This window comes from Glycine soja, chromosome 6 (genome assembly GCF_004193775.1).
Source record: "Glycine soja cultivar W05 chromosome 6, ASM419377v2, whole genome shotgun sequence".
NCBI lineage: Eukaryota > Viridiplantae > Streptophyta > Magnoliopsida > Fabales > Fabaceae > Glycine > Glycine soja.
Window position 1 is genome coordinate 13,147,568 of NC_041007.1, and position 111,057 is coordinate 13,258,624.

The following is a 111,057-nucleotide window of genomic DNA, read 5'->3' on the forward strand; positions in this document are numbered from 1 at the left end:
ATATATATATATATATATATATATATATATATATATATATATATATATATATATATATATATATATATCTTTTCTCTTATAAACATATGAAATTAAATCAATGGAACCTATGAACATGTTGTTGAATGATATTGAACTCAACTTTTAAGCAAATTAGGTTTTAGATTTGACTTTTGTGGTAAAAATCGAGAAAAGATCTTGATAGAAATCACTAACAAGAAAAATAGTTATCAATAAAGTTATTATTCATAAATATTTGATACCAATGTTACGATAATAAAAACACAAATGAAACTTCATACAAGAATCATATATAGAATAATTGGCAGCATGTATATAAAGACTCATGAGTTAACATGTTAATTAGCATTTTAGAATATGATAGCATGATATTTTTTTTAATCAATAAATGTTAATTTTTTAGTTTTATTAAATATAGGTTTAATTACCCATTTAGTCTCTATAGTTTCCAAACTTATTCATTTTAGTCCCTATAGTTAATAAGTGGTTTTTTTAGTCCTTGTAATTTACCATTTAATTTCCGATAGGTTTCTACCGTTAAAATTATTTGACACCGTTTAATTATTGTTGCAGGCCGTCCTTCCTCGAAGCTCCCTTTCTTTCGGGAGGCCCCCACCTTGCAATCGATACTGCACTTCCACATTGCAAAATCGGCGTCACCATCGACCTCTCCTACACATGCAAAGGCGAGAAATGGAGAGAAAAGTTTTGACGGCATGGTGTATAGCGGGCGGGATTTTTCGTTTGAGACATAACACTCAACGATGATGAATCTCAACCCGTGGTTGTTGCCGTCAACTATGAATCTGAACCCGTGGTTGTTGTTGCTATTTGGAATCAAATAAGGACTCGAGGTTTGTACGTGGTTGCAACCATTGTTGGCGGCGTTGGAAGAATAGATCTATGGTGAAAATGAGATGGAGGGGAGCGGCGACGGGAATGAAAAGAAACAAAACATTTGTCAACATCGTTGAATGTTATGTCTCAAACGAAAAATCCCGCCGTACACCGTGCCGTCAAAACCTTCCTCTCAATTTCTCGTCTTTGCATGTGTTAGAGAGGTCGACGACGACACCGATTTTGCAGCAAGTGCCGACGGTGAGGGTGGAGGTGGAAGTGCAGTATCCGTTGCAAGACGGAGGTCTCTCGGAAGAGAGGGAGTTCCGGGGAAGGACGACCGACAACAATAATTTAACGGTGTTAAACAATTTTAACGGTAAGGACATATTGAAAATTAAATTGTAAATTAAAAAGATTAAAAAAATCACTTATTAACTATAGAGATTAAAATGGATAAATTTAAAAATTATAGGAATTAAATGAGTAATTAAATCTTAAAAATATTAGTGAAAGACATTCGAACAATTTCTTTTTTCTCTTTTCTCTTTTTACTCTTAAGTCCTCACTTTCCAACCATCAAATTAATTTTATATTTGAGATGACAACCCTCTCATTGTTACTCAGATAAGAGGATCTCTTCCCACTCATAGTCATAGTATAGTTTGGGTGCAGACAAACTGATTTGGGCACTAACGAATGATGGACCAGCAAGCATATATACATTTTTACCTAAATGTTCGAGTTCCTCCTACTCGTACTCTTCCATCCTTTGGTTCATGTGAAAGAAATATGGAAATGGCGCGGTCCTAATCACATATACGGACCCTTTATGTGGCTTCTCTGACAAAGGAAAAGTGTGAATGTGAGATGACCAACTAGGTTGGATACTTGCATCACCTTGCTTCTTCGTACGTTTGCCTATCTAATTATGGTTCCGATATTCCTCATGAACCACGACGTGACACGGCAGCATCTATTTCGATTTTGATAGAATCAACTTTCGGTTTCTGCCACTTTACCAAAATATATTTATTCAATATTTATATTCTCCAATTTTAGCATGTGAACTGCGAGTGATTGGAATGAGGACTTCCAATTTTAAAACATGCATTGCTATAGTTTTAACCGAAGATGGTTTAGTTTGATTGCTGACAATTGTCCACCCAATCACTCGCTTGATTGCTGATTAATTATTTAGGACAATTGAACTATGTTTATAGGAGCATTTCATCTTAATTTTTAGATACAGCAAAAATTTCTGACAAATTAAATAATATTGTTTGAGTTAAAAATATCTACGTTATGTTACAATTGATTTTCGTAACAAAGTTTTTTTTAATAATAATGTTCAAAAAGTCAAAATCAAAGCATTAAGAGATTTTTTTTACTTCCAAATAATTTGAATAACTTTATCAAAGTTGTTGAGCCTTTTCTAAAATATTTTATAAACAACTTGTTGTTAACCCATAAGTATTTGAGTCGTATATCTTAAAGAATAATTTTGGTCAGTTTGAATTCATCTTATACATATCATTTTAAATTAATTAAGGCTACTATCATGTTTAATAAGATTGGAAATGAGTCGGACTAGAATTAAATCTCATGAAATAATTTTTTTAACTTATTAAATTGTCTAAATTTTAAACCATGTCAAGTAAACCCCTTGTTTGTTATAACGCATTCACATGTAAGATGATAATGACCATGAGACGTATGATTATTAATTATCCCCTGTTAATTACCCTAACCTTTTATCAGTAGTTAATTAATCACCCTATTTTTAATACATAATAAAATACATAGTACTCAAAATTTTGAATGTCATGACCCCTGTCACTAAACATATACATAGCTTTAATTTGCCCCTGCTATGGAATAAAGAGAGCCCAAACAATATACTAGTAAAGAAGGACATGCGTTCGGTATTTTCGGTATATAGTACAGTTCTAGCACTTGCTAATTCATTTTTGAGAATATGGACACCTAAATAATTTCATTGACCTGATACCTTTATCCACCTTATGCTTGATCTTTCCTTCAGAAACTATAAAACCTTAGCCTTGAACTTGAAGGAAGAGAATTTGATAAACTTATATCTTCAAGCTTCGTCAGTGACCTCTATGCATGATTTCGTCTCAGTCATCATTACTTATCTCTTCTTCCACGCTGCATGTGCTACTGTATTTATTTTATTTTAGATTACTCATTGCTCATGATATGAAATTGTTGATCCCATAAATGCTTTCTGTATATTGCCTCCTACTTTCAAGTGTTTATGAATTTATTCAATTTGATGTAAATTAAAAAAAAAAAGATTATCCTAAAACACTCAATTTTATTCAAATATATATTATCTTAGCAAGAGATCCATGAGCAATGAAGGTTGCGAAATATATGGTGTAGGATCACGATATGAATGATTCATTACCCTAACGAATCACTGTAAAAGCAGGTAAAACGAAAAGGTCAATAATCTAATTTCAATTCTCATATGTTTGCATTCAAAAACACATTCCTTAACTTGAATGTCGAAGTATATTTCTAAGTATTCACTCATCACCATCGAGAAAGGAGACAACATAAGAGGGATCGAGGAAGATACATACATATTGACCGTTAATAATCTAACCGTTAAAATATTTTTAATTACTATATTTTTTTAAAAAAACAACTATTAAAATTAATTTTGGAAATAAAAATAAAAGGAAATGTATAATTTGAAATGATTGAGATTTTTTTTTTCTAACTACAAGTATAGTATGTGAAGTGAACCACACAAAGTGAGAAAATAGAGAGCGCTAAAAGTATCCAATAGAAAGAATGAGGAGAATAATAAGAGTCTCAATTATGATTCTAATTTATAATATTATCATAAAATTTGTTAAACAAATACTCCTATCTAATTTAGATACTCTTGTAAGTTGTAACAACAGAGCCTAAAAAGTTGTCTATGCTTGAGGCCTAACTAGATTACACGTGCTGTGTTATATATGCTTGAAAAGAACTGAATGAAAGGAACAAATCTTTTGTACATGGTGACATAGATAGTCTATGCGGAAACAACTGAATTAGAGCAAGATTCAAGTTCGATTTGAATTTCCTTTCTGGTCGAGCACTCTTTTTATGTTTCTCTCCAACTCCACAATCCACATCTTTCACTTCCACGTAGAAAGAAAAAATAATAATAATAAAGGCAAAAGTCGATAGCAACGGAAAGTGATTAGTCGCATCACAAAGGTCGAATTTGAGGAGAATGAATGTTGAGAGGTCAACCCTTCCGCCATAAGCTCCAAACCATAGCATGTGGCATGACTTTTATAGGAGCTAATTATTCAGTTAGTGACAATGTCTTTCACTTACGCCCATGTCAAAAAGCTGCCATGGATATGATATATGCTCAAAATTATGGCCCAAAAACCAAACACAACACTTCATATTTTTAATTTTTTTTAAACATAATTAATATATTATCAGTTAGGAGCTAATTTTTTTACTGTAGATGCATTTAATTAAATTCTCAAAGTTATTATCTTTTTTTCATACATAATTAATATATTATCAAATGTATGAACCAATTAGCGAAATATTTTAAATTAAATAATGGTCTTAAGTTTAAATTTTAAATATGTAACTAAGTTAAGAAAAAACTTTACTGTTGTACCAACTTAACAAAATTACTTTCCATATAAAAAATAAAAAACTAATGTAAATATAAATTCAACAAAAAAGAAAACAAACTGTTCAAAAGAATATACAGAATACATTGTTTGGTATATATAATTTAGAATGGAACATAGCATCTAACGATGGGGTGTTGTCGTGATTCTCGTGAATGGGTTGGTACCGACGCGCTAGCATCAAGTATCAATCCAAATAACATGAAAAAATTCACAGGTGTTTATGTTCACTTATTTTTCAATTTGTATAATGAAACTTAACATGTGTTTGGTATTTTTTTTTTTTACCAATACTTTGATATTATAAATTATAAATTAGGATGTATAATGTTCATGAAACTTCTAAATGTTTCTCTTCTCTCCTCCATGCACGTGTAGGAGACATAAAGTTATGAAGCTTGTGAGTTTAAATAAACTCTTGAGAGGTTTATATATTCGATTCGTGAACTTAACTTGTAGATTTTTGAAAGTTTACTTCATATCAAAATAATAATAAACTATTTATAAATAATATACTAATTAAACATTTCAATAATATAATAAAGAAAATAGTAAATAATAAATTTTACAATACTTAAATAACTAAATCTATTATTACTAAATAATAATTTGCAAATGTTATAACAGTGACAGAGCATTCCCATCAAGGGTTTGATGTTATTAAATGTGAATTTTTTTTATTCAAAACAAGACAATAAATGGAAGTATGTTGAACACTAAACAAACAAAAAATAACTTAAAATGACTTACGTTTTGATATAATTTTTTTAATTTACTAACTCGTTGATTCGATAATAAATTCAAGAGTCTACCTAAAATCTACTAAAAAAAAATTTACACATGAATCAACTCAAAAAAATAAATAAATTTATAAAAATTAACAAATTAACGCGAGAGTTGATAACTATGATTATACATGCTTTCTTCTATCATCTAGGTGACATCAATGCCAAACCTAACTATTGCCTTGAGAATTTGCAAGTGAGTATGAATATATGAGAATTTTTTAGGTTTCTGGTCACATTTTTCTTGTGACAAGGCATATCTCACTTTGAATTTAGAATCTGCATCTGCAAACAAGAACACCGACCCCATTTTCGTACTGCAAATTATTTTGAACTGTGCACCGGCTGTGGCGTGTTTTTATCGTTGGAGGAAAAATAGTTTAAGTTTTTTAAATTTTATGAGGTGTGTGGACCCACAAAAAGTGTGCTTGAGAACTCAAAAATAAGGTTTACCTGCTAGATGGCCTTAAGGTTTCTATATAGAAAATTAAAAAATAATATTTTTTCTTGATTTTAATAAAATAATTTTGTGTTTTACATCTTTGTTAATCTTTTTATTTATTTATATTTCACAATAAATACATAAGTATAAATAATTAATTAAAGATTAAGTGAAAAATAAAAGTATAACCAAAAAAGAATAATTAATAAGATCTTAAAATTTATAAATAACAGATAAATAAATAAAAAATCTTAAAAAATTCAACAATTGAAAAGAAACTGAGATATTTTATAAATAAAAAACTTTTTTAAAACTTGGATTTAACCTTTTCATTAAATAAGTTAAGACCTTAAATATATCAAACCTTGATTTTTGGATAGGTGGGTTGACCAATTTCCACCACTAACAATGATTGCACATATACGGATACAATAATGAAGTTTTGATTAAGAAATTAAAATTAAAAATAAAAATATATTTATTGAAACTTATAAAATTGTGTTGTTTATTATCTATTTTGTGTTTTTATTTATTTTTATAGTAAATATTTTTTCTTTTAATTTTTTTACCAATATCCTAATAACACTAATTATTAATACCTAATAATAAATTGTTCATGAGTATTTTACTTGGTTTGGGTTTGATAAGGTACTTTAATAGTTTATCGATTACTTTGACTAACGTATATAAGTCAGTCACTAATAATGATAGCACATATACAAATATAATAATAAATTTTTGATTAAAAATTAAAAGTGAAAATATCTTTATTGGGACTTATAAAATTGTGTTATTTATTATTTTTTTGTATTTTTTTATGATTTATATAAGTCAATTTAGAAAATCAAGGATTTATAATAATTCATGAATCATATTTAATCAATTTAGTTAATTTTTTTTATTTTATAAGTCAATTTTAAATAAGTTATTCAAAAATTTATTATAAGTGTAGAAATTCAATTAGTTTTTCCATAAGCTAATAATGTCATTTTGATGATTAAGCCTTTTAAAGAGATTTTGACATTGAAAGCCACCAATAAGTTATTGGAATATTGAGTTTGATTTAATTAGATGAAACCTAGAAAAAATTATATTCGTATACAAAAGTCACACTTTTTTGTTTCTCACTTCAATATCTGAACATTAAACTAGCTAGACATTTAAAAATTCTTTGACTTCAGTAAGGTCAATTAATAAAGCATTCTATACTACTTTAGTAATTTTTAATGTATTACTCCTTAAACAGATTTTTTATGCCCATTAATGTGCGTGTTTGTGATAGAGTGACACTTCCTTAAACACATTTAAGGAATAATACGTATAACTTAATTACAAGGTAAAATTTATTACCCCTATTATCTATTTGGATGTAAAAGGAAATAGATTTTTTTAAAAAAAATTTGTTTACTGTCATTTGAGATCCCATCTATTCAACGATAAATAATAGCAGCCGAATGTTTACAATAGATTGTGGTGGATCTTGAATCCATTGATTGCATATGATGTGCTAGATAAATTTCTCAAAACAAAATGACACTGAATTGAAGATGAAAAAATCTACAAATAAAATATAAAACCTTTCTTTCAACCAAAAAAAAGAAAGAAAAAAAAACCTCCCTTTCCACCAGTTTTTCTTCATTTCATTTTTTCATATTATCTCATTTTCTGTCCCTTAATCCAGATACTTTTTATTCGTTTTAATAGTTGTGTACAACAGCACGTCTACGAAACTAGGTCAAAAGCAGCATGAGCTTCACGAATAGAATGACAGGATTCTCTTTCTCTCTGGCATGTCGATTGGAATATATAATAGTAAATAGTAATGATAATTAAACATAATATGAGTCTCATGGTCAAAGTGTTGATTGATAATAATCATTCCATATGGTTGGTTAGGACTTTTTAGATACGAAGTTTGGATAGAACCTAATTGTGGTGCTAATATTATTGGCCTCGTGCCAACTTCAAAGTCAACCGGGTATAAGAGTACTATTTTAGCATGCACAACACAAGCAAAGATGGAAGATGGTACGATTGGGCATAAGAAGGTACAGTGAATGAAATTGAAGGGAATCGTCCCTATTATATACTTTTTACCATTGGAACCACTGGATGTGACCACCCACTCCACCACCTTGTACAACTTAATTAGCTAGTATGCTTTCTAACGTATTTTCTGATCATTTGACTTTTGTTTTCTTGATAGATATTTATTAGACTTTTATTTTGTTCTTGTGCTCCATTTTAATTTTTTAATTGTAATATTAATTAAGTACTGTTGCTAAATGAAAGAGTCAAAATACAAAATTAAGTAAGGTTACTGTAACATTTTCCTAAAAAAATAGTGGAGCAAATGTGTGCACATAAAAACAGCAATTCTTACAATGTATAGCATAATAGAAAAAGATTAATATATATGCTGTGAAGTATCTTATCATTGACATTCAGTAGAATTCTACCTTGACACATGTCACCACATCCATTAAACTTGTAAATTGACTTTTAAAAAGTGTAAATATTTGTAGTTTCCCAAATTTGACACTCACATTTTGTCCCTCAATTTTAAAATAAAATAGGAACTAAAAATAACTTTTCTTAAATTTGAGATATTTTAAGAATTAAAACTAAAAGTGTTCAAATTTCAATGTTTTATATCAATCTAGTTCATTAACTTAATTTTGTGGTTGCTAATACTAATGCACTATTAAACATGTGGATCTATTAGTGTGGAAATGTTTTAAGTTAATCAGCGGTGTCAAGTTTAAGTGTTGAGTAGTTAATATTGAAAGAAATTTTTTTATTAACTATGAATTATCTTATATATCTCACTTGAATAAAATTGTTTACACAGTAAACGATACATGTGATATTGGTAAAAAAATTCAATGTATAAGGGGCTTATAATCACCACTACTTAGGTATTCATGTTTTTTTTTTTTTTTTTCCATGTGAACCTTGAAACAATACTCGTGACGATTTGTTTACATAAAAATACAAATGTTAGGCAGAATAAGTGTGCAACCTTGATAGAAAGATATCACATTTAATTTGTTGTGGCAAAAATATATAAACATAAAAAGGAGAGTAACAATATGACATATATGTGCGTGATTACTTTCAATTTTTTTTAATGTGATTAACATGTCAAAACAGAAGCGACAAATACTTACTTTTACATAATAAAAATATTCACTATTAGAAAATATACTTTTAACATCAACTATTTATGACATTCTACATCAGTTTTAAAAGTTAAAAGTACCGTTTTTTATAATAATTTAAAATTGACTCATGAAAAAACCGAAAAAAAATTGCCCCCAAAAAAGTCAAAATTTTCACCTCATCCAGCCAGAACATGGCAAATGAAGTTAGTTATATAATGGGCTAACAGATTATTTTCATGGCTTGATCCATGGGCTTATCTGTGTTATTTCCACACGGGCCTAAATATATCTGTTATACGACATCGAATATCAATAGTCTATGGTCTTACTCTTTGAGGTTTAGCTTAGCCTATTTTTTCCCTTTAAGAAAAAAAGCTTAGCCTGATATTTTAGTTAAGTACCTACGGTTGCAAACTTTTGAGGGGATGTATTCAATTGAAATTTTAAAATATTATTTTAGGATTAAAAAATCATGTAAGTTTTAAAAATTTTGTAAGAATGTAATGATTTTTAAGATTTTTTAATAATATTATTTTTAGAAAAGCTTATTAAGCCCATCGATTCAACTTATTTATATATACCGTTATTTTTTTATGATAATTAATATATAAGCATATAATATTATATTATATTTTAATGAAATATGTATGTAATATTATATATATATATATATATATGTATATATATATATATATGTATGTATATATATAATATTTTAGTGTTACAGACGTATTAATCAAGAAACCTTTTGATCTATTTAAGGATAAATTTGTCAGCCTATTTAAAGACTTTAATATAAAATAGGTTTTTAAGTTAAGTTACAAGTTAATTAGGCCATTTTTTTCTTTAAAAAATATGCCTATAACATGCATGCAGAAGGTCAGGTTTGGACTGTGAAATTTTGAAGCAAACTAGGTGAAGGTTAGGCAATATATATTGTACATATTGCATAGTTATATATATATTGTGAGTTTAATTTGTATATATTATCAATATAAAGATTTTTTACATTGTTATTTAAATTTGAAATAATTATTACAAAAATCATGTTATATATGACAATTTGAAATTAAATAATAGTGTAGAAATTTTTTATACTACGAGTGTATTCTAATAAAGTTCATTAATTATAAATATTAATTATGAGTATTATGTGTATTGCAGGAATTTTTATTTGATAAATATAAATAAATAAAAATATGAAAAGAGGCACAATTAATTTGAATGAAACTTAAAAAATTGATTAAAATAAAAATATTTAAAATCGTAAAGAGGGTAAATATGATTAATATAAAAACCAAAACCAAAGTAATTACAAATGCCGTGTGTTATTCTTAAGAAACTCTATGATATATGGATTTCTGTATGTTAGGGAGTTGTGTTTTGTTGTAGGCTGCTTTTTGAGCAGCATGTCATGGACATAATAACACACTATTATTGTGCGTAATGGTTAAGTAATGGAGAGGTGTAAAATTCAAATAATAGGTAAAACAGTGCTTTCATGAACTTTCATCTGTTTAAGGAAAAAAAAAACATTTTTAATTTTAAGGTGGGTGAGGAGTTGAACTACCGTAACTATTCTTACACAATGTTAATTCACCGTAATAATATATCCACACATGCTCCATGCAATGTAAAATTATTAACATTTTTAAGTTGTATTAATGTGCTGATTTAAATCATTGGTTCGAATAGTATTGAATTCAATCACCTTAAATAAGATTTTATGTTTAAAATTTATGAATAAAAAAAATATGACTGAAAATAAAAATTTTACTAAAAAATTAATTAATTAAATTTTCGAACAGAAATTTATGATCTATATTGATTTACTCACCAAATATCACGTTAAGAAAAATGTGTTGATCCATTTGAATTGAACAGAGAATAAAAATGTTCATATTATTGCAACAACTAAGAGATTCAATCATAACAACACAAGTCCGGCAACAGAAAATTATCAAACAAACAAAGCAATAAAAACATACACTAATCAGTAAATATATCACACACTCTCACAACTGATCACACGACGTAGGAACAAAAGAAATGGTCTCCTTTTCAAGATCATGGTTCACCAAAATGTTCTGCTGTTGAACATTTCCAAATATAGACATTCCACTAGAAGCACCCATGGCCAAACAAGCCACTCCCAAATTGGAGTCACCAATCATGTAGTTCTCAGCAGGAAGCTCCAAATCCCCACCCTTGAAATGGAAAACAAGCTTTGGAATCTCCACTTGTGTTGACCCTGATGGCAAGGAGAAACAAAGATCCAACCCTGTTGAGCTAGTTTTGTCCAAAGCAAGTTTGGTTTGAGAAATGAACTCTTTTTTGAGTGCCTCATAGGCCTTTTGTTGAACGTAGGTGATTGTGGTGCCAGAGTCTATGATCACACCACCATTCCCATCATCCCCCACTTCAAAAGTGGACTTCTCAATGGACAATCGAGTGTCCCCAACAGAGATAGCTTCAAGAGAAAGATAGTAAAAAGAAGGTTGCAAAGGGTTTTTGAGAAGAGGTGTTGTCACCACTTCTTTTGCATCTTTCACTTTACCCAAAGACCCCAACAACAAAACACTTTCTTTTGTGTCATCAATTGGGGTCAAACAATAAGAAAATCTTTGTTCCTTGAGTTGAGAAACCAAAGACAAAGGACCACGTCCAAGACCAACCAGCCCTGAAGCTTGTTCAAATCCATCACCTTCATTGTCCTCCCCACAACCAAAACCAATGTTGTGAACGGAAACCTTGTTCTTAGACTTCCCAAAAGTGAAAGTCTCGGTAGCCAAAACGCCTTGTGTCATTGAATAATCACCGTATGAATAAACATACTCACACCCATCACTGCATGTTGAAGAAGGCAAAGCACTGCACAAGCTACTACCGCATGAAACCTTGGAAAAAGAAGAGGACTTCTTGGGATCAAAAATGGGTGTTGGTTGTTTGTAACACCGTGTGCAAGGCTTGCACTGTGTCCATATAAGGTCACTGCCAGTGTCCAAAACCGCAGGGTAAGACACTGGTGGTGTTCCAATGGCTAACTCTATTAAGTACTCTCCATTTCCTGCGTGAATAGGGGCTTCTAACTGATCTTCAGAATCAGGTGTTGATGATGCTGCCAACACCATTGCATTAAGCTTCTGAAGCCTGCTCTTTCCACGCTTGATCCCGTGTTGGACACGCTCTAGTTTGGTTAAGTTTTTTCCCGAATCGACGTGGCGAAGCATGACTCGGAACCCATTTGTTGTTGGGCAAGGGTGCTGCTGCTTGAAACTTGTTTTTCTGGATGTTGAGGATGTTGGAGCAATAAAAAGACACGCTAGTACTAGAAGAAGTGCCACCAATGAAGGGTGCTTTAGTTTTGCCATCACCATGAACGGTGCACAATGTGGAGGAAATTATATGAAGTGGATATATAGAGTGAATGAGTGAAGGACAAGAGTGATGTGAATTGTGGGAATATATATATATATACACAATAAAGGTTTGTTGATAGAGAGGAATGATCTTATCTTAACTTGATTAACAATGAGAAAAAATGGTGATTTTTTTGTAACGTTCCCTTCGAATGTGGTGGAGAGGATTAAGAGAAGAAGACCAAGAAGGGGAGTTTTGGCTTGTCAAATTTTTCTTTTAAGGATACAAACAAAATACAAAAGGGGAGAGTGAGAGAGAGAGGGGGGAAGAGAACTTTGTTGTGGTGTAAACATAGGAACGTCGTGTCAATTAAGTACCGAGTCTTGCGTTGAGGTTGGTAAAAGATTTTATATATTTGTTGCAAAACGCATCTAAGGCAATATTGTCGTGACAAAAGCCAAGAGTCTCTCACACGTACGGTTAAGAGTCTTGGATTATATCACCAAAACGTGTAGTAATAAAAGTTATTAGTAAGATTAAATTTGTTATGGACAAGCACACCTGTTATGTCCCATTTATTGTTGTATCATAGATTTAATATAATTTACATTTTTCTCAAATAATAATAATAATAATAATAATAGTTCTTAGATTAGACGAGCGTCATATCTATCCGGTTTAAACAAGATTTTCCCCGATAAAAAGATTCATATAATTTATACCAAAGACGAGCACCGTGTTTTACTTTGTCTTGGAGTTAAGGGAGAGAGTGGCTTAGCTTTGGGAAGTTTATTTGTATTTTTTTGGACTTCTCTTTTTCTTGTTGAGCGAATATTACGTTAAGAGGCATCACCACATTGCTGACTAATCTAGGAGCAATCATGAATAGTGATTACTATAGATGTTGATCATGAATTGGGTGAACCACATAATTTATATAAATCATTATACCCGTATAAAAGTTTTATAGTAGTTTATAAAATGAGTTAGTACCAATATTTTTTTGTGTGTATATACACCTAAACGTTTTATTTTTCCTTTGTTCCTCTTTCATTTTTTTTCCGCTGGGTTTCGTCCACAAATGGATTTTTATCTAGAAGTTGTGAAGTGATTGGATTGGATAGAGGTTGGGTCATGGGTGGACGAACTGGTTTACTAATTGCTCCAAAGAGTGGAAACTGAGCTTTGTTTCAATTCCACGCATCCGAAGGGAGAAAAAGGTAGGTTGATGATCCTTTTTAGTTAGGTGAGAAGGCCTTATAGATAAAGATATTATGCCAATTTATTATTTATTTATTAATCCCTTCTAATTTACAACTTTATATGACATTGGTCAAAGCGTTTGTATTCTTCATAGCATAATACACAAGTTTATTTGAGATACACAACTACATATACGAGTATATATAATTATAACCAATTGATGTTTTGTACGATTCTCATTCATGTAGAGTATTTTAAACAATAAAGTTTAGAAATAAAAAAAAATATTGTAATTAGAACTGGAAACCAAATTATCATCGGACCCAATAATTTGCATGAAAGCGTGACATGTTTTGTCCGCCCAGCAGAATTAATGCAGCAGTATGATAACCATTGTTAACGACAGCGTAGTAGTTAAACTCCCCAAACAACTCAAAATAAGTAATTGATGTGATTATGAATTTTCAAACACCACTTGATTGCAATACAAAAAAGAAAAATCTAAGAAAAAACTCTATTTGCTTATATACACTAACAATTTAAACACTCTTTCTACCTTATCATTTAATCACAAATTATAATATATATATATATAAAATAAATTTATTAGCTTCTCTAAAAAAATTGTGGACTTTTATAATACTAACCACTTAAAAGATATACCATATAATTTTTAATTGATTAATAATGTAAAAAACTATATTTCTATTATTTGTTTTATTAGAGAATGAGTTGATTAGGTACATAAGTAATAACAACATATTTTTCTCCTAAAAAAAGTAATAACATATTTTTATTCATTTATAACAGATTAAAATTGTACATAGTTACATAATATTTTTCTTTAGAAATTTACCCCCTATTTATTTTGACATTAAAAACCAGCTTTTCGTACTTTTAAATAAAAAAACATATATTTCAATTATATTAAACATTTCATATTAACTCGATCAGAATAATAAATTTACTTAACTTCCTTTTTAAAAAAATCTACCTAATTTTAAAGCAAATAGATCCTTAAAATATCAATATACTTCTTTATAATAAAATACAAATGTTCTTCTCCTAAAATAACAGCAACACTTTTGCCAAAATAATAATAATAATAGTAATAACAGCAACACCGTTACATATTTTTTGCCATTTCTAGTTGGCAGGTGTGTATTAGATTTAAAATGACATAATCCAGTGATAGGTTTAGGAAGATAACCAACATTAACCGTGTAACCCAAAACTATTAAAGAAAAAAAAGGGAGAGCAGTCCAGAGTCATATTTGACCTGTTCCCATTGAGTAAAGCTACGTCTTACTCAATTCTAGCATCATATGATTATTGGTGTTGAGTGCCATCTCTCATTCACCATTCAACCAGGATCCTAAAACATAACATAACAAAATAAAACAAGGAGCCTCTACAACATGCTTCGGTTTGTTTTAAGACTACGATGGCTCAACTCTTTGTCGCACTCACTTGTGACAATTATTAGTTCATTTCGTTTTGCTATGAGTATGTAAATTGGACTTCCATGATTTGTAGATACATGAGTCTCTCAAAGAACGAGGAAAACATAGATGGGATGTTTTCAATGTTATACAACTTACCGTTGTCACGGTAATACTAATAGGTAATAATTCATTGCTTCTAAAACACTTTTCCTTTACTGCTTCAGTCGTGTCCTTGTATATATAAGAGAGATATTCTTGTGTAAATTGATCCGGAGGATTGTGTTATTAAGCTATGACTTCTCATCTAATTAACTAGTTTTTGGGGTTGTGCACTTGTGCTGAAGTTGTAATAGGTTAATTTATTAATTATTTAATATGGTTTTCTTTTAGGTAATTATGTTATTCATATAAAGTATTTATCAGTTTTGTTAATAATCAATTTTAGTTAAAAAATTTGATAAATTTAAGTCTTTTTTTTAATCACGTTTTTTCATGTATAATGCTCTGATTCGTAACCTTATTCAAAAGAACTGAATCTAGTTTCAGTGAATCCAATAACTTGTTATAACATGATTTTCTTCTAATACAAGAAAAAAATAATTTAATAAGGGAAAATATGATTTGATTGGTCTGAGCTCTTGAATAATAAATGAGATCTAAACATACATATCCCACCAGAAGAATGCGGACAACATTGCGAGCAGCATTTCGTAATCGTTGGGAAAAGAATTGGGGAAACAAATAAAGTTCTCACGATAATACTCTTCAATATTTTTAAAATCTAGTTAGTCACTGAATTGGCAATGCAATGATTAAGTTTATTGATTTCGCTCGTAAATGAATTGTAGTCCAGTCGGTGATAATTAAACATATTTTAGTATACTAAATAATAAATTAATGTGAAGTTATAAGAAATTAAATTAAATGAAAGTTTAAATAGTATTAGAAATAATATTATGTCTGATAAAATAAAATTAAAAAACAAAAAAATTTAAAGCACATAAATATTAACTTCAATACTTATTGTTTAGAATTTAGAATGTAATATAAAAAAATTACAAGATTTCACATTATTGGTGGTTATGCTTAATGGAGGGGGGATTGTATTCTCTAGGAGATTTTCACTTTTTTTAATCTTTTCTTCTTTGTCATATGTATCACCATCAACAAAAAAAAGGCCTAAAGCTCAATAGAAGCCCTCATTATTTTGAGAGGGGTGAAGCTTGAATTACACTTTAATCAGAACCTTCAGGATGGCAGATTATTGAAATACAATGACAATGTAATAAAATAATGATATTCCTTAGAATAGGCATGTCAATCATGCTGTGCAAGTAGCGCTTTCCTTTCCCCGTATGCCTCCTCATTTTTACGAGCGAGAATCCATACATACATATACCAAGTCTATGGACATGTAAATAATCAAATATTGAAGAAACTAGTTACGATATCAGATTTTCTTAATGAATAGGTAAATACATGATAGGATTATAACATCAAATAAGTTTTACCCTCAAATCCAATTCTTTAAATTATTGAAAAACTGCTTTTTCGGCAGTATTTGTTCAGAGAGCGCAGTAGTAGGCCTCTGAGGATGACTCCCTTACTGGGAAAGATAAAAAAAACAAAACAAAAAAGACCATTTCTATACCAGTTCTCTATACTACAAGCAAACCAAAGTTGGCTTCAACTGCATAATGCAGGATTACTGGTGTGTTTGAATTTGCATCCACACAACTCAAACGTGGATCACAAAAGCAACTTTTGGTGCATTTTGACGTGAAAATTTGATCAAACATGAATCACAGATGCTAATCCAAACACGCACTACGACTTATACAAGCTCAAGTCCTACAATATAACAATATGACCCATATTTATCTTATTGATCATTGACTGCTGCCTTCTGACTGTTGTTCTAAACCAGCGACACAGGGCCTAAACAGGTAGCCATTTCGTAATGTAAAGCAAATTAATTTCAACATCATAGTAACTTGAAGAGAAAATAACATTTTCAATTTTCTTAGGCCTTTTAATAAACCAGGTTGCAAGCTCAAACATAGGAATATCAAATCTTTCATTGAAGATAATGGTTCCACATAAGGGTACAAAATAATTTGGGGTACAAAATGATATCACATAACACATAGTAATTAGAATAATTAGAAACCATAAGACTTGGGCCTAGATTTGTTCTTACCCAAAGAATTAATTCGATTCGCATGTTCTTCTTCATCCTCCAGCTTCTTTCTCAGAGCAGCCTCTTCTTTCTGTCTCTGAATCATCTCTAATTCCCTTTGTCGTTCCTCTTCCTTTCTTTGCTGCTCTAGAGCTTCTTTTCTCTGAGATTCTTCCACTCTCCTCCTATTCTCTTCAAGCATCAGGTCCAGTTCTTCTCTTTCTTTACGAGCTTGTTCCTGTGAGATGACAACAAACAAAATCACAATTTTCAAATGAGGACTTTAATAACATTAATGATAGAGACAAGACCAGGAAACTGTAAAAGGAACCCAATTAAGATTTCACCCCACTATCCTAGATGTCACAAATTAAGAGTAGTATGCTTAGTTTTATATACAAAAATCACAATTAGCTTATTTATCAGGCTTCACAGGGAGAGACACATTCAACATTGTTACCTGATGATTTATAGTGCCAATGAGTGACAATACCAAAAGATATGGTAATTTAAGCAGAGTATAAATATTGGAATTGCATAAACATCCAAGAACCTTGTTATAATCTGATTAATATTTGACACTGACATTGACGGGGCTAACTCATTTCAGGTTTATGGGTTCTGGCATGGTGACACCTTGTTTACTAGACACAACATATGATTAAAAGGTACCCAGACAACCGCATATGTTATCCGTATCCACACTAATTTTATTAATGACTTGAAATCCTTTCCAATATTATAATGTAATTTATTCAGAGAATGATAAATAGCTCAGAGAAAGAGGGGGAAAAGTCCTACTTAGAATACTTACTTCTTTCCTTCTAGCTTCAGTAAGAGCATCTTCCTTTCCTTTTTCAAGTTGAGCTTCAACATCATCAAACAGTTTCTTCACTCCCTCTGCTACGCGCCTTTCTATTTCTAACTTGACTTCCTCTGTGTTAAGCTTTTCCTCAACATTTTTTCGAATTGCTTCTTCCAGTCTTCTTGCAGTCTCTTCTTCCAATAGTTTCAACTCTTCCTCGTGGTGACGCTTGCTATCCAATGTAAGCCGGAGAACATAAATTAATGGTCATTAATGAAAAAAGAAAGACGCACAAACAACTAAGCAAATCATATTAATTTCTATACCAAGAAAAATAGATAAATTCATAAAACAAAATGCTTCATTTTCAATTTCGTTTATTACTATGTTTCTAGCCACATGGAAAATGTGAGCTTATTATGCTGACAAGGCATACCTCTCTAACAAGTTTCTAGAGCAAGAGGAGATAATGGAGGCAGCCATTGTTCATCATATTTAACAAGTTGAACTTCCTTCAGCAAAGCCAATAGAGAAGAATGAAATTAACCTGTTGCATTTTAAAAATAAATCACTTATCTTGTGTAAAGACGGGAATTTGATTCAGAAGCATCTAGCTAAAAGACCTAATGTTCAAACTACCAAGAGGTCTATGAGCCTAATAGGATAAGCTTCTCTAGAAGCACTTCAAGTAGGAGAAAAAAAATGAAATCTTCTTCATAAGTTAAAATTAGCTCTCCAATTAGCTAAAATTACCAACTAATTTGTAGATGTCATCTCATCTTTCAGAGAAGATATATGAGATAATTTCTAGAAATTAGCTAATGGAAAACTTATTTTAGCTTATAAAAATTTCATCTCAATTTTTTCTTCTTATTTTCTTCTCTTAGAAGTACTTTTAAAGAAGCTTACTCAAACAAGGCCTATAACTTCATATCAAGTTAATTGTAGTACCAAAATCCTTGTATTCCTAAAAATTTCAAAGCAACTATTTTGTAACTTTCATATGAAAGTCCATTGACATTGGATTCAACTACTTCCCAAACACACACTAAAACTTAAAATGGAGACAAGTGCAGAGACCAAGTGAATAGTTTAACTCATTATTCTTAACTCTCACATGGATGAGTTGTGTTCATGACTTTGAATTATCTAACAAAACCCGTCTTCCTTTTTTTTTTCCCCATTGAAACATCAAAAGTAAGCAATGGCCTAAAGGGTACACATCTCGTAGCACAAGTTTGAAATTGGCATTTAGTAATAATTCCAACTTGGAGGTGTGCCGTACTGATGAAATATGAAATCCAAATATCCAATGAATGAAAACTGTTATAGTTAAGATAAAATCGAAGGAAAAAAAGTTAAAAAGAAAAAGAAAACCTTTTCTTTTGATCTTTCTTGGGCTTGGGAGTGGGGCTGCGTGAAAGAGAGGGGGAGGAAGAGGTTCTGTGCCTTCGGCGGCGCCTGTGGGAAGTTCTGGAGTGGCGATGATGAGAAACGGTGGATGGAGAGTATCTTCTTCTGCGGGAAGGAGAGCGTGAGCGTGACACACTGCGATCCATCAATTTCAATTCTCAATCAATCAAAAACCCTATTCACTACTCACCTCCTTTGCCTATCCCCACCAATTCTCCTCTTTATGCCTTGCACCACCAATCAATTTCCTCTCTCTATTTTTTAATTTTTTCCGAAAATAAAATTACTCAACCGACATAACTAGTTCTTGGAAAAGGGTAGGTACCAGCCATCTTCCAATTTGAATTAATCCAACGATCTGGGTTGGGTATTTTTCTATGTGTGTTTGAGTTAATCAATTCATTTAAATTTGTTGACTTTTGGATTGAATTATGTTCATGTATAAATTTGTTACCTTTTAACTATAATAATAATAATAATTATTATTATTATTATTTATATATAGTATATATATTTTTAAATAGTTTAAAATAAGGATATTTATGATTCTTGTTATTTATTTTCGCAAGATCTTGCTAATAATAGGAATAACACATTACACTTATACAAATTCAATGATTGAATATCTTTATTAAATTTAAGTTATTTAATATTTCTTGTGTAATGGGAAGTTTTAAAAATATGAGGATAGAATGAGTTGATATAAGATTGGTAGTTTAAAATGAATGTTACAACCAAAATTAATGTAATTGAGGGTCAAATACACATTTTTTAAGTAAACACTAGGACACTGATGGGTCATTAAATTTTAAGTATTTTCTTTTATTTTTTATATTAACTTATAAATTTGAGTATAAGATGTATATTTACGTGTGGTATGATACTAGTTTTTTTTATGAACCCAAATGTATTTTAATAAAATTTTAGTTTATAAAAATTAATAACCAAATTTAAATGCACCAATCCATTAACCCAATCAAGATCAATTTTGGTTTGGGTATAAAAAAAATTAACTCAAGTAAATGTGATCCAACCCAACTTGTGAATCTCTCTAGTTTTTGAAGTGATTATATTGTGAATTTAATTAATTAATTTTTTTATGGTATCTTAAGTAAATATATTAGATTTAGGATTCAATGGAACCAAAAACAAAAAAAAGAAAGAAAACACATGTAAATTAATGATTGAACCAAAATTGCATATTTTTTAATATAAGAAAACTAAAATAAGGGATTAAGAATTATTAGAGAACTAAAATTGCAATTTAATTTTAAAAAAATAATTTAATTATATATATATATATATATATATATATATATATATATTGAGAAAATTCTGTGTATTTTAAAGTAAATCAAAATAATTAATGATGATTTTTAAGTCTGAAACACGATTTTAATTTATTTTTTTACTAATCTCATAAGCAACATTTCTTTTATTAGATTCACCTACATAAAAACTATCAAATTCAACAAATGTTCAAACCAAAAAAATTATAAATATCACAAAAGTTATATGAAAAATTAATTAAAAAATAGTCAAAAATTTAAAAACTAATATTAAATTACTTTCGGTTGTTCCTAAAACTCATTTTTTAAATAACATTCACCATGTTTGTAATAATCAGTAAAATTGAACAAGTTTCACATTTTGAATTAATAAAAAATATTGGTTTAAAATTACGTTTCAAAATAAAAAAAACAATCGTTATTTTGAATTATTTTAAAAAAATATAAAAGAAAAATTGCTTAAAAACTAGTAGTTAAACAATAGAAGAGAGCAAACAAAATATAATCGAAAATAAAAAGGTTAATCGCAATTTTTACCTTTAACTTTTTAATTTTTAGTGAAACTTATTTTTAACTTTTTAATTTGAGGTATTTTATTTCTAATTTTTAAGGGTCTTGCGAATTTTATCTTCCATTATTTTATTACTAACATAATTACATGTTTACTCCTGTGTTTTTTTGGCAAATTTTACTCAACCTTTTTATTTTTTTGGAAATTTTTATCCTTAATTTTTTTTATAAATTTTACTCTCAACTTATATGCTTATTAATGAATAAATAATAAATAATAAAAAATAAAATTCACAAATTTTTTAAAAGTTAAGAGTAAAATACACTAAATTAAAAAGTTGAGATAAAATTTATCAAAAAATAAAAGGTGAAAATCAAAGTGCAATTAAGTCAAATATAAATACTAAAATTTCAATTATAAAATAATGAAAAACACTAGATAGACAATAGAAAATTCATCTCTCTAAAAAACATAAGAAAATTTAAAATAACTAGGCATTCACTTTTTTTACTTGAAATAGTATCCTGTCTGTCTCGTGTCGTTTACGCAAGACATAAAGCTCAAAGTAGAAAACACTTTGACTCTTTCAATCATTTTCTTACTTGTCACTTGTCATTCTTCAGCAGAAGCTGAGCTGAGGAGTTTGCTGCAATCTAACCTCCGTTCCACACACGGGTTAGCCATTCATGCATGCTTCCTCATCAACACTTCTTTTTATGTGTCGTGTCACGTGCAAATGAAAACCATTTTTCCATCCCCCTATGCTTCTCTTTTCTTTGTTCTTTTTCATGATCACATTCACATTAGATTAAACACATCAACTTTCTCAAATATTTGATGTTCCTGTCGAATAGTGGTCGAATTCTATGGTTTCCATAGCCCTGCTCCTATTACTTTTTTTGTTCTTGTATGAAATTTGTTACTTATAAAGCTACTTGGCCGTTTAAGTAAGATTTCAATTTTGTGCAATAAGTAGATAATAAATATGTAAATTGAATAATAATTTTCACTAAGGTCTTATGTTATTTATACAAACCTTTTTGAATCTTGGACCGCGAACCTTAATAGGGGAATTACTAGATTAAGTGGCTTAAGCCTTCGATTTCCATTAATCACTTGTGATCTCATCTTCTAGAAAGGAGAGGGAGGTAGCCGATATTTGGTATATTTATAATCCAGGAGAAAAAAATGTTCTCTAGCATTGTGGCCAGATAACTTTATTGCCTTGCTAGTTACATTGCTAGTAACCTTTTTCTGCATTCACATTCTTTCAAGATTATCATCCTTGTGTATTTGTGTTTCTCTTTCAGAAAGAATGTACTATGGATTATTAACAAATTAAAAATTATCATCATATGTTAACCCCAAATAAAATATGTTTTTTTTTCTCTTTATGTGGTATAGATTATGAGAGAGTGAGTTACCACATTTCATTGAGGCATGTAATTCTTCACTTCAGAACCATTTGAGGAACGGAATGGTACCTTCTCCAACAACGAAGCAAAATGCATTGGCACCAAAGAAGAAGCTACACAGAAACAGAAGATGGGACTGTGAATATGATATATACATCCACTTGCAAGAGAAGAATAGAGTCCTTAAAAGTGAAACTGAAAAGTCAAATTACTTCCATAACCTTTTGCAGGACTTCGATGTTAAGGATCGAAAGGGTGATTCGGAGTTGGTGCAATTCATGAATGGTTTTTACGGCAATATTGTACAGTCTCGATTGTTTCATCTTGATCAAAACCCTAACAACATAGAGAACACTGCTGAAGAAAATGGCACAAATGATGATGATGATGATGATGATGTGATGGTGGATCCCCAGCATATGTATTTCATGGATCATGTGAGGTCTCATGGAAAATCTTATGTACTTGCTATCCCTGAGGATGGTGTCTTTGTAGTGTATGAGCCTGATCAATCATCAATTCCTGAGAATACAGCTACCATCACAACGGATTATTCAAATCATGTTTCAAATGAAGAGGTTAATGTGTGCTTAGACACAGAGATGCATGTAAATGTTGATGATAGCAATCGTGTTGTGAAGCATAGGGGTAGGAAGCCAAAAGGTGCAAAACTCTCTGCTGCTACGAATGGTAATGTTAAAGGAAGTGATGTGGCTTCAAAATCAAAGCCAAAGAAACATGTATATAACTTGAAGGGTAGGCGCAGGAGTAAGAGGCTGAAACTGAAAGCCCCACCTGAGTCACCTGGCTCAAGAACATTGGTGATTGAAGACAGTGATGACGAAGCAGAAGATCTAACAAGGTCCATGCGAGGCCAGATTGTATGTATCTAAAAAAAATTATTGAGTTTTTTTGCTTTTTGCTTATTTATGTCCAATACTGTTCATTTTTGTGTTGCTTCCCTTCCCTGATGAAGGTGGAACATTGTTGGCAAGAATATAAATATAATGAAGCCAATGCAAGTACACTTTTCAGAGAAAAACTCATGGAAGAACTTAAGGCACCTTACTGTGAGGAAGAGTACAAGAGGCTTTTACATGACATTACTATTCAAAAGCCGATCCAACACCATAGAGACCTGCGTGGAGGTATCAAAATCTATGAGAAACCTGATCTTGGAAAGTCTTTTCTTGGTTATCATGTTGGTAAGTAGGATGTGACCCTTATCTTTCATTATTCCACTTGTGTGTTTGCATGGTGCTATTAGAAATCATCTTTTTCAGGTTAATTGTTAGTTTTTTGATGGCAAGAGGAATTGAAGCCACACCCTTTCCCTCGGATTTTAGAAATCATCCTAAATGTAAAAGTCAAACAACTTTATCATACATAACCTACAAATTAGATAACATTATTAAAATCATTTACATTCTCAGTGCATTATAATTAGTTTCTAAATGTTTTGTAGGAAGACTAATTATGATTATGAGATGTGTACTCGTCTTGCAGATCTTGCTATGAAGATAAAAACAGTTCGTGATGATCATTTCAGAGTTCTGAATCTCATGCGTGGATTTTTCTATTGGTTGAAAGTAAGTATCTTATGGTATTTCAGCATCTCAATACACATGTTACTTAGTTTCTACAGCCTTTCATGCACTGTTCAGTTGATAATGTCAATCTCTATATATATTGACATGAAAATATTTAACCTTTAAGGCATTTCCAGATTTTTGTGTTGAGAAATATAGTTAGAGCTAGAGAGAATTGAGTGAAAGTAGAGAGGGTAACTAATTACATGTGTATCTAACTAATCTCCAACTAACCACGCATGTTAATTGTTGAGTATGTGATTTGCAGTTGCATTTTGATTTTCTTCTGCTCCATAGGCCTCTGTTGCCTCATTAATTGTTACACTATGCCCTGCAGTTTACTTTGAAGGTCCACATTAAATAGAAAGTTTTCTAGGAAGTCTCTTACTCTGTGACTGAATATTTTCATTATGTAAAATAGTCATCATATATTTGAAGATATTTGTAATTGGTCCACATTACCCCATTTTGCAACACTGAGGGTCCATATCCTTCTGTATGTTACAACTCACCTAGATCTTGATCTTATCTTTTTTTAGTCAAAAAAAGTGGCACCTCCATCTAAAATTATCGACTTTTTTTGTGATTGTATCATAGAATCAAAGTTAGCTTTACAAAATTTACATCCCTGTATTAATTTAGAATGAAGACATAGGAAATTAGAGGCTCAAGTGTAGTACCCTCTTTCTGATTTATACATCTTGCGCTGGCAGAATTTATCACATGAAGGGGCATTCCCGCCATGGAGAGATCCATCGTGTTTGAATGTACTGCCACAACAATTGGAAGGATAGTTGTTTGCTTTTAATTTTCTGTCATGATGCAACTTTTTATTTTTGTTTTGAGTGATGCAATTGATTTAAACTTTACTGAACATTGCTTAGGAGGAGTGCTGCCACATGTGATACCTCGTGGGATATAAACAAGTTTGTCTCTTTGATGTGTTTCTTTTCCTTCATTTTATTTCTTTTATATTTTTGGTTTACCTCGCCTTAAATCGAACATGATAAATATGATTCCCACGGATTAGTTGGTTGAGTAAGGTGTGTAAGTTGTTATAAACACCTGGTACCTGTCTTCGATTTTCACGGATAAAAAAACAAACATGATTACTAACATGTTTATGGGTGTATCACAAGTTGTTCTCGTGGCATATTGTTGTTGCAACATTTACATTCTCTTTTTCATATATTTCTGCCAACCGATCTATGTTTCTGTGTTGCTGCATTATGAGTAATATCAGTTGTGAATGAACCTGACTTCTTTACTTGATGAAGATAAGGGTATATTTGTAAGAAGATTCAAAGACTCACCTTTCTCTAGATCCATAAGCTATTATGAGTAGCTTCAAATCAGACTTGTGTCAGTTCACCTAAATCACATTTTTGAGGAAAGTGCCAAACATATTTGGTTAATGGAAAAATTAAATTTTGCCATATATTCAATGTAGAGTGGAAGAATAAAAACTCAATGTAGAATTCATCAATGATCCTATAAGTGTCATTTACATACACAACTAGACTGACAACTAACTAACCCTTGCTATAACTTATAACTAACTGATCTCAACAGAATAAACAAAAAACTGTTAGTTGTGAGACACTCTCAACATCACATTACAGGAATTTAGTCGTGAAACCAAATACATTCTAGATTTTTTTTTTTTTTTACCTGTATTTGCATTTGATGAAGATTATTAATTTATTATGATAGTCGCAAGGGTATAAACAAGTAATTTGCTTTCTATTTTTGTGTCATATATGCATAATGATGTCGTGTATTTTTAGAAAATTTATCTTTTTTATAAGATTATTTTCTATATGTAGCGTGATTTTTTTCACTCTAAAATACCTATTATCAAAATATTTAGTAGCTAAAAAATACTTATAAATGCTGGAAATTAATGAGATAAATTCTTCCTTCGTAGGAATTGAAAAAGATGAGTAGTCAAAAATCACATATCGTTGTTCTCTTCAAACATTAATTAATTAGGGGAGAAACAATTAACTGAAAAAAAGAGACAATTAGTTTAAAAATTATTAAGGTAATTTTAAAAGAACAGTATAACTTGTTGACAAATTTAATATCACTAATTAAATTAATCATTTTTCTTAAAAAAATGTAAATTAGTTTTAAAGGTCTTATACATGGACGAAGGAAGGAGTAACATATTTTCTTTCTAGCGAATCTTTTAGGTTTGTATGTTTGTCTCACCGAAATTTGTAGTATTATTTTTATTATTTTTTTGTTTAGCATGATAATATATGGTTTATGTTATTCACTTTAATTTCTAGCATGCAAATAGCGAAGTTTTTTTGTTTTTGTTTTGGAAGAGGCAAATACCGAAGTTACAATTAGTGGTGTTGTTGAGAATACCGAGGCATGATTGGGCAAAAGTGCAGCACTTGCTGAGCAATGACCAAAAACTATACGGTGTGTAGCAAGTTCTGATCATGAAAGCAACTGAACCTTGGTTCTTTGAAATTAATGGTGTTTCAACAAGTTCAAGTGAATTGAATATTTCATCAGAGCTTTATGACCTTAACGTGCACTCGCATGAAGAAAAATTTGACAAAATTATCCGATTTGTGGAAAATATATGACAATGTTAGGGATCCAGTCCAATACATTGTATTAATGAAATGAATGTCCATAGAATAATGTTCCTCTACTTGTGCTTATTTATTTGTTCTTGTTCTATCATGGAATTTATTAACTTTATGGAGGTTCATGAAGATAGATTGTCATTCACGTGAAAATCACACTATATTTCAAGTTAAGCTTCTTCTGTTTTGTCCAGAAATAAAAATTTTAATAAAAAATATAAGCTTTTGTGGCTGCTGGGATTCGAGCCCAGGTCTCCACGGCCACAACGTGGAATTCTTACCACTAAACTACAGCCACATGTTTGATAGCTAACTTTCTATTTATTTTATATAATATTTCTAATCGTGATTTACCAAATCTATGCCTGTTTCTGGAAATGTCCCATGAAAGTTTCCCACCTTAGCATGCGATAAAACGAAGATGCCTGTTATATTTCACATAAGATTTCAAATGAACTCGATTGATCAGGCATAAATCAATAACATGTAACTGAATACGAGTAAAAAAAATTATATTTAATTTTCTTTTATTATTACAACTCAATTAAGTATAAAATTTAATTTTCATATATTGTCAATATAAATTTACTTTGTTAATCAATCAAAAATAATTTCAAAAATGACCTTTAGAATGATTATTATAAAACTAAGCAATTTACCATACATAGTATTATAGCAATCTGTGATCGGATAACAAGGAAAAGAATCTTTACACTATTAGTATTTTTAATTTCAATTAAATCTATACACAGTAACTTAAAACTGCAGTTAAACTATCCAACTAAAAAGCTTTTATTATAGCTAGTTGGAAACAGGAACTACATGCCTCAACTACATTTTTTTTTTTTACTTTTTTTTAGTTTTAAATTAAAAATGATTAAAAAATGTAAATAACTTCACAGTGGAGAAGTTATTTTTTCTAATAACTGTATTCGAGGAATTATTTTTTCTATTATTTGTTTGACTAAAAAATGGTGTTTAGAATTAGTTAGAGGCTAAAATGATTAAAAAAATATATACATCAAATAAGAGTAATTATTTTTATTAATAATTATTGATATAATGTAGCGCCAATCAATTTAAGCCAGAGTAGTTTTGTTGTGCTTCAGAACCTTAATGGTCTCCAAGCAAAGATGAATCCAGTTGTAGAAGTAGAATATTATAGATATCCATACATATACATATCCACATCCTTCTATTAAACTAAAGTTACATCGATCAATATACATAGATTAGATTTCTCAATGTTCAGAGATAAATCAAAGGAAGGGGGAAGGGGGGATAGACCACAAAAAATACAATTGGGGAAAGGAATACAAGAGGGGGAAAATAATGCAAAACTAGATGATGATGATGCAAACTCGAAGATACATCACCCCTGGCATTTTAGATGATAGCAATCAAGCTTTCATTTCAAATGATACCAATGAACAAAACCCCCCAAAAAATAAAGCAATATCTCGTCTCTGTCTGCACAATGTGATGATATAGTCTTTTAAATCTAGCTAAATCAAATAGATGGGGTCAGAGCCAAACCGTATAACTGCCACATTTTGTTGCTTAATGTACATAACCCTGCTACATCAAGCAACGGACAGATCTAACTTCTTTCTCCACCAGTAGAATTCTGTATCACTTGAAATGGTCTTGCCGGATAACTGTAATTAAATTAAAGGGTGGCCCATCTTCTTCTTTCTGTTTCCAAGGTTCGCCATTGCCTTGGATATACCACGATACTTTTGGAGACAAGGGACTATACAAATCTGCACGTGTAGAATAATTAGGCAGTATTTCCCAATCTGTTCTGAAGGGAGGGGGAAAATAATAAAATATGCAGTGCTGAAAAGAGCATTAGCTTCTCAACTTAACATAGCTAGAAAATAGCAAATAAATTCCAATCTCACTGTCAAAACATATCCAAATTATGTTACGAAAGCTTAGTCTGTCAATGTTTTCTATCTGCCCTCAACCCAAACATTTTCTACTTTAACTTTCCTTGAATCTCCAGGTGTTTTTTGCAGGCATTTTTTTTTTATAAAAAAAGTCTGTATTTAAGTTTAATTGTTTTCGTTACACACACAATTTTGTATTTTAGGTAAGATCTTACAATCCTTGTTACAGTCTCACAATGTATGTGTTTCACCTCTCTTGCCAATCCAAAATAAGACCTCAATTTTGACAACCGTGCTTGTTACTCTAATAGCTTATATGAAAAAAGAAATCTATTCTGTGGCCATGGCTACTCATGCATGTTAGATTGAACAAGAAGTCGACAAGAAAATATGAGGACCTTTGGTGTAAACAAACTAATTACAGGTAAAGCTACCCAATACTGATAAAGTCTTTGATTGGAGCTCAATACAAAGGCACATATAATGAGGACCTTACATCAACAAAGGGCTCCTCAACAAAGAGGATGATTCAATACCTGTATTGACTGGAGGATCTGGCTCTCTTGTACTGTGTAATACAGTTGTACCAGATAAAACAGTAATGAAACCACATAACTCTGATGCAATACTGCTTATACTTTGACCAGAATAGTCCTAAATAATAAAAGCAGAGGAGGCAGGATTACAACAGATAGTTGAGCACTTGATCGTTAAGATGTCTCTTTAGATGCATTTTTCATTTTGTTTCAGTAAAATACCAACCTTAAACATGATTGCACTAGCTAATATTGTAAAAGATGTGAACAAGGCATAGTAGATCGGAGAAACAACTGCTGTGTTAAAAGTATCCAATGCCTGCAGTCATGCAAGAGTTGGTCAGCACAGAAGCCCAGTTTGAAGATCAACTAACAAGCAAATGATGACAACTGAAAGGCAAGGAAGCAACAATCATGTAAATAGGAGTCAGGACTTTAAGATTATCAGTTCTGGTGGCCCAGATCATGCATTACATGAATGTTATTTGAAGTAGATGCTCATCTTGAACTTCTAGATCAGCTCATAGCCTACAAAATGTTTTATTGATTGATATAATGATATGCAATTACTTTAGGTGAAAACATCAAAACAGACATGTTGATAACAAGCAGGGCCCAAAGCCTTCAAAAGTATGATCCCCTTCTTCTGCAAACTAAAATGCTTCCTCACACGAAAAACAAGCAGGATGACATACAGAGTAGAAAGCCAACACAGAATATGTATATCATTTCTTCTAAAGAAAAGATAAGCCCAGGCTCTAATTTCTTTTTTTTCAAATACAAAACATTATGCTCACATAAAAGTTAAGAGTGATACAGACCATATTAAGATAATTTAACTGCGTAATGATGCAGGAAATAGCAACCATCGTAAAAATCCATGTCTGAAACTGAACAAACTGATCGGCACCCTCAATTGTAAGTCTTATAGCAATGCCAATGGCTTTTATGCTCATGACCTGGGAAACAAGATATTCTATCAGAAGTGCAAAACAAAAGATGACCTCTGGTATTGAGTTTAGTCAACTATAAGTACTCCAAAGATGAATTGGGTAGAAAGAGGAGCCACTTACAGTCAAGGATCCAATTATGGAGCATATTCCAATATAAACTAAAATATTAGTCTGGCCAAAGCGAGGAGCACAATACAATATCAAAAAGAAAGCTACAGCGATGGTCGAGGCAGTGTACAACAAGAATGCTGGATGCCAAAACAGGAAGCAGAAACATCAGGCGTGCATAACAAAACAAAATTCGCATTTTGATTGCAGATACAAACAATAAAACCTCAAGCAACAGCATACCCGGTTGAAGTGCTAACTGCCAAATTTCTTCTACAGAACTAAGAGGCTTCTCTTGAGGTGCATGGAGCACAATCACAGTGGACCCCACAATGCACAGAAGACACCCCAGCATGCCCATTTTCTGCAGCTTCTCGTTCAACATGAAATGCGCCAACACAGCACTAGCCATTTCCAGATTCACAAAACAGTTAATTTAGTAGAAAAATAATATTAAAAAAAAAGAATAAAAAATTGGCAATTACCTAACAATAATACTCAAAGCACCAAGCGGCGTGACAAGCACCGCGGGGGCATAAACGTACGCCACGAAATTCGCTATCTCTCCGACAATCACTGTAACAAAAAAAGAGGCTCCAACTCAGAAGCAATAAGAAAGTGAAATAAATAAGAAAATACTTAATTATATTTTTAGTTCATCATGATTTTGGTCCCGGTATTCTAATAGCGTAAATCAAGTGTGAGGGAGTCTAACTCGTGAGTTATTGTAAACACCTGAAACTACTGTCTTCGAGTCACTCGAGTTTTCTCTTGTTTACAATCGGTCTCTTAAGTTAGCTAATTTCGTTAGATATTGAATGAAGCAACACGATGAATGGACTGTAAATGGTAAAAAAAAAATAAAAAAATTGAGGAACTCAATTGCATAATTGAACCCGAGAAAGTAAAATCGCACAATTACGAGAATTAAGGACTAAAAAGGCAATTAAGTGTGAATAAAAGTAGTTAGGTACTGTACTAACTGGTAACCATTCCGAGCCACCAAAGAGGTTGCAGCAAGTAACCGTAGCCTCCGCCACCTGAAACGAAGAATTGTTAGGAAGAGGAGGAAAACGGCACGTGAGAGTGAGGGAGAAGAGAGAGGTAACTGGCACGTGAGCCGTTGAGACTGGCACGTTGGAGGCCTTTTTTCTTGATGATGAAGCTGGAGCCGATGAAGGCGCTGGAGACGACGGCCAGAATGAAACCGATCAAATTGGTGGAGTACATGGTCGCAACGGAGAGTGATTTGGAACCCTAGATTAGAATTTGGATTGCATGAATGAATGAACTCCAAAGTCAAGTTTTGTTTTTCTGGCGGGGCGCTTTGTGTTGTTACTTATTAGTTATTTTACTGTTTGGTTTGGTCAATGAGTTGGAATTGACGGGTGGTTTTGGTTTTGGTCGCATTTGGAGTTGGAGGGAGAGTGACATAGAGAGAAAGATAGTGTGAACATGTGAATCCTCGTTTAGAATTTTTGCTTTCCTTTTTCTTTTTACGCTGACATGAAAAAAAAAACTTCTAAATCATCATTTTGGTCTGTTATTATGCTCTCTTTTAACATATATAAGATTAACTTTAAAATAAAATACTTTTCGTTTATTTTTATAACACTCAATTTATAATATATCTTTTATATTCATTATTTTTAGATTAAAAATATTTTTTATTAAAAAAATATATTGACAAATCATTAGAAGAGAAAAACTATTAATAATAAAAATAATTTTTAAAAAATTATAAATTTAAGAAAAAGTTATTATTATCAATTAAATTAATCATTTTTCTTAATCTTGATAATGAATTAGATAATTGTATTTTATATATAGAAATGAGAAGTTTAATTTAATTATTTATTTATTTTTTAAAATTTTCATTTTAATTATTTATTTTATTTATTTTGTTCAAAATATTATTTTTTAATTTTACTTTGATTATTTTATTATTTAAATATTTATTTATCTTAGTATTGTTGAAGGACAACGTTAAATATATTTAAATATTTAAAGAACTATTTTAAACCTTTTAAATGAAATAATATACTAAAGTAAACTTTTTAAATGATAAAAATTATTTTAAACTTTTTAAATAAACTAAATGACCATAGTAATTTTTTAAAAAGACAAATAATCATTTTAAAAAAAATAAATAAGATAAAGAACAAAAATAATGATTTAGCTTTTTTTTAAAACATGACAAAGTTATAATGATTTAGTAATAAGAATATATAGATATTATATGGATGGTGAGATTTATTACGTCAATTCACCCGACTTAAGAATAAATAATTAAATATACATATTTTATGTGTCAAATTCACTTCACTTACATGAATTAGGTTTTGAATGCAAGAATTTAAATGTGAGTTAATTAGGCAATCAGTGTAAATTTCACACGTTCAACTAATCAATAAAAAATTACTTAATTATGTTTTTAAAGATAATTATAATGAAGATAATGTTCATACAGTGTCACATCACAAAATAATGCTTTAATTAAATAAAATAAAATTAAAAAAGTCAAATTAATATTATTTATATTTCTATTTATAAGATTTAAATTTAAAATAGTATTTTTTTATAAAACTCAATTTATTATATTTGTTGTTTTAATTATTTATAGATTATAAATTATCCTGGTTAAAAGAATAAAAAGTAATGTATTATAAACTATTACAAGAAAAATAAATATTAATGAAAATAATAATTTTGAAAAAAAATTAAAAATTTAAGACAAATTCATCGGTATAAACTAAATTAACCATATGATTGGTTGTGTGAGCATTATTCTCTCAAATTAATCTCTTTCCACTTTGTGAGTTCATTTTGGAGTAAAAAAAAATTATACTCTAAGTGAAGGATTGAATCCCAAGACTTTGATCAAAGACATGTTTGATTTAACCGATATACATTTTCATACATGTTTTGTAATATATATAACTTTTGATTTAACAATCCTTCAAGGATTTGGCAAGACTAAACCAAACACACACCATGAGATCAAAGTACTGAAATATATGTCAACAATTTTTTGATAAATTAAATAAACTATATTTTTAAAGTTTCAACCTATCAAAATAAACTTTTGACTAAATGGATGAACGAGACACCACGACACGACTCATGAAAATGCCTAACTATCTCATCTAACAAGAAGAAATCACTATTAAAACATTTTTATAAACCATTATTTTATTTTACCATGAGCAGCTAAACTAGAGCGAAAAAGATGAAATTTCAATTTTCTAACAAAAACCCGACCTAGGAACCGAAAATAGGGATTTATGTCCGCGTAATGGCATTGCAGATTGCAAGTACGAGTAGCCGCTGGAAAACTCTTAAAGGCCTAGCCCTGGCCCATTCCCAAACATGACACATGGTTTGAGTCAATCCCGTACCTTCACTCTTTCTCACTCGCCTCAGACCTAGTCATCACTCACAGCTATAGTTGTAAAATTCAGTCTGGTGGTGAATTTGATTTAGTATATATTAAAAATTTAAAATTATATATATTTATTATATATAAGTAAGAAAAATTCAAAATAATTAATATTATTTGAATAAGAATATATATATATATATATATATATATTTTAAAATTTAAAATAATAAGTGATCATAACAAAACAAGAAAATGTCGTCATAGAAATGTTTATTTTTTTAATCAACTGAAATGAATCAATTTAATCAAAATATGATGACTTAACAGTTGAATTTGATTGAGTTATCTTAGATCAATTATGTGACTAATTCAATAATAAAATTGGTCTAATTAGTTCAGTAAATCTTGATTGGACTTATCCCACCCTAAAATCAAGTGTTTAATTTTCAATTTTGTTGATTATTATGTTATTATTTTTATCTCACCTAGTTGGCACCCAATGAGAGGGTGGACTTTTGTCCGAACCCGACACGTGACAAGTCACCGAGTCTCGTATGCCGTCTTCTTCCCCCCTTTTGGAATTCCTCTTATTTACCTCCCTATGCCGTTTTCTTTTCCTTTAATTTTTATATTTTCCCTCACTTGTATCGAATAATACTACTACATGGCAGGGGCTTCGAATTCCAAGATTGAGTTCTTGGTGTGGCTGTCGCAAGTGATTGGAGGTCTCTGCTCGCGCTCCGCCGAGGATGACCGAGTTTTTGTCAACGCAGATTCTGCTGCTCAGAATAAGCCTGGCAGCAACCACGACGCCATTATTTTCACCGCCGCGCCTCAGAGGATGGAGAGGAATCTTCCAGAACCTTCTAGAACCAACGGGAAGGCTTCTACCACTGCGGCGGAAGAGTTCTACGACGGAATCCCGCGCTTCCCCGAGGACTCCTTGCCGAACAAGCCTAAGTCAAAGGTTAAACCTTTCTCTGTTAAAAATAAATAAAAATATATATACTGAACTGGAAGATGATGATGTATAAGTATATTTTAACTGTTGTTGATTCTTTTGTCTGCGATTCTTCCTCGCACGTAGGGCTGTTGTTTAGTTCACAGAGGCAAGGCTAGAAATTCACGAGCTGCTACTTGTTTGAACTAAAGATTACTTGGAATAAGGCTTGCAATTAGGATTTAGGGTTTGTTTGTTTTGTGATTAGGAGTTTTAGAATTATGTTCTTTATCTTGTTATGGTTGTATTTATGTACTTGAGGCTTGAGATTAGGTTGTTTGTGGCTTTGTGCTAGGAAAGAAAATTATCCAAGGGCTTTGGATGCTAATAGGCATTATTTCAGATACTCCCTTCGTCCCTATCTATAAGATCCAATTTGAAATGATGCTCCTTCTTTTTTAAAAGACTCAATCCATAATGTTTCTTGCATTAACTATTTTTAGACTAGAAATGTCCCTCATTAAAAGAACAAAGAGAATGTATTGCCAAACCATTAGAAGAGAGAGAAATATTAATGATAAGGATAGTTTTGGAAAAATTTATAAATTTAAGACAAATTTATTGCTTTCAACTAAATTAACCACTTTCCTTAATCTTGATGAATTAGGTAATTGGGTCTTATATATAGGAATGGAGGGAATATAAGACTAGTCATAGGATACCAAGATTCTAACTAATAGTTTAAGCTTTTAAGGGAGTTGGTCCTTGACGTGGTATCAAAGCTTCCATGATCAAGTGGTTAGGTCCATTCTATTTGATTGAAATGAATTGTAGCATAGGGTAGACGGACTTGTGCCATGCATTAAGGCCAAAGAGCTTTTGGCCGAGGGGGCATGTATGAAACCATTCATTTGCTTCTGTGTAAAAAATAGAATAATGCTGGAGAAAAATGAAAATATCTGCTGAGCTCTTTTCGATTCAGGTCTCCGAGGTGAGTTTTCGCTTGGGCAAAGCTGGTACTACTGGAATTGCTATTGGATTAGAGAAAGCAGTAGAGGTTTTGGACACCCTTGGGAGCAGCATGACAAATTTAAATGCAAGCAGTGGGTTTGTTTCTGGAGCTGCAATAAAGGGGAATGAAATTTCTATCTTAGCATTTGAGGTTGCAAACACAATTGTCAAAGGTTTTAATCTTCTGCAATCTCTTTCCGCAAAAAGCATTAGGCATTTAAAAGAAGAGGTGCTTCTTTCACATGCCGTGCAAGATTTAGTATCAAAGGATATGGATGAACTTCTTAGAATTGTTGCAGCAGACAAGAGGTAAATATTGGATTAAATCAAATTACTAAGCATGGCTTCTTTACTATGAATAAGCTAACTATTTTATTTTTTTGCATTATCATGACTCTAATATTAAAATTTCAACTGTATATGATTTTGGATTACGTTGTCAGGCAGGAGTTGAATGTTTTTTCTGATGAGGTGATTCGTTTTGGAAATCGTTCAAAGAATCCTCAGTGGCACAACCTAGACCGTTACTTTGAGAAGTAATATAAATTGTACTCACTCAATTCAACTAACCTTTCATTCATCTTCAAAAAAAGATTTAACTTATATTTATTCTGATCTGTACTTGCATTGTAAATTGTAGGGTTAGCAAAGAATTAAATGGTCAAAGATTGTCAAGAGACGAGGCAGAATCAATAATGCAACAATTGATGACTTTAGTTCAGTTTACAGCTGTGAGTGTATTTCTTCTGTCACTAAAGAAAAGGCTTAGTGTTTCTCGAGGACTGGTACTAACTTTTGAAGCTGACAATATAAGGAAATTAAAAAGAAGAAATTCTTGGTAAAAGTATTTATAGTTTAAGATTAATTAACTCAAGGGTTAATTAAGTTTATAAATAACTACTCATTAAACCACTCTTTCAATATTCTTAATTCTGTTTTGTGATTTTCCCAGAAATGTATTATAGGTAGTTTTTTTTTAAGGATTTTGATATACTTTACCTTATATTGTAACATATTTCCATATTGTTAATCAGTTGAGACTTGAGAGAGTGATTGTCCCTGAATTAGGAATACTTTTCCATTGATTTTGTTTTGTAATTTTCCCAGAAATGTATTATAGGGGGATTTTTTTTAAGGATTATGATCTACTTTACCATATGTTCTGTAACATATCAATATCAATATCAATTGTATAGAGTTTTCTTTTTTTCCATAACTTTTTCTATCTCCTACTCTTTTATATGTATCATGATTTATGCTAAAAGATATAATGGAGAATTTCTGAGTTCATCTACTTTAGCTCTGTATATACCTGTAGGTACATTAAATCATTCATTCTGATTCTGATTAATATTATCACCCTGGAATATAACTTCCGATCAATCAATCATGTAAATTTGGCATTGAATATCTACCATAATATCACAAAGACATGTTTTTGAACTGAAACCAATATGATGGTTAGGTATGTCTTCTTTCTGGTTAGATTTAATCTTTACTCATTTGAGGGAATAGACTATTATAAGTAATTGAATATACTTATATTTATATATAAATTGTAGTGTTATTAAATTACCTGATGTATAAGGTGTCTTATTTATTGCAGCTTTTGTTGCATCTGCTCATTTGTCCCCATTTTGCTGTTATTTTATCTCCAAGATTTTTTATTATCTTTCCTTTGTTGCAACCAAGTGCTCCATGCATTTGCTTTTTTATTCAATGTAGTAATTTTTTTTATGTGGGGGTTTATTTCTGAAAAAATTGGACAATCAATTTTCTGTGACTGCAGGAATTGTACCATGAATTACATGCTTTGGATAGATTTGAACAAGATATTCAGCGCAAGGGTGAGGAGGAGGAGGATCAAAGAGGTAATTGTGGAATATTAGCCACGAGTCATGACTACTATGCATATTTTGTTTGTAACTGGCTATTAATCTTAAATCTGAGGTTCTTAAAGAGTTTTAATTTAAAGCGAAGATTAATTTTGGTATGATTATTATTATTTTCATATAGAACAATCATTTATATGGTGGTGAATGTACTTGGTCTTGGGATGTTTAAAATAATATCTATACTCTGAAATGAAGATAGGATCTAGAATACTAGCTATCTATATTCTGCTTTAGTTGTATCCTTTTTTTTTGTTTTGCTACTGGTGCAGCGGTAAAGTTGTGCCTTGGTGACCTGTTGGTCATGGGTTCGAATCCGGAAACAGCCTCTTTGCATATGCAAGGGTAAGGCTGCGTACAATATCCCTCCCCCATACCTTCGCATAGCGAAGAGCCTCTGGGCAATGGGGTACGCTAGTTTTTATTCTGGTCTGAATGCATTCTCCATCTGCCATTGGGTCTCATTAAAAATCATCCTTGTTAAATTGTACTCCCTCCATCTTGGTGTAAACAAAAAAAAACTCATGCTAATTAAGAAAGTTATTTAGCATCATTTAATTGTACCAATCTCATGTTACAACTAATTTTCCTCCCTAAACCACCCTTCCTTGGAACTTGATATAAAAAAATAAAGGAAAGTCATTGAAAATAAAACCTCAATTAAATGAGGTATTTTGGGTATAGTCTCATTAAATAAGCGAAAGTTATTTGAGATTTGCTTACATTTGAGACCAGCACAAGGGATTTTTTTTTTGCACTTATATTCAAGATCAGAGGGGTTAACACTTTATAGTCAGATAACTGTTGCCAAAACACCTACTTTGGTTTTCGCTAATATTAGTTTTGATTTTTTTAGAGCCAGAACTACATATCATGTTGATGATGTAATTCAGAAGGCCTAAATGATTGTTTACTATATACATTACACATTTTTTAAGGGAAAAAAGTCACTTTGATTCAGAAGTTTGACCTTGCAGCATATCGAGCAGTATTTGTTTATGTAGTCTCTTATAGATTATAGATATACTTTTGACCTTCAGCATCTCTTCATCAAATAGGTGATGGCCTTGCATTCTTGAGGGCAGAAATTAAAAGTCAAAAGAAGCAAATTAGACAGTTAAAGAAAAAATCACTCTGGTCTAGAAGTTTGGAGGAGGTAACATCTTGCTTCACTGCACAATACGTTTTTCTTGTCTCTCAGTATGCTCCTCATTGTTTGTTTTATGATTTTTATCCTCATTTATACTGTCATTGTATCCAATCTATGATAGGAATCTTCAGTTTAGGAAGAAAGAAAAAGGAAATAGAGTATTTAAAACAGAAAAGATGAATCTGTTTTATTGAAAGGATAGGGAAAACACAAAGGAGCAATCCTCCTTTCACACAAGGGAATATCCCTGTTCTACTATGGATACAACTCGATGCCCCTCCTTGTCCTAGCTAGGATCCCTTTATACTTCCCAGCCCAACTCCCTCTAACAGAATTAGTTGTCTAACAGTTCTAACTGAAAGGTCTAACAGAATTAACAGTATTCTGTTTTTAGACTCTTTCCCTCCTCCTATATACTAATAGAGGTCTTGGTTGTGGCTGACCTCGATCCTCTTTCCTAACAATCTAACGTAGAGAAATCAGTTTTATTTAACATTAATGGAGAGCTGAGAAAAGTTGAATTTAATTCATAATCTTATGGATTACAGGTTATGGAGAAGCTTGTAGACATTGTCCATTTTTTGCATTTGGAGATAAGCAATGCCTTTGGCAATGCAGGTTTGTACCCACTAAAGGCCATTAGATTATGTTTGCTTCACTTGATTTGAAATGCTGTTCTAGTGCCACTTAACGTGTTAACTATTAAGTATTAAATATCAGTTCTTATGAGGCTTAGTTAACACAAGTGATAGCCACTGCGAATCTCAGCTATGTTAGCCTTATTTTGTAGTAATTCTAATTTTAATTAGAGAGGAAAAAAGGGTGTGCATGTTTCTTTTATTTCTTATGGGAGTGGGAGGGGTGGGATTATGTTTATATTTTCATGATCTTATCAATGAAATCTATATTCTGCGTACCTGTAATGTTGTTTATCCATGGGCACCTGCAGATGACCACAAACCATTCATTGGACACATGAGCAATCGCCAAAGATTGGGCCCTGCAGGCCTTGCTTTGCATTATGCAAATATAGTGCTTCAAATTGATACTCTTGTGAGTTAATCTTCATTGTATTTACTTCATTCCATATCTGTTTTTTTTTTGTGCCTTACCTTGAACCATGTGAGAATTAATTGAGTTTCTAAAGTTGCTTGTTTTAAATACAAGCACTAATCTCCCTTTTATTGACTAGGAATGATTAACCCTATTAAGGGAGATTGTCTTTAAATAACACTATTAAGGGAAATAGGGAAATAACATAAAAAGGAAATAGGAAAATAATGAGATATTTAGGCAAATATAATGATATCATAGATATACAAAAGATATTTACTAGAATTTCTTCATTGTACTTCTCTGTAACTTCCCTTCTATTAATTTCAGATTTGATGTAATTGGATGTTTGTATTAATTAGGTCGTAATTTATTTTTTTAATCATTAATATTATCAGGGAAACTGAACCATGAATCAGTAGTAAAGCTAAGCATTTAACTCTATATATTTAGCTGCCATTGACATCAGACGGTGCAAATACATTTCTGGTAGAAAATTCCATGTACTTAAGTTTCTAATACTAATTGCCTTTCAGGTTGTTATACCATCTGTGTGACCTGGCATTGGAAGTGGATGAACTCTATTTTTTTTTATGCTGTACTAAGTAAATGCATTGAATAACATTGTACTGAGTCTGTTGTTGACACTTTCAGGTGGCTAGATCCTCTATACCTGCAAATACAAAGGATGCATTATATCAAAGCTTGCCTCCTAATATAAAATTAGCTCTGCGCTCCAAATTACCATCCCTTCGTGTTGTAGAAGAGGTATGATTACCTGCTGATACTTTCTATTATTACCACTTTGTTGAGAAAAGCACAGAAAGAAATAAGTAGAAAGTTTAGAATAGAGATAGAAAAGCTTTAGGTTGAATTTGAAGCACATTTTGCTCAAGCCAGCAAGAAAGGGAAGAATATACGAACTATATCATTTTTAATCAATAACTCCTCTATAAACCTCCTCATTGACATCAAGTAGTCACTAGTCACCCATCATACTCAATCCTCATTTATTGCCCTGAATTTTATTAACCGATGCTTCCTTTACCCATAAGACATGCCTTCATACTCTCCTAGATTGTTAATTCACTGTACAAATTAGTTGTGGTCACCCCTAAGCCTTAGTGTCTAGGAAAGGGCTACCTACAAAGGGGCTAACCAAAAAGGCTGAGTGAAGCGTTCAAGTGTGGATCCATCGAGACATTGGCTCTTAGGGAGTTGAGATCCCACATCGACTACAGATAAGGTCTGAGTAGTACTCATAAAGCTTGGACAATTCTTACCTTACAAGCCAGCTTTATGGGGTGAGTTAGGCCTTAAGCTCAAATTTTTAGATGATATCAGAGCTTAACTAAATCCATTGTTGGGCCACTTGCATTGCCAATTTGCCACACTCTAGCCCTGGTTGTGCAGGGGTGTGTTCAAAAGCCGCCTTAGTTGTAGTCATCCCTGAGCCATGGTGTCTCGGAAAAGGCTTCCTATGGAGGGGATGACCAGAAAGGTTGAGTGAACTGCTATAGGTGTGGAGCCACCAAGATGTTGGCTCTTAGGGAGTTGAGATCCAACATCGGCTAGAGATAAGGTCTGAGCGATACTTATAAAGCTTGGACAATCCCCACCTTACAAGATGGTTTTGTGGGGTTGAATTAGGTCTTAAGCCCAAATTCTAAGTGTTAAACATGAAATAGAGGCATAATAGGCTGAAACCGTATGTTAAAGAGACTCTACATTACCGGTTTATATAGGCTGGATTTATTAATTACATATAATTAGGGGTGATTTAGTTTCCTCTAAATGAGATATGTTTCCTCCAAATCAAATCACAACCAATCAATTTACAATAAATGTGTACTATATTTCCTGATTCTCTACACTAAGAAATATATAGAATGCTGAGGAAAATGCTCAACAACTTTTTTAGAATAATTTTTCTTCTGCTTTCAGCTCTCCACTTTCAACCAAAGAATAAAATCTCACTTTTTTTACTTTTTTTTTTTGCTCTTTCCTCATGCTTGCTGTCTGAGTCTTGCAGCTAACTATAGCAGATATCACAGATGAGATGGAGAAAACATTACATTGGTTGTCCCCCATGGCCACTAACACATCCAAGTGAGATATCTGGCCTTTTGTCAACTATATCCTTATTACCCTTGTGAAAAGCTTTCTTTTATCGTCAGTTTATTTATACCTTACATATAAGCTAACTCTAGTCTTTTTTGGCCTTTTTCTTTTGGTTTTAAAATTGGTTCAGAGCACATCATGGCTTTGGTTGGGTAGGGGAGTGGGCAAACACAGGGTAAGTTTTTGAATTAGAATTTATACATTTGTCCCTTTTGTATTTTCTATGCTTTTAATGTGTTTTTAATCCTTTCCAATTTTAAATACTTGCTTGGTTCTTGAAGCTCTGAGGTAAGGAAGACCGGTGTAATGCAGATTGAGACATTCCACCATGCAGACAAAGACAAAGTGGAATATTATATTCTTGAACTTCTCTTATGGCTTCATCGCTTGGCTATCAGAAGTAAGGCTGTCAGTGATGCTGGCAAAGTAAGGCCTGCCATCAAGTCTCCTGTTGGCACTGCTTTGCAAAATACAAATGAGCAAATATCATTGTTAACAATTGACGAGCAAAACATGCTGCTGGATTTAAATAAGAAAATACCAATTAGACGGATCAGTAAAAGCTTGGATTTTGACAGTTTGAATATCAGATTCAGGGAGAACTGCAGATTGGCCAAGAGTAGAAGTCATTCATCAAGTAGAAGCAAGGAGATATCTTTTAATAGGATTTTCTCTAAGCTTCCAGTCATTGATTTTGATATTGACAAAGAAAGAGCATTGAACGTGATTGACAGACTGGATGTGGTCAGATAATTTGAAAGTTTGCCCGATCGCCTTTGAAATGAATGGAAAGGAGAAATAATACATGTAGACATGGTAGTGGGTTTCCTTTCTGTGCATATGCAACGTTCTTGCTGCAAGCGTTGAATGCCATATTTTTGCCGCACCTTTGGTACTTTGGATTCTCATTGGCTTCATTAGGGTGCTTTGTTTCGGTGTAGTTCCACTTCCAGGTGATGTAGATATCTTTATATGGCACCAAGGTAATTGTTGAGACGATAGGCATTTATGCTTGTTTCAATGTGACTGCAAAGCCCTCTTTAGTATTGGAGCGGAGTGGACCGGTCCATTCTCGAGTGTATATATATATATTGAGGTAATGAGGATATAGTGCCCACCATCACCATTTTGCACAGCTTTTATTTTTGTGGGTTTGGCTACCCATGTTCACTGCTGAATCTAGAATTTTTTATTAACTATGATTTTTCCACGTCTCAATTTTTACATCTACTTTATGCTTTTTTTTTAATCGCATTGTATATGACATCTATAAAAAAATTTCCTTTCCCACTTGAGGTGTATGCACTCAAGGGGGTGTCAACTGTCAAGTGATTGTTATTCTTTCAGAAACATAGTTCTTAATATTGTGATAATTGTAGGGCTTGTTTTGTAGTAGAGATGAACACGATCAGAGTTGGATGTCAAGTGTGATAGTAGTAGTGGTAGTCGGTGCAGCAACATGAATAGTGGCAATGGTGACTGCCATTGGTGGTGGTGGGTAGTATTAAAAGAAAGTTAGTAGAACAATTGTGCAGCTTATAGAATAAAGGGGAAAAAATGACTTATTCTACCTTTTATCTCCCATTATTTTCTTAAGATAACTGAATAATTGAGTAGGATAATATAAAGGACAATTTAAATGTAGATATTTATGCTACTACTTTTTAATCAGAAAGAATTTATGTTTGTACTTTTCAAAAAAAATAATTGATGTTTGAACTTGAAAACTTAAAATTTAATGCATACATTTATTAGGCAGACTATTGAAGTGATTCTCCAATTCTTAGAGAATAACACTAACAATTCCTCACACTGCATCTATGTTTTTTACTAATATAAAGTAATAGGATAAATTTGTTCTATCTTTTTGGCTTGTAAAATAATAGATTAACATAACACTTGTTTATTTTATTCTAAAACCTCTTTTTAATCAAAACTATTAAATTAGGGGTGAACACAAGTCTGATCGATCTTATGATCTAATCAACCTGAAGAAAAAAATGAGTTGCTTGAGATCCTTAGTTTGATTTGAATTTTAAAATTATAAATATGATAATATCAATTTGGATATTAGATTTGAGTATGTATAACTTGAGTGAATCTGAGCTAGTTATTTTAGAAAATTTTAATTTTTTTATGTTGTGTAATTTTATGTAATTCAATAATTCTATAATTTTCATGTTGTGTAATTCTATTTGTGACTTTTGATATTATTCATTAATGTTCTTTCATTTTATTACAATTTTGTGTTATTCATTCAACTTTCAACGGTAAGATGTAAATTGGAACCCAATGATAGAGCATCAACCATATGATGATGATGTGGCTTTGACACCTCTAAAATTTGTGAAAAACATGGTGGCTAACATTGGATTAGAGTTGAAGCTATGATATCATGCGATTTTTTTATGAGAAGAAAATGATCTTATTACTGATTTGATCAAAATTATATAAGAGTAATTTAGGTAGAGATATGAAGAAAATAAAATAAAATATGAATAACCTAATCTTGATCTTAACTCCCTAAAATTTCTAGAATGAAGGAAAACGAAGTCATACTGATCTGATTGATCTTAACTTCTTAAATATTCTAGAATTCTTATTTGAATTTTTAATTTAAAACAAAAGCATGTACATCTGTCAGCAATGACCATATAAAATTGATGCCATACATGCTTATTTGCCAGTATGCTATTCTATCAATTTAACAAAAAAATTTAAATGAACTATCCCAAGAATTATATTACTTTTAAGTAACAAGAAAAATATATGTAGATAGAACTAACTAGAATGCAAATTAGGTTCTTATAATTATTAGTATTCATTGTTAATTACTGTGAGCACACACAATTGGATTTTCCTCTTCGGACACGATATATAAACAATGCATGGCCTTTTCTCTCGGTCATATTCCCTTAATTGGTCAGTAGATTTTTTACCCTCATTAATGATTCCTTGCAAATAGCTGCGTGAAAGTGAAACTTTCTTTGCCAATGATCAACAATCTTCTTCAATCTGATCTGAACCTTGCCTCTTACGTGCCAAAAGAACAAAATCAGACGCTACGTGAATATGCCAACGAAATTAAGTGCCTCAACCATTGTGGGGCCATAATAACATTTAACATTGCTGACAGAAAAGAGTGGCAGATGCAAGGATATTTCCTTCATTGTAGTCCCTAGATCCTCTTCCTTAATCCTTAATCTTTGGCTGTGTTGTAGAAATGTCAAAGTTGGCTTTTTATCTTTCCTCACCATTTTTCGGTGAAACCTCCTTGACCTATCTTGATGGTAGTGGGTTGCTTCGTTATGCATATTAGGGACTGAGAGCTTTGGCAATTGACAAGGAGTTGCAGCATGTTATTCCTAAAAAAATAAAAAGTAAAAAGTAAAAACTGAACAATTGATCTAATTCAATTAGTAAAAGATTGTAGTATTAAATTTAATTAATTTGATACTACATTTAAATTTATTCAAATCAAACTATAATTCATTTTTATTTTTATCATAAATCAAATTATATTTATTTACCTAAAAATCATTCCAAATATGTTGATATCCTTTTTTTTCATAATTTTGTTGGGTTTTTTTTTTTTGCTTAGACTCAGGTTTTTGTCAGGCCTATTCACATGATATCTAATCATATAGATCATATAGATGGTTGGTATCTAAGATAAGAAAATCTATGATACTGATGTAAATTCAGAGTATTTTTTAATGGAGATAATCTAATCTTATTTGAGTTAGATAGTATTAAAGTATGTACTTGTACAACTGTGAAAACAGTTCTGTTGTAACAAACTTTAACTAATTTTTTCTTATCACAATAATATCAGTTATCTTTTTCTCTCTTTTTGCCTCTCAATTTCACCAATATGGTATCTAGAGTCATTTTTTCGTAATCATCGTCTCTTTGCAAGTTTCAAATCTGTGCATCCATGGCTTCTGCTCCTTCGAATTTCATTTCTCAGTCATTCCTAAACTCTATCGCTGAGAAACTTGATGATTTAAACTACCTCCACTGGCGCCAACATGTCAAACCAATTATCAAGTTGCACAAGTTGTAGCATTTCGTCGTCAATCTCGTCGTTTCGCCTGTTATCTCATGAAGGATGATTGAATTGCTGATCGCGTGAACCTTGAGTGTGAAGCTTAGGAGGTTCAGGATCAAACACTCCTTGTTTGACTTTAATCTATTCTCTCGAAATCAATTCTATCATGCGTTCTTGGCTTGAGTCACTCTTATCAAGTTTGGGAGAAGATTCATGAATATTTTAGGCTTCATACGAAGTCCCGTGTTCGACAGCTTCGCACCGCAATGTGAGTGGTTACACTTGATGGCAAATCAATCAATGAGTATTCGGGTAAAATCAAAGGACATGTTGATGAACTCGCCGACGTCGAAGTTCTTGTTCATCACGAGGAGTATGTCGATGCACTTCTCGAAGGACTCTCATCTGATTATGCATCGACAATCTTTGTAATTAAGAGTAAGAAGCACACTCCATCCATCACTAAGATCGAAACTCTACTCTATGGCCATGAAACTCGTCTTACTCGCTACAGTAAAGATGAACTGGTGATTAGTTCTCCGTCCTTGAACTACACTCAAAGGCTACTTGCACCAAAATACTTATAAAATTGGTGATTCTGGAGGTTCTCGAATTTCATTTTGTCGTGGTGGTGGTCGCGGTGATTTTTTTGACCGAGGTACCGAACGTGGTGGTGGTCAATTTGCCAACTTTCAGTATCAAATTTGTCTTAAATATGGACACACTACCAATGTTTGCCACTTTAGGCATGATTTGAGTTTTCAGCCCCATGAGTCACTCACCAACTTTGATCTTACCACACTTCAACCAATTCCCTACTCCACTAGTTCACAGATTTGTGGGGACCTTCTCATTTGACTTCATATGTTGGTTATAAATATTATGTCTCTTTTATTGATGCCTTCTCTAGGTACACCTGAATATTTCCTATAAAGTCTAAGGCTGAAACTATCTCTGTTTTTCAAGCCTTCAAGTCTATGGTTGAACTACAACTTAACACTAAAATCAAGAGTATTTAGTCTAATTAAGGGGGTGAATACAAACCTTTGTCTACTCTTTTAATTTCCTATGGCATCTCTCACAAACTAATTTGTCCCCATAGTCATCACCAAAATGATGTGGTTGAATGAAAACACAGACATATAGTTGACTTGGGCCTTACATTGTTGCATCATGCTTCTTTACCTTTACAGTTTTGGGATTATGCTTTTACTACAATTGTCTATCTGATTAATAGACTTCCCACTGCTTCCTACAACTTTGTCATTCCTTTTGTTACAATTTTAATAAGGATCCTAATTATCATTTTCTTAAAACCTTTGGTTGTGCCTGTTTTCCCTTACTGAGGCCTTACCACACACACAAACTCAATTTTCGATCTCTAGAATGTTTATTTTGGGGTATTCCTCCTCCTACAAAGGTTACAAATGTTTGTCCTCATCTTGGAGAATATATATTTCCAAAGATGTTTTTTTTTAATGAATTAAGGTTTCCTTATTCTGACATGTTTCCTTTTTCTTCTAATCCCATTAAGAATCTTGATTCTTACTTCAGCCTTAATCTCAACCTATCTCTACCTTCTGTTACTCCTACCCCTCAATCCTTTCAACTGTCTCTCTCTCATTCTCCTTTTGTATCTCTTGTTCCTCCTGGTTTTTCCCCTATTCCAGCTCATTCCCCCATAAACTCTATTTTTGTATCTCATCCATCCACTTCCTCTGAACCTATATCTATCCAACCTCAAATTTCACAGTCCACTACCCCTAGTGCATCCACTTCAAAAGTCTGTTTCAGCACCTACTTCTATACCAGTTAATACATACCCTATGCAAACAAGGTCCAAATCTGGAATTCACAATCCTAGACTACATCCTTCTTTATTTCTTACCCATTTTGAGCCCAAAACTGTGGAACAAGCCCTGAAAAATGCATATTGGCTTATAGGTATGCAACAAGAGTATGAGGCTTTGCTAAAAAATAAAACTTGGGACTTAATTCCCTTACATCCTAATAGGCAGGGCATTGGTTGTAAATGAGTTTTTAGAGTAAAGGAAAATGTTGATGGTTCTATCAACAGGTTCAAAGCAAGGTTGGTAACCAGGGGATTTCATCAAATTCATGGCTTTGATTTTTGTAAGACATTTTCTCCTGTGGTCAAGCCTGTCACCATTCGAGTTGTACTCACACTTGCTCTGTCACATGGGTGGAAGTTGTTTCAAATTGATATGAATAATGCTTTTCTAGATGGGCTTCTTAAAGAATATGTTTTTATGACACAACCCCTTGGCTTTGAAGTTGCATATAGGTCTCTAGTCTGGAAGCTCAACAAAGCTCTCTATGGCTTGAAACAGGCCCCAAGGCAATGGTTTGATAGGCTGAAATCTATTTTGTTGCAATTTGGATTTGTTGGGAGCAAGTGTGATTCTTCCTTTTTCATTTACTGGCAACAGATGCATATTGTCTACCTTTTAGTCTATGTGGATGATATCATCATTACAGGTAGCTTTGCTTCTTTAATTAAGCAGCTCACAAACAAACTACACACTACATTCTCTCTCAAGTAACTTGGTCATTTGGATTATTTTTTGGGTTTGGAGATCAAATATCTATCCAATAACTCCATATGGATGGCTCAAAGTAAATATATTTGTGATTTACTTCACAAAACTCACATGGTTGAAACTCATTCTATTTCTTCTCCCATGGTCTCTAATTGCAAGTTATCTCGACATGGTGCTGATCTCTTTCATGATCCAACTTTATACAGGTGTGTGATTGGTGCCTTACACTATGCTTCCCTTACTAGACCTGAAATCGATTTTGCTGTCAATAAAGTTTGTCAATTTATGGTTACACCTCTAGACTTTCACTTAGTAGTGGTGAAAAAGAATCTTATGGTATCTCAAGGGCACTTTGTTTCATGGCCTACTCCTTCAGCCTACTTCTATTACAAAGCCCTTGGTTCTTCATGTGTTCTGTGATGCTGATTGGGCATCCGATGTGGATGATAAGCGCTCCACCTCAAAGGTTGCTATATTTCTTGGTCCAAACGTAATATCTTGGTGGTCTTGCAAACAAAAAGTCAATACCAAGTCCAGTACTGAAGCATAGTATCACAGTTTGGCTCAAACTTCCAATGAGTTAACTTGGATTCATGCTCTCCTAATAGAGTTATAAGTCCCATTTACTACTCTTGTGATCTTTTGTGATAACCAGAGTGTTATGTCTATTGCTCACAATCCTATGTTTCACAATCATACAAACCACATGAAAATTGATGTCTTCTTCATAAGAGAAAAGATTCTGGCCAAACAGCTTTTCATTGTGCATATTCTAGCTCAGGATCAGTGGGTTGATGCACTGACAAAACCTCTTTCTGTAGCAAGATTTGAAGTTCTCAAAGACAAGCTCAATGTGAAAAGTGTTTTTTTTTTAAACTCTTCCCCTTGAGTTTAAGGGGTATTAGAGTATGTACTTATACAACTTTTAAGACAGATATGCAAAATGAGTGTAAGAGTTGTTAACTTTTGCTAATTGTACCTCACTAGTATCAACGAGTCAAAGTTTATTAGTGTTATATATATATATATATATACTGTGTGTACCTAACAAACTCTAATTAACTATTTTAAAATAGTTTCACATCAAGACTCAAACTCAAATATTTTTGTTAGTTTAATATATAAAACATTTTTATACCGACATTCAATAGGAATTTATTAGAGTTTTCAATTTCTACTCAAATTCAGAAATCATGGGAGAAATAACCAAAGAAACAAAATTCTTTAATACAATATGAAAACGATATATATATTTATTACATGAAAAATTTAATGAAGTAAAAAAAAAAAAAAAACCCGTTAAACTGCTAACTTCTTTCCTTCTTCCATTTATTGTGTTCCAACTCTTATGGTGAATTCAAAGTCAACTTAGTCCTTGTATAAAAAATCTTCAGTCACAAAATAATTAGTAAATAGTTCTTGACGAGAATGGTAGAGAACAGTTTTATAATTAAACATGTTATCGACCAGCTCACTACAATGAATGAAATGGTGTAGCAGATGGCAGGGGATTCAAATTCAAAGAGGCGTGTCAGCAGAAGCACTGAATCCAAAAACACACAGGACATAAACATAAACATAATTGAAGGGAATAATAACCCAAAAGCGCAGGTGCAAGAACGTGCTGCAGTTTTTGACCAACATTTCTACGATGGAATCCCATTCTTTGCTGATGTATGCTTTCTCCACAAGTCTAGCTGAATCCGAAAGGTTGGTTGCCTTTTAATTTTGATCTCAATTCATTTCACTAACCCAATCTCTCAATCTGTAGAATAAGCCTTCTAGAACCAACGAGAAGGCTTCTACCACTGCGGGTGAAGAGTTCTACGACGGAATCCCGCGCTTCCCCGAGGACTCCTTGCCGAACAAGCCTAAGTCAAAGGTTAAACCGTTTCTGTTGAAAATAAATAAAAAATACATATACTGAACTGGAAGATGATGATGTATGAGTATACTTTAACTGTTGTTGCTAGTTTTGTCTGCGATTCTTTCTCGCACGTAGGGCTGTTGTTTAGTTCACAGAGGCGAGGCTAGAAATTCGTGAGCTGCAACTTTTTTGAACTAAAGATTACTTGGAAATAAGGCTTGCAATTAGGATTTAGGTTTTGTTTGTTTTGTGATTAGGAGTTTTAGAATTATGCTCTTTATCTTGTTATTGTTATGGTTGTACTTATGTACTTGAGGTTTGAGATTAGGTTGTTTGTGGCTTTGTGCTAGGAAAGAAAATTATCCAAGGGGCATTATTTCAGATACTCCCTCCGTCCCTCTTTATAAGATCCAATTTGAAATGATGCTCGTTCCTTTTTATAAGACTCAATCTATAATGTTTCTTGCATTAATTATTTTAAGACTAACGGAGGGAGTATAAGACTAGTCATAGGATACTAAGATTCTAACTAATAGTTTAAGCTTTTAAGGGAGTAGGTCCTTGACGTGGTATCAAAGCTTCCATGATCAAGTGGTTAGGTCCATTCTACTTGATTGAGATGAATCGTAGCATAGGGTAGACGGACTTGTACCGTGCATTAAGGCCAAAGAGCTTTTGGGTGAGGGGGCATGTATGAAACCATTCATTTGCTTCTGCATAAAAAATAGACTAATGCTGGAGAAAAATGAAAATATCTGCTGAGCTATTTTTGTTTCAGGTCTCAGAGGTGAGTTTACGCTTGGGCAAAGCTGTTACTACTGGAATTGCTATTGGATTAGAGAAAGCAGTAGAGGTTTTGGACACTCTTGGGAGCAGCCTGACAAATTTAAATGTGAGCAGTGGGTTTTCTTCTGGAGCTGCAATAAAGGGGAATAAAATTTCTATCTTAGCATTTGAGGTTGCAAACACAATTGTCAAAGGTTTTAATCTTCTGCAATCTCTTTCTGCAAAAAGCATTAGGCATTTAAAAGAAGAGGTGCTTCTTTCTGTGGCTGTGCAAAATTTAGTATCAAAGGATATGGATGAACTTCTTAGGATTGTTGCAGCAGACAAGAGGTATATATTGGATTAAATCAAATTACAAAGAACGGCTTCTGTACCATCAATAAACTAACTATTTTATTGTTTTGCATTACCATGACTCTAGAAAATTTAAATTTCAACTGTATGTGATTTTGGATTATGTTGTCAGGCAAGAGTTGGAAGTTTTTTCTAATGAGGTGATTCGTTTTGGAAATCGTTCGAAGGATCCTCAGTGGCGCAACTTAGACTGTTACTTTGAGAAACAAACCCACATGCTCAAAGATGGAAATCCTAGTAGGATTAGCAGAGAAATAAATGTTCAAAGGCTGTCAAGAGACGAGCCAGAATTAATAATGCTACAGTTGATGACTTTGGCTGATTTTACAGTTGTGAGTTTATTCCTTGTGTCATTAAAGAATATGCTTAGTGTTGCTCAAGAACTGACTAAATTTTGAAGCTGAAAATTAACTCAAGTGGTTAATTGAGTTTATAAATGATTACTCATTAAACCACTCTTTCAATATTGTTAACCAGTTGAATGAGTGATTGTCCCCTAACAGGGAATACTTTATCCAAAAATTCCTCTTTGTGATTTTTGCAGAAATGCATTATAGGGGAAATTTATTGAAGGATTTTAAGCTACTTGTATTACGTTACATATCAATTGCATAGGGTTTTGTTTCTTTCCATCGCTTTCTCTTTGTCCTACTTAGTACCTTTTATATGTATCATGATTTATCTACTTTAGCTCTGTAGTAACCTATAGGTACATTTAAGTGATTTAACTATTCATTTTGGCTCTGATTTCTATTATCACCCTAGATTCAACTTCCAGTCATGTAAATTTGGAAATGAAAATGTAACAAAATTTCATAATGACATGTTTTAGAAATGAAACCAACATGATGGTTAGGTATATCTTCTTGGTTAGATTTAATCTTTACTCATTTGTATCCACAAATTGCTTGTTATTGAAGGAATAAGCTATTATAAGTAATAGTAGAAATGTTGTAGTTTTATCAAATTACCTGACATATATGGTGTCTTATTTATACCCTTTGTCGCATCTGCTCATTTGCTCCCATTTTGCAGTTACTTTATCTTCAAGATGTTCTATTATCTTTCCTTTACTACAACCAAGTGCTCCATGCATTTGCTTTTTATTCAATGTAGTAATTTTCTTATGTGGGGGTTTATTTCTGAAAGAAATTGGAAAACCAATTGTATGTGGCTGCAGGAATTGTATCATGAATTAGATGCTTTGGATAAACTTGAACAAGATTTTCAGCGTAAGTGTGAGGAGGAGGATCAAAGAGGTAACTGTAAAGTATCACCCATGGGCCATGGCATAATATGCATCTTTTGTTTCTAACTAGCAATTTTTAATTGAAGCTCTTAATGACTTTTAATTTAAAGTGAAGATTAATTTGGCATTATTATTATTATTATTATTATTTACAAATAGAACCATCATATAGTTTAGTTAGTGGTATACGTGTGGAACCTTAAGACAAGGTTCACATTGATCATGTAATTGGTTTTGAGATATTGAAAAAATATATGCTAGCATCAACAACTCTTTCACCAAGGACTCTGAAATGAATATAGAAACTAGGATACTGGGTATCTATATTCTGCTTTAGCATATATAGATATTTATGATATAAAAATATATATGTATGATTTATGATTCTGCTTGCACCAAGTATCTTGTTTTTTTTGTTATGCTGTTCTGAGTCCCTATTAAATTGCAAACACTTTACAGTCTGATAACAGTTGCCAAAGCATCTACTTTGGGTTTTGTTAGTATTTGCTTATGTAGTCTCCTGTAGATATACTTTTGACATTCAATATCTCTTGTCATCATATAGGTGATAGCCTTGCATTGTTGAGGGCAGAGATTAAAAGTCATATGAGGCAAATTAGACATTTAAAGAAGAAATCACTCTGGTGCAGAAGTTTAGAGGAGGTAGTTAACTTCAGACTGCTTCTCTGCACGATTTGTTTATCTTTACCCTCAATATCCTCCTCCTTGTTTGTTTTATCCTCATTTAGACTATCATTGTATCTGATCCATGTCCATGTATGATGCCAAAGATAGTGTAGAGAAACAACTTTTATCTAAAGATGTGGGTTCATTTTGTGCATATCACAATGAATTGAGAAAAAAGTTGGGTACAAGAGAAAAATATGAGGATATTGGAGAAAATCTGTGTGTTAAAATTACATACCGGGAGATATTATATATAGAGTCATAATAACAAGGATTTATAGATACCCCTAATTACAGTAATTACATAAAGATAATACCTAAGTATCCTTTTTACATATCACTACTCAAATTAGAGCATATATATCATATACATCATGCTTGTTACATATATAATCAATAAGAGGACCTCATTGACTAAGTATAGACATTTGCTAATGGATCATTTGAATTTACAAAGGTAGTTGTAATGTCTTCAGATAATATCTTCTCCCAAATGAAATGTCAATTTATCTCAATGTGTTTTGTCTCATGAAATAATAGGTTTAGGACAATAGGTAGAGCTACTTGATTATCACAAACAAGGGTCATATGTGAAATATCTCCAAACATCCTTTTTTAAGCAACTGATTATGTCAAATAAGTTCACAAGTGCTGGGGACCATGACTCTATACTCTTCTTCTGCACTTGATCCTGCCACAACATTTTGTTTCTTGTTCTTCCATGAAATCAATTTGTCACCAACAAATACACAATACTAAGAAGTAGATCTCTTGATAGTGGGAGAGGCTGGAGAGCCCATCCAATGTGCATCAGAATATCCCACATGACAAGTCTGACCTTTGTCTTTGTAAAAGAGACCTTTCCCTTGGTGTCCCTTAATATATTTTAGAATGCAAATAGTTGCATTCGATGGCTAACAATTGGAGATTTAAGTAATTGACTTATCGCACTAGTCTTATCTGGGTGACTTATAGTGTGATAATTCAATTTTCATACTAGTCGTGTTGTACCTCTCTAGGTCTCCAAATGGCTCACCCTAACCCAGTATAAAGTTTAGTATTAGGATTTGGGATCCATAGGAGTGTCCACATGCTTAATTTTCATCAATTTTGTTTCTTCTGAAATGCCCATTGTATACTTTCTTTGAAAAATCACAATATCAGTATTGGATTATGCCACCTCTATCCCCAAAAAGTAACGAAGTTTGCCAAGATCTTTTGTTTGAAAATGATGGCAAGGGTCATGCTTTACCTCTGATTCCATATTGATCACTTTTTGTGATGACAATGTCATATATATGTATAGGAAGTCAGTCATATATACTAGGATTTACATATATCCCTTATTACCATAATTGCATAAAGACAATCCTCTTTACAATAACTCTAACAATTCATAATCTAATGGATTGCAGGTTGTGAGGAAGCTTGTAGCCATTGTCCTTTTTTTGCATTTGGAGATAAGCAATGCCTTGGGCAATGCAGGTTTGTACCTACTAAAGGCCATTAGATCATACTTGATTTGTGATACTGTTTTAGTGTCACTTAATGTAATAACAATCAGTTTTTAGCAATGTGATGACTTAGTTAAATCACGGCTATGTTAACCTTATTTGGTATTAATTCTTAATTCTTATTTTAATTTAGAAGGGGGAGCAATTTTTTTTTTTTTTTGGGGGGGGGGGGGGGGGGGGAGCACTGCGTATTCTCATCAAATTACTGTTGAAATCAGTGCAAAATGAAATCTATGTTCTACATACTTGTAATGTTGTTTATCCATGGGCACCTGCAGATGACCATGGACCATTAACTGGACATATGAGCAATTGCCAAAGATTGGGCCCTGCAGGCCTTGCTTTGCATCATGCAAATATAGTGCTTCAAATTGATACTCTTGTGAGTTAATCTTTGTATTTACTACATTCTATCTCTGTTCTTTTTTTGTGTCTTACCTTGAACCTAGTGAAAATTGAGTTTCTAGAGTTGCTTCTCTTGTTGCGTTTAAGTAGAGTTTCTACCGTGCCACTTCCTTCCTATTATTTTCAGATTGATGTAATTGGATATTTGGAATAGGCTGTAATTTCTTTTTATCATTAATATTAAGAGGGAAACTCAACCATGAATCAGCAGTAAAGCCAAGCATTTGACTTTTACAAATTTTGGCAGCCATTGACATTAGATGGTGCAATTTCGGTAGAAAATTCCATGTGCTTTCAAGTTTCTAATACTAATTGCCTATTGGGTATTTGGGTTGCTACTCCATCTATGACCTGGACTTGAAAGTGGATGATTATCCTTTTTCATAGTGAAAATAGGATGATCCTCAAAAGTTAAAGATATATAACATTTTCTAAGGGAATAATACTCTCTAATCTGTAGGCTGTGACAGTGCACTCAGGTGTCAATAGTTAATCATGTTTGTAGTGTAAATAAGACTAGGGGGGAAATTGTTGATGTTTTTGAACCTGACCTGCTCTATAGCTGTTGTAGACCTTTGTGAAGGTTCTTATGGCTTGTGTGATGTTGAAAGGCATGTTCTCTAGAACTGTTGGTGCAATCTGGAATATTTGTCATGCACTAGCATACTGCCATTAAAGGAAAGAAAAATCGGGTATTTTCTTGTTTAATTTATTATTAACTTGCCTTGCTTCCTTCTACAGGTACTTTAAGAATCAAAAAGCAATTTATTGTGCCTTTTCTGCATGCTTCTTTACATCCAAACACCCAAATCATAACTTAGCTTATGCCAGAAAAATATCGATGTTTTATTTTATTTCATTTCTTGGTTGTAGTTGAATCCTCTCACTTTGCCAAAAAATCAAACAACATAACCTTAAATTTTCTTGAGGGATTGAGTTGTTCTGCATTAAGTTCTCAGCACATTCTAGCCACTGCATACCATAGCCCGTTCTAGATTGTAACAAACCCAACTCCCTATAATAATCTATGTGTGGTCCACCAAGTGTGGTCCGTACTTACTCTTTCATGACTGACTTTGGTGCAGACAGTATGCTCACAACAACTAACATATTAGGGAGTTGGGCATCTTTATATTTAGTTCATGACTCTTATGCTTTGATCAGGTTGTACATTCATGCTTAATTATATGATAATTGGGATATGGTTTGTTCACTACCATAGTAATAAGGTGTAGTTATGTATATTAATTGATAGTTGTTCAAATTTATGTTATACCAAGCTAATGCATTGAGTAACACTGCACTGAGTCTAGTGTTGAAACTCAGGTAGACAAATCCACTATGCCTGCAAATACAAAGGATGCATTATATCAAAGCTTGCCTCCTAATATAAAATTAGCTCTACGTTCCAAATTACCATCCCTCCGTGCTGTAGAAGAGGTATGATCACCTGCTGATACTTTCTATTATTACAGCTTTGTTAAAAAAACACTGAAAAATAACTGGAAAATTTAGAAGAGAAAAAAAAATACCAAGCTGTTAATCAATAACTCCAATCAACCTCCTCATTGACATCGAATAGTCACTCATCTTACTCAATCCTCATTTAATATCCTTCATTTTATTGACCAATGATTCCTTCACCCTAGGACTGCATAACATCATAATTATTTTTTGCTCTTGCCTCATAACATCATAATTATTTTTTGCTCTTGCCTTTATACTTTCCTAGATTGTTGACTCACTGCATAACATCATAAATATTCTGAATGCTGATGAAAATGCCTAACATCATAATTATTTTTTGCTCTTGCCTCATGGTTGCTGTCTGAGTCTTGCAGATAAGTGTAGCCTATATCACATATGAGATGCATAAAAAATTACATTGGTTGGTTCCCATGGCCATTAACACATCCAAGTAAGATCTCTGCTGCCTTTTTGTCAACTATCTCCTTACTACCCATGTGAAAAGCTTTCTTTCATCATCAGTGTATTTACCTTATATAAGCTAACTGACTGTAATCCTTTTTGGCCTTTTCTTTTGGTTGTTTTAAAATTGGTCCAGAGCACATAAGAGATTTGGTTGGCTAGGGGAGTGGGCATACTCAGGGTAAGTAGCAAGTTTCTACTGTTCTATTTTGAATTAGAAATTTGATGCTTTTCCCTTTTGTACATTCTGCGCTTTTAATCATTTTTAATTTTAATTACTTGCTTGGTTATTGAAGGTATGAAGTAAAAAAGAAGACTGGTGTAATGTGGATTGAGACATTCTACCATGCAGATAGAGAGAAAGTGGAACATTGTATTCTTGAACTTCTCTTATGGCTTCATCGCTTGGCCATCAGAAGTAAGGCTCACAGTGATGCTATTGCTGGCTAAGTAAGGTCTGCCACTTGCGAAGAAAATGGAATGATAAAACTGAATTTGGTCTCTTTTGATTCAACCTTAATAAAGGAAATAATTGCTTAATTAGCTCTCTAAATAAATCTCTTGATTTAAGGGATTGCCCGTAAATTTTCCCATTAATTATATTTGCAACATATATTTACATATTTATAGCTCAACACCCACCCTGAAACTAATGTCCGTGAATTTACATAGGACAAATGTTCTATGTAACATTTATTCTTTAGTTTCAAAAAATTTATTCTGCCATGTGTGTTTCGCCATCAATAAATATTTATAGCTCAAAAAATTCACTGTTGGCGAAACACACGTTATATCGCCATTCCCATCAATGTCTCATCACTGTTAATGTCAGCCAAAAAAAATTCACTGCGTCATGTGTGTTTCGCCATCACCACTGGCGAAACACACTCCATGCATGGCATGCATGCCCATGCATGCATCTTGACATCCCGCCATCCACCATCCACCATTGGTTCCGCCAGATGCATTGGCAAAATGCTCCCTGTCCACATGTGTTTCGCCAGCATCATTGGCGAAACACATGCTATCCATTTTCATAGCCTTTTCAGAAGCTATCAGGGGTTGAAGCGTCGGTTGCAGTTATAGCCTTTTTAGAAGGTGCAGTGTAGAGCCTTTTCAGAAGGTGTAGTGTAGCCATTAATATTTTTTGAAGGTGGGAGGGTCGAAGATAATTTAAATTTCGTTCCCTTCCCTCTCAATTATTTTACTTGGCACGTTACAGGCATTATATATCGGCTCACTCTTTCACCTAAGCATCCCCTCACTCTCTCAAGGGAATTGAGGTAAACAACACACCTTCACTCCCTTTGCACAATAACGTCGTTCAACACTTGGGTAATTTATTTCCTTCAACCTTTTGAATTGTTAAGATTAAGCATAAATGCCATAACTGTAACTTTGATGTGATGTCATGCTAGTTTTTTATTTCTGATTATTCTATTATGAACTGATTTTATCTTATCTATGAGATTTAATTTCTTATTCTCACCCCATTTTTCTTAAGTTGATCCCCATTGTTTTAAAAATTAACAATAATACCCTTGATGATGTAAATTCATTTTGAAAAAATGTTTCAATCCCATCTAAATCGAACTCATATATATATATAAATCTATGATACAATTCATGTTTACATCTTAATTTATTGTATATTTAAAATATTATCACATATATAATTTAAGGCTGAAATATGTTTTGTGACATAAAGTTTAAATGTCATTCCTGCATTTTCTTTCATTTTTTGTCATAAAAAAATTATGTGTAATTTTTAATTTTTTTCCGAAATAAGATTTGGTTTTTATAACAATAATATTTAAAACTATAAGATTTGTTATAATTTAGAACTTAAATAAGTTTTTCTTTACAGATAATAGCATAGTAATGTTGATTAGTTTAAAGATGACAGTAATTGCTATAATTTAAAATATATATTTGATTTAAGTTTAACTTTGAATAAAATAACATATAGAATTTAAATTTCGTTTCCAAAAGTGTATAACCGCAATTAGTAAACTAGAAAAATGTTGAAGGAAGGAGTGTTATTCTGTACCACATGCTGTTATATAAAGGGGAGGGGGAGAGGGTGGGGGAGTTGGATTAATTTCAAGGAAACAATCCAAGCCTGCAACCCACATGCAAATTCATTCTGAAAAGACTAGATGCCTTAATGGTAAAAGCTTGGGAAAAGGATTGGCTACGAAAGTGCGTGAAAATCACACATGCATGTGTGTTTTGCCAATGGAGATGGCGAAACTCATGCTGGACACACTGATCCCATTGGCGAAACCCATGCTAGATGTGCATGCATGGCCATGGTGTTATAGGATGATGATATGGGATGAGTGAAGTGTGTTTCGTCAATGGTGATGGTGAAACACACATGACACCTGAATGTTTTTGACTGACATGTACAATACTATATGGCTGATGAAAATGGCAACATAAGGTGTTCGCCAATAGGAATGGCGAAACCCTTATAAAAGGGGCTTTTGAGAATAAGTTTGTAAAACAAACTCCATCACGTCACTTTGTCTCATATCTTGTACTTGGTTATAGGTTTCTTCATAAGTCAAACTTTAGGAGTTTGACTCTTCAAAAATCAAGCGTCTTTATTACAAGTTATTATTTCCACATATTCGTGTCAAATATAAGGCCGAGGCTGGCGTGCGGATCCTTCAAAAAACGAGACATGGTGCGAGAGCGTATTTAAGTATTTTTTGTGTGTGTGAATATAATCTAAGTAAAAACTAATTGCATGTAAGGGTATCCAACTTATTAATTACAGTGTTTCCTTTCAATTATGGAACGTGGACCAATTTTACACGAGTTAGATGTAGTGAAGTTGAAAAGTAAAATAAGCTAATTAAAAGAGGACAATAAATGCGCAAGTGCTAATAGAAAAAAGATCATTTTAATCGCAAGATGTTACCACACGCTTTAAATCAATATATTACGGAGTAAAATACTTTGTTCTTTGAAGAAACACAGTTGACGATTTTTTTTTTTTTTTAGTTTTTTACGTAGAACACTGGCAGTTTATTAATAATAGCTTTGTACTACTGTTCTGGGTAAAATTTATTGGAAAACTTTTACAATCGTTTATTGCTATCTCCCTCTAAAACTGAATTGACCAACTGGCATATAATTTGATGATGTTGAAACAGACAGACCTCCAATTGAAGATCTCGAATTCTGCCAATACAGAAGTCGAAGTCTTGACCATTAAGGCATTAACTAGATTTTCAATTTTTAATGGTAAAGGAATCCTATCAATGATCCAAAATCTTGTACGCAACTGAGAATCATACAAATAACAACTGAGAATCATTAACTAGGTTCTAATATTTTCTTAATATATTTACAAATTCATATCATGTTGACTTACTCATAAACACAATCATATTACCTCCTTTTCAAGTTTCAAAACTGCCATGAAAGCTTCTTGGGGCACATCAACTTTACCAATAGACTTCATCCTTTTCTTTCCTTCAGCCTGGTTGGAGACAGACAATAATACTATTATGAGCAATCTGAGGTATGAATCAGAATTAAAACAATTGCATATAAGTAATTTCACATTTCTACGATGCAAATAATGAAATAATACTTTTTCTTTGTTATTGAAGCTGAACTGAGAACATACATATGCATATATATTTACTTCACTGTATTCTATGGATATACATAGCTAGACATCCATTTTGATAACCTTGAAAAAATTATATAGTGAATTTATACTGAATCATACCTGTTTCTTAAGCAATTTCTTTTTTCTTGAAATATCCCCACCTAGAAGATCAAAGAGAAAAATTACAAAAAAGCAATCCAGGCAATCAGAACAGGGCAAGGAAAAATAAAGTGAAAGAAAGATGGATGCAGTACAACATAAAATACCGTTCATAGTTTCTATTTTCTAAATATCTGAATGAGAAGAAGGAACACCCCCCCCCCCCCCCCCAAAGGTTTGCCATTTGTCTCACCGTAGCATTTGGCTAGTACATCCTTCCTTATTGCAGATATCGCTTCACTAGCAATCACTTTTGATCCTATGCACGCCTAGAATAAAGAGACCAAGCATATGTTATCATGGTTAGTTTAATGACTTATAACAAAATTAAAGCAATTCTTCATAATTGTGAGAGGAGGAGAAAGAGAAAATAAACATCAACATGAAAGTTAGGCCATCTAAAGCAGAAAAACTAGGGAGAAAGTGACTGCTGATTTTTTTTGACGAAATAACATTGAAAGAGTACACAATCCTTACTTGAATTGGTACTTTAAACATTTGTCGTGGTATTAGCTCCTTCAACTTTAGAGTCAAAGCCCTTCCCACCGAATATGCCTGAAAATACAAGCCTCTGTTGATTTTCTGATAATTTATTGACATCAAAATTAAAAAGTATAATCACAAGATATGCAGCCAAATTTAATTATAATGGTTTAGCTAATAATACATGAAGCATAGCTTATGCAGACACGAGTATCTGAGAAACATAATTTCCTTAGAAATAAATGGCAGCTAGTGCAGATAACCATGCTTCTAGTCTTCAAAAATTTGAGCAATATTAAACCAAGTGAGCAGAAGACACAATTTTTTAAATATTGAAAATAGCATATTGTAATATTTCTTTACTTCAAGTTCTGCAATACCTGGCAAAAGCACTTGATGTGAACGCAAGGGAAAAAACAGTAGGATGGTAGTGATGTAAAATAGGATTTAGCAGTGAGATGGGGAAGATTAAGTGGAGGGCAAGGATTTATTTTCCATATATATATATATATATATCATCGATAACACAGAATTAGGTTCATTAAAATGTTTCTATGACTAAAACAATTTTTTTTTTACAGTTATACCAACTCTTCTAATATTCTCATTGAATAAAATAAGAATTACAGGTCCGACCAACTATTCTGATTACTGAATTATGGGTTATTCCTCTTCAGTTCAAATGCCTGCAAAAGTATAATTTGGTGTAATTGAATAGTGAAAATTACTTTACAGATTTTTTTTCAATGTCTGAGCACTTGCATTTAGACAACTGCAATCAGAGTTAAAGAATGTTTTACCAGACTTTTTTTCTTCAGAAAAATAAAAGCAGATAAAATGAATACATTCAATTATGGTTTCCCCAAACCAGTATGATTTCCATAATATATCTCAGGAATCCACAATCAAGTTCTATTTACAGGAAATTTACATATAGCCACATATATATTTATTTCCAACCCATGTATAGACCAAAAAAACAGAGAGTTAATAAGTTACCTTATCATTGTGCACAATTGTAGCCAATGGCTCCACACAGTCACCATTTATCCGTATGTCAAGTTTAATTAAATTACTTTCAATGTACCTGAAAATTAATTATCAGAAAGCATCGGAACATTAAATCTTTGGAAAGACAACCTTTTCGGTCCATACTTAACACTATGATTGTATTTAATAAAAGGCAAGGATAACTGTAATTAACATTAAAGTATTGTGTGCTTCAAATATTAAAAAAAAAAAAAAAAGTCATCCTCTTCTGACAGAGTTCAAGGTATATGAAATAATATATTTCTACAATTATGTGACATACTATGGCTGCATTTACAAGATGATAAATCGCCAATTTGGATAAATTTTTCAATAAGCACTTTGAGGAAAAGAAAATAAAATGAATTAAGGAGATAAAATGAATTACAATTCTCGTATAAAAGTTTGTTAGGATTGGATTGTTTTTGGAGATTATAATCTTTTTCCATTAAAAAAAACTGTTTATAATTGTTCTTTCTCATCTAACTTCTCCATAGGTAGCTATTAACTTGAGAGAGCCTATCATTCTTGCCTTAGAAAAGTCTTGACTTTTTTTTGGTGAATGAAAATACATGAAAAAGTTCCCGTGACTAGAAGCTAATACAAAATGTGGCAATGTCTGCATTAATTTACAATCCCTAAACATCATATATGTCTTATTTATTTATGAAAACTACCCTGATTACACTACATAATCAGGGAAATTTACAATAGTCAACAGAATCTTGTAAGCCAACAGAATCTTATGCAAATATTATCAATAAACTATGCTCTCGGAGACATTTACCCGACAAAGGTATACTCCATACTAGCATAACCCTTACTTCTTGACTTCAACTGGTCAAAGAAATCACCAACCATCTACAAAATTGACATTCAAAAAGATTCAGATGCTTGAGAGCCAAAACTAGTCAAACAGAAGCATGAGTTTTTAGGGTCAATTGACAAGAACTAATGCAAGAGATTACCTCTGCTAATGGTAATTCATACGTGATTGATGCCCTATTTTCAGCAATAAATTTCATTTCTTTGAACTGCCCTCTTCTTTCTTGTGCCAGTTCCATAAGTGGACCAATGTAGTCCTTTGGTGTAAGCATCTCAATCTGTACACAACTACATTAATTACAAATAAAGACAATACACACACACAGAGCAAGAGAAAGAACTTGTGAATTAAAATTTTTAGCCCAAACCGCTTCAACTATTGAACAAGGTGAACAATAAACAGAACAAAGTGCAAGAAATAACCTTAACAAATGGCTCCTCAATTGATTTCCTTTTTCCAGGCTCAGGAAGTAAAGATGGATTTGAGCATTCAACCTTCAAGGATTTTGTGATTCAGACAAAATGATTGCGTTCAAGTTTATATACATTTAAAAAATAGAGGCTATTCAGTTTTAATGAATAGTTCACCAAAATAAAGTATTAAATAGAAGGGAGCTTAGGAATGAGAAGAAATTACAGTATCACCATTTACACAGTGTACTCTGTACACAACACTTGGAGCAGTTGTTATTAGGCTCAAATTGTATTCTCTCTCAAGCCTCTCCTATAATGTAAAGAACTTGTAAGATAAGACCAGGTTTCCAAAGTTAATCAGAATGTCAATTATGCTATATATATAAGAACATTCAAGCATTTCCTATTAAAGTCAAAGAGTAGATGCTCCAACAAATTCGAACCTGAACAATTTCCATATGAAGAAGGCCCAGAAACCCACATCTAAAGCCAAATCCCATGGCACTTGATGTCTCAGGTTCAAACTGTAAACCAGAAAAGATAATGAAATCTTCGAATAATCAGTCACTAATCCTACCATTGTCAGCTTGACTGTAAGAAACATGGATATTTAGGAAAAAAAAATGTTTGGTTCCAAACTTAAGATAGATAAATACACACACACATATATATTATAATCCACAAAATGTCAAAAGCAACTGTGCATGAATATCTCACATGGTGTAGTTTAAATAAACTTTATGACTGGCATATTCTTGAATAAAACTAATTCAAAAGTACAACTGAATAACTTAATAAACATAAAAAAGTTACAAGAGAAATTGAATTGATAAAAAAACTATTATAACTAAATCAAGAAAAGCTATAATTGAATGGCAAATTACAACTAACAGGTGATAGCATATATAGAAAAAAGCAAATTATGGTCCTTTGGCAAAAGTCTAGAAACAAAAGATGTACTATTTTCCAACATATCAGTATAACCTTAAGTGCAGCATCATTGAGTTGTAGCTTTTCAAGTGCATCACGCAGATCAGGGAATCTGACAACAAATGATAGTAAGGATATGATTAGTTTCAGATACATTCAAGAGTAACAATACAACTCTTTTGCTCAAGAAAGAAAGAAGAGGGTCAACAAGAGATAAATACTGGTCAGCATCAACAGGAAACAACCCACAGAACACCATAGGAGTGGCTTCCTCATATCCAGGGAGAGAATTGTCAGCCTTTCTGCCATAGTGAGTAATAGTGTCACCCACTCTAGCATCAGCTACTGTTCTTATTGATGCAGATAGATAGCCCACCTATTAAAGCACAACACAAGATATCAATGTTCAGAATGAATAAAAAATGTTTATTCTGTCTTTCTTTAGACAATAGAAATGACAATAATGAATTTAACATTGAACCGAATTGTCTTGCCAGCAAAAAAATATGCACAGACAGACACAAAATTACTCAGGAGAAACAATATACCAGTGCCATGCATTGTGTTTTGTATGTCATTTTTTTAATCCCTTTATCTCATAGTGAGTGTACAAAAGATAAGTGATGAAAAGGAGGAAGAAAGAGGCAAAATAAAAATACCATAAGCAATATGAAATGCATCACCCTGCTAATTAAACCATTCAGAAGTATTACTTTACCTCACCAGCATACAATTCTTCAACTTGTAGTTGACTGGGAGATAAAACTCCAATTTCATCAGCAAAATAATCCTGTAATTTAGTAATCAGATTAGTTCAGAGAATTTTAGTCAGTAGTCACCAAAATGACCAAAGTTTTACCAATGATAGACTAGAGCTTGTTCAAATTTGTTTGCAGTCATATTTAAGATTTATACTGATAATTTGTCACCACAAAACTAAATCTTTATTGGCAAAAATAGGGGATCAAAAAATAGGAAAGGTACTGTACCTTCCCACTAGCCATAAAATAAACTCTGTCACCTTTCTTTATAGTCCCATCTACAACTCGAAAGTATACAATAACACCTCTATATGGATCGTAGTAGCTGCATTTAAAAAAATAATAAATGTAAGTGCCTGAAGGATAAATATCACATGCAAAAGAATGTTAGCTGACACAACATACTAGGGGGTTTAATCTACCATACATACTAAATGAATTTTATCCGTGTAAATACCAAGGTTATCAAAGGTGGACCGCAGAATATGGTGGAAGGCCAAAATTCTGCCATATAAACAAACCACTGCAGCCTATGGCACTGCCATAGAGAGCCTCCCTTCACAAATTGCCTATGGCAGAGGGGTCAAAAAATGCCACGTTATAGTGTTATGGCGGGGCTATAAGGGCCATTTAATAACATTGGAAATTATTGCATCTAAGGATGCCTATGTAGAGAGACTAATTGTATAGCAACTGGATGCATAAAGTAAAGTTCTCTGAACTCGCATTAAGCTAAGTACACAACAACAAAACTACAAGGAAAAAGAATTAGCTAAAGTATAGGATGAACCCTAGACATAGAAATTAGATCCTTGAATTTTACAATAAGTCTACCTAGTCTCAGTTGAAGTGTCCATGTTAATGATGTTATCATTTTTAGATTGTAGGGACCTTAACAAAATTATTTTGTAGTATCAGTGTTATCCAAATCTTAAATGATAATCCATGTGAATCCATAGAGTATTGCCAACATATATGATCAAATGGATTAGTACATTTGAAAAAAAATGTAGAGTACCTGTCAAATATTAAAGCCCTCAATGGTCTTTTAGATGTATCTTCAGGTGGGGGAATTCTTGCAACAATTGCATTGAGAATTTCAATTATACCTATTCCTTCCTATAGCAAAAAGTAACTTCATTATGTAGCTACATGTATATGTATATATTATGTACTATTGTAATATAATGTAAAATCATAAACCAGACAAAACAACAGGAAATGAAAGAACAATAACAAACCTTTGCAGAGCAGAGAATCGCATTGCTACAATCTAGACCTACAATCTATACAAGAAATCAATTCAACTTGCAAATTATTTTATGAATATCATAAGAATGATTCAAGAATTAATAAATAAAGAAACCAGCAATGCTCATGCAAGGAATCCCTACTTAACACATTCTCAAATTTGTACCTCCTGATGTGTAAACTATAACCATTCCAGTTACTAGTAATTAAACTAGGAATAGTAAGACTTTAGAATGTTAGGTTAATGATAAGAACAGGTATGTTCCAATCAAATAACACAAACGTTTTCTTATTTTATGTTTGCTTCTTATTTTGGTTGTGTCATCTTTATTCCTTGAGGATTTCTTATCCTGTTTCTTTATCTTCCTTTTCTATCTTAATAAATTCCTTATCAAAAAAGAAAATTATAGTGTCATAAGAGAACAAACTTAAATGAGAAGGGATCCTAGACTATCTCCCCTAGAAGCTGAAAAATTAAGACAAATAGTACGATGACATCAAGGGTCTAAGTTGATAAACAAACCTCTTCAATCTCCTTGATAACTCGATCTGGTTCTGCACCTGGGAGATCTATTTTGTTCAAAACCTGTTACAGAATATCTAGTGTTACTAAACATGCACACACGCAACACATGGACATATTATCTCATAAATTTATAACTTGAGAAAAGTGATGGAAAAACAGACAGATAAGACAACAATCCATCCACAATTTGAAAAGGGAAAATCCCATGCCGCAACTTTGTGGCAACAAAATATATATTTGAGTTTATTAATTGAAAAATAGCATCAATAAAGGATAATGAGTATCTCAGTAAATTAATATAAAAATTAAATATAAGTTAAAAGTAGAATATTAAAAATGGCATACTTACAGGGATAATTTCTAGGTTGTTCTCCAAAGCCAAATAAACATTAGCTAGTGTTTGTGCTTCAACGCCCTGTGATTTGAAAACATTTTTTTGCAAAAGCAGATACCAGAATTACTAAAAGATCACCCTCACATGATAAAGGCCATAAAACCAGAATGGAAAGAAGGGCAGAAAAGCATAGAGATTCACCTGAGAAGCGTCTACTACTAGAAGAGCACCCTCACATGCAGCGAGTGACCGAGAAACCTGGCCACAGATGGAATAGACACAATTATATTATTAAATTGATGTTCTGAGGGGGGTTTAACTGCCCCTAAAAAGAAAGAAAAAAGATAATGTTCTTGGTTGGGGGTGAATTTAAGATAATAAATCACGTGTAACACCTGAACTCAATTGAGAGGGAAATATCATTCAGAAAGACCAAATGACAATTCTGAATTCTGAAAGTTACGGATTTAATGCATTTTGTTTTATATTTTAAAGCAGTTTTTGTTAGCATAATTAGCCACAAAAAACCCAAAGATAATGACTTTTCCAAAATGGCTTCTCAAAAGGTGATGGAGACTAAATAAAAGAAGACGGGAATCAAATAGAATGCCACCGAAATTTGTTGCCTGTACCCTGTCTTCAGTTTCTTGTATAAAAAAAACAATTCATTTTCCAAAACACACTATTTATGCCTATAAATTCTTAAAATTATTACACGATAACATAGACAAGAGGCTTAAGTTTCACCATTCCAAGTCCATATAGGTGTTACATCTGAGTGTAGCTCCTATGTTTGAATCAGGAAGAAATGAAACGACAAAAAATGCTGCAAAATATAGCAGATAAAGAGGCATATAAGCATATAACAGTAAGCATATGTGTATAACTACATTACATACCTCATACGAGAAGTCAACATGCCCTGGAGTGTCTATTAGATTCAAGCAATAAGGTTCATTTTCAAACACATAACGCATTCTGGCTGCCTGCCATGATTAAAATTAGTCAAATACTTTCACAAATACTGAACTCATATATAAGCAAAAAAGTTGTTTTGTATCTAAGACTCAAATATAAATAAATCTACCTAATTTCACCATTATTTAATAATATTATTCCTAAAATATCTTTCATTTAATTCCAACTCTATTTTATCATGATATCAAGTTCCAATGAAGGATATTTTAGAAATAATCCTATTTTTTACTTAAAAGTAAATGATTTTAACTAACTTTTTTTTTTTTTACTGATTCAACTAACATTCTTAGTTAGTGTGAAAATAGTTATTTTTGTTTATATATGAGTCTAGAGAGTATCTTAATTTAGAAAAAAGGATTTTCAAAATCATATTCCGAATCTCTCGCGTAAGATTAAGATAACAACGAATTAGGAAAAGGTCGGAACCTGGAGCTTAATAGTGATGCCTCTTTCTCTCTCCAAATCCATGTTATCGAGAAACTGATCCTTCATTTCTCGCTGCTGCACCGTGCCGGTAACCTGAAGCAACTTATCCGCCAACGTGGATTTCCCGTGGTCAATATGCGCAATGATGCAGAAGTTCCTTATATTACGCACCGGCACCTAAAACACAAACCAAAGTAGCTTTTAGCTACGATTCTACGAACGAGGGGCAATTTGGAAAAAAACACGAGAGTGGCTAGTAGCGATGATACCTTAGAGAGACGATCCTCGCCTGCTTTGGCGGAGGATTCGAAGTCGGTGCTGGCGACCCGGCACACTGCGCCGCGGCGAAACGGGGACGCATTTGGAAAGGCGGAAGAACTAAAGCAGCATTTGGATGAGTGGAATCTGGTAGTGCTTCTTCGCGTTCTGCTACGTTGAGCATGGAAGAACACATTTTGCTGGTTTCGCTGTTGCAGTTGAGTTTTAACGGATAAGAATAGAGACCCGCCACAAATTTCTGCGGCCATTGAAATTGTGACTCTCTATTGCACCGTTGCCAACGAGCCTTCAACTTAACTTATTTTTGTGATTGTGCGCGCGATGGGACCCGCTTTTTTCATATTGGGTTGAGCTGGACCGTTTTCAACAGAGGCGTTGCTATTGGCCCCTATCTAGTATTTTAAAATATTTTTTTTCAAAAATATTCTTTTGTGGAAACACAATTTTGTTACTTACAATTATACAACACAATCATATTTTCGTTGTTAATGGAGGCAGTGCCAAAGAAAAAAACAACAAAAACACAATTATGTTATACAATTGTAACCAAAGAAATTGTGTTCTTGTTGTATTTTTTGAAGGCGTTGCAAAAATATAAATGGAATGGTGTTTTTGTTGTTTTTTTTAACATCCCTGGATGTTTGCCATCCTTCTTCCTATGCACACTTCACATCTTCAACCATAACAATCATCAAACACCACCAAGACCTACATGACCCAAACACCATATTACCACCTTCCATCACGTCAAAGTTGACATCCATCCCCCAAGCCACCGCCATACCAACAACATTATCATGCAACCCAAACAACACCCCACGCCAATAGATATACGAGTCACATCACCATTGTGTTGTTGTGCAAACACCACCCCATCGTGCAACAAGGAAGACACTAGTGCGATCCAAACAAAGGTTGAGGTTGCACGTGTAGGGAACCACTGATGTTGTGGCCTGACAGTGGTTCAAATCTGGGGATGGTGTGGTGGTGATGGGTTGGGGTGTGGGCAAGGAAAAGAGGGAGGGAGAGCTGAGAGGGGTAAGAGGATCTTTTCAAAGGTGTGTAGGTACCAATAACAAATGGGATAGTAACCAATAGCAATTCTCTTTGAACAAGCTATTTAATTTAGAAAAGGTATGGCCAACTGTATCCTATTATGGAAATTGCTTCCTGCACCCCGCTCCAGGATGTAAAATTTTGCATTATGGATTGTATTCCGGATTAGCCCTTTCTAGAATGTTAAAAAGGTACAGAAAGCAATTATGGGGTGCAGAAAGCAATTCCCCCTATTTAACCCTGCCAAACTGGGTTATTTCTTTTCTTCATATCAATTTTTGTACATGTCACGTGTGATTGTTTTGGTTAGTCTAAGTTAAAGTCCTTCGTGCATGTTTAGAGGGAAAAATTATTGTAACTTCATGAAGGATACAAATCATTACACATGTGTGGCCTTTATTACGTGTGGACTCCTCCATCTCTAAGGTGGATATGCTCTCAGGAGGGAAAAATGAATTTCCTCCCCGAGCATGTCACATTAGTTTGCAGCAATTTATTTTGCACTTTTCTTTTTCATCTGAAGTGATAGGCAGCTTATAACTTGTGAGAAATCACCTTATTTTTTTACCGGACATCTGTAAGAAAAATTGGTTAAATTATAACTTTAATCTTCTTATTTATAAATCAAAATATTTTATTGTTTATTAAAAAAGATTAAATAAAATAAAAAATAAAAATATCTTAATAGGAATTAAATTAATGATCATTTATTCATAAACAAAATAATAAATCACTAACATATTTACTTTGATTAGTTAACTATATTAACATTATTTTTTATACATCACTAATCAAGAGTTATTAATTTATTTTTAAATTATCAAAATTTATAAATTAATAAATATTAATTATATAAATATTTTTAATTTTGTTTTATCATTTATATATTTTTATCTTAATAGTTTACATATTTTTATTTACTTATCAATTTATAATTAAATTTCATAAATTAATATACAAATTATTTACATAATTTTTTTGTAAATTAATTTTATTATACACATTATTTTTATACGTAAAATATAAAAGATTGATATATTAGATATTTTTTAATTTATAAATTTTAATAATTTGAAAAAAGATTAATGACTCTTAACTGATGATATATAGAAAATAATAATAATATAATTAACTAAATAAAACAAGTATTTTATTGCCTTGTCTATGAATAATTGTACTTAAATAATTAGAGTACAAATAATTTGTATATTAAAATAAATTTTAAAAAATTATGTAAATAATTTACATATTAATTTATAAAATTTAACTATAAATTGGTAAAAAAAATATCTAAATTATTTGAAATAAAAACATATAAAATATATAAAATAAAATTTAAATATTTATATATTAAATATTTTTTAATTTATAAATTTTGATAATTTGAAGGAAAAAATTAATAACTCTTGACTAATGATACATAGAAAATAATTTTAATGTAATTAACTAAATAAAATAAGTGTGTTAATGATTTATTGCTTTGTTTATGAATAAAGATTATGAGTTCAATTCCTATTAAAAGATATTTTTTATTTCATTTAATCTTTTTTCATATAAGTGTCATATCAACACTTACATAAATTTCATGTTAACATTAATATGTTACATTGACTTTGGATACTCAATTGACCAAAAAATTAAAATTACTTATTTTGAAAAATATGAACACTAGAAGTCTTGATTTAAAAATAGGGGACCAAAATTACGGATTTAAAATTATAAATTCACCAAAACTGTAATTTAGCAAAAAAAAAATCAATGGAATAATGCTTCTGACGTTGAGAATTGAAACTTTCAAATGCATCCAAAAAATTTTAAATTAAATTATAAAAAAGGTAGCATTCTAAATACAACAATTGGCATGGATAGGACAGAGAAGAAGAGTTATTATTCAGGTTAGAAAAAGGTAACATTCTTTAAAGAGAGGTTATTGTTCATATTTAGGCTACTCTTGTAATTTGAAGTAGGTTGGGAAAGAAGAGAAGGAGGCCGAAGCCTAAGTGCCCAACTATGATTAAATAGGGATGGAAATAAGGTATATCGAATAAGATTTGTTTAAACAAATCAATTGAAAGGCAGTTTTGTTTAGCTTAATCAATAATGTTTTGAGTTAGAATTATATAAATATATAACTTTATCAAATACTTAAATAAATTTTTTTATTATTGTAGTGATCTTATTGTCTTCCAGTAAAAGATATTTATAGTCCAAAAAAATAGACAATGGGATAACCATGAGATTGGATCATGACTTTTGACACATTAAAATTTGACATAATTCATGAGTAATAGTTGGTTTTTTAGTTTTTGAAATGGGTTAAAACTCAAAAATTTATTAAGGAGGTATAACTTAGTTGGTTAAACAGAATGTGAATTGTTATAAATTCATGACATTATTTTCTATTCTTGCATTAAAAAAATAACTTAGAAATTTAACCTATCATATTTTATACCTTAAGAAAAACTATTATATTTTATGGTGGGTAGACATAAAATAATGGGAAAAAATAACAAGAAAAATATCTTGTTAAAATAAGTAAATGCAATGAGAGGTGAGTATGTGAATACAAATATGAATTAAAAGCAAAAGAAATTAAATTCACATTAATACTTTTGAAAACTTAGAACTAAAACATATAATTTTTAAAAAAAATTGAACCGACATCCACCTACTTTCTCCTACCACAACTCACGAATGCAGGACAGAGTATATCAAGGGTTAGCATCATAGCATGTGCGAAGTGCTATCCAACTTGTAAAAAATGATAAGCTAAGCATGTTGTCCCGCGAGTTAAATCTATTTTACATACCTTTCATTTTTTCTTTGTCTCTTATATATTTAAGGACAGATTTGGATTAAGTTAGTTCGGGTTCAGGAAAAACATAGGCCTTTAACTTTGTTTGATTTAAATGTTTTAGGTAATTAATCAAACCAATTAACATGAATTAACTTGGGATGATTTTTTTAAAATAAAGTTCAGGTGAATTCTTGAAGGCTGATCAGAATCACAACATACTTCAAGGTTCACCAAACGCTTGTAGAAATACTTAAGTATATTAATAAGATTCTCATATTGACAATAAAATTCAAACTCACATTCTCATGAGATATGAGTTCAATTCTTACCAATTAAATCAATTGTTTGCTTGGGATGGTTTAAATTGAGTATTAGGGTTCATATTTTTAAAACTTTCAGAAAATAAACACAAAATATCTGAATGTCATGTAACATTAGAAAGATACTCTCCATCTTGCTGCGGCTTCACGCTTCAATTGTGTGTATATATGTGCCTACCAAGTCCCAACTTATTCCTTCGTGTTGTCAATTGCTTGTTGTTGCTGTTGCTGCTGTGCCTCTTCCTGTGCTCCTGTACAGTTCAGTTCCCACCCCACGTCCACCATTTACTTCCACTATTTATCCTTTTGTTTCTTTGTTTTTCACCATTTTACAGCTAGCTAGGGAATTTGCCTGTTTACGTATTTCATATTTCAATGATGTATAATAAAAATAGTACTAGCTTTTATTTCATTTTTAATTTCTCATTCATTTCACATGTTTCAAAATGAATCACATCCACTGAATGCCTGGTAGTGATTGTATCTCTGGCACTAATCACTAGTGCGTGTGCTCATGATTATTCTGCAATTGAAAAAAAAAAAACTTGTAAAAATGTTTATGATGATGAAAAATAGTTTCAAAATCATTGTGCTCGAAATCGTACAATAAGTTGACGACATTAAAATACTCAAACAGTCAATATTAGCTGTAGTGTGAATCTAATTTTTTTTTTTTTTTTACCGAATCAATCAATAGAATTGATGTTATATAACTTTTAAAGTTAATATATTTATCATGCATAACAATACGCGTCTGAGATGAACTGTTAATTGAAACCAATAAACTTTGAAAGACATTAAGTAAAATAAGCTTTTGAGTAGACAAAATTCGTTATTTTTATATGATTGCGAGCTCTCGAGACATTGTGAAAATAGATGGGTAGCTCCAAAAGGTTCTATGAGTCTATGACATTCAAGTTAAAGTGACAATTTGTAATAAGTGTTTAACGTTAGTTATATTTATAGGAGTATGAGATTGGCTTGACTCACCACATAGTGTCCAAGGCCTTTCATAAATAATAATGCTCTATTTTGGTGTAATAACAAAGTAACTGTGCTCTTGAACCAAGTGTGATATATTATTTTTCACTTTGGTCACACTTGCTACTTGGATTGATCCATTGTTTGGTCAAAGTGGACCCCATATGTGGATTGAACTCAAGTTCAATCTGAAACAAATGTAAAATACTTTTATATTATAAATATATTCAAATTAAATTTTATTATTTAATAACATCATAAATGAAACCCTGTTTATACGGGGAAAAAGATATTGGTAATGCCTTAATTAAGGAAGGACATTGAATACCATCTATATGAGACTTAGTGAAAAAGAAAAAAAAAATGTCCATGTATAATAGAGATAATAGTACAACAAAATTAGAGAAAAATAATAAATAATGAAATAAATATTGATGAAATGTTTAATATAAAGTGTTTCATATATTCATGAAATGTCTTACAGGTGGGGAAAAAAGTTTAGTTTATGGGTAAATTTATGGGTCCCCTTGGGCCTTGCATAGGAAAAGTATAGTTGAATTTACGGAAGAAATAAAAGTTTATTATATTCCATGCCAAGAGAAGAGACAGCATGACTCCTCCATCCAACTACAAAACAAGCCCTGCGAGATTCAGGATCAAAGCAGCGTAAGATCGCTCAACAGTCCATTTCTTAAATAGCCAACACTATTTTTGTCCTCTGGGAGAATTAGATTCAAGACGCTTCTCTTCTCGATTTTATAATTTCATCTTCCGACATTTAAAAATTTAATTTTTTACCACCCTAATTTTACCTCAATATTCAATATATGTTTAGTCACATCATCAAAAATTAATATTTAAATAACTCGTTAAATAAAAAAAATCAAATTTTACTATTAATTTGTTTTTTTAATAAAAACATCCCATCATAAATAACTTTACTCTAAAACTAATTTTAATAAAAGTTAATGTTATTCGAAGTCAATTATGCAGCCTGCATACAGGGTCAAGTTTCATTAATTTCCTCCTATTATTAAAAGAAATACTGGGGCACAACATGCATGGATAGCTATCACTCTCAAATACGAAACAGGTTCACATTTCGTGCCCAAATTTATTGCTTTGTCGAGTTGTTGGCTTCTTGGTATTGTTCAAAAGAAGCAAAAAGGACACACCCTTGTATTATTATTGTTATTCTGCTTTTTCAAACTTCGTTTATAGAGTGACAAAGAAGGAACATGAACCAAGGAAACACCCAACTCTTTCTTTCTTGTGCTTTTCTCTTCTTTTTATGCCTTATTCACTGCAAAAGTGAAAAACACCCATTTGAATGCAAACAGCAGAGACAGAGAGAGACTGAGACAGAGGGGTCCTCTGTGGGAACTTTTCTTTCTTGCTCAACAGGTAAACCATCTCTTTTTGATCTCGCCAACCAAAAATGTATGTTCATTCAATTCAATTCCATTATCCATTTTTGACTGTCTGTGTACAGTTATTTCACCCCCAACCCTGGTCAAAATATGAATCCCTCCATATTATCCATACCCATTTTTCTATTCCCTACCCTTCTCTCCACAACCACAACCAAAACAAAAGTCATCAAAAAAGAATTCCCATCACTTGCCCTATGATGCATTACATGTACAACTATGGTCACAATCTCTCTCCCCTCAATAAAAAAAACAAAAAAAGCATATCCCCTCTGCCGTGTCCATCTACCAGCACCCCCCCTACCAGTTTTCACCGGTTCAATCCATTTTCAATGGCTATGAGAAAAATTTAGCCATCAACTACCAAGACTTGTATTTAAATTTAACACCAACATCTCTGTTGAAACTTTAAATCGCCAACGTTTGCAGCATTCACTGACATATCCCTGATGATGCTAAAGTGTCACCAAGCCAAAGTTGGTCCCGTTTCAATTCCAATTGTCTCTCTCCAAAAATATCTATCATTTGTCCTCCACAAAGATTCTGTGTATGAAATCCCTAAACCTTTTGGAGTATAGCTTGGGATCAACGGCTGAGATGGAGGAGGGATCCACTTGCAGTGACTTGTATGCGTGCTCTAGCTTTTTGCTTATATCATAATCTTGGAGAATGTCAATTATACCAAAGTAAAGGATTACATCAGAGACCTCACCACCACTCTCTGAAGGGATAGAATTGCTACTTCCAGTACCAGTGTGCTGATCCAATCCAGCTTTACACACTCTCTCTGCTCTGGCCGGCATGTTTGTTCCCAGCCGAATTAGAGGTCCCCTGGAATATCAAGAATTACCTTAATTTATGGATAAATTAAATTCAAATCAAATATTTGAATGATTAGGATATAAACCAACCATCAAGAAGAGGGCCCAAGATATACCAGTTTACAAAACTTTGAACATTAATTTAGTTAATAAGGAATTTTGTTGTTCAGTTGACTAGACTAGATCTTAAAAGTAACCGGTAATTATAGTTTAGAAACTAAAAAAACAACTCGTGTATATGGACTAACTAACAGCAATGACAACATTTTACATGTCACTGTCATGCAAATATATCTCCTATTCCTAAGCTTCAAGTCCTAGCAACCACCACTGCCTTATCAATATCACAGTCATGAGTCAACTAACAATTAGCTTTGCAAAGAAGGTTTTGCCCATCTCAGAAAAATCAAATGACCCCACCAGCATTTGTTGTCGATAAATTTGCCTCCAATTTTTCCATGATAACTCAAGTCATTTGCGGTCCATCTCCGCCAACAGAATCATGTTCCAAAAAGGAGATAACTAGCAAGTCACCTACTCCTAAATCACAAATGGAGAGGACTGGAGAGTCACAAATATAATGCTCATTTATTTGCCATTGCTTTGTTTCTACATGAATTGTGGCCATATGGTGGTCTTAGCTATTTGCATGCGTATGGGCCACATTGATAGTTTAAAACAGAAGCATTTTTCTTCTGTTTGTTTTATGACTGGGTCCAGACAGACTAAGGCTCAAGAACATGGCACATGCACAAGCAAATAAATCATAGAAGTGAAAGCTATGGCTACCAATGGGTGTAAGTGTCAAGAGACCAATATAAAGGTCATAAAATATAGCAACTTAGAATGGTCCATCTTTAACCGAATCCAAATTCCCTTGATTGACTTGAAATGGTCCATCTTCAAGAAATGAAGGGTTGGAATTCACATAACAGCTCGCTCAAGCTGATAATAGAACAGCACAAAGATCTCTTAAATCCCCAAACATTGTCCGTTTTTGGAAATATAAATGAAAAAAATTCAAGGAGGACAATTATTTTTGCTCATCTCCAAAACTCCGTAGCAATTTATTCATCATGATGAAACAACAAAAACAGTCAGATACTGTGAATAAAAAGTAAAGGGCATACCGGTCTATGGGTATCCATTTCATATCCTGTACGTCATCATTTTGCATGTCTCTCTTGCCTGCCAAACCCATAAATCCCACAGATTTTTTTATCTCTCGGGGACCCAATTAATTCAAATGAAATGAAACACAGGAGGAAGTAAGAAGACATATATACCTGAACACAACTCGTCCGGTAAACTCTTTACTACTTCATCAACTGAGCTATCATCACGAAAATGAAGGCCAATCAAAAAACTGTAATCCATTATTCCCTCTGCTTCCAGGAATTCACAGTCTCTATCAAGTTGCCTGAGCATAAGTCATCACAAAAGACCAACCGACTCTTAGACCATCACAAAAAAATGTTAAAGTAAAAACAATATGTAACCCTCCTGGCAGCAGATTCTGTACCATTTAAGCTCTTGAAACCAAGACTCTTCCAGGCGGAAGACAAAACAAAGATCAAGGTCTTTAAGAGTGGTAGTCTCATCAATTTCCTCCTGGGGTTTATCGGTTGTGCGGCCATGAGAAGAACCTTTGAGGTCAAACCGCTTATGGATCCGATACTCCGAACAAAATACATTGCCCATCACAATAAATCGAGTCTGTTTTATCATAGCATTATTTATTATTTACTAGTGTTCATCTCATTGTAATTTGTAACAAGCATTCATAAACAGTATACCCAGTTGAAAGCAAAATTTATATAAAAAATCCAAACATACCTTCTGACCTCCAATAGGTTTGACACAATGAACCCCCAGGAATTTTGTTACCAGCGAATTCTTGTACTGACGCACATGTTGATAGTAACTTGGAAGCATCCTGATGAGCACCTGAGATGGCCACCAACTAATTATTGAATACCCACAGAAAAAAAAAAGGACGGTGGGGCGAGAGCTGAAAGTGAGACCTCACCTTACTAAATATAGGTTTACAGCTCTCTCCATCAAATTAAATGCATCTTAAAGTCTAGTAAAGGCTATCAACTAACCTTGACTTCCGACTTCTTCAAGGTTTTGATAATGAACCGGTCGTCTTGAGTGAGGTAAAAGAAGCTTCCACTTTTGCCAGGAGAAGACATCTCCCTAAGTGTGTCATTGCCACAAATAGCAAGCATGTAATCCGCAGGATCTATCCCAAATAATTCCCTTAGATGCCTAAATCCCCCACCAAGACATAGCCATAATTAGTGCACAGAGCACCAATCAAATAAACTTATATAGTATAGAAATTAAAAATGTGCATACCGAAACACCACAGGACAGTAATCTTTCCACCTGAAATCCACAGACTGATGTGGAGGTGTAAACTTAGACCCTTCTGGAGGAAACCTCGTCCAGAACTTCTCCTTGGGATCAAAATCGCCCGGCCTAAGCTCTCGGAAGACCGAAGCGTGCTTCCCAACAGAGTATCTAAATAAACACACAGTTAATTCATCAAAGGGATGTATCTATGATGTGGTAATATCTAATATCTAATCTAACCAAACCATAACTGGAAAGCTAATTGAAGTGGGAATGTAGATGAGATACCTAATACCCAGTTGAAGATTAAGCATCAAATCATAATTCTTATGTCCTTTAGAAACCGTATGACCCGGTTTCTTAACATCCCCATCAACAGAACCACAAGGGCTCTTCTGCAACTGTACATCACTTTCACACACTCCTCCTCCACCATAAATCATAGAAGCCTCCACAATATCACAAGTGATATCCCCAGCTTCACCATCAAGCTCCCAAATACAAATTCTGGGAAAACTCACACTCTTATTATTACTATTACTGTTATTATTATTATTATTATTACTACACTCATCCACCGACACACGTTTCTCGTTCACAAACTCTTTCCCCCAATTCCCAGAAGAAGTGTTTCCATCGCGCCACGTAAACACCCCTCTCCCCTTCGGAACACCGTTCTCCCAACACCCTTCGTAACGGTTCCCGTTCTTCCACACCAGCACGCCATTACCGGAGATGGCGCCGTTCTTCCACTCTCCGACGTACTCGTTCCCGTTGCGCCACGTGTACCTCCCTTCCCCTTCTTGCAGGTTGCACCTCCAGAACCCTTCGTAGACGTCGCCGTTGGCGTAGCGCTTTTCGCCGAAGCCGTGCTTGCGGTCGGAGAGCCACGCGCCGCGGTAGGTGTCGCCGTCGACGCCGACGAAGGTGCCGTGGCCCTGCATTCTCCCGGCGGCGAACTCGCCCTCGTAGGTGGCGCCGGTGGGCCACGAGAAGCGGCCCTTGCCGCACGCCTTGCCTTTCTTCCACTCGCCCTCGTACATACACCCGTCCGACCAGAGGTATTTTCCGGTGCCGTGAGGGACGTTGCCGGAGAGGCTTCCGCTGTAGATGTCGCCGCAGGGGAGGGCTTTTTCCACCGCGCCCGGAGACACGCGCCGCGCCATCCGCGGCTGGCGGCGGCACGGCGGCGGAACCAGAAGCAGCTCGATGTCTTTGTTGTTGCTGTCGTCTTGGTGGTGGTGTTCGGAAAGACTGAGGAGCGTCTCTTGCATTTTTTGAGGAGAGTGTCACATAATTTCAGAAGCCGTTGGAAAAATGTTTTAACGAAAGAATGGAAGAGAGAAGTGCTTTGGGAAAAGAGAAATAATAATCTTCGGAGAAGAGAAAGTGGTTAGCGCCTAGGGAACATTGCCATGCCAGACGCCAAACGGAACGACCACTACCTTGCTCTTCTTTCCAAACATGTGTTGAATTTGTTTGATTTGCATAATGTCTCAGTCCAAATAAAATGCCCGTGTCTTTTTACAAACTTGCACCCATCCTTCACGCCACTGCTAATTTCTTTGATTTTACCTTTTAGGGTGTATTTGATTTAAAACATAATAATAAAAGATCAATTTTAATTTAAAATATAATATAAAATATGTGAATCTAAATATATATATATATATATATATATATATATATATAACTTTTTTCTAATAATAATAATATTTTTTTCTTTATTTCATACTCAACCTTAAATTTGTTCAGTTTCATGTTTAATAATCTATGACTTGCATCTTTTCATGTGAAAAATAAAAGCTACAAAGCTAGAAGGAGTATAAACTAAAAACGGGCATATGGCTTGATTCAACATATTATAAAAAATAAAAAATAAAACACATACCAATAACTTTCATCTTCTAAATGTGATTTTCTATTCTCAATGTGTTTTTAAACATGCTATCAAAGTATGTTTGGTAACTCATAAGACATATTGGTTTTTGGATTAACAAATGTTTTGTTTTCATTTTTATTTTTTATTTTTTACATGAATCAGAAACATGAAAATGTCATCGGATGTGGATTTGGGAAAGAACTATTAATTGCTTTTATGTTATTTTGGATGTCAATTTGGACTAAACTTGAATCTTAAATGGTAAACTTAAAAAAAAAAAAGTTCTTTCTCTAAAATTTAATGTATTTGTATACTTTATTTTACAGTATTTAAACTTAAAATCATTTTTTAAGTGTCATTTTTTTAAAAGATTTGCTTATTTATTTGTAATTTTTAAAGTTTATGATAGTATTAATTATTATTTTATGAATATACCCTCATTTTCTACTTAAATTTTAGTTAATTTAGACATTTAACATGGAAGTGAAATTGGAAAAAATATATATACATTTTTTGTTGAGTAAAAACGAAAAAAGGACAAAATAAGAAACCTCATAATTATTACGATCGAGAAAATTATTGCAATCTTTATTTAGATGAAATCTTAAAAGATAAGTAAAAAAGAAATAAAGATAATATAATATTTGTTAAGTTAAAATAATTATGTATTAATTAATCCATATAACCATTGAAGAGAAATGCAAGCAAAATATTTTTTAACATACTATTATTTTGAATATATCTTTTACCGTTGACTATAATTTATTAAAACTTATAATTTCTTTAGATCTCACTTCTTATATTATTCTTTTAATTTTACAATTTTTAATAAAATTTAAATGAGAAAAAGGTATAATAAAGAGATGTGTTACTAGAACCATTTTGTGTCACCTAAAAAAAAAAAACATTTTGCGATAGGAGAATGACATTTTTTTATAGGTAGAATGGCATGTTTTTATTTACCTACTATTACTATGGTTTTATTTGCTTTTACGGTAAGAATTGAAGCAGACATTTTCTTTCTTTACTCTCTTTTTGCTTCTTCTTTTTCTAGGTACAACAGACATTTTCTTCAATGCCATGTAAGTCAAAGGCTCAAAATCCCAAAGGTGAAGGGGTCCAATTGGAGATACATTGTCAAACTCGTTGTTAATGTAATATTAATAATATTAATTGTTGAATTAGAAATAGTTGGCGTCACGTATAATCCCACCCACCCTTACAATGTTGATGAAATGTTTATCGCGTGATGGGATGGATGGTGTTAGGTTGAATTTTGATATAAAAAAAATTATGAAATTGAATTTTGATTTTGCCTTTACATAAAAAGAAGTTGAATCATGACAGAAATCAAATTTGGAGAACGCTGGTTAAGGGGACTAATAAAAACAATACAATTATCGAACACATATATCAATTAATGAGATTATTTTAACTTAATTAAAGGTATTAGATTTAAGTTTTAGCATATAATTATGTTAAATATTTAAAATGAAAATTTTATTATCGATAATAATTTTATCTAAACAAGATTATTTTGAGTAAAAGATATTTGTGTTTAGAAAAAAAAAAAAGTAAAACCAATGCAATGAAATACAAAAATATATGTTTCCTGACTTTGCGTCACAATATTACGATCACCAAAAAGGACAAGGAATTTAAACTCAACTTGTTTGAAAATCATAAAGCATTTGAATAAAGTGTTTTCATGTCAAGGAGCAAATTTTGTTCACGTTTTAATATGTGTGATTTGTAGTTAGAAATATTAGGACGCATATTTAAATTTAAATTCAATAATTAAAATTAAAATAAATATAAAAACAAGGATTTTAATTTATCAACAAAATTATTTTTGTCTCGGAAATAATTTGACCTCAATTTTTAAATGCGTTTTTAATACGATAAATAACACTTCAGTTGACCTTTTATTTCTGAACTTTGCAATCTGCAAGAGGCAAATGACCTCTGATGGTTCTAATATACAATTTTTTTTAAAGGCCCTGGTAGTAATATAAAATGAAAAAAAAAAAAAGAAAAACATTACTATCATAGAATATAATTCCTAAAGCGCAATGCAGGTGATTAGTTTAGTATATTAAGCCACATATATAGTAAGTGTACAAGAAAAAATAATTATCAAACAATCACATAGATAGATGATGCTTATTTTAAATAATTTAAATTTAAAACTTTATTTTGCTATATATGTGTACGCCAGCGTGCAATTGTGCTTACATGTGAAAAAAAGAGGTGAAAGTCGTATATTTTAAGGGAGTGGACTTTATTGAATTTGCCACAAGTTTGAATCCCATCATAAAATATTCAAATGCAATTGAAGAAGTGTTATGAAAAAAAGGAAAACGTGGCAAGAACATAAAAACTATATAATCATATATAAATGCTATTTTTTTTTTTACAAACATGTTAAAATTATTTTAATTAATTTTAATTTCAACCATTTGTAAATATGCGTGTGCTTAATTACCCGTAAGTAACAGTCATCAATTTATAACTTACAAGGGATTGGACTTTACTTGAAACCACGTATAATGCAAGTGAAGCATTGCATTATTGAAGAAAACAAGTAGTGTGTTACATGACGTTGGTTTCATTTTCATTTGTGACTTTTTTTATGAGTTTCATTTATTACTTTGATCTTTGGAAATTGTCGGCTGAAAAATTAAAATAAAACATACCTCATTCAAGGTTCATATTTTGTGGCAATGGTTTCTGGGCCACAAGATGTGGCTCTCAAACTCAAGAAACCAAATTATCAACCAAACAACATGGAATGCATATATAATATATTGGCATTTTACTTGGTAACCCGCCAAAAATAAAATATCAACAAAGCACTTTTTTCCTTAATCAATCACTTGGGTCGGGAGATGGGACAGTTGACGACCTAACATGTCTTCCTATGTATTCCACAATTGCTTCACTTTTTATCCAGTAACTGATTATTGAATAATATTTTATGTTATATGTTCATAAACAATTTCTTTTAAGATTTAAATCATTAAAATAATTTTGAAATGCAATACAAAATTGAAATGTATTTGTGGCACGTTAAACTTATAACAAGTACATCCCTTTCAACTAATCCATTTTTTCTATGGTCAGTCATGTAAATTTCCTTTAAATTTTCTACGAATGTTGCAATTGTTTGCCTTGACTCTACAATAATCATTTTTCTACTTAATTTTAAACATAACACTGATAAATAAATAAATAGTAGCTCCAATATTTATTTAATAAGATATAGAGTTGGTTTGTTTAAAGTTATTTCTTAAAAAAGCATTTATTTTTATAAAATATACGGTTTTCTATTTTTTTAATATGTTTTTCTAAATTTTTTATTTAAAATAAGTAATTTTTTTCTAATTTTAAGAAATAAATTTTATCTATCTCTTAAAAAATATTTTTTTAAAAATCGATTATTTTACTATAATTTTTTTAAATTTAAACAAAGTCATTCATATTGTTGATACAACATTTTTTTATAAGATTTTTTCTCTCAATCTCTCCTTCACATTATTTATCTTATCTCAAACTTCTCTCTTTTTATCTCTCTCAGGAAATTCTATTACAAATATGACTTCTCTTTTTAAGATAGGATTTTTCTTTGACAGTTGGGTAAAAAAAAACTTATTTATTTAAAGTCATACTATATTTTATATTATGATATCTCTTTTATTTTCGTTATATATTTCACGTTTTTTATATTATTTAAAAAAATTGAAAACCCTTAACACGGTTTTTTTAAAGTAGGTTCTGTTTTTTTCAGAGGGTCCTTAACACAGTTCTTAATTATATTCGACAACTTTTTTCTAAATCTAACTATATTAAATTCATCCGAGCACATGTCAATTTATGATCTATCTTCTTCTTGTTAATGATTGTATGTAATTAGAGTTATATTATTATACATTAGTCGTTTAACAACAGCTTTTAAAATATATATTTTTTATCTTTTTTCATTACATCAATCATTTTATCACACACTTCTTCCTGTACAAAAAAAAACACTTTTTTTTTCTGTTCTTCTTTTAGTTATTCATTTGTTGAGTGATGGATGGGCTGCTGTATTTGATCATGTAGAACACCTTTACGTTATCCTCATCCATGTATGATTGATTAATTATTATAGATATTGAATTATTTATAACTAACTTGAAAATTATATCAAAACTGAAGCTACCATTTTCTACATTTATATATAGCTCAATTATTAGAAGTTATATGTATAATTTTTGTACGCTTAATTATCAGAAAAGAAATCAACCACGTTTTAAATGATAAAAATCCAATTTGAAGAGCTTTATGTGAGAATCTTTACATTTTTTTTCAACCCAAAATTTCTAAACCTGTCTTTATTGGTCTTGCTAAGTATTTTTTTTATTTTCTCCCGGAGACCATGGCCTTTTCGAGACATAATTAAAGATGAACAACTATTTTGATGAAGATTCAAATCATATATAATTTATCACTTCGTCCGAATTAACTCCTTGCTAAACCTAACCCCCATTATAAATATTTTACTTTAAAGTTTATTGTTTTTAGATAACAAAAATTTAGGAAAAGAAAATGACACTTCAGTCCAAGGGAGAAAAAATTTTAAAATTCAAAAAATACTTACAAAAGTACTTATATTTACCTTACTCCAAAAAAAATAAGCTGAAATTCAAACCAGAGATGTATTATATGTTGAGACCTGTCTTGTTCTACTCAACTAATAATCTTATGAGATTAGAGTTTATTTTTCACTATCAACAGACTCGACTAGACTTGGTAGCACGTTACTAAACAAGAAATCAGATGGATAGACTAGACAAGTGGTAGCTTTGTTGCCCCCACTGTTAACTTGTTATTTGTCCTCACACAACACAGTCATGTGAAAATTCCATTTTGTTTCCTCAAATCATACGTTTTGATCTACAACAATCTCGAGAGGATCATGGGCATAGTCGCTCAATCTTTTGGCAACTGCTATATTAAGACCACTCTTTCCACTCTTGTTTCTTAACACTCGTCAACAAGAGTTTCCACAACTACCCCATCTATCCATAGAATAAAAAGTAAAAATACAAACAAGATTCCAGTCAATTGAGTTTTCTCATATGCGCATGCAGCATCATATATTTTCCTGTCTCTTATGCTGGAATCATTTACCAAATTTCATTTGACATAACCAAAGCATATTGCCTAACTTGTTGCACCAAATTGGAATAAACGTGTATAAACAGTTTAACACGTTCAATGGATCATCAGAATTAAACATTAAAAAAAGGGTGCATGTTCATTTAATGTGTTTGCCTATTTTTCTCCACATTGTGGAGATATGTAACATTTAAATGATTAGTATACCAACTATGACTTTCATACAAAGCTCCACTCCATCCATTCTAGACCCAACTTTAAATGAAATGAGTATCTAACAACAAGAAAAGTTGTTGCTGTTGTTGCCAGATGGAATTGGGAAATGGGATGTTACCTTGTTGAGGAAGAAGTAAGAATCACTGTTTTCTGTACATAACCTATACATAACAGGTATTAATCAACCATATCTGTTGAGTGCTCAAAAAAGTAATGATCATAAATATGGTTATGAATATATGCTATGATCAAAATGGGAGTAGGTAGGTAAAAGTGTTGAGAAATTTATGGAGTTGAGTTAAAATCAGTATCGGTTGAGAATTGGCCAAAAATGTCAGGACAAGATTCCCAGTTCCCCTTTTCCCTGGTCTCCCAGTACCCTCCAACATAACGGTAAGAGTTGTTGCCTTTTTCCTTGGCAAACCACCTTGGTTTCCAACCCTTCTCTTGCATCTTTTGTGCCTGCAATTATGATGAGTCTTTTGTTAATTAATGAATGAGAGCATATTAACCAGCAATGGCATAATGCATTTTTCATTATATTATAGGATAGGGTCCAATGAAATTTCAGAGGCAACAATTGTACCTGTCGCTGTCTTTGTTCTAGCCGCAACTTTTCAGAATTGGCCATTTCATGCTGTCCATTCTCCAAACACCTTTGATCAGGTCTTAGCCTTGAATCTGTCGGTGGCAACTTCTCCTATTTGTTAACTTAAATTGTTAGTACTAAGTACTAACCAAACTACATAGGATTTAGTGTGTTTGAATGAAATTCATTCTACAAAATTGATTTTGAAGTGAACCAATTTTATGTTTGGATGTTTTTACTCTAAAAAGCAAGTTAGTAGTACTAAGTAGTAACCTACCACATAGAATTTAGAGTTTGCTTGATTCCATGTTTGGAAACACCAATCTTGAATCTAGAGTTAGTCAAATTTGATTATGACTTTAATCAACATGTTTGGCATTTTTTTCTTAACGTGATTTAGTGGAACAAACTTGAATTTGTGTTGATGCTACTTTAAATTACTTTTGCGTTGGATAAAAAATTTATATTAAATTTTAATTTTAATTTGATTTTATAATAAAAACATCCAAATATAAACTACATCACCTCAAAATCAATTTTAACCAAAATTAATTATGTTCAAAATCAATTTTGTCAACATCCATCTAAACATGCACTTAGTGAGTGTTTGAGTCAGCAAGTGCAAAATTGATTTTGATTAGAACTTATTTTAAAGTGAAGCGGTATTGCACTAATATGCTTGAATTTTTTTACTCTAAAAAAGCAAGTCAGTAGTAGAATTTAGTATATGTTTTTTTATTCAACACAATTTAAAGTTAGTTCAATTCAAAATATGTATCTAGAATCAATTCTACAAAACTAAAACCAAATATGTGATCATTTCCTTAAAATCCCTCAGTTGGTATTTCAATGTGATTTTTAATGAGTGAACATGAAACCAAATGCATGTTCTCAGGGTTTAGTGAAAGGTGGGGTTAAAATGAAAAACAGTTGAATCAATACTCACCTTTAATCCAGGTGTGATTTCATTTAGTGTAATAGCAAATTGTGTGAGGTTATATCTTGTCTGGTACTCTGGTGTTGGATTCCGCTTCCACAAAAGATGTGGTTTTGAGGAAACATTGGAGGACCGTTTTCCTTTCCCAGAATTCCCTCCAATTATGAAATGCAAGCTTTCATCCCACTTCCCAAATATAGTTGCCACTGTTCTACCTTTCTTATCTTCCACTATGCCGTGAATCTGCAGCAGAACTTAAATTACGAAGCATAAGTTACATAAATTGTTCATGGACTATACTCAACAGAAAAAACCATAAAACTCATATTGTAATCTTATATGAGTGTATCTCTATATGGTCAATGAAAATAGTAAAGGTAGCATCCATTATTCCATTATCAAATTAAAACTGGCATGAATTCATTTGATTCAACAACATAGAAGAAATGTGAAGAAGCTAAAACATAGGCTTCATGTGAGGTAATAAAAAACGAATAGTGTCATTGCTATAAGTCGATTGAAATTAAAATTACGTACTTGTCAAGGTTAATTGCCTAATGCAATTACCATTGACAACAAACAGTGAATGGAGCATATGTACCCATGATTGGAGTCAAAATTCATTTACATTTTTTTTTTCATTTTGTACTTTTTGGGGGTTGCAATCCCAATAAACGTTTTACTTTTAACTCATGTCCTTTTCTTCTCGACTTCAATTTCTAGAGAAAAATTCTTCCAGACAGACAGTGTATCAATTAAATCTTTCCTGTAAAATCCCCCAAGTATTATATTCTCTACGTCAAACTCCAAAGATTCCTCATAGTCAAAACAACTAGGCAAATCCCGGAACCAGAACATGCAACAAGATGAAGAGGGGGAGAATAACAAAGCATTATTGGTTGGCAATTACCAACTAGTAACTAGCTGCAATAAATTAATTAATTGGTTCCGTATGAACAAAAGAAGTGAACAACATAATATAATTTATCTAACTTGAAATGCATTTTTTGTCAAAAAGCCACAAGTGGCACACGTCACAGTATGAAAAAATGTAACGCATTTTGACCTATACATCACCTAAAAGGAATCCAATAAAAATGGCATAAATAAGATATGAGAAAGTGCACCTGGTGAGGGTTTCTATCAATGATCGACTGCTCCTTGAATTTGATCTTACATGAATACTCACGGTTCCCCTCTACACGCATTGTACCATAATGGTCACAGTAGAGTTTTCCTAAAATGAGGTTGTAAATGGATGTTGTTACCTGATGATAGAATATGAGTTAACTAATCAGAGTGTATATAAGAAGAGATTGAAAATTAGATCAAATGGATTAATATTGAAAGAGATTGATATATACGAGTATACTGCTAACATAAAGTAAAACTATATATACCTTGCTCCAATGAAAGACTTCTCCATCATCAAATTCTACGGTCAATAAACCAACAGGATCAAGCTGGATTGAACGACCCCAAAATTTACTTTTTAAATTGCTGTCACCCCAAAATTTCCAGCCACTTCCCTCACAATGGCATGCAACAATCATGGGGTGATGACTGACCTATCTCATGATGAATAGCGTAAGTATTTTTTATTCAAATCAATATCACTTTACACAAGAAAAAATAATGCCAAATTAAATTATTGATATGTTTATGGCTTATTATCATAAAGGATTCAAAATGAATGGATTGGAATTATATGAATGCATATAGCAGCCCCACAAAATGTTAGAAGAGAAACGATTGTTTGGAAACAAAAAATGGCAAGTGGGAGAGGTGAGTAGAGTCATTAATGTGAGGGGAATAGTGGGAGAGTGAGAAATAGTGAAATACTATAGATGGTTGTAATGGACAACTTTGTCTTAAATCATTTTTGTGAAAGGGACAAAAAGAAAAAGAAGAATTGAAATATGCAAATTTAGGGGTGTTTGATTTGGTTGGTTTTTGTTTTCATTTTCATTTTAACTGGAAATAGAAAATGGTGATGAAAATGTATTTAGTTGAATTTTTGTTTTCATTTTCAGTAAAACTATTTTTCCAAACGAACAAAAAATCGGAAACAATAAAATCTTGTTTTTTTTAGTGTTTTCATTTGAAACCAGGAACCTTATTTTGGGTAAAATGAAAACGTGCTGGTAAGAAATGTAATTTTAAACAAATCTAAAAATACATTTTCTTTTGAAAACACATTTTCAGTATTTTTATTTCTTGAAAGCAGAAAACAAGAAGTCAAATTAAATATGTTTTCAGACTTCTAATCTTTTGAAAATAAAAACAGTTTTCAAAAAATGAAAATGCAAACTAAACACACCCTTAGAAATGGTAATAAGTAGAGTAGAGATTGGATCGAGTATTAAATCATTTTGCTTAAACCCGAATTAGAAAAATAAAAATAAAAATATATCAAAATAATATTTTTAATACTTGCATTCATGCTCAACGGATGCTTATATACTCGACCTGAATTAATTGCCCGTGTTTAATTTAGTTAAATAAAATATATGTCCTCTTTTTAATGTTTTCTTTTACATAATAATAAAATAAGAATTCTATTTTAATAAAAAAAATTAACTATGAAAATTTGACAAAAGAAAAACATAAATCAAAAGTACAGCATCAAAATCATCAATTTTAAAAATATTTAAAGATATTTTAAAATCTACTGAATGTGAATGTGTGCATAGTATGGAAGAAATTGAGTCCTATAATAATTAGATACACATATAGTATGGAAAATCATTGTTGTACACTCTAGTTTTAGGTTGTAAGAAGCCGAAGGAGATGAGAGATAAAAGGAAAAAAAAGTAAAAGATGTGATAAGTAATAATATATACTTAAAAGAAAAGATATTAAGAAAATGCTATGAAATTGTACAATTACAAATATCATTGTTATATACCTATAGTTTTTTTATTGTATAAGACCCAAACCCAAATATATTTGATGGATAAAAAATCTATATATTCATTACAGATAATGTTATTGAATTCAAGGCTACTTCTCATCCTAAACAAATAAGGCACTTGGATAATGTATTTCATATTTAAAATAATTTATAATTCAAATTCTACTATTAATATAGACGTACAGTGTCAATATAAAAGTTTTTAGAATGTTAATCAATCAAAATAAATTTATATAACTTTTAAAATAATAATTATAAAATTTTAAAAAGTTATCATATATAACAATTCATGATTCGATGACAATAAGTACTCCATGTTATTTATTTATACTTTTTAAAAGAAAAATGACTCTTAGAAGTTTTTATCGAATTGGAGTTTCCTTTCAGAAAAAGAAACTAATGAATTGGAGTTTTCAACGACGCGCTACCCAATAGATGCATTGGCGGATGGTCTTTTCTTATGCATTCTATCTTTTCCACAAGGAAAATGGACATGAACATGTGACAAATTTTCATAAACAGAATGATATTGGTACAAAATTGTACCTTCTCAGAGATAAAGCGAATGCCTTTGTCTTGATACTCTGCTTCATATGTCTCACCCAACAGTGGATTAAAAGGTTTGCAACTTCTACCATTGGTACTAGCATACCCCGAAACTGCAAATGCAGCCACATGCAACATCCTCTTTAGACTGTCACCCTGTGCATAAACAAGAATATCATGAATGTGACAAATCTCTTACGAAACAAAACAGCTCCTAAAACTTGGAGCTACAACAATTAGTATTGAATTATATATGCCAGCAACAACAAAACTGACCAACAGAAATTGAAGCCTAAAGCAAAAAGCTTAAAGAAACTAATATGTGACTTCTTTTACTTTAAGAAACTAATAACATATGTTGGTAGACCTAAAGGTAAGTTTTGGTTGTTTTATCCTTAGTCGACCTGAGTAATAATATCATTTATATAACAAGGTTTAATTAGCAAATATAAAAAATTAAACTAACCATTTTACCCCATTCATATGCTTGGTCTAGAAGAAAAGAGTACTCAAGATCTTCAAAACATTTCTGCAGTGAGGAGAGAGGCTCATTGAAGTAAACTGGAAGACAAACTTTGGTAAGATCCTTCCCAACGTTATCTTTTATGATTGACCATAGACTGACGCTGCTCTCTTTCTCAACAGGATCAGGAAACTTCTTTCGTCGCTTGATTTGAGGATAGTTAAACCCAAAAGATCCAATGGCTGATTTTTCATCACCATTTGGACTTGTCTCCTCATATTCAGAATCATGGCAGGATCTCAGGTGCTCAGAGCTTGTTGTTGATAGAATATCATCACATGTATCATAGAATGCATCGTCTCCATCGTCTGAGTGATCGTCCCCATCGTGCTCTTCGAAAGAATCATCACCACTTCCCTCTGTCACGAATTGAATTGAAATAGTAATTAAATATATCATGATATTTATATTTGAATAACGATGCATTTCTATATTTGATCAATGAAAAAAGGCAAAGAAAGTAATTATAATTTATTAATAAAGCTTCTCTTCTTTTCTCTTTTATTTCAAAATTTAAAATTCTCTCTTCATCCTCATCTAATTTGCCTTCAAAGATAGGGAGGGTAACAGTTCAACATGCATCCATATTATTTCAATGAACAAGGCTCTACAACATGTAATGGTAAAAAGAAATTCGCACGTACTTACGCTTATTTCTTTTCTTAAAACATAATGGAGTGCTGTCTAGCTACATAGAATTAATTTGCATGCACGTACCACTATACTTTTCTTGCGTTGATAGATAGGATTCTGTTTCATCCTTCGATTGCCTTTGGTCATCAATAAGTGTGTTCTCCAAGTCAACCTTCTCTGCCTAGAAGGAACACACAGTCAAAAACGAAGCAAGTTAATTCAAAGAGCACATCATTCTCCTTGGAAATCATATATCAAAACAGGCATGTACGCCTCCCTCAGTTTGATACATTTTTATAGACAAAGGTTAATTTTATTAGAAATTTCAGTGAAAAGATTCTAATTTGTGACCTTTCTTTTTTCATTTATCACTTCACCTTAAATTTCATTTTTCAATTACCAGATCAATCTTATGTTTTTACTTCAGTTTGATACCTTATTACAAAACAACACTAGTTTTATGTTTTGCTGTGTTTGATTTGCATTTTTATTTTTTGTTTTTATTTTCTGAAAATTATTTTTATTTTTAAAATATTAGAATTATGAAAACATGTTTGATTTGATTTATTGTTTTCTGGTTTTAAGAAACAAAAATACTCAAAATGTATTTTTAAAAGGAAATGTATTTTTAGATTTATTTAAAATTACTGGTTTTATTATTCCCAACTTTTAATTTGTTTGAAAAAATATTTTCATTCAAAATAAAAATAAAAATTCAAATAAACACATTTTTATCGGTATTTTCTATTTTCAATGAAAATGAAAATAATAAACAACAGAACCAAAAACTAGCGCCGGTAGTGACACACTGAAGTGAGTAAATACCTCTAAATGGCGCAGCGTGTCCATAAGTAGCGACTGTTTCTGCTTAAGAGCCACAATATGCTTCTGCAACTGGGAGAACTCGAACTTGACGATTTCCTCAACTTCCCTAATAGCAGTTTCACGCACACCCTCCATTAAAAGGCGATCTCTCAACCTCTGTGTGGAAACTAGCGGCGAGGAAAAGGGTGACATAGCTTCTGATTTGGGCAAGCGAGGAAACAAGTCCTTGACGGCACTCATTGCCTCCACCCAGGAGGCTCTATCTTCCCTGCTCTCCGCCCTCAAATGCAGCCTCTTCTTCGTCCCCGTACTCACTGAAAACCTCCTCTCATCTGAGCTGTTCTCCCTCACCGAACACACCTACACAAAATACAGCATGCAAATATATAATTTTAACACTTTGACCCATCATTTTTGGATGCTCCACTTTTTCAAACACTTCATCACATTCATTTTTTCTGTTTCTATCTCTATATATTATCTATGTTCATATATATCACTCATCTTACCAACCCCAACATGTTATTGACTGAAGCCAAATTCGGATTCTTTATTAATTATTGATAAAACCGTTACATACTATCCACTAAATAATATTATTAATCATTAGCAAAAGGATATATTCCATATGGTCTCTATATAATTTTTCTATAAGTGTCAAATATAGATTTTTAGTTTGCTTTCAACTTCTATATAAGAAAAAAAGGACAACACTATTGAAATTTACTTCTATTAGAGAACACTGACAACACGATCTCAAAAACTTTAAGCCATTAAATAGAAGAGTAATATTTTTTGAACACTTTGATTTTCTAAGCACCTAAAATAATTATCATTTTTTTCTATCACATATCATATCTATATTTTTTCCTCTTTTTCTTGGGGTCAAACAGGTTTTTTAATGTCCAAAAATCTTTTTTGCAAATAAAAATATTCAACAAAACTTAGATATATATTTTTGTAATATGTTTATATAATTTTCTAATCAAAATTCGAGTAATAGAGGTTTATATTAAAAAAAAACATAAATTAACTCGAATTTTGATACAACAACAAAACAAAACAAATATAGAGCTGCTCTATCAAAAGATAAATTAGGGTTTATATTAGATCTTTAAAAAAGTATAATAAATATTGTTATGAAATTGAAATTACCAAATCATTTTAATAATTTCTGCCTATTTTAAGTGAACTTAGATATTTTTAGCATAAGAGGTGAAAACTAATACTAAAGTTCATATAAAGAAATAATTTCGTTTAGCAAATGTTTTTACATACTTACTCGTGACAGCAACACATTAGTTTGTCTTAATTTTTGTCAGAAGTAACACATTAGTTTACACACTCTTTCTGATACATTTTCAATTATTAGTTATAATTTATTAAAAACACATAATCATAAAAATTTATTAAATAACAATTAACAAGTGAAAATCAAGAAAATTACAATTATAATAAATTTCAATTAATTACAGATTGTGTTAAAAAAATTGTATCAGAATGTGCTAGCATTTCTTATTCGCACATATACAACCTAGTTATCAACTCTTAGCCACATTTTTAAGTAGTAATATTATCTACCAATTATATTATTATTATTTTAGATATCTACTACTTTTGAACACATATTCAACATCTATCATTTTTTTTCTATCTCTTTCTTCTTATTACATTATATCTCTTATTATATTATAAATCTTATAATACATATTTCTTTCACTCTTGGTGTCTTATAGCATAATGGATATGTCAACATGAAACATTTTTTATAATACTTTTTTTTTTCTTTCCCTCTTTGGGTATCTAATAACATGTTATTGTTAGGTGTCCAAATATTATTTTCATAATTTTATTTGATGAGTAACATAACATTGACCGACATATGAGGCAAAATTATTGAATGATTCTATACCTAATTGATACCATCATGGTAAAAGTTTCAATAGCGACTGATTTTGTATGTAAATGCTACAATTAATTAAAAGAAGGAGAGGGGGGGCAAGGACCAACCATGAGATGGATTTCGCTGACAGGCTTACGGTTGCGAGAGGGGCAATGGCGGTGGCTGTTGATGCGACGGAGCGACTCCTCGCCGATGACCATGGCCCCAGTCTCAACCTCGCGGTTGAGGACGAGCTTATCAGGGCCGTGGATCTTGTAGTATGACAAAACGCCATCATGGAGGATGAACCAACGGGGGCGCCAGCCGCGCCCATAGTTCACCCACTTGTACAGGATTCCAGACACTCCGTTCCCAACAATGTTGTTCAGCATGACCTCGTTGCGTGTGGTGGTGTGCTGTCGTGTGAACCTTGCGGAGGCAGATCGCCTCACGGCGGATGAGGAGGAGGACGCTAGGGAAAGACGGTTGTGTGCGCAGCTGGAGAAGGAGCGGAAGCGGAACGCGGGAGGCATGGAGGATGGTGCCATCTGGTAGTGGTTTTTGTCGTCGTCGTCGGAGGTGGTGGTGGAGGAAGCGGGTTTGCGGGGGATTCGGGCTGGGCTGGTTTTGGTGCAGTGTTGGGAGCCACAAAAGGAATTCATGGATAGGATTGGATTGTGCTGAGAATGGTTATGATGAGAATGAAGTTGCAAAGAATGGTTACTGGGACACCGTTCTTAGCGGCAACACCAAGCAAGGGTGGCTCGTAGCGAAAATCGCTCACTCTTTCTTCATTTTTCTTTTCTTTTTTTATCGTTAATATTTTGCATCTGCTTCATATATATCTCGTTTTAATTACTTAGGGTTAAATGTATAAGTTTCATCATTTGGGTTATCTCACTAATTTGCTTCTAGTATTTTTTATATATAATATTGGTGGTTTAATTTATAAGTTTTATGAATGTTTATTTTACATAATTAAAAAAATACTTTTAAATATGTAAATTATATAATAATTAAATCTGTAATATAAATAAATATTTTTTAAAACGTATAAATTATATTTTACATTTATGATAAATAGTTTAGCAGTGATATATTGTTAATTTTAATTCATTATCAGAATTATATAAATAACATTGACGACTTAAATTTTTCATTAAATATAATTAGAAACATTAAATTGAATTACATCTGATATGACTGTTGTAAAGTTGAATAATTGGTCCAACTGTTAAAAAAATTAAAGTACAATTTATATATAAGTTATAATTAAACTATCATATGCATGTCAGACAAGTGAAGTTCATTACTTCATGACAAAAGAGTATTCAAATGCATGTTAGGAGGGTCACATTCATCATTTTATTGTTAAAATGAAAGTGAGTATGAGGAAGAGTAGGAAGATTCATTAATTAGAGCAATAAAAGTATAAATATACATACATATTTATATATATTAGTGTGATAAAATGAAAGTGAATATGAGGAAGAGTAGGAAGATCCATTAATTAGAGCAATAAAAGTATAAATATACTTACATATTTATATATATTAGTGTGATAACATGTGTGCTGTAACAATTTACAAATTCATATATATATATATATATATATATATATATATATATATATATATATATATATATACGTGTGTATTTGTGCGTGCACGTGTATTCATATGTATCTATTCAAAAAATTAAAATAAATGATATATTACCTAATTCAAATTTATAATTTAATAATGTTTTATGATATATTATTTTTTAGAAAAAAATTATATATATCACTTTTCTTTAAATAGTAAAGTATAAATCACCATTTTATGTGATAACAATATTAGGATTCGTAATTTTCTATTATCATTTTTAAAATAGTCAAAACTAAAAAATAATAAGTATAAATATATTATTAAATATTGTTTTTCATTCTAGTTTTTTAAAAATTGATACATTGAATAAGTTTTCTTAATTATATTTATTTGATCACATCAATAGTGTTTTTAATGACAATTAATTAATGCATAAAATATAATTAGTTTTAGAATTTATTTAATAAAAAATATCATGCTAACACATCTCATTAAGAAAACCCATGTGGTAGAGGACTCTTTCCAGAAATACTTATTCAATCCTGTCATATAGGCCTTTGACGTGTCCAACTTTAAGGTTATGAATCCCTTTTTACCTTTTATGAAGTGATTGTTGAATAATCAAAATTGTTTAAAGTTATTATTCAACAAGAATAAATTGATATTATTGGAAAGGAATAATAACTTTTTAGTCTAAAAAAAGAGTTTAGAAGAGTTTCTATGGAATTTATTTGGACTTGCAAATCTTGGGAATATTCTTTAATGGTAATAATAATAATAATAATTAAAAATAATAGATTAAATTATAATTTCAGTTCTTTTATAATTTTTAATATATGATTTTGATTTTCTTATTTTTTCTCACAATCTTGGTACTCTAATTTTATAAAAAGTATATTTTTTTTGTTAAATCTTTAATTTTATATAAAAAAAAAATATTTCAATTAATTAAATTATTTTCATAATATCTTAACTAAATAAGTCAGGTTTAAAATTTAATTAGACTGAAATAAAAAAATATATACAAAATTGATAATTAAACTAAAATTATATATTTCTGAAATAAAAAATTAAAATCACAAAAAATAAAAGGCTAAAAGATATGTATGAATTATTTTAGAAATTTTAAAACATAAGAGACCAATTTGAAATTGAAAAATAAATTAGGAGATCAAACATATATATTTTAATCAAAATAAAAATCTAAAATTATAATTTAACCAAAATAGTATTTGTGCGAAAGAGAGGAAGGAGAGAAGGCAGAGGAATGAGAACAACGCTAAGACTTGCAGCTCGCAACTCGAATATTGCAAAAACTGAAGAGTGAAGATTTTTGCTTCCATCGTTCTCCGTAAGATTTTCTCTTCTTACTCATTCTTCCTTTGCTTGCATCGTTCTCCGTAAGATTTTTGCTTTTTTACTCTGTTCCAACCTCTTTTTGTTATTTTTTTTTTCTTTAACACAAATCCCTGTTACTATTTTAGTTCTGGCGGGAACTCAGATTTTTCGCCGTGTTCCTTGGTTTGTTCTTGCAGTTTCTTTTTCCCTTCTCTTCGTTAACGGTGATGTGACGCCATCCTCCCTTCTAGTGTTCGTTTCTTCTTTCTAGTTCTTTTTTCTAGACATTCTCATAGCCTCGTCGTTTGCGTGTTTTGTTACCCAAAGTTCATCTGTTCCGAAATCGTGCAAATAGCCACATACTAGGGTTTTCCTTTTTCAGTCCCAAACAATGTCCCGTTGTAACGCTTCGAAACCTGCAACGCTGGCCGTTTCGAATTTCACCGTATCTGCATTCATTGAAATTAAATAGAGTCAATATCAGTATTATTTTTCCGTTTTGTTCGCGTAGAGTAGGATATTTTAATGATTTTATTTAAACGTAGGATATTTTAATCATTCGTAAAACTCCGATACTCTCTTCGATTCCGCATAAAAAAACGAAGTAAAAGGCTAAAAGTGGAAACTTTTTATGCTTTTTTTTCTTAAATAAATACTTGCATGCAACCTCGGCCACTTTAAGCTTCTTCAGTCTTGGTAGGTTCCAATAATGTTGCAAGTGGTTCTGTATCACTGAAAGAGTTCTGTTGTGCTGAATTTTCGATGAATGGTTTCTCTGATTGGCAGGAACTGAAGGCTTTATCCCAATGCCGCTTTTGAAGAGAAAGCCTTTTGTGTTGCCTGAGCCACCTGATGATTTGGAGCCGCACGAGAATGTTTATCAAATTCGATTTACAAAAGAAATATTTCAAGATTACAAGTATGAAGTATCTTTTTTTTGTTCATCTTTTTTATTTCTACCTTGCCTCTCTTTATTACTTTGAATAAACTAATAGCAGACAGTGATTGAATACTTTAATGAACTTTTTTTTTCCCATTTTAGATTATTTGTTTGACGGTTGGTATTCCTTGACATGTACTAGTGATTATTTGAATCGTCTAAATCAGTATCGCCAGAGGGTTTGGACATGCAAAATTACTGGAAAATCTGGCTTGACTTATGAAGAGGCTCTGGTGTCAGAGAAGCATGCTGCTGAGAAAGTTCAACAGATTCCGGAAGAATTAGTGGCACCTGCTCTAAGGATTATCCACTACAGTAAGTACTGTTCAGTTCCAAGATGAAGAATTTTGTGTGTTAATAAAATAAGCGTCCGTTTCTTCTTTTTCTTTATGGCTTGTATAGATTATGCCCTTTTGTTCTGCATGGGTAATTATTATTTTTCTAATGTTTTCTGCATATGTTGAATTTAAAGTTACATGGTTTCATTAATTTGTTTTTCAATTTACCCAGTTTATAAGAATGTACAATTGTTAAAAGCTTAATATACAATAATATAAACACAAGTGCCAGAAAGTAAGATGCTTGTGAAGAATATGGTGTGCAAATGCACATGTAAATATGTAATAGGATGTGTATGTTGAATGCTGCAGTAGGGTAGTCACTTTAAGTTGGAACATTGCTTAATTGAATGGTTGAACAAAAAAGTATATCATGCTATCCACAATAATATTTTGAAAGAGAATGACTCATTTGTTGTCTGGGAGTAGTTTTAAAGTGCCTACCAAAGAATTAAGTGTTCCATTTTTTGTTACTGAAAGTCATCTACCAATTTGTAACTTAACACTTCAATGCATGCATTAATTTTTATTGTTTATTCTATAAATTATGATTATGATATCCAATTATCCATATCCTAAGCCTCATGTCAATCTCCTATGTTGATCAGATTGAAGATGAGTAAGCTTTGGCTAATTAGCTGGTATAACAGGTTATTCTGTTGCTGGCTAAACCAAGCCATGCAAAATATGGTTTTCGCTTGCTTGTATATAACCAGTAGGATCCCCATCAAGTTATTTTGGTAGACAAAAGCTTAGGGGAGGAGAGCTTGCCTCATTCCAAGGTCTGGACATACCACAAGACTTGCGGAGTGCGTAAAATGTTAGCTAACAGTTAATAGATGACCAACTAATGAAGGATTATCACAAGTATATATATATGTGTGTGTGTGTGTGTGTGTGTGTGTGTGTGTTTGTCTGCATCCTGGCATCTTGTGACTTTGAGGCAATTAAGAACTTCTATTTTGGCGAGTTTTCCTTTCTGATTGCTTAAATTGTGAACCATCAATTTGTGTGTGGTTCTGACTTTTGGTCATACAAGGCTATACATCAATGAAGGAGTTTGCTAAATTCATCTGATGTATTATTATGAATGATTACGACAAACTTTTGTTTTTCCTTAGAAAATTCTTAGAATTATGAGCATTATTCTTGATTATTTTTCCATGTATGATGTATTTGTTAATATGATATGTTATATTTGATTAATAGTTCGGGCAGCACTTGCATAGTTTCACTTGAGCAGTTACTTAACAAATTCCAGAACTTTTATGGAGTTAGACTTCCTAAATTAAGCTGTTGTATAAAGAAAAGAATTTTAGAATGTTTGTAACAAATTTGAAACTATAAAAGCCATTTAAGAATAGCAATGGAAAATGTTTTATCAGGTGTCAATTCAAGTTGGATTGTTCTGTTACTCTGTTTCTGATCTAAAATGCTTGCACTATTTTAAATTTTGTACTTCTGAGTGGTCTTTTGTTGTTGCAGGCATGCTCCCTTTGAAGGATCTTGCTGATTCTATTGCTGAAAAGTTGCAGGAACAGTTGTTTGTGGGCGCTCAATTGTATGGAAAAAAGAATGACAGAGTACGTCCATGTAAAGTATTGAAAGTGATGCAGGAAGATGCTGAAAATGTCCGCTATGTGGTAGCTTGGCTTGATGAAAACAATAATATTATTGAAAGAGAAGAAGTCAGCTCTCAAGATTTGGTACAGAAGAAGCCATGTTTTAGTAGAAATATTTTGAAGTCTTTTATTCGCAAATCTACATATCGAAATGCTCCTTGGGTTTTACATGATAAACTGGCAAAAAAACATGGAATCTCTACTGACATTCCAGAGGAGTTAAGGAGAAAGTTTTTCTTCAACAATGGGCTTGTGGTCTGCACCAAAAAAAGAAAAAATGAGGTAAAGTAGAAATAGGGAGGTGGTTGTTTCAGCTTCCTTTATGTTTCCTAAAAAACAAAGTAAGAAAGAAAAGAGTACAAGAACACTCAAATATTATAATTTCTGATTTTGTTAAACAAATTTATGATTTTGTTGTTTCAAATCTATTATGTTCAGGAAGAGTCAATCAAATATCCAATTGATGATCTATTAGTGAAGCCTAGTCCAGATGATCCTGTTTTCAGTAGTCGTCCTTCTCCATCAAGAGACTTTAATGTTCCAATTTATTGTGTAGGGGATCTCTTAATGGTTTGGGATTTTTTTATGTCTTTTGGTAAACTGTTGCGGTTGTCTCCTTACTCTCTCAAAGATTTTGAAAATGCAATTAGCCACAAGGAAAGCAATGTAGTTCTTCTAGTGGAATCTCATGCAGTACTCTTACGAGTGCTCATCAAAGGTGATTATGAATACTCTGCAGCTGTTCTGGAAAAAATACAGAAGAAGGTTAGTGTCCTTCAAGTATATTCTTTTTGGTAGTGTTGTGATGGATAAATGTGGTCCCTGTTAATTATTTTTTCTTGTAATCATGTATTGTCCTTGACTAATCCTGTTACTGTTTTTTATATGTAAATGTCTGTTCTAATTTTATTTTCAGATTACATTGATTAGTTGGAAAGACTATCTATCTGATTTTCTAGAAATGATCAATATTCCCAAGTTGCGGCAACATGAAGCAACAATTAAACGGGGAGATTATGGTTATGTAGATGTCAATGCTAAATTAGAAATCTTTCGTGAACTAGTCAATAGAGCGCTTGGAACTGCTTTTGTCAGGGAAAAATTGGATGAGTTTATTGAACAGAGGACGGTACTGGGGGCCGCTAAAAGGGAAGAAGCAATTGAAGCTGCTGGGAAGAGAAGAAAAGTAAAGGAGCAGTTGAAAGCTGATTTTGAAAGGAACTGTGGCGAGAATGGGCATCATCTTGGCACGGTACTGGGGGCCGCTAAAAGAGAAGAAGCAATTGAAGCTGCTGGGAAGAGAAGAAAAGTAAAGGAGCAGTTGAAAGCTGATTTTGAAAGGAACTGTGGCGAGAATGGGCATCATCTTGGCCATGATGCAAGTGTGTCAACAAATAATAATCACAGAATACAGAATGGTGTCGCTGGAAAGAATAGAAACGGAGAGATAGAATCATCTAGGCAAAGAGATGCATTGGATAGGTTGGACTTGTGTGTTGTATCTGCATTCCTTTTTGTATATCTACAAATCACATTTTCTCTATTTGGGGGTTATTGTTATATTTAACTTTTTTTAAAATATATTAACAGTGGGATCAAGCATTCAAACATTGATTCAAAAATAAAGGCTAAAAAGTTCAATTTGGAGCTGAATAGAACAGCAGAAATTGTGGAAGTATCCAGAAAGGAATCAAAGAAACAACCAGGGGGTGATAAGGATCAATCAGAGAAAAGTGCAGAACAGAGGGTGCAAACTGTCTCCCTAATTCAACTGTTTTGTGTTACTTATTTGAAGTTGATGTTTTATTGAAGTTATTTTTTACAGAGTGAATATTTTGATCGGGAGATGGAGAAATGGCGAATTCGTACAAGTCCCTTGGGTAAGGACAGATATTATAATAGGTATTGGTGGTTTCACCGTGATGGGAGGATATTTGTTGAAAGTTCTGACTCCAAGGAGTGGGGATTCTACAGTAGCAAAGAAGAGGTACTTGATTCAGATAGCCTGCTATATATTCATTTTCTACAATTATATATTTTCTAATTTTCTGTCGCCATGCTTGAATAGCTTGATGCATTGATGAGTTCACTGAATTGCAAAGGTGAAAGGGAAAGGGCACTGCATAAACAACTGGAAATATATTATAATAGAATATGGTGAGTTAGTTTTGTTTCAGTTGACTTTCATAGGATATATATAACTTTCCCCTCCTTGGTTTCATTTCACACAATGCTTACTTGATTGAAAGCTATCTCTATGCTTACTTGATTAAGATTTTACTTTCTATCAGCATTTTCCTCTTGACTTGTGAGATTCTTTCCTTTTTTGTTGTATGTTTATAGCTCAGAACTGCAGAAAAGTTCAAAGGATTTGGTGCATAAGGTTGCCCAGGATGACTCTATGGTCCGAAGGTCTACTCGTGTTCGGGCTCCACCTAGGGAAAATCCTTCCAAAGCTTTCCTCAAATATGCCAATGTGTGGAAAGAAGAGTAAGTGATTTAAGGTGGTTTTTGACATTTTGGTAAGAAGTTCTTCAAACTGATGAAACCGGAGTTGGTTTTTTATTCATTTGGTGGGGGGTACATTTTGGGGGGCAGGTCAGTTAACTTATACTCTATAGGTAATAGGCTCGTAGGCTTGGAGAGAATAGGAATTGTTTTTCAATCCATTTTTGGAAGATGGACAAGCGTTTGTATATGCTTGCTTTTGAAATTTTATGCATAACATATACTGTATGATATAGCAGAAAGAAACTAGTATAAAAATGTTGTTTTACTCTTTTATGTTGCCTGATTTTGCCATTTTCCATTTTGTGATTATTTGAATGAATGTCGATTAATTTTAGAATTGCTTATATTCTTGTCTACAAGTCGCGAATATCATTAACTTGAGCATGTAATCTTCTAAAAAAAACGTTATTGATGTGTGCCCAAGCACAATCAGAACTCCCCAAAAGTGATGAATGACATCCTAGAAATATGTATTTGATTTTTGGTTTTGAAACTTGTTTTATTCATATTATGCCCAGAAAATATGACAATATACACATCAAGTCGTGTGTCCGCAGTTGAGGATTACAAACATTTTTGTTGGGTATGACACTTTTAATGGAAGGACGCTAGCAATCTATTCAATAACATGTAAAACAGTGTATTAGTATTTAGTAGCATTTCTCAGTGATATATTTCATCGGTGGTTTTAATTTTTGTATATGATCAGTTGTTCCAATCAAGTTTTGGAAAGTTCAAGATGTATTTTTTTTGTAAGTTCAAGATGTATACTATTACATGGGTTTTACTTCCCACATCCCTTTTTTTCTTCCAGCACCTCCTAAAAGATTCTAATGAACAAAAATATTTCTTTCACCTGGCACCCCTATTTTAGAATCATCATTCAGGAAGAGTACCCCCTACTCTAGAATAACTATTCAGGAGTATGGTTTTTAATATTTCAGAATACCTCTTCTGGAATAGGTTTTTAGATTACATATCCTATTTTGAAATAATTATTCTGGACTCAAATAGAGTAGTGATGGTGGGGAGTGTTTAGTTTGAATTGGTTAACATCAATAAAGGTATTTTAGAGGGAGATATAAAGATGACCTACTGGTTGAGAAAGGGAGGGGGAAGATGTTGTAGATTTGAATTTTTTCAACTTAATATTTTCTAACAAAATTAACAAATTAATATTTATTGATAAAAAAAGGATTTCGGAGTCAATTGGACTTTTGTGGCATCGAAGAGGTTTGGGACATTGGAGATGGGGTTGTGTATTGCGGTGGTGAAAATGTTGAAGGATGTTAGTGAGAGGAAAGTTAGGGTTACATAGGGTATTTTTGTCCTCTGGGGTGCATGAAGTAAAAAAGGAAATGCAGCAAACAATTGTCCTATCAATACGGGGGAAGTTAAAATAGTCCACCATGGCAAGGGGATGGTGAGACTCAAATGTGACAGTTATATACATATGTTTATATGGTTTTATAATATGATTTAATTATAAATTATTGTTGAATTATTTTAAAATAATTTTTTTAAAATTAATAAACTTATCAAACACGATAGATTGTGACTGAATGATTTTTATATTATTAGTTCATAATTTTTTTTCTATATATAGTTATGATCTTTGACTTGATACCTTGCAAATTATTATTTTTTCTGTAAGAATTCAATATTATATAAAAAATTTGTAAAATTTGTAACATTCACATATATTTTGTTGAATCGATTTAACTAGATTTCCATAGTGGTACCTGATAGATTATAGGGGAGCTGTTGTGCCACGGTGGCTTGGTTGAAAGGAGAATAGTGAGATCGAAAGAGGGATATTGGCTCCACTGCTCCGGCAATGCAAAGAATTACCGTCTTGTGACAAAAATTATACAAGACATGCATCTATATAAGATATTACATTGATGCTTCAAATATTTTTAATTGTATTTCTATATTTTTTATTCCTTTATTTTTGAAATTTTATATTAATACTGGTTAGAACATCACAATAATTAAATAATTTTTTGTATTCTCACATTTATAATGACTAATTTTATAGATCATTAAAGATATAAACATATCGAGTCTTAAACTTTTATAAATTTATCATATTTCTATGGACTGGTCCAATGATAAGTGAGATTTCAAATAAATTTTTTTAAAAAATTATTTGCTATAAATATGTTATGACCTTTTTGCTGATATATGTGATTTTTTAAATAATGTATGAGATTTTTTACTTTATAAATACTAATAATAATAATTTTTTGTAAACATAAAGCGTAAACTTTAATTACTTTATTCTTGACCGTCTTGAATTTCTATGCCCATGTTATTTTGTATCAGTATATTGTAACGTACCAGTGCTTCCTAGTTCCTAGTAGGCTAGTAGCAGATCTATTGTGTGAGTAAAGTTGTGTTTTTTACTCCGTTTTCCGTTGCAATCTAACTTCTTTTTTTGCATTGCTAGGGGACACCAGCTGAGTTCATTTTTGTCACTCATAGGACTTGTTGCCAGATACTGAGTGTGCTTTCCCAATGGGTTCAGCACATGGCAAGATCAAGGGAAGACAACAACATTACCCTACATGCAAGCTGTTTTCAAGAGCCTCTTTTTAGGGATCTAAAATATTCTTAATTAAGCACGGTGTAGTTTTGCAATAATTTTTCCATTATTGGATTTTACAGAAAAACAAATTGGAGACACATTTGAATTTCTTAGCATACAAGGAATTGAGGGGGTCAGATTTACATATGTATAGTTTATAATTCCACAAGGTTCCAAAATAGGTAGACAGTTCTTTTAATGGGGATTCGTTATACCAACAATTTTATGTTTTACATGGACTCGACGAAATTATTTAAAAATAACATTTACTTTATAAATGCATCTATGCTGGCTACATGCGCCGGAAGAAAGGTGTCACACAAATTATAAATTGTAGCAATTTTCATTTGAAAATGCTACGGCAATATTCTATCAAGGACATCATAAGATAGTGTGTTCTTAGGGGCACCAATAATACCTTGTAACTCCTAAGTATATATATATATATATATATATATATATATATATATATATATATATATATATATATATATATATATATATATATATATATGCAAACAGCATGTCTCTAGCCACAAAAAAATTATTTCTAGGAATATAGATATATTATTTCATTATCAGTTGGACCTGCAAGCTTCGATCATGGAATGCTTTGGTAGCCTCTTTAAAGTGTATGATCTTCAAGAAAGGCACGACCAAGATTGAAGACACTTGTTTTTGTCGATCCAATTACTGTTGGAAAGATTTTGTCTCGCACTTCCTCCATATAAGCAATCCATTTACTATTGGAGCCAGGATTGTGTCACCGTACCTCTACATGTGCTAATAACTTTATTAGAACACTATAAGAAAAATAACTTATACAAGATAAATATATTTTTAATTACTATATTTTTGTTGAATCTTATTATTTAATCTTTAAACTTTCATATCGTATAATTTAGTTTTTGAACTTTATAAAAAAATATTTTAATTCCTAGATTTATTTTTCAATTTCTAAAAGTTGTGATGAGAGATTAAAAATATAATTTGATAAAGTTTAAGAATTAAATTTAATATTATAAAAGTTTGAATACTAAAGATAAGACTCAACAAAAATATGTGGACTAAAAACATAGTTTATCATTAAATCAATTTATGTTTCACCAACCAAAGCAATTTTAGAGATTATATTTATACAACATTTTTTATACAACAAAAAGAGATAGAAAGAAGAAAGATAATGAAAAGAGATAGAAAAAGAAATAACGTTGTAGAAAGTGTTGTTCAAGAAATATTGTATGAACGATATAACTCAAAAATAATTTTGGGTCCTTGATGTTTAATGTCAGATTTATGTACTGATCATTTTGCATAAGGCAAGTTACTCGTATAAATTGGTTCCATTGAAAAGCCAATGTTGTGGCTTGGCTAGGGGTAAGATTCAAACTTAAGTACCAAAATTCCTTGACATATCTTTTTTTACAGGTCCCTGACATATTTCAAGATTAAGAAAAGAAGGAACTGAAATTGAAAGTGGAAGACGAGTAAATAAAGGAAGAAATGATGTCATAAAAATTTGTAGAGGCCCTTTCTCGAAGGAAAGGAATTATGTCAAAGTGAGTCTTGAGATCTTGTATCTCTTAGATATCAAATATAAAATATTAGGAGTAAAAGGAGACATGAACAATACTCACACCGGTAGGTGAACAAAGATTCTTAAAACGTGAAGAATATTTATCATCCACCATTTCATTTATCTCTCTCTTCTTTTTTTTCTTTTCTCCCCGTTTTTGTCCATAACACTAATGGTTCGGAGTAAGGAAAATTCCTCTTACATGTTAAAATTTAAAAATTTTCTTATTTACCTAACAAAATCTTCTACACTCAATACTTTTTAAATATTCCAAAATTACTCTGACTATTAAACATAAGGATTTAGAATCCGTATAAATAATACAGATTGTAATTTTGTATCACCTAATTTTTTTAATATTTTTAAATAAATTTAGTTATAATTTTTTTATAATTATTACATTAAATAGATTTTTATTTTTAATTTTATTATAATTAATTTTGATCTAATAATATATTTTTTACATATATAAATTTTAAATAAAAATCATATGTTTAATATAAAAATTTATATGTAAAAAATTAATTATTAAATTAAAATTAATTGTCACAAAATTTATTATGTAAATTTATATGTGTATTAAATATATAATAGAAATTTTAGTATTATATATAATAATATTAATTATTTTATAATATAATTAATTTATTAATTGGAGTGTTGAGTATTGAAGATTTTCTTGAAAACAAATCACTAAATGCCGAGTATCTAAGTATAGACCATTGTTTATTTGAATTTTGGAGATTTGAAACTCATTTGCGAAATGGGCTAGTCCCTTAATTTGGTTATTATTGGTTCAAAATCGGCATGTCCAGAATTTTTAAATTCTTTGACTTTTTTTGGTCAATAGTTGTCATTAACTTCATTTTTTAAAGATTAAACACATTGTATTTGAAAAACAAAACAAATTTGATAGACCCAAGGGTCAGTCCACTAAACTTAAAGCATGCATTGGATTGGTACGCAATATTCGATGCAGTAAATGAATTGATTTATTAGTCATACAAAGTTACGTAGCATGCATTTCACAACCGTCACGCCAAATGCAGTTTCTTGAAATAAAAATGTGTAATATTTCGTGTAACAAAATTGCAGGGAAACTAAATTCTGTATGGTGAAGTGCATCTTTCTATTCAGCAAAAAAAAAAAAAATGCATCTTTCTTATGACTCGAGCGTAGCCAATATAGATCATTCTGTACCAACATTGTACATTCTACAAAAAGGGATTTGAACTCATTGCATCAACTGAACTAAAAAATTCACTGCCAATTGGTCTAGTTGATACTTGATAAGATCGACAGAGACGTGAATTTGTATTTTGTTCTGGATGGAAAGATTTTATTAGTTGATGAATAATTTATAACTACATCTATAAGCTTTTTTTTGAAAATTAAAGCCTAAAATGTCAGTAAACTTACTCACCTGAATTTTTTTCTTAAAAAATCCCAAAATTTCTCTCTGTCATTCCATCAAACAGAAAATAATAATAAATAAAGAATAATGATTCAAAATTTCTCTTATTATTATATACTTATAATCATATTAAAAAGAGAAATATAAAAAACATGATTATTTATCAATAACTTTTTTTGAGAGAATTTATTAATAACTTATTAACATGATATGACATCAATGATTGATAACTTTGTGCATATCAAAATATATATGTTAAAAGAACTAAATTCCTTAAATAAATCTTAACATTCTAAAGAGAGCTAGTCATTGACTTTTGATTAAAAAATAATGATAATTCACATAAAAAATTGAAAAAAGATGGTAAATTAAGTTTTATTGCATTGATTACGTGGTGGCATAATTGTGAAAATCTGACCAATATGACTGGTCGGATTAGAAATACATCTAACTCGAAATGAGACAAATTGACCTAACAGGATTACTTTTACAAACTATTTACGAAATAGGATCTCTTTTGAAAGTATTTACGCAGGGAGTCTCTTTTTTCATGCATTCTGTCATGCATGCTGGCGATACAGGTGAGTCGCCATTGACATTGGCGAGATAGCAGCTGACAGAGCATTGAGGAGGTGTTTCGCCATTGGCATTGGTGAAACACGTGACGTACGGGTTTAGCCAGTAGCATTGGCGAAATAAGCTTGGTAGGTTCTCATAGGTGCAGTAGGTGCAACAGGTTGCGCAGAGGTGGCAGACAGCATGCCATGCACGTTTCGCTATTACCCCTAGCGAAACATGTGTGCAGTTTTGCTTTCGGCATTTTCAATGGCGAAACATGTGGTGCAGACCCCTTTAAATAGCAAGCCTTCGTTCATGGTTTGTTCTGCGTTGAAAATTTCTACTATGCTCATTTTTGAAGAAAGCCTTCAAGTTTTTCAAGTTTCTGAATAATTCCATCATTCACAATTTATTTATTTGAAGTAATAATTTTTTTTGTTAGAATGAAGTTTTAATCTCAAGTTTAAGTGTAGTATTTTTTGTAATTACGTTTTTTATTTTAAAGTCATTGTTGTTACGATTAATTATTTATAAGCCTTTGTTGATGTTTTGTTCTGCCTTGAAAATTTGTATTCATTCTGAAGAAAGCCTTCAAGTTTTTCAAGTTAAGTTTCTGAATAATTTCTCTCGCATCATTCACAAATTATTTATTTGAAGTAATAATTTTTTTATTAGAATGAAGTTTTAATCTCAAGTTTAAGTGTAGTATTTTTTGTAATTAGATTTTTTATTTTTAAGTTATTATTGTTACGATTAATTATTTATAAGCCTTCGTTGATGCTTTGTTCTGCCTTGAAAATTTCTACCTTCATTTCTGACCCTTCAAGTTTTTGAAGTTAAGGAATTATTCAGAAATTATTTATTTGAAGTAATAATTTTTTTGTTAGAATGAAGTTTTAATCTCAAGTTTAAGTGTAGTATTTTTTGTAATTAGATTTTTTTTATTTTGAAGTTATTGTTGTTATGATTAATTATTTATAATATTATTTTTGTAGGTACATGATGAATTCGGTTATCACGGGCTTGTATTTGTATTTCAATGGAAGAGTATATGAAGAGAATGATGATGTAATATTTGAAGGCAGTAAAAAAATGATTCAAATTAAATGTGGAATTAGTTTCAATGCTTTAAAAAAATTTGAAGAGAAGGTAAAGTTAGAAAATAATGAAATTATTTATGCTATAAGTTGTAGATTTTTAGTTTCAAGAAAATATGTTGCGTTACAAATTTGTGATGACGAAGATGTTGAAACTATGATCGAAAGTTTTCAACAACAAGAACAAATGTCAGTTCTAGAATTGTACATAGAAAATGATGTTGCTGGTGGTTCTATGTTTCATTTTGCAAATTTTATTACATCCTGTGAAAATAATTTATCTAATAATGAGTCAGAATCGTAAAAAAATGTAAACAATTTACATGATGATGATGATTATCTTGTGCCTAACTCATACGTTGAAGAGTCTTTAGATGAAGATGATAGTGTTGATGGTATATCTGAT

General features: G+C 31.9%; 10 protein-coding genes and 1 non-coding gene across 15 annotated transcripts; 4 read left to right on the forward strand and 7 right to left on the reverse strand.

Moving 5' to 3' along the window:
- Positions 1-10,805: 10,805 nt before the first annotated feature.
- Positions 10,806-12,625, reverse strand: LOC114415865 (aspartic proteinase nepenthesin-1-like). Its single transcript, XM_028380725.1, has one exon. It carries the CDS (start codon positions 12,304-12,306, stop codon positions 10,945-10,947), a length of 1,362 nt encoding a protein of 453 aa, XP_028236526.1. The 5' UTR covers positions 12,307-12,625; the 3' UTR covers positions 10,806-10,944.
- A 4,365-nt stretch (positions 12,626-16,990) lies between these two features.
- On the reverse strand, positions 16,991-19,675 carry LOC114415868 (uncharacterized protein At1g10890-like). The gene is made up of 3 exons (XM_028380727.1): positions 19,299-19,675; positions 17,931-18,153; positions 16,991-17,354 (listed from the first exon to the last, which is right to left on the reverse strand). Exons 1-3 carry the CDS (start codon positions 19,478-19,480, stop codon positions 17,100-17,102), a joined length of 660 nt encoding a protein of 219 aa, XP_028236528.1. The 5' UTR covers positions 19,481-19,675; the 3' UTR covers positions 16,991-17,099.
- Positions 19,676-21,726: 2,051 nt separating this feature from the next.
- On the forward strand, positions 21,727-25,096 carry LOC114415869. Of its 2 annotated transcripts, none has more exons than XM_028380729.1 (5): positions 21,727-21,809; positions 22,594-23,430; positions 23,526-23,754; positions 24,056-24,138; positions 24,852-25,096. In XM_028380729.1, exons 2-5 carry the CDS (start codon positions 22,612-22,614, stop codon positions 24,930-24,932), a joined length of 1,212 nt encoding a protein of 403 aa, XP_028236530.1. In that variant the 5' UTR covers positions 21,727-21,809; positions 22,594-22,611; the 3' UTR covers positions 24,933-25,096. The 2 variants fall into 2 exon arrangements, with proteins under 2 accessions (XP_028236530.1, XP_028236529.1); XM_028380728.1 differs by having other exon boundaries at positions 21,734-21,809; positions 22,539-23,430.
- Positions 25,097-26,970: 1,874 nt separating this feature from the next.
- On the reverse strand, positions 26,971-27,042 carry TRNAH-GUG. The gene has a single exon. It is a non-coding gene; the product is annotated as a tRNA-His (tRNA).
- An 845-nt stretch (positions 27,043-27,887) lies between these two features.
- On the reverse strand, positions 27,888-31,613 carry LOC114415871 (probable magnesium transporter NIPA6). The gene is made up of 9 exons (XM_028380732.1): positions 31,343-31,613; positions 31,217-31,273; positions 30,719-30,809; positions 30,477-30,637; positions 30,246-30,373; positions 29,994-30,131; positions 29,399-29,491; positions 29,173-29,290; positions 27,888-28,507 (listed from the first exon to the last, which is right to left on the reverse strand). Exons 1-9 carry the CDS (start codon positions 31,461-31,463, stop codon positions 28,377-28,379), a joined length of 1,038 nt encoding a protein of 345 aa, XP_028236533.1. The 5' UTR covers positions 31,464-31,613; the 3' UTR covers positions 27,888-28,376.
- A 2,577-nt stretch (positions 31,614-34,190) lies between these two features.
- On the forward strand, positions 34,191-43,110 carry LOC114415872. The gene is made up of 12 exons (XM_028380733.1): positions 34,191-34,582; positions 35,538-35,875; positions 36,010-36,102; positions 36,207-36,297; positions 37,356-37,437; positions 38,517-38,614; positions 39,157-39,226; positions 39,558-39,661; positions 40,316-40,429; positions 41,694-41,770; positions 41,913-41,957; positions 42,064-43,110. Exons 1-12 carry the CDS (start codon positions 34,280-34,282, stop codon positions 42,533-42,535), a joined length of 1,887 nt encoding a protein of 628 aa, XP_028236534.1. The 5' UTR covers positions 34,191-34,279; the 3' UTR covers positions 42,536-43,110.
- A 6,654-nt stretch (positions 43,111-49,764) lies between these two features.
- Positions 49,765-57,820, forward strand: LOC114415873. Of its 3 annotated transcripts, none has more exons than XM_028380735.1 (12): positions 49,765-50,068; positions 50,166-50,276; positions 51,040-51,377; positions 51,514-51,733; positions 52,582-52,633; positions 53,216-53,313; positions 54,753-54,822; positions 55,130-55,233; positions 56,583-56,696; positions 57,098-57,174; positions 57,322-57,366; positions 57,482-57,820. In XM_028380735.1, the coding sequence occupies exons 1-12, from the start codon at positions 49,895-49,897 to the stop codon at positions 57,633-57,635; spliced, it is 1,557 nt and encodes a 518-aa protein (XP_028236536.1). In that variant the 5' UTR covers positions 49,765-49,894; the 3' UTR covers positions 57,636-57,820. The 3 variants fall into 3 exon arrangements, with proteins under 3 accessions (XP_028236536.1, XP_028236537.1, XP_028236535.1); XM_028380734.1 differs by having other exon boundaries at positions 49,767-50,068; positions 52,582-52,660; XM_028380736.1 differs by lacking the exon at positions 57,482-57,820 and having other exon boundaries at positions 49,766-50,068; positions 52,582-52,660; positions 57,289-57,366.
- A 2,541-nt stretch (positions 57,821-60,361) lies between these two features.
- On the reverse strand, positions 60,362-69,471 carry LOC114415877 (translation factor GUF1 homolog, chloroplastic-like). The gene is made up of 22 exons (XM_028380738.1): positions 69,199-69,471; positions 68,930-69,106; positions 68,425-68,511; positions 67,727-67,783; positions 67,541-67,606; positions 67,189-67,251; positions 66,656-66,700; positions 66,433-66,533; positions 65,643-65,739; positions 65,372-65,443; positions 64,875-65,029; positions 64,708-64,765; positions 64,167-64,247; positions 63,947-64,033; positions 63,733-63,804; positions 63,453-63,587; positions 63,272-63,345; positions 62,455-62,542; positions 61,450-61,527; positions 61,166-61,241; positions 60,934-60,974; positions 60,362-60,678 (listed from the first exon to the last, which is right to left on the reverse strand). Exons 1-22 carry the CDS (start codon positions 69,454-69,456, stop codon positions 60,583-60,585), a joined length of 2,064 nt encoding a protein of 687 aa, XP_028236539.1. The 5' UTR covers positions 69,457-69,471; the 3' UTR covers positions 60,362-60,582.
- A 5,974-nt stretch (positions 69,472-75,445) lies between these two features.
- On the reverse strand, positions 75,446-80,463 carry LOC114415878 (phosphatidylinositol 4-phosphate 5-kinase 1-like). The gene is made up of 8 exons (XM_028380739.1): positions 79,260-80,463; positions 78,975-79,139; positions 78,719-78,884; positions 78,450-78,560; positions 78,136-78,329; positions 77,900-78,033; positions 77,744-77,801; positions 75,446-76,623 (listed from the first exon to the last, which is right to left on the reverse strand). The coding sequence occupies exons 1-8, from the start codon at positions 80,243-80,245 to the stop codon at positions 76,314-76,316; spliced, it is 2,124 nt and encodes a 707-aa protein (XP_028236540.1). The 5' UTR covers positions 80,246-80,463; the 3' UTR covers positions 75,446-76,313.
- A 5,636-nt stretch (positions 80,464-86,099) lies between these two features.
- Positions 86,100-95,873, reverse strand: LOC114415884 (oxysterol-binding protein-related protein 1A-like). The gene is made up of 11 exons (XM_028380743.1): positions 95,207-95,873; positions 93,197-93,556; positions 92,452-92,552; positions 92,379-92,387; positions 91,682-92,090; positions 91,216-91,371; positions 89,156-89,323; positions 88,883-89,023; positions 87,765-87,998; positions 86,816-86,929; positions 86,100-86,691 (listed from the first exon to the last, which is right to left on the reverse strand). Exons 1-11 carry the CDS (start codon positions 95,738-95,740, stop codon positions 86,515-86,517), a joined length of 2,403 nt encoding a protein of 800 aa, XP_028236544.1. The 5' UTR covers positions 95,741-95,873; the 3' UTR covers positions 86,100-86,514.
- Positions 95,874-97,909: 2,036 nt separating this feature from the next.
- LOC114415886 (DDT domain-containing protein DDB_G0282237-like) lies at positions 97,910-103,699 on the forward strand. 2 transcript variants are annotated; one of them, XM_028380745.1, is made up of 10 exons: positions 97,910-98,018; positions 98,792-98,924; positions 99,088-99,260; positions 100,769-101,187; positions 101,344-101,670; positions 101,822-102,387; positions 102,496-102,652; positions 102,731-102,892; positions 102,974-103,062; positions 103,249-103,699. In XM_028380745.1, exons 2-10 carry the CDS (start codon positions 98,812-98,814, stop codon positions 103,397-103,399), a joined length of 2,157 nt encoding a protein of 718 aa, XP_028236546.1. In that variant the 5' UTR covers positions 97,910-98,018; positions 98,792-98,811; the 3' UTR covers positions 103,400-103,699. The 2 variants fall into 2 exon arrangements, with proteins under 2 accessions (XP_028236546.1, XP_028236547.1); XM_028380746.1 differs by having other exon boundaries at positions 103,254-103,331.
- The last annotated feature ends 7,358 nt before the right edge of the window (positions 103,700-111,057 follow it).

Excerpts from the sequence above, each read along its gene's own strand:
- LOC114415877 (XM_028380738.1), bottom strand. The coding sequence starts at position 69,456 with ATGGCCGCAGAAATTTGTGGCGGGTCTCTATTCTTATCCGTTAAAACT. Across the intron at positions 66,701-67,188 it reads TTATCAAGGAGATTGAAGAG|ATTGTAGGTCTAGATTGTAG; the intron begins GTTTGTTTATCA and ends TTTCTTGTATAG. Across the intron at positions 60,975-61,165 it reads TGTACTAGCCAAATGCTACG|GTGGGGATATTTCAAGAAAA; the intron begins GTGAGACAAATG and ends TTGATCTTCTAG.
- LOC114415872 (XM_028380733.1), top strand. The coding sequence starts at position 34,280 with ATGGCAGGGGCTTCGAATTCCAAGATTGAGTTCTTGGTGTGGCTGTCG. Across the intron at positions 38,615-39,156 it reads GGTCTAGAAGTTTGGAGGAG|GTTATGGAGAAGCTTGTAGA; the intron begins GTAACATCTTGC and ends TATGGATTACAG. Across the intron at positions 39,662-40,315 it reads TGCTTCAAATTGATACTCTT|GTGGCTAGATCCTCTATACC; the intron begins GTGAGTTAATCT and ends TGACACTTTCAG.
- LOC114415865 (XM_028380725.1), bottom strand. The coding sequence starts at position 12,306 with ATGGTGATGGCAAAACTAAAGCACCCTTCATTGGTGGCACTTCTTCTA.
- LOC114415873 (XM_028380734.1), top strand. The coding sequence starts at position 49,895 with ATGGCAGGGGATTCAAATTCAAAGAGGCGTGTCAGCAGAAGCACTGAA. Across the intron at positions 50,069-50,165 it reads GAATCCCATTCTTTGCTGAT|AATAAGCCTTCTAGAACCAA; the intron begins GTATGCTTTCTC and ends CTCAATCTGTAG. Across the intron at positions 56,697-57,097 it reads CCCTCCGTGCTGTAGAAGAG|ATAAGTGTAGCCTATATCAC; the intron begins GTATGATCACCT and ends TGAGTCTTGCAG.
- LOC114415868 (XM_028380727.1), bottom strand. The coding sequence starts at position 19,480 with ATGGATCGCAGTGTGTCACGCTCACGCTCTCCTTCCCGCAGAAGAAGA. Across the intron at positions 18,154-19,298 it reads AAGAAAGATCAAAAGAAAAG|CAAGCGTCACCACGAGGAAG; the intron begins GTTTTCTTTTTC and ends TACATTGGATAG. Across the intron at positions 17,355-17,930 it reads CTGAAGCTAGAAGGAAAGAA|GAACAAGCTCGTAAAGAAAG; the intron begins GTAAGTATTCTA and ends GTCATCTCACAG.
- LOC114415878 (XM_028380739.1), bottom strand. The coding sequence starts at position 80,245 with ATGCAAGAGACGCTCCTCAGTCTTTCCGAACACCACCACCAAGACGAC. Across the intron at positions 78,034-78,135 it reads TGGTTTCAAGAGCTTAAATG|GCAACTTGATAGAGACTGTG; the intron begins GTACAGAATCTG and ends ACTTATGCTCAG. Across the intron at positions 76,624-77,743 it reads AAATGGATACCCATAGACCG|GGGACCTCTAATTCGGCTGG; the intron begins GTATGCCCTTTA and ends TTGATATTCCAG.
- LOC114415871 (XM_028380732.1), bottom strand. The coding sequence starts at position 31,463 with ATGTACTCCACCAATTTGATCGGTTTCATTCTGGCCGTCGTCTCCAGC. Across the intron at positions 29,492-29,993 it reads AGTTAAATTATCTTAATATG|GCATTGGATACTTTTAACAC; the intron begins GTCTGTATCACT and ends GCATGACTGCAG. Across the intron at positions 29,291-29,398 it reads CTAGTGCAATCATGTTTAAG|GACTATTCTGGTCAAAGTAT; the intron begins GTTGGTATTTTA and ends TTTATTATTTAG.
- LOC114415886 (XM_028380745.1), top strand. The coding sequence starts at position 98,812 with ATGCCGCTTTTGAAGAGAAAGCCTTTTGTGTTGCCTGAGCCACCTGAT. Across the intron at positions 101,188-101,343 it reads CCAAAAAAAGAAAAAATGAG|GAAGAGTCAATCAAATATCC; the intron begins GTAAAGTAGAAA and ends TATTATGTTCAG. Across the intron at positions 101,671-101,821 it reads TGGAAAAAATACAGAAGAAG|ATTACATTGATTAGTTGGAA; the intron begins GTTAGTGTCCTT and ends TTTTATTTTCAG.
- LOC114415869 (XM_028380729.1), top strand. The coding sequence starts at position 22,612 with ATGGTACCTTCTCCAACAACGAAGCAAAATGCATTGGCACCAAAGAAG. Across the intron at positions 23,755-24,055 it reads TTTTCTTGGTTATCATGTTG|ATCTTGCTATGAAGATAAAA; the intron begins GTAAGTAGGATG and ends CTCGTCTTGCAG. Across the intron at positions 24,139-24,851 it reads GATTTTTCTATTGGTTGAAA|AATTTATCACATGAAGGGGC; the intron begins GTAAGTATCTTA and ends TTGCGCTGGCAG.
- LOC114415884 (XM_028380743.1), bottom strand. The coding sequence starts at position 95,740 with ATGAATTCCTTTTGTGGCTCCCAACACTGCACCAAAACCAGCCCAGCC. Across the intron at positions 89,324-91,215 it reads TTCGCTTTATCTCTGAGAAG|GTCAGTCATCACCCCATGAT; the intron begins GTACAATTTTGT and ends ATCATGAGATAG. Across the intron at positions 89,024-89,155 it reads AAGTCTTTCATTGGAGCAAG|GTAACAACATCCATTTACAA; the intron begins GTATATATAGTT and ends TTCTATCATCAG.